Consider the following 122,409-nt stretch of genomic DNA (forward strand, 5'->3'; position numbering starts at 1 on the left):
ATTTGCTGCCGTCAGTCAGTGAACTGTGAGGACAGTAACTACAGAGTGATACGTGCATTCATGTCAGAGTCTCTGAAATAACAGAAAACTCTCCAAAAACACAAAATAAAATGTTTACATTTGTCACTAGTTGTTATTGAGAAAAAAGTGTCTATGAGCTCCACAGTTGTGCGCGTTCACAAGGACACCAGTGAATTAGAAACAGAGCATGGTTGATTCCAAGTCTCACAATTATACATACTGCAGCTTTAAAGAACTAGGATCTCATTCATAACCATGGCGTAGGCTCAAAACGGCACCGTAAATAATGAGAATGTGCGGTGCTGGTACGGTAACTCTGATGGTGTCATGCCTCTCAAACTGCTTTTTCATTACCTCTGCCACATTTCACGCTGAATACAGCAGTTTTCATTTATCTATGCCATTACTATGACCAACAAATAAACACTTTTACTGGCTTTCATTACTCACAAGCTTATCTTTCTCCTTCTAAAAATCCTTTTCCTTGTCATTTCTGCCATGAACCATTGTATAATCCCATTGGTCAGCAGCTCTTTTAGATGCAAAAATAATTAATGAGCTCTTTTTACCATTTATGGTAGAATGTGGGTGTGTCAAGGCCCGGGCTTGAAGTGAATTCACCTGCGCATACTTCTAGCTGGATTGTGATTTATAAAGGGAAATGTGCGTGTAAGTGAGCTCAGCCCGGTTTAAAATATCTGAAAAAAAAAAAAGTGCAAATTCTACTCAACGTTTAATAAATGAGGTCCCTGGGCTGATTTATTACATTGCAAAAGTAAATAGTCAGACTTGATGATGCCTCTGTTCTTTCCACAGTCATGGCCCATTACTGCACAAGGGCAATATTTAAAACTCTTTTGTAGAAAGAGATGAAAACACGTAACTCATTGTGTGTGTTTTCAATGGTTTTGTTTTTATCTGTAAGAGCTCAGAAACATGAAAGTGATCGATGTGTAATATCACATAGTATTTTTTGCTTCGTGCGTGTGCATGTGCACGTGCGTGTGTGCGCGTGTCGGTGTGTGAGAGACAGAGGGAAGGATAGACCATGGCCTGAGGTCATATCTGCATCAGGCGGCTGCTAGAGCTCAGCGGCAGAGCATGATCCCCTACGCCTTTAATTAGAAACATTAACATACACACACACGCACACACACACACACGCACACACACACACACACACACACACACACACACACACACACACACACACACACACATACACACACACACACACACACACAGCTCTCTAACTTGGTCCTCTCCATTCGTCTCCTCTCTCTCTTTGCCTCCCACAATAGACCTGTTGCATGACCCGAGGCTATGTCGACCACACCACATTAAAACCTGAATTAATCAACATCATACTCTCATGGATACTCAGACACACAATCTCAGCCCTTAGCTTACACTTTCAGGCCCAGTTATTCTCAGAAACACGACATGATCCCAAAGTCACAGCCTTTGGAGTCAGTTTCAATGGAATAACTGTTGGATAGAACAAATTAAACCTTGAAGTTGGGAGGGAAGATCATTTTTTTATCAGATAAAGACATAGTGTAGGCCCCATAGATCAATAAATTGATGATAATTTGCTCGGAAAAAACATGTAATCGGTTAAAATTGCAATTCAAAATTTAGTTTTGATCTCGAATCCATGTACCCTTCGTTCTTTGGTTATTCTGTTTTAAAACCAAATCAAAATAACAAATAAACAGTGTGGTTATTTTGTTTTTCGGATTTAAAACCAAAACAGAAATACAGAAAAACCAGATAAGCAGCGTTTTTCTGTTTTTTTTTAACTTGTACTAGTGTGACGGGTATAATAGAGCAAGAACTGAAGTCCGCAGCACCTCCCTGCCCAGGTCCTGGACCAGGTCTCCACACACAATAGGACTGTTAGGATTTATTTCTGCAGTTTTCTGCTCCTACTTACGTTTTCATCCAGTGTGTGGATGTTTTAGCTCGTAAAAAGCTGCTCACCTTTATGTTTTGCAGTGTTATGGTCCAAATAGTATCCAAATAAACATGTGACTATCAACTGTGAGGCTGGTGTGATGAACAATAGATGTTTGAACTTCTACGATTTGACACTTTTGCAAAAACATTTATAGTTTTTTTGAGGGCAGTAAAAATGTTTACTTTGCAAGTTATAATACCGCTAACAGCAGCCATCAACACACATGGAAGTTGATCTCAAGAAATGAGGAGCACCAGTAGATTCCTTACACCACCTCTGGCTTCACATATCATGAGCATGTTTTATGTAACATACATTTTTTGGTTTTTATTTATTTATGTATTAATAATGTTTCAATTCACCAGAAATGTGACTTTTTATGTCTGGACTGGGAGCAAAAGTCCGTCCAATCACCAGATTATCTGGATACTATTTGGACCCTAACACTGTTCGGTAAAGTTGGTAGATATTCACAGATTCAGACTTCCAGCATCAATAACTTTAAAGAAACGTCATTGACACACAAATTACACCTCTGCCATTGGTGTGAGGTGAACAACAAGATCATTTTTTATTAAACGCAGCAGAGTAAAAGTCTGTCTGTGTCCCCTCTGTGTGGTGAGATTCAAACATGAAGCTCTCATCCTAGTTTCCCCGTTAATATCCAAATATCACACAAACAGAACCAGATTTCATTTTAAAACAGAAAAACGCTGCTTGTTTGGTTTTTGGTTTTTCCGTTTTCTGGTTCTAAATTAATAAAACAAACAAAAAAAAAAAGCAATCCGCGTTTATCTATTTTTTTATTTGGTTTTGAAACGAAATAAACAAAGTTTTGCGCATTGCATTGTGCGATGTGGAGTCATACATAGAAGTGTTATTACTTCATTCATAATAACAATGTCACTTTTATTAATCACTGTAGTGAAATTCTTCTCTGCGTTTTTACCCATTTTCCCTGAGGGGTAGCAGTGGGCTGCCATTTGCTACTGTGATTTCTTATGTTTGCCCCAAAAACTTTGCCAAAGGGACTTCCCAAGATACTTGTGGTGTTTTCACTGAAAATTGTGGCAAAACAATAGTGGATGTTTGTTTTGGAGTTTACACAGAGAGATCAGAATCCAACTTAAAGTGAATGTCTCGCTGAGGTACAATCACGTGGAATACTGGGAACAAACTAGAATAAAAAATTCAGTAAGAGAAAAGTTTTATGTTCCATGAGCCACATTCACATGAAACACCATCATTTCTAATAATTGTTACAATTAGTTAGTTGGAATGGAAATAATTCTAACTTTGTCATCTATACTGTATCTGCTTATCCATATAGGGCTCCAGGGCTGGCTAGAGCCTATCTCAGCTTTATGGGACGTAAGGCAGAGTAAACCCTCCTGGATATGATGCTAGTCAATCACAGAGTTTGACAGAGACCAGTTTGTGGGCCACTAGCGGGACACAAACCCACCTTCACCAATGAACCACAGAGCAACCAGACGTTAGCACTTTAATGGATAAAATCAACTATCAGAGAAGAAAAACATTCATTAATTCAATCCCCACATTGAATACAGTTTATTACTCAAGGTTCCTCGATTGGCCCATGCTGCAGAGTACGAAGCAGATAAAAAGATGAAAATACCAACAATCAGTGACCTAACAAACCGTTCCCCTTCCCACTTTGATGAAAATCAGGAGGTCTTCACTGGAGAGTTGCTGGAACTCAACAGTTGCCTCAGGGTACCTAGCCAGGAATCCTTGAGGCTGCCAAAAAGTGGTATTGTGTAAAAGATGTTTGTACTGGTCAGTGACCTGCAGTTAAACACTGCACCCATGTGCACGGGGCAGAGCTTTTACAAAGCAGCCTATTGACTGAACAATCAGACTAATGAGAAGACCATTAGCATTCAAACACATGCTAGAAACATGCCAACACCGTTTCATTACCGTTTAAGGAAGGGCTGTCAAACCTATTTTAGTTCAAGGGCCAAATACAGAGCAGGACGCAGATTATAAGTGGAAGAACAAGTCATTTCAACGTTATTGTGATTGCACATTAACATATAAATGATATACAAAATATGTAAAGCACCGACAATATCCAAGCAATAAGTGACAGATATCAGTTGCTGAAGGATTTTTACTTACATTTTCTATGGTTTTCTGAGCAATTTTTCCTGAATTTGGGGAAATTTTGTGGAATAATTTGAGGATCCTTTTTAATTTCTCCTGCGGGCTGAATTGGATGCTCCGAAAGGCCGGATTTGGCCTCCGGTTCTTGAGTTTGACACGTGTTTAAAAGGTCACTGGTAACTAGTCAACCATACATTCAAAACTGTCAAAAGTGCTGTTGGCCTGTTATTGCACATTTCCCTGTTGTTAAAAATGGTAAGAATTAGTGAATTGCACAATGACCTATTTGCATTTAGCATGCAGTTTCATCTATAAAAAGCACCTAGAATAAAAATGCATGAATACAAACGGTTATTCTGAGGTTATAAACCTGGTCTTGAGCAGCTTGATGAAAAAACAACTCATAACTAATTTTTATATGTAAAAACAAAACAGCACTGAATGAACTCAAAGACACTTTGACTATCCAGGAGTCATTTAAAGAAAAAAAAAGAAATTAATAAATGAGAATAAGAATTAGAAATGGAAATAAAATATGTTGAAACAAATATTTCTGTCCATTTATTTATTGTAATTACAATGTAAAACCAAGATGTATTGCACATTTGCTAATTTCAAACATGTGTCCAAAGGAGGCTTAAGTAGTAATAAAGTTTGAATATGGGGAAAGCCGAACTTTACTACTCGGAAAAATTAAGGTTTGAGTACAAACTAAAACAATAAAAAAAAAAAATTCCAAACGTGGCACTATTTCATGCTTCTTGAAACTGATTTGACACCAATGCATTTTAATTGGAAGTTATCTCCCTAAATGTAGCCCTTACCCTAATTCTAACTCTGAGTTAAATGTAATCAGCTGTACATAATCTTCAGTAATGAAATAAAAACAAAGCCATTCTTCAAGTTGTGGATAACACATACATTTCCAATTAGTTTCAAGCTACACAAAATAATTTAGGAGATTACGGTGGCACGAACAGACCAATACATTAATTAATGCAACATTTTGACGATCCACCGTAAAATCGTGTTGGAGAATCAACAGAAAAAATGACTGCTGACTCAGCATTTTTTCTACAATTAGTATCCTTCATTCATTAACCTTCAACCCTGGCTTTCTTTTCATTCAGCTAATATTTGGCAGAAGGTGTTGTACAACGTTAACAGGATGTTCAATGAGAGACACAATCAACTTGAACTCCAAAATGATTTTGGACTGTGGCAGAAAAGTGATAATAAAGAGAAACCTAATGCTGCATTCACACCGAATGCGTCTTCTGCGGCAGCGGACACGTCTGCCACATGAAACGTTTCGCAGGATCAAAAAATGTCCCCATTCGCTTTATATGTGCGTTTGAAGCGAAGCACCGCCCACCAGCGACACATCCAACTCGGTGAGTTTCACTGCCTGCTGAATGAGGAGCTGCGCTCCTTTTTCTCCTCTCATAAACATAAACCACCAGTGAAAAAAGCAGGTGTGATTAGCGGCTAATGCTATCCTAGCTCAGTGCTGACTTTCATAGATGAAAACTACAGAGAGAACTTTTACCTGCTACTACCACCTCCTCACTGACTCTCCTCCACGCCAAATCCTTCCTAGTCCGGTCCCGGTTACAGCTCCAGGGGGTTACACACAGCTTCTACTCCATGGTTGAATGGCTGAACCGACCAGTGTCCGTGTTGACGGCTTGACGTCATCGTCAACAAAGACTCTGATTGGCTTTCGTCATGCGAAACAGTCGCGGGAGTTCAATAATTTCAACTCTTACGAATGTGCAAATATGACAAAAAGTTGGGAGCACGCTTTCACAGCCAACGCTCTTGACGCGTAGATCGTACCGCACCGCCGCATAGGAAACATTTTGCCTCTGGGACGCGTCTATCTATTGACTTTGTATGTAATCTGGTCGCACAAACATTTCGTGACGCATCCGGTGTGAACGCAGCAAAAAACGTCAATATTCACCCTATATCAATCAAAACTTCGTCTGTCGGCTTAAAACAGTTTGTTCACATTTCTGAAAAGTTACACATGCTCCAGTACAGTGAGCGTGTAGCTAAGTAAACACATGCATGTGCGCACAAACACGCATGATGAAGCGGTTGGAAATTGGACACGAAGGCATGAAAAACCTGAAGCGTCTCTCACCTGGAAAACTAATGATTATTGACTTCCCACCAGCAAACGTTGGGGACGCTCGCCTCAGGCCCTTGACCAGCTCCCTTCACCTCCTCAGCGCACACACACACACACACACACACACACACACACACACACACACACACACGCACACACACACACACACACACACACACACACACACACACACACACACACACACACACACGCAGCTTCAGAGGCAGGAGTCATCAGCCATTTAGCATCATCCTGACTGAAACCACACACACACATGGTAAGTGTTCAAAGACAGGGTTTGGAGGAGGGTCAAAGAATAGGTAGAAGAAGGACTGCTGGTTGGGGGTGTTGTCTTTCTCTTTTTTTTTAAGCTCCTGTAGCAACAGCAGCATCGCCTCAGGGCCTCCAACCCTGCCATTCCCTGCCAGAGGAGAGAGGCTGTCACTATACGTCTGCGTCACTCTGTGTGTCTCTGTGTACGTGAGTGTGCGCGTGGTGTGTTTGTGTGTGTCACTCTCACTCTGCGTCAGCTGCTAAAAGCTGCCAGGCCACATCGTGTCCTCTGGTTCTCGCTCCTCCTGTCTCCTTCTTACGCTCCCTCACTCACCTGGCCTTGATTGGCAAACTGCTGCACTGCCAACGTTACGCAGTGGAGTCATTGCAGCTCAGTTTACCCACAAAAGCACAATTGTGCACACTAAGTCTGCATATTTTCATTGCTTTTACTACTGGAATGACTGGAAAGCTCTTGCACTGATCCAGCCGCTCATTGAAGATTTAAAGAAGGAAGTGAAAAGAATAATTTCCTCAAACAATCAATTCCCCTTTCCCTCCAAGCATGAGCGGACACACACACCACATTACGGGTGAAGTCTGCAGTCTTGTTCAGAAACACTTTTTGTTTTAATGGGTGAAGAATCAGACCTATGTAGGAATTCTGTAAAATCTCTGACCAATCCCTGCCATTCTGTCAGAAAGGAAAGAACAAATCAGATGCCTTCATGTCTCATCCTTATCACGTGTAACCGTTACTGTAAATGTTATGAAATTAAATTAAAGTGAGGGTCTGAGGAGCCCAAAAGGTGACGGAGAGGTTTCTGTCTTTCTGTTGGACGGCTCATTGTTTGCTTTGCTTGGCAGGGATTTGTTATTGTATATCAGCTTAAAGGAGGTCTTGCTCGCTTTCCAAAATTGCAGACTTTCACCTTTTACAAGTATCACAGATCATCAAATACAACCAATTATATCAGTGGTTCTCACACTTTTTTGCCCTAGTAACCCCTTTCTCTTATTTGTAAATGTATTTTGTCCAATTACAACATTGGCCATGTTTAATTAGGAGCTTTAATTCCTCTTTAAAGTAGAATAAAAGTTAATTCATCTTTAAACTGACCTTGTAAACAGTTAATTCCTAATGTTAATTTAATTCTCAATTAAACTTAAATCTGAATTAGGTGGCTGGTTTATTCTGATTTTAATTCAGAATTAGTTAATTCCTCTTTCTTGTAAACAGTTAATTCCCCTTTAAGTTAATTCCGGTCATTTTGCGCATGCGCGATTCACCGCGATGATGACATAATTCAGGATACTGCGCTGCCCCGTGCATTCACAGGCTGTAATATCACCAAGTTTATCATTGTACTAGTTGTTAGAGCTACTGTCTTTACCAGGGAGCAACTATTTATTCTTGGTGATTGTTTTCCGGAGTTTTGCTGGGCTTTATTTACTATTGATTAGCTCCTACCTCCCTTCCGCTGTGCAGACCAAATTGAAACCGTGTGTTATTGTCGAGCTGCTGCTTCAAAACTACAATAAAAAAAAAGAAAACAGTTCTCATGTGTTGTCTTCTGTGTTACAGCTGACAGTAAAAGGTTTGTTGTGTGACTTTCCCAATAGACGTGATACGTGATAGCCTTCCCAAACCCCAGACCTAAAGCAGAATTGAATAATGTCGAATAAACCGAATAAAACTTTAATTCTGAAAGATTTTATTTGGAATAACTAATTCCGAATGAAAAAAGCATCATGTAACCGTGGCCAGTATGCTCGGAATACCATGAAAAAACAACTATAGAGCATAATGATGTAATGAATCACACATTTTAAATAAGGAGAAGAAAACAGTATTTAAATAAAATAGATTTATTTGTATAGTTTTTATCATCTCCTGCCTGGTGTGCGACCAAACCTGACCTTTGTATTTTCAGTTCATGTTCCAATCAAGATCATTTTAATCATCATCATTATGATTAACATTTTCAACAAAAAATAACCATCATAAAACTCCATATTTTTAATGCTTTGTTAATTTTCCAATTTCTCTCTGTCAAATACCTCCTGCAGTGAAATTGTGTACCCCCATTTAAGAAATACTGAATTACATAATATATTTCATGTACAAACCAATAATACAACAACACAACAGCAAAGTGCATGACAGTAGTCCTCGACTACCGGTCTGTGGACCATTTGGTACCGGCCTCCAAAGAAAGGAAAAAGGATTTAAAGGATTTTAAAATGATGTGATTTTAGTGAAAAAGCAGAAGAAAAAAAAGGTTTTGAAAAAAAAGAAAATCCATACTTAGCGGGAGCATATCGATAATTGATCATGCAAAAAAATTTTGCGATATATCGCCGTATCGAGATATCGTCACACTCCTAATATACACACATATGCAAACACACACCGAAGCCCCTGCAGTTGTGGAATGTAATTCAGCAGAAAAGTTGTCAAATGTTGCAGGTTTTCCTTCAAAATATACTTTTTTGATCTGTTAAACCAACACTGAACTCTGGAAAATATCGACCCAAGCCTTACATTAAAATATTTAAAAAAAAATCAATCAATAACTGCAATCTAAAGAAAAACGCATTTTTACCCCTGAACAAAACCAATGATTAGGTGAACTCCAATTGTTAAAAGTCGTGGTTATCTTTTATTTTTCCATCACCAACATGTCTCCGCTCACATGAGAGAAAGCTGCTCCTCCAGTTGGACAAGCCTGAATTAAAAATATCACGACGCTGACAGGAACTGGCCTGTTTTTCACCCTCAGTCAAAGAATCTGTTGACGGATGTGAGGTTGCATTTGTGTGTCTGCTGCCATCTGTCTGCTACGTCTGGCTGGATTTGGCACGTCAAAGTCGTGCAAGGAGGTTCCCCCACAAACTGACAGGTGTGTTAAAGCCGAACGGGCCCTCGCACACCCAGCACTGTCACCTCCGACACGCGGCTGTCAGCCTTCCCCTGACAAGATGTGTAAGTGACGAGGAAAGCATCAGTTTTTAAAGCAGTTATCAAATGTTATTGTTGTTGTAGTGCAAGTAATTAAAAAACTCAGAAGTGAAATATCAGACAACCCAAAAAAAGCGGTCAGAATTGAAAAGTATTGGTAACGTTACTCAATCAGAGCCACAAACATGACTTTATGTCACTGTCTTTCACCTGATGAAATATTTTTAGACGGTCTCAAATTGACATTCAAGGCTATTACGTTTTGTTTGTTCAAAAGCTAAAAACACATCACTTGCAATTATTAATACAAATAAAATCGTTTTAAGAGAAACTCAACTAAAATTACAACGGCAGCTCAAGTGAAAGACTATTACTCATAAAGTTTACCAGTAGGAATGAGAGGCGATTTAAAAGCTTCATGTGCAGTAAAAAAAAACACTTTAAACACGCTTGTGGCGATTGACAATCTGTGACGTTGTGATTACTCGAGGAAGTGATTCATTTACAAAACTCCAACTGTTAAAGACATCCGTAGACTTTTACAGGTGTCTTCTTGTTCAGATTTAAGACATGTGTGTATGTGACGGCTGAGGGAATCTCCAATTCAAGTCCCAGTTGTCCTTTCCTGATAAGTTCAACATCAAAATCTTTCCACCCTAATATTTCTGGTCTTCTTAGGAACAACATCCAAGGAAATGGACATGCTATACAAATAGTTAGCATATATGAGCGCTGATTGGCTTAAATCTCCAAAATGTCTCCATGTGTAAAGAGATATTATGTCAGTTTATGGCTAAGTGTTGATATGAATGACTCCAGAGACATTTCTGTTTCAGTTTTATAATTCAGCTTTAGAGTGATCATCTGAAGTCATGTGATGGGTTCCATACAATTCCACACATCAAATGTGTCATGGTTCGGGTTTTGATGCAACCTGATCAAATAATGAACACAGAATGATCTAAGCTCAAACCTGTTTGAATTACTTGAAGTAACATTAGGTGTGTGTGTGTGCGTGTGTGTGTGTGTGAGAAAGGTTAGCCTGGTTCCTGCTGTTTTCTCTCAGGGGTGATTTATTCTCTGATTGTAGGCCTGGGCTGATAATCGATAAATCAATTAACCGGACGGAAAATGAAAATGAACTCGATAAGTTTGCCAGCCTTGATATATTGCCATATTCATGTTTACTTGGCGGTGCGCCTGTCGACTTAGGAGGCTAGTGTTAGCAACAGATATTAAAGAGCAGATAACTCAGTCAGTTCTAATAATTTCTCAGTGAACCTGCAGCGTAATTACTCTAAAACAATAATTACTTAGATTTATGTAATAGTTATAGACCGGCAGATGCGGCAACTCTGCTACGCCGGCTACACCCAGCGGCCTGTGTGGCAACGGAGCCTCGTACCCGCGGTGTCCGCCAGCGGAGGAGACGTAAGCGGTGTAATGGGAAGCAGAAGCGGGGCAAGCAACCAAGCTAAGTCTGAGTAATTTGTTTTCACCCTCAGCACCTGCATGTTTGTCCCATAGTGGAATGAACGGGGTCAACTAGAAACTACTTGGTCCATTCTGAATGAAAACAGAACAAAATGAAACAGGGGGAGGCGGGGCCGCTAGCATTTTTGTTTACAAAGGTTCTAACTGAATTGGAAGTGTTACCTGTTAAGGAATGTACAACTACTGTATATACCTGTGTGCCTCAATGTTTCATATTTATTGCAAGTGCAATTTCGTTTTTTGAGAGAAACTTGATAAACCATTTTATTTATTGCTTTGGTTTTGCATTTGAGGTGTTTTTTTTCTTAACAGAGACAGGGTCTATTTTATTGTTTTTGTTTGTGATATTTATTAAAGTACAAGTTTTTACTAACAGAGACTGCACACTAAAAACAGTTGGGTTAAAAATAACCCAATTTGGGCTGTTTTATAACCCAACCGCTGGGTCATTATAGCACCATTAAGTCCCAGTTTTAAACCCAGCATTGGTTATTTTGACCCAGCAAGATGGGTTGGTCCATTTAACCCAACAGAGTTAAATATTCTACCCTAATGCTGGGTCAAATTAATTAAAATTCTGGGTTGTTTCAACTACATTTATTTGTTCAGTAATCTATCCAAATGCTTGGTCTAATTAACCAATATGCCAGATTAATTCTACCACATTAAAGTACAATCTACTGTATATAAAATAAAATGCAATAGACTACCCATATCTATAAAACTGTTCAAATACAAACCTATAAGAAAATACACGCTAGATTTGGTGATTATGCAATAAACACTTAAACAATACTGGAATCTTAACAAGACGCAGCCTTGAAATTTATTATAACAAAATATCCACAATATAAAATGTTCTATCATTCAGGTTAAGAACTGGAACAGTGCAAATCAGTGTCAGTAAAACATTCAGTGCAAAACTACTGACAACAGTGTCCATTTTTCATACACCTTCTTGCCTGGTAGTAACAAGCTGTCCTTAAGACTGTTAGCACTACTTAAGCAAGTATTCTAGTTTGAAGAAACTTTACCAGTTTCTCACACATGTTCACACTGCTTTGGGTATTTAATGTCTGACTGTGAAAGTAGACAGTGATGGCCTGACTCAGGGCGTCGTGTTTCAAAGCCTGTCCAGCAACGATGACAAAGACCTGAGATGCATGCTGATGCATCATTTCTCAGTGTCAGGATGTAGGAGTATGGTCTGGATGCCTCGCCTCATGGAGGTACTCCACCGTGTTTGTTTCAGCCTAAAAAAAAGAGCAAGTGAGAGAAAATGAGTGAGTAAGGACAAAATATCTACCAACTATAGTAGAATTAAAAAATAGACATTGTGAGGACCATTTTCCTGGTCCTCACAAGAAAAATTATTGTTTTAAGATCTGATCGATGGTCCAATTGCTGTCCCTAATGTACTTGGCCCTGTAGACCAGTGGTTCCCAACCAGGGGTACGTGTACCCTTAGGGGTACTTCAACACTCCTCAGGGGGCACACAGAAACAATTGTCAAATTATTTTTCTGAAATTTTGAGACAAATTTCCACTTGCTCACAGATATTTTCCTTATCTATCTATAATACACTGTGGCACAACTCTTTAAAATACATAAAAAAAGGTGAAGATCAATGCCTAAAATGGTCAAATCAACAGCAAAATATGAGTGAAGCTCAGACAAGCCTTCTGACACAAAATAACAAAATAAAGGGGTACTCGCCTTAAGACAGAAAAGTTAAGGGGTACATTGGACAAGAAAGGCTGGGAAACACTGCTGTAGACTGCTGTTTCCTGCATGTATGTACTGTATTTAAATGGCTGAGGGCCTAAGAATTGTTTCTCAACCATTCTTTAAGCTGTGACGCACGTTCGTCAAATATGTTCCATTCTTTAAAAAAGAACCCAAGAATGTTGTCAGTCTCCAAAATATGGATGTTTTGCTTCATCAAATAAATTGTAAGTTTAATGATTAACTGGTATGAGAGCCCTTGTAAGAGCGCCATCATCTGGTGTTTGATGATGTGCTTTATTTTGTATTATTTGCTCTCTTTTCTTCACCCTGCTGTGTTTTTCTCCATTCCGTTGCCAAAACTGTTGCCAAACAAAGCTGTAATTCCACACGTGTGGTTGGGATTACTGTAATAACATAATATTGGCATAAATGGGCAGCGTCTTAGCTTTCAGAAACTTTCAAATTATTTCCAATAGCGTGAATATTTACAGAGATACATAATGTAAATTGCACAAGTGACAGGAAACGCAGACACTTGGCATCCCTACAATATGTAACAAGTCAAAATGTCAAGTTAAGTTTATGAGCTGTTCATCTGATTTTAATCTGATCTTGATTTTATTTGAAGCTACTGTTTTTGCAGATTTACCAGCCAACCAGACATAAACAGGCAGCAGTGGGACGGGATGTGTGGTAAGATGGGGCAGACTTTTAACTCTTTTAATTCTGGTGGAGGAAGCTGGTTAACCCTTAAGTGTTTTGCCCTGAGGACATCTATGAAAACTTAATCAAGCCCACCTGGGACGGGCACCATCGTAACAATGACTGCTGGTCTGTGTGTGTTTGGAGCATGCATGCGTGGAGGAGCTGTGAGCCGTGGTCAGTGAGGTATGCAGGGATATTGCTTATTGATGAGTGGCTGGCAGAAGGTGGGCGGAGCCTGTGGCAGGGTGTCAACACCACAGAAGAAGAAAATGGGAGCCAGGAGATGAAGGCATCCTGTTGACCATATGCACTCGTTCAGATCTGTTAGCATGCCCAAAGGCGAGAGAGCTTTTATCTGAATATGCCAACTTTGTGCTGCATGCACAACCACCGCTACAGCAGGTGAGAACGGGCTGCTCAGTGTGTGCACGTGTGTGTGTTTGCTTCTGAAAAGTCAATACACTCAGTGTCCAATGCTCTGCAGCTCATCAATAGCATTGATCATATCCTACCTTATCCATCCTGAATGGTAATGCACTATAGTTAATGAGACACATGCACACACGTACGCACACCTCATACCACCTGAGAGATCATTTCTTTCTCGCGCTCAGAGGCCCCAGAACAAAACATTCATTTATTATTCAGAAATATATTATTCATCTATTCAATTAGTGACTATTCTCTTCATCCAACCTAAAGGATCAATGTGGGCAATGGATATGATATGCACAGCCCGTCGTCTGACACACACACTGCACAACAGGAGAGCTCAGCTCGACTGTGATCGGAATTTGTAATGGCAACCTCAGCCAGGAGAAAAGGAGAGCAGCAACAAAGCGCACACACACACACAGAGATGCACACAAATAGACACACACAGACACACAGACACACACACACACACACACACACACACACACACTGGCTTGAACCGACAATCACATATCAAGAGGACGCACAAATGGAGAGGAAAGGTGTGAGCATCAACTTGTAAACAAAATTAAAGTTTCAAGAGCACAGCCAAGGTTCATTTTTATTAGTTTTTTTACTTGACCTGATGACACAAATATTAAAAAGTCATGGTAACAATGTACAATAAATGCACATTTACGTGTACGGTGTAATGTCACTGAACAGGGGGTCAAAATGCCAAATCAGGGTCATGTCATGGTTGCCAGATTGGGCCAGTTCCAGTGACCACTGATGCAGTGGTTTGAAAACTGACATTGGTCACGTTTCTGAGATCCAATAAGAAGCTCTTAAGTGCTAAGATCTTCTACTAGCGCTCTTAAGAACACTGTGAAAGAAGGATGTGTTTCCCAGAGTTGCTCTTAGCTTAAGAAGATCTTTCACTAAGAGTTTCCACACACATCAGCATATATGAGTTTATAGTACTACACTTAAAAAAACAAGAACCCTGTGGCTTTTTACAGATATCAAGGAAACAGATGTAATTTCACTCAACTGAGCCTCATCCGGAGAGGTTCCACCTACTCTATATAAAGGTGTTGCCAAAGTCCACGCGTGTGAGAAACCATGGCAGCAACACACCCTCATTTCAATGAAAAATTATCCACACAATACATGGTTGAAAAGGAAACCAAAGTAGTTTATTGACCGGGCCCTGCTGGTTGGAGCACGGTTGTGGGGGGTTGTCCTCTCCTGGGTGCGTGCACATTGCTGCTCTGCTCCTGGATGGCTCCTCTTCATCCTCACTTTCTGAGAGCCCCTTGTACCCCTAAACATTGATGCCCCCAACAATGCCTTCAGAGGCTGTCTTCCTGATGATGGAGAGGACTTTCTCCTCGTCGGGAGTGAGGGTTGTCCAATCCGGTGCTCCACTACCCGTGCCCATGGATTCTCTCCTCACCTTCGCACTCTTCTTTTTTGTTTGGCTCTGGAACTCCTGCCACTTCTTCCTCACAGCACCCCAGTCACACAGGCCACATGGGCTTGAGGGGGACATCCTTTCGGCTCGGTTCTTCACCATGATGTTCTTGTTGCCCTTTTTTCCCTGAATAAAACGTCACGGTGCTGCCAGACCTTGTCCACTAAGACACACATCTCCTCCGTGGTAAACGACGGTATTCTCACGTGTGTGCCTATATCCACAGGGATATACTGTATATGCGCTAATGGACTTGATTACTACTGAGATACACCTGTTGGCACACACACACACCCACCCGCACCCATACCCCCACACACACACACGATACATGCGTAGCCTAATTGCACCTGTGTGGGGGGACCACGGGGCGCTGTGTGTGACTGATAAAGAGGTGGGTGATGGATTTGCCTGGCATCGATTGATTCAGTTTCAGCACCACCGCGGTTGGCTTGATCTCAAGGTTCTCCTAAGAAGGCAGTTAAACACGCACCTGGGAAACACCCGTATCTTAGCGCTCCATCTTAGCCGAACACTTCTTAAGAGCCTTCTTAAGTACTTAAGAACGATCAAATCTGGGAAATGTGGCCATTACCAGTGATCATAACCAGTTATTAAAAGAACACATTGACATCTGTCTGAATCTGAAAACTTGTGTTGTCAGATAATGAAGCCCAGAGTTCACAGCAAATGTGGTGAAGCAGCTTTTAGTTGTTATTCTGCAAAGCAGTGGATCAAACTTCCAGCATTCATTGTGAATATTTCTTTTTAATCCAAGTTAAAACCTCTGTTTCTCTACTGCTTATGACTGAGAGGGAGAATCTTAATCATTTGTTTGTTGATGCAATGTTTTAATGTTGATTTCAAACACTGTTGGTTAGATTTTCTTTGTTGTTTAATGTTTTCTGTTGCACTTTTGAATCATGTAAAGCAAGAAATGTGCTAAACAAATGACATTGCTTTGCCTTGCCTTGATGTTTTTTTTTTTCAAACAGATATTTTTAAAACTCGAATAACAGTGGCGTGATATCTGTTAATACAACAGTAAAACAGCTGTTGTCTTTTCTGATAATCTCCCACTGGCTTTTCATTTACAAACATGTTCTCATGTTTCTTGTTTTACTCTAACATCATGTATAGACAGGTCCAAAAAAACAACAACAACAAAAACATAATTCGCTCTCATGATCTCCTCCTTTTATGTTTGTGCTTACGAGTGTGAAAACCAAAAGGCTAAAAAAAAAAACTGTTTTAAAACTTCTCCTTTGTTTATGGAAATGCGTATTTTGAGTGTCTTTTAACTTGGAAGTGATAATATGGATATGGTTCTGACAATTAGTAAATTTAGTAGGAATAAGACACAAAACGTTTTAAAAAGACAGTAATCAGAACAAATACACATACATAAACATAACAAATATAATTTAATAAAAAATGCATAGCTATGCTCATTAACCATCTGAAGGACCCTCTGTACTTGCATTGTAGGCTGGATACACACAACCAGGGCTTTAAATTAACTTTTTACATCACCAGCCAGCACAGCTAGTAGATTCTTAAAGTTATCAGCCAACCAGATTTTCCACCAGCCAATTTTTTTTCCAGCAAAAATAAACTACATTATGAGCCACAGAATAGATTTAGGAGTTCATGTTTTTTTTTTGTTTTTTTTAATCGTTTTTAATTTAGTTGATTGCAGAAATAAATGGTAAAAATTTCATTTAAAAACAATGTTGTAACAATGCCTAAAAGGTGCAATATGGAGCTTTGGGTGTGTCGGAGAAGTGAACTTTTTATAAAGTATAAAAATTGGATCCCTGGAACACTGTTTGAAGTTTGAAAAATTAAAAGTAATCGAGTACTAACTTCTTTTCAGATCCACTTTTATCTTCATTTTCCCGTGTCACCAGCAGCATTCCTTTTTTGCAGTTTATAGGTTTTTCAACACCTGATAAATATCTCCACGTTTGTTTATTTGTTCCTAACTCATTTTACATGATCATTCCGTCTGACTCCTTTGATTATGAACCATAAGCATCATGCTAACGTAAGCACATAGCCAATTGTTGAATGACATGTCACAACATAGTTTTCATGGGAAATGTAGGATTAGTACAACCAGCAATGTTGCAGGATACAGTACATTACGTTTTAAAGTCTAAACACACAAATCCCCTCAAATTTCTTGGCTGGCATTGTTGCCAATCTGGCAACAATGCCAGCCTGCCGATTCAAACAGACGCAATGGTATTTGTTTCATTCTTCACCAGCCAAAATGGCTAGTAACGCTACAATGTTACCCACCAAAGTTCATTTTTACCCACATTTGGCGAGTGTTAATTTAAAGCCTTGCACACAACCAACCAGTCCAACCATGGAGTTTAAGAAGAACATGGAAACTCCCCCAACAAATGACCAGTTAGCGGGTAATGTCACTATAAGCAAAGTTAAGTATGTCAGAGAGCAAACTTATCATTGAGCCAACTTTGAAAGCGACGCTCGTTATTTGTCACAGGGTCTCTCGGCTGATGGCCTTTCAAACTTCTGACTTTAGAAGAAAAGATGTGCGCTATCAAAAACGCACACAAATACTTTGACACTGACCTGTGTGTCAGCAGGTAACACACGTCACCATCCACATCACATCTGGGACGCAGCCTTGACAAAACAGAGCTGTTCCTAATAGGAATTAGCCAGAGGTCATATCCCCCTTCGACACCTCCCTGTGAAGTGATAGACTCATCCATTTAATAGTGTGCATCGCTCAGAGCCAGCCCTCATCACACTAAATCACACTGAAGAGGAAAGAAAGGGAGACGCTGTGACAGGCAGACAGAGCAGAGTATAGACACACAGTGTGTGTGTGTGTGTGTGTGTGTTTAATCTTCTACATGAGCTTCAAATAGAGTTATGTGGACATTTTTTGTCACCCTCTGAGGGGATGATTGCCCTTTGCATATTCATATATGCTAAGTCGATATGAATAATGTTCCCACTGTGTTCCTTATATTCCAAAGGTTAGCTCATTAATTACAGCCCAACAATTAGCAGGAAGTGTTTTCATGATTAATTATTGTTGTTACTTTGGTCCCAGTGATCATTCATAACTCACTGCAGGGTTTTAAAGGTGTCCTTAATGAATGGCAGGCCTGTGTGTGCACATGTTGGGCCTCTACTACGATGCTGGATTCCTCATATCACGCTAACATCCAGGATTTATTCCGTGTGTGCTGTCCTACGACGCTGCTTGACTTCTTACCAGGGTAAATCACCGTGGTAACTTACGCTGAATTGGTCGGTGCCAGGTTAAGTTCTAGGATAAGATGGAGAAAGTATAAAAGCCCTGCCTGCTGACCAATCAGTTCTCTGCAAAAACGACCTGCTCAAGAATAGGCAGGTCATTTTCTGTGCACGTTGCTGCGTTTATTGGAGTTGACAGATGACAGAAGAGAAATAATATTTATGGATTGATACAATCATTTCATTTACCCAATGACATCCTATAGGAAAGATCTAGATTTTTATCTGATGGATTCACCAACATGAGTCCCCTGATAAAGCCTGCGTGCCTCCATAAATTCATTCATTTGTTCATATTCGCTGTTTGCCACGCAAAGAGTCTCAGTCCTGTAAGATAATACAGGCTGTATAAAAGACAAATATTGTCCACCTTATGGTGTAGGCGGAGCTGTATGAACGCAGCATATTAATTCGGAATAACTAATTCCGAATTAAATCATTCGGAATTAAAGTGTTCTGCTTTGTGTTTACATAAAAATAGTAATTCCCAAATTGAGGTTTACATGGAAAACCAGTTCATTTGGCTTTATTTAATTCTGTTTTAGGTCTGGGGTTAGGAAGGCTCTGATTGGACAGGGGGCAAATGTGATGTATCACGTCTATCGGGAAAAACACACAACAAACCTTTTATTGTCGGCTATAACACATGAGAACTGTTTTCACATTTATTTTGATTGTAGTTTTGAAGCAGCAGCTTGACAATAACACACGGTTTCAGTTTGGACCGCAGAGCGTAAGGGAGATAATCACCGGTAAAAACTCCGGAAATCAAGCACCAGGAATAAATAGTAGGTAAAGACAGTAGCTCTAACAACAGGTAAAATGATACACTTGGCGATATTACAGCCTGTACATGCAGTACGGGGACTTATTACTCCACCTCCGGGTCCTAGTGCCTGCCGTCCGGTGAAGCCTGTTCCGTTTACCGTGTTTACCAAGGTCCGTGTATGTTTAATAAGTCCGTGTGTGTTTAATAAGTCTGTGTGTGTCCATGTGAAAGTCCGAATGTTCATGTTTCCGTCCAGCCACTCTTTTCTTTATATCCATATATTCTAAGGCTCTTATAAATAAATAGTCTTGGCTCTAGTACGGACTGCCATCTTGGATTATGTCGTCATCGCGTTAAATCGCACTTGCGCAGAATGACCCGATTTTACTTAAAGCGGAATTAAGCAAGTTAAGTGTTTACAAGAAAGAGGAATTATCTAATTCGAATTGAAATCGGAATAAACCAGCCACCTAATTCAGATTTAAGTTAATTCGTAATTAAATTAGCATTAGGAATTAAGAGTTTACATGTTCAATTTAAAGAGGAATGAACTTTTATTCTGCTTTATAGAGGAATTAAAGCTTCCATGAAAACATGGCCATTGAGCTGACGTTATCTTCACAGGAAGGAAGGTTTATTCTTCCTCTGTGCACAAACCCAACTTTATGTCACAAGTGCAATGCGCCTCTAGAGGATGGATGTGGAATAACTACATAGAAACAGAAACTGCTGTAAAATAATGGTTAACTAGAGAGAAATAAATAATAGGGGTGTCTGTTTTTCCTGTTATAGTCTCCTAGTTCAAATTGTTCCTAATAAATTTGTCAACTGATTTCAACTCTCTGCATTTGGTTAAGTGAAGCCCGCTAACGGAGAGATATCTAGGATATACTTATCCAGCTTTGTAGTACAGGCCCGTTGAGTTAAAATCTCATCAAACACATGTCAATATTTGTAAGACACACACAAACTGTTTCGAAATAAGATCACATCTTAAAATAACGCATCGAGGCAGAACCGCACACAGAAAGACAACAAATCAAACACACTGGTCAGGACAAACACACACACATGCATGCATGCGCATACACACACACCGCGGTCGTGTTGGTTGTTGCCTGTGGGCCTGTGGTCTTTGAACTGCCTCTCAGACTCCCGTCTGGCCAAATTCACTATGAGAGATTCAGCTTTCTGCCTGCCGAAACTACTGCAACTCAAACACACACACACACACACACACACACACACACACACACACACACACACCCCTCTCTAAATCACCACACCTTATCCTCAGCTTACTGAAGTTCTTGGGAAGTTGTTTTGGTTTTTAAAGAAGTCGTTCATCTTCTTTAGTCGAACTTTCAAGTGAAAATTATCTACAAGATCATTCATCCAACTTAAGTTTCTCCTCCTTCTAATAAATACGTTATGAATATGAGGTAAGACATGACTTTAAAAAACTCCAATATTCAAACAGCTTTTGGGAAGAGCCCTTAAGTTGGACACTTCTGTAATGCCTCTCTAAGGACAGAGGTGCTGCTTCTGTTGAAAGGTCTAGAGCTGCTCTTTGTTGTTAGCTAATCTATTAAAAATATTTTCTATTAGTTGATTAGTTTACAATTATTTTTCTAATTTTAAGCACATTTCTTGAACTGCTGTATTAAGTAAGTCTTCACACATGTGAAGGGGTGTCTGTTTGTCCAGTTTTACCCTGTTGCACTCTGACAGTATGTTTTACAGACACAAATTAAAATAATTAGACATAAAACATGCAAGTATCATAATTGCATATCATTGTTATTACAATTTTAAAAAGGACATATTGAATAATGTAAATTTAAAGTGTCAGTGGTCTTGATTGAACAAGCAGGAGTCAACAAGAACACTTTGTAAAGTTGTTGTGGAGGTCATGAGGTTTAAACCTCAACTAGAGTTGCTTTTATTAAAGTCAAATCCATAAAAGTACAAGAGTAAATAAATACTAACATCATTTTTGAGAGTTGGTCAAAACAGTCAAACAGATCTTAGAGCCAACATGGCTAATATACGTATACAGTACATACATATATTCAAAATTCCAGTGCAGGAAACTTAAGCATGATCACAGATTCTGTAGAGATTAATACATTTATAAATAATCCAAATCATACAGTTGATAATGAATGAAAAAGGTTTACCGTTAAATGCTAGCATCAGTGGAAGGCAGAAAAAAGCAGGCTACGTCAATAATGAATTGATTATTGCAGTAAATTACACATAAACGTAACTGAACTAGCTGAGTTTCTGACAGATAAACGTACGACAAAAACACAAAAAATATTTTAATATTTGGCTACCCAACAAATCTACATGTGATTAAAAATAAAAGATCCATGAAATATCAACGTTATGTGAATAAAAAACGTCTCCCGGTCTTTGTATGTTTGAGTGTTTGTGCATCGTCGTAGTGCTGACATGGAATCAGAGCTGAACTTTACCGAGTTTGCAATTATAAATTGTTTTGCTGACTTGTTTTCACTGAAATGTTCCCAAACTTTGGAAATTCATCGGCGGAGTTAATCCTCTTCTGTCTGTTGCGACATTCTTCTTTACTGTTCACTTGCAGAACGTAAATGGCAGAACACGCAGTGTGCCACATTTTGGGTGAGGGGACACATTTGTACATAAATGGTAAATGGACTTGATTTTATATAGCGCTTTATCACCACACTGAAGCAGTCTCAAAGCACTTTACATATCAGCTCATTCACCCAATCACTCTCACATTCACACACCAGTGGGACAGGACTGCCATGCAAGGCGCTAGTCGACCACTGGGAGCAACTTAGGGTTCAGTGTCTTGCCCAAGGACACTTCCACACATAGTCAGGTACTGGGATCGAACCCCCAACCTCTCGATCAGAAGACGACCCACTACCACCTGAGCCACGGTCGCCCTACATATGCGCAATGGATGCACTGTGCACATACGCTCTATGGGAGGAGCACAAAAAGGATCATCTGCTCTCGCGGAAGGAGAGAAAAGAGAGCTGTAATGTGACCGCGCATGCATCTCTGCAATGACTGACAGCAGTCAACGTCTGACCAATCAGATGAGCGCTTGGAGAGCTGCAAAACATAAAGTGTCAACATATCATCCACCTGAAGGTGGGAGTGTTGTAAAAAAAAAACTTTGTGGAAAGAAACACCTGAACTGGCTCCTCATTAGATAGAATAAGAATCTCTGTCTCTAGTCTCTGTTTAAACTGAAGAGAAGAAAAAAAACATTTCAGTGGCCCTGAATAACTATTTTTGAATGTCTTGTTAACTTTATTTGCTTGTACGAGGGATTTCTTGTCTGGTCGTCTTACCATAACAGGGTCAATGCTGAAATTTGTCAGCACATCTTCAGGGCCATCAAGCAGCAGCAGCAGCAGCAGCAGCAGCAGCAGCAGCAGCAGCATACATGCTACTATCACTGGTGCACAACCAGTTGATTCTGCTCTTTCACCAACACACATGAGATATCTGATGCTGAACAGGCTGTAAAAGGCACACATGCATGTTTATTTCTATTTGTCACACAGATTCGTTTTTTTTTTTAAAAATTATTATTACTATTATTTATTTAAATTTGAAGTTAGTTTTATTTAATATTTGTTTGATTTCTTCTTCTTTTTTTTATCATACAGCCAAACTACTGCATCATTTGTTAATACTGATGAGGTTTGTCAAGTTAAATGCATGTTGTTATACAGTCATTTTGTACCAATGATACATTAAGAATGGGATGAGTTAGAGCCCCTAACCCCCCCACCCAAGACAGCATAAATTGCATTCTGATCTGACACAAAAATTTGAGAGCCCTCTCAGTGAGAGTGTATTTGTGTTTGTTAAAGAACGTAGAGAGCTGACGTGTGCGCATTTGAAGAGTGAAAGGAAACATTCCCGCACTCTCTCCTCCCATTAAACATATTTGTACATTTCATCACCAGAAAAAAACAGCAAATCAATCTTATCCAGTGCTTTCAGAAGCCTCTTTGAAGTCTTGTAGTAAATGACCTCCCACTTTCTCCATCAACTACAACCTCTGAAATACAAGTGCAATATTTATCGCACTTCACAAATTTTTAAGCCCCCTCTCCACCTCTTTTTTTTTTTTTTTAGGGAAAAATCCTTGAAAATTTCATCAAAAGCATTCTAATCAGGCACTCCTCAGGTCAGCTAATGAGATGGCAGGAATGGAGCCCTCGCTGGGCAGATCCCTTCAAAGAGCTAGCTCATTAGCGTTAGCGCCTCTGATTATGGCACTTTCACATACACACATGCACACACACATACAAATCTGTCATTATCCCTGTTAGCATCATTAGCATCATTAGCAGCCAAGGTCAGTGTTTGAAGGCAGATGAGTGACCTCCATCTTCCTTTTGACCAGCCTATCAAAATGTCTCCTGGCACGAAAGTTACAAAAACGACACTAAAAAAAGTCGAGAAGAAAAAGAAAAGAGGGCAGAAAAATGAATAAAAAGGTTAAGAAAAGGTTAAAAGAAATGGAAATAAAACAATTGCCTTTTCTCAGTCCAGGTTTTAAGAAAGTGTGCCAGCAAAGAGAGAAAATGAGTTCACATGTGATTTCCCAACTCCACGGAGAATTAATTGGATTATTCAGCCTCCCAGTTTCCTCTACAACAGACACTGTTTGAGAGGGCTTGTCACATGCTTGCTGAAATGTATTGATATAAATAAAATGGCAATATATAGATTAGATATATCGAATAATTTGGGGCTCAAATTAAATGCTCTCGAGTATTTGTGTCAAAATCCAAATCAGGGAAAACATTTCTCTTTTTAAACACTTTTCATCCTTATTTATTAAGTGTGTCATTTATTAGTAATCAGCTAAGTTTTTAAAAGCTGTACATTGCTAGAGTTGTACGCAGTCACAATGTCCCCCCGCCTCACAGCTCAGCTACTATTTCAGAGTCAGTTGGCGTCATGTGACCAAATAACCAAAATTATCTGACTTTTCAAATGAAATTACGCTCAAACTGAGGCCTGCTTTTTTTTCCAGCAGCCTGTCCTTGTTATCCATCTCCTGTCCGCTCTCTGTGGTCAGTGGGTGACAGAGGCCCCGGGCTGACTAATGGCTGTGGGCAAGATGTCTTGGAGATGGATGTCCCTCTAATTCACTGCTGGTGGACACACCAGATTTAACCCAGGCTAACTGTCACAGTGTGCGCCAGGCAGTTTGTGAAAATGTGTCTAAAAGCTACAAAATTGCTGCTAACATGCATGCTGTGTGTGTGCGTGCGTGCGTGAGTGTATGTGTGTGTATAACCAGAGAAAGCCCATTGAAAAGCCTCTCTCTAGTCTATCAGATTAGCTCCATTAGCGGATTAGTCGGATTAGCAGGATTAGCGCGTTAATTGCAGTCTGCTGCTGATGCGTTGGTGCACAGAAGCTAGTGGCGGCTAACGCTGGTTAATCACACCCACAGCCGTGTTAGCCAGCGACTATCACGTCTGCCAACATGGCACACAATTCAGGGAAACGCACGTACAATAGCTTCCCATGAGGATTAGGAACTGGACATGTTGGGCTGCTCTTCTCTGGCAGATACAGCTATGAAATATGTAGTTTTAATTTGGATTTCTTATATGTGACTTTCATTAGGTTATATCTTAACTTTTCTAATTTTCATGAATGATGAGACAATCAGTGTCACTGTCAGTAATAATGGAATATAATTGTAAATATTCTAAGTGTTATTTTAATCAAAGTTAGTAAACATTAGTCTTGATTTCCCAGTTATTATTATTATTATTATTATTATTATTATTATTATTATTATTATTATTATTATGTTTTTTAGCATTCAGAGTTTTACACAGTTGCGTTGTGATGTGTTGTAATTGAAATTAGGCTACTACGAACAAATAAGTTGGGGATATATAAAAAACTTCTGGGTAGAAATACTACAATTTAAATATCTTAACCTTATTGGAGGTACTGAACCCTGCATCAGCTTCAACAGCTCATTCACGAAACCCTACATAATAGGAAATATAAATGATGATTTCTTCAAAATGTGGGTATACATTTTATTTGGACCCACACAGCGCAATGTTTTGCTTTGGTAAAAACATTTTTCATTTTTCAGAATTTATTTAAAGTTAAAATTTGCATTATTATCATAAAGTATCTTTTAATAAACTAGTTTGTTTGTGTCGTGACCCCTAACCCCTGAGACTGATTCAGCCCAGGTTTAAAACCACCAATCTAACCTTAAAGGAACAGTTCTATGAAATCATGAAAGTGGGTGTTACACACAGGGTGTACAGTTTTGTGTGTTATCCACCTGATTGACACACACCCGCATGCTGGCTTGGGGGAGGAGCCTATGGAAGACCTCAGCATCACTTTCTCTCTTTCTATCCAGCAGACATCTGCCTTTCTACACCAATAAAGCATAGAAAAACTCTCATCCTGGTTCTGTGTCCATTGGTATATTAGTCCGGTTGCCAAATCCTGATTTTCATGTGAATCTTGCAAAAATACCTGACAAGCAGCAGGTTATGACTAATTCTGGTAGAGGAAGTTCCATAGAATTGGAATCTGGATGATGCAAAGCTGGGATCATTGAGGGTTTTGATTAATTTGAGATGCCATCCAAGATGGCGGCTATAAATACCTACATCTATAATTGGTCCTAATTAATAAAAAAGAAAAAAAAAGACTATGTTATGACGGCCAAAACATAGGGCCTTCAAGGCATTGTTTCCACCACAATGTAGTGGTAACTCTCCTTTTCTGACAGTTTCCAATGTGGAGTGAGTTATTTGCACCCAAAACTTTCAGGCTGTAAATGCAACGGGAATCTGCAGCAGATGAAAAAGAGTCATTAACAATCAATAATCTTTAACTATCAATTTAAACAATAATTACAGTGTCTCCATAAATTTGTTCGACCTTAAACAGCATCTTTAAAGTCACGATTTATCCAAATAAGTGGCTATAGTTGTTGGTGAATCATGTGTAGGCTGTGGGATGTGGTGAATGAGTGAGTGCAGTGCTATTGATGCAGTAGCCAATGAGGTCTGACACTTGGCTTCAGGACAGGAAATGCCAGGGGTTATGGGTAAAATGGGTGTTAGCGAAAGTGTGCAGGAAACCAGAAACACACCCACACCTATACATGACGTTCGCACGCAAAGACAGTAGAAAGTATAGGGAGGAATGTGAGTGTGGACACGCACACACACACACACACACACACACACACACACACACACGCACGTGCACACACACACACACACACACACACACACACGCACGCGCGCACACACACACACACACACACACACACACACACACGCACGCACGCGCGCACACACACACACACACACACACACGCACACACACACACACAGACTTTCCATATTCCGTGGGCCTCATTAAGGGAAGTGAAGGCCTCCCTCCTCATCTTTTAAAGATAAAACAAAGTGCTGTGATGTCATCCCTCATCAGCCTCCGCCAAGGAGACGAGGACCACTTTAGCAAAAAGAGAAGAGTGTGTGATCGCCTGAACGCACAGACCTCCTTCTGATACACACAAACACACACTCACGAACTGGAGATCGTGGTGGCAGTGGATGGCGAATGAGGGATGCATGTTGGTTTGGGGCTAAACATGATATCTCCTTCCCCCAGGGCCAGCCAATCAGAACAGCATGCCAGGGAAAAACAGCAAAAGCACTCAAGACCATCCAGAAGAAAACACACACTCCTTATGTACACACACTGGTAAACAGATTCACTGTGGCAGGCATGTCGAGCTACAAAACCCACACTTTCCGCACTTCAGCGTACATCAGAACACCCCTCGAGCAAATACACACTCAGACAAAGAAACGCCCGAGACACACAAGATCCAAAGAAACGTAATTATTACCCATCAATGGCCACCCTATCAGCAGCCATATTATTCATGCAAAGACTATGAAAGTGAGTACAAAGAAAGGACCCTGGTGATGTTCTTAGAGTTGCAGCAGTGCCTCGAGGGGGTGGGACTTTAGGGTGGGAGCTGGGGGGTATGGGCCACAGGAAGTAAGCACCTGGGGGGGGCTACAGTCAGGGGAAGTGCCTAGAGGTCCAGGCGTAGACACACTCAGTGCTATTGGCTCCTTTCAAGGGGGAAGGTTTGGGGCTAAATGTTTCCACAGGAAGTGTGTAGAGGTAGGGAAGGGGGTGACGCCGATAACACCTCAGTGGTTTTTGATGGGAGTCCACCCAAGGCAATGTGAGAATTTCACTCTTTCACAAGGCGTTTCTCGTCCCATTGATCTAGTTTTATGAGGGTTTCTAGGGACCTTTTTGTTGTAATTAAAACACGAGATAATACCTTAAAGATAAACTCCTGGAGGTTATTCAGTTTCAATTTTCCCAGAAAAAAAAAATCTTCCCATTCATTATTAATCAATTCCTGCCAACACTCAGTGATGCTGTGGATAGCATGACAGCTAACTGTGGCTACAGCTCAGATGGTTTTATTCTTTCTAAAGATTTTAATTCTCTGAGGGAACAATATAATGTTTTTTTAGGATGACGGAACAAAATCCTAACCTCATAAAATTGGAAAAAATCCCAGTCTAATGTAAACACATAACTGACAACGTTTTATTACTATTAGGGTAGTTGTATGATTATGTTTATGTCTATGGTTATGGTTGTGGTTTTGGTGGATATTATTAGTTGCCATTTTAAATAGAAAAAGTAAATGCAAACTTGGATCGTTCCCACTTTTCTAACAAGGGGTTAAAATGTTGTCTATTAATTGAAACATTAAATGAATTCATTGTTTAGAGTCTCTAAGTATAGTGAACCTATGGAAGCCCATTTCCACAAAAAGATTAGGAAAATCAAAATGATAATAATAATACAAATTATATATATATATTAAGTCATAATTATGAGATACTATTTCTTAATTATGACTTAGTATCTTAATATTATAAGATACTATCTCAGAGGCACAACTTCCTGTTTAAGAGAGGAACTATAGCAGACATGGGCAGATAGTGACCACCAAAGTAAAAGCATAAAATGCCTAAAACACACAACACGACTACAGAAGCACAGAAAGATTTGCACAACGACATTGAAATTACATTAAAACGACTCCTAAAACACAAAATCACAAAAAATTGCTGCAAAAAGACAAACTTAAAACAAAAGTACACAAATTGACTTAAAAAAACAAGATGACGGCAAGAAATAACAGAAAAATGCAGAAAGCAATGATAAAAACACCCAAAATAGGAGAATACACAAAATGGAGAAAAATACACAAAACGACAACAAAAGTAAACAAAACCCTTTGATCTTTTTTTTTATAATATTCCATTTTCTAAATACTGACATAAATGTTGTAAATGTTTCCAGATCAGACAATCACATGTCTGTGGCTCCCACAGTGATAAATGTCTCTAAAGTAATGTGGTAAGCGCTTGTTTTTTTTAATGGAAGGATGTACGGTATTGTTTCATTGATTGAAAAAATATGGTAATCAAAGGAACAATTAATAGTGTATAACGTACCTGTGTGAAGCCTTTCACAAAGCCCTGATAGAAGCAAATGTAGGTGTTCTCTATGTGTGGCATTGAGAGGGTTGACCAGCTTGTTTAATCAAGCAGTTTATCAAACAGGAAGCTGCACACATAATCAGGAAGTAGCTGTAAGATGTTATTATTATTATTATTATTATTATTATTATTATTATTATTATTATTATTATTATATAGTAAGTATGAAAAAATATCAAAGCGCTGCAGAACAAATAACAGAAAGAAGTCCAATATTCTTCCTTGTGAATAAATTCAGTGACACATTCAGCACTGAGATAAAACGTTAAATGTCAGAAGAAAACAGTCCCTTGCAGTCTCTCAGGCAGACTAGTTATGCAATCTGCAGGTCGGTGCCACCGCATGAAGCTGGATCTACTTCCTCACACACTTTATCAAAATGTGCTAGAGTCTGGGAAACCATCAAACTACAGCTCAGACAGAAGTTTCTCTCACTTTACATGACTGAGGACTCCATGTTATTAAGGGTTTGGAGGAAAATGGTGGATAATTATTATTACAGTGTGGCAGCAGAGATCTGGGGTGATTGGCTGATGGGGGGCAGGGGTCGGGGTTTTGGCAGTGACGGGGTCATTACAGGAGCATCATGGATGGAGGGGGCGACGGTTAAGGGGGAGGAGGAGAGGCGCGGCTTGGAGCCTGGTGTGCGGTGGGGGGTGAGGGTTGACTGGTGGGGGGGGTGCTGGCGGGGTATCAGTGGGGAATGGTGTCAGCTGCAGAGGCAGCAGGGAAAGCCGACATCTTAATAAAACAGCCTCGGGCTAAATCCCATTAAAGGCCTCAGAGCCTGTTACCACTGCTGGCCAGGTATTGCACACACACACGTAACACACATATACACAATCCACACACGGTATACATGTGTGTTTGTGTGCACACAGGCTCAGACACACAAATATATTATATATGGATCCATGTGTCCGTCTCTCTGTCTGTTCCTGTGTGTGGGGGGCTTTCTTTGTGCTCGCTTTCATCTGTGGTTTCACCATCTGACCAGTGTGCAATTAAACTCTGTGCATTACACACACAAAACCCACCAAACACACTTTCCATTGCTGTGTTATTGTCGGCACTTCATGCACTGTCCATGAGTCACGGACATCAGTGGCACAGTGAACCATCAAACTGCAGACGCTTTCCTCTCCACAGAGAAAGTGTAGAAGAAGAATAAATGGAAGATGATGGTTTGTCAAAAGGAAGGATTTTGCAACATATGAAGGCCAAAACAACCTTAAAAAGAAAAGAAAGATGTCTAACAAGACCCTCAAGGTCTGGGTTAAAGATGGGCAGATTTCATCACAGCGAGGGCCACGAAAATGTGTTTGTCTGATTGGAGGACCACATTTTACAAATTTATGTCAGCATTTAAATAATGACTAATATGAGCATTGATACAGGAAATAACAAAGGGTTTTTGTTGTGTCATTACACTGCAGTGCTGAGCAGTAAAAAAATCTTAGTTTGTGAATTCCTTTCACTATAATGTAACAACAAGCCACATACAATTTAAAGCTGAAATATTTGTGTGTTTTTTCTGTGATTTTGTGTGTTTTTGTTTTGATTTTGTTTTGTTTTTTACTGAAAATCTGTATGTTTATTATGTGGAGTCATTTGTGTATTTTGTTGTGCTTTTGTGTGTTATTCTAGTCATTACGTTTTTTGTAGTGTTTTTGTGTATTTTGATATCATCTTGTTAAGAATTATGTCATTCAAGTTGTTTTTGTTAGGGCTAGTGAAATGTTGTTATTTTGTATTTTCCTGAATTGTGTGTTTTTTGTTGTTGTTGTTGTTGTGTTGTGTGTTTTTGTTGAGGTTTTGTGTGCGTTTTTTGAGTCATGTTTTGTGTTTGTTTTGGGGGCCAAACAAGTTTCCTGTTCTTCCCACAGACCTTCATCTGGACAATCAGTTCTACCTGCAAAGATCATGTAAACAGCTCCTTTCACATATACAATATTAAAGATTAGTCTTATATTTCCATGTATGAAGACTGGCTTCTGTTCCCTTTGATCTCACAGGTCATCTTTAGACATGTTTAACACCTTCCGACCCACCACTCTACAGTGGCCTCTAGTGGCCACAGCCCAACTTTTAAGTCACTGACACCTTCAGATTCCTAATGAGAGGATCCTCCAAAGTGAAGTTTCCGGCTTGTGATTCAAGTCCCAATAGGTGGTGATGAGGTGCATTTTTAAGGAGAACTCAATACATATGATTTTGTGCTTTTATTTTGAAAGGTAATGGTGCTTTATTTTCTTAAAATCCCAATGCAAACAGGTTCAGCAATGCTTGCACTGTCTGCGGAAGCTTTCATATACTTGCAAACATGCAAACCATGTCCTGGAAAAATGCGTGTACGTGCGTGTGAACCAAACGCAGATATCACACGATAAACAAACCAGAAGAAAAAATGACAACAACTACATATGTTTTGTTTGGCAAAGAAACACAAGACGTAAAAATGAAACTTTTTTGCTTCAGCGCTGTCTTTACATTCTTCTATGGGACTTTGGATACCACAATGCCAAATATCAAACATTTACAAAGTTCAGGTCAGGTGACCAATAAACAACAAACCCATTGATTACCTAAATATTACCTAAATATTTTCACTAGCGTTTTTTTTTTTTGCCTGTTTGTTTGTCTGTCTGTTAACAGGATTACGTTAAAGGTACTTAATGGGTTTCCACACTTTATACCAAGGAAGATTACATTAAATTTTGGAGATGATCTGGATCAATATACTGATTCTAAAAATAAAATAATCCCTATCTCTCATCATTGGTGAAATTTCAAAAATTCATATCTCGGTTTGTACTTTACCAATCTTTCAATTATGTCACTGAGTTTCATGCGGATCTGATCTGGGTTGCACGTATAATAGTGACTTGTGACATACATTTGGACCTACTGTATCATTATTTATGGGGATAGACATTTCTTCCAAACCTTTAAAGTGTGAATGATCATTGCTCCATCATCAGCATCACTGATCCAGATAACTACCGATATCTGACAACGAGGAGATTTGGCGTTTGATGGAGGTTTGCGCTCTCGCAGTGATCTTGTTTCTGATGGATTCAAACACAAACTTGGGGTCATCAATTTCAACCTTTGTGAGTAAATTCTCCCATTTTTTGAAGTAATACCTCTGATTCATTGATCTGTTATCGTCCCGAGCAGCTTTAAGATCTAAGCTCCTTCTGCCCCAATGATTCACCATTGGGCTGATGATGGTGTCTGTAGGAGGTGACGGGACAGTGTGAGGAAGGACTGAGCAGAAAGTGTAGATGCTTCTCAGATGATTTATCTTCCTTTCTCCCAGCAGCGCCTCATGAACAGAGTCTAAACTGTCCTCTGAGTGTTGGTATCCACACACACACAGATTCTGGGATGACTTTCAGGCAAACTGGTCCCAGTGAATCAAACACACATGCACACACCCAAAAAGAGAGTGTGTGTGTGTGTGTGTGTGGGGGGGGGGTGATCAATATGAGAAAGGAACCTATACGTCCCAAAGTTAAAGTTCAGCCTCTGTCTGACAGAACATGCAAGTTCCTGTTGTAGTAAACTATTGTTTTGACAGGATGTCACTTCAGTTCTGCAGAGTGTGTGTGAGAACGCCGAGCGCCGTGCCTCCTCTTTATCTCAGGCCTAAGGCTACTGTCACTAAGCCGGGGGGAGAGAGGGAGACCGAGGCAGGAAGACAGAGTCAGAGAGAGAGAGGCAGGGAAACAGGGAGGGATAATTCACTTGTCAGCTGCCTGATGAAATGCCATTTTAACTGAAGCTGCTAATAGGAGCATTACGGGCTTCAGCAAGCCTGAGACAACACGCTGAGATATCAGTGTGCGTGTGCGTGCGTGTGCGTGCTTGTTTGTGTGTGGTATAAACACCCCACACCGACTGGATGGCTGTGCCTTTTGTTTTCCTTCCAAACCAGTAAAACCTCTCAACTTCTTTAAACTTCTCCCAAAGTGTCCTTCCATCATCCTCTAAAGTCCAGAACAGACAACAGGGGTTAATTGGTGCAGGTTGGACGTTACGTGATGCACATAAAGCTGCTTTATAAACTTTTATCTCGATAATAATCAAAGTTTAAACTACAAACAATCACAATTGGTCATGAACTTTAAACAGGAACTCACAGCAGGAACCATCACCCCCTTGGTCTCCTCATTCCACTTGCTCCTGGTATGTTTTAGAGTTCATTTTAAAATTTTACTCTTTGTTTTTAAGGCTTTCATGGGGTTGGCAGCCGCAATACACAGACTGAAGACCTGTTGTACTCATTTATTGTTCTGTGCATCACTTTGCTTACCTCTTATATAAATACAGTGGTTGCAATAAAGAAAAAGTATGATTTACTTAAAATGGGAATTTGTTTAATTTATTTTTATGGGATTATCATATTCTAATAAGAAGTTACATTTAGGTAACCCAAAAGGGAAAGATGTGATATGAAGATAGCAGCTCAAAGTGAAGCTGCAGATGTTTTAAATAATAAAAAAAAAGTTTGGGATTGAGAAAAGTAAGTCTAACAAATAAAAACTTTTCAATGAAATCTTGTGTGGTTGGGGGAACACAGTGGATATATTTCAGCTCAGGAGTATCAGTCAAAGTTTGTTGAGGAAAACTTTAAATCCATCTAAAACAACCAATGGAATACATTTTAATGTTGAGTTTCATTTTGTGGACAAAAAGCCAAATATAAAAAGCAGATATATAGATGTAAGGACAAGAAGCATTCACTATTTTGTCTGCAAAACTTTCCAAAAGCTCCAGTTTTTAGTTCAGAGTACTTTATTTTGTTGAGTCTCCTGAGATCATGTGATTTGTGACGTCAGGAAGAGCAGGAGAAACACTGGACTTCAGGACGTCCAGCAGCTCCTTAACATCGACCCATTGGTGAGATTCATAAACCACGTTTGTGTGACAACTTTATACACAACAGAGGCTGAATGCTTTGTCCAGATGTCGGCTCTGATAAGTAAACTGGTTAATCTCCAGTAACCAAATTAAGCATAGGCCTCATTGATCAATAAATCAAAGATCAATTGCTCAAAAAAGGTTGAAACTACTGACCAAAGTTTGCTTTGGTCTCTACTGTAAGCAATTGTTTTATTGACATTGTTAGAAACGTTTCATACATTGCATTGTGGGATGTGGAGTCCCGTAGACAGATGCAGAGAAGTTGTTTTTGGTTATTGTTGTTTTTTTTTTACTTTAATCTTATCTTGATTTTTTGTGTTTGCCTCCAAAAACACTGCCAAAAGTGACTTCCCAACACATTTCTGATGTTTTCACTGAAAGTTGCAGCAAAACAAGAGCAGATATTTATTTATTTATTTATTTTTAATTCTTACACAGAAAGATCCAAATTCATCTGAAATTCAATGTCTCGCAGAGTGAGGTGACGTCACGGAAAACACCGAAAACAAACTAAAACAAACATGTTGTTTAGTGAATCACTGTCTTATTTGTCTGGCAAATGAACGCAAACATTCACAGTAAGAATGAAGTAAAAACACGTATATGCATCCGTCTACAGGACTCCACATCACACAATGCAATGCGTGAAACTTTTCCGGCAACGTCAAGAAGAGAGTGTTTGCTTACAAGCGGCAATTTCAACATTTTACACCTTTTTTTTCATCTCCAGCAGCTTCAATCTAGATTTCATCATTAATTGCTATAAATACTGTATAAATGACCATTTCATCCAAAGCTATGGGAGTTTCCTTCATACATGCATTTTCTCTACTTGTTTGTTCTGCAGAAGAGCTTCACCCTGACAGCCCTCTGATCTATTACAGCACAATATGCACAATTCTTAACTTTCCTTTTGCTTTTTAATGCAAGGTTATCAAGGGATTTTTAAAGACAAACTTATAAAGAAGGTATATGCATCTAAAAGTAATCTGATTACTATGTCTACTCTCTCCTTGCTCCACAATTCCTCCATAAACTCCCCCCACTGATGCTGTCTCCTTTATTTCCTCTGATGGTTCCTTTTTTCTGCCCCAAACAGTTTTAATGGTGCATTAGGTTTCATGCAGATTCACTGGAAAGCTTATGTGCAGCATCATCAGAGCAACCAGTTACACTGTCCACCAGCATTACTGCTTTCAAAGCGACATCTAAAGACGCACACACACACACACACTCAGAGAGAAAGGGTTAAGAGAGCCCTGAGGCCAAGTGATTTACGCAAGAATGGGCTGAACACTTTCTGTCTCTTTCTGCATGTGTGTGTGTGTGTGTGTGTGTGTGTGTGTGTGTGTGTGTGTGTGTGTGTGTGTGTGTGTGTGTGTGTGTGTGTGTGTGTGTGTGTGTGTGTGTGTGTGTGTGTGTGTGTGTGTGTGCGTGTGTGTATGTGTAGCCTGTGATCTACAGCAATGCAAGCCTAGGGTGAGTTATTGTCCCACCACAAAACACCATTTCTCCTTCTTCTCTTTATTGTTTATTCTGTTAAAGACATCTTCACCAAGTAATGATAATAAATAATACATATTTTATGATTATTTCCTCTTGTAATACAAAATCTTTGTATTTTCTAAATGTATCTTATTATTTTTTGAAGAAAGTCTGATAAAAACACATTTGTCATTCCTTAGAGTGTATTAAAATTCAGTAAGTTTCTCGTATTCTAAAAGAAAACAATAATTTTATATTATTTTACATGACTGTGAAGGTGGAACAGACTCAAAAACAAATGTGGTGCAGGGATGCTATATTTTGGACAAGGAGATAATTTTGTTTTTACAACTGAATAGTACAACAACAGCAACAACAACAACAATTTCTCATACTGAAATTTAAACCGATTCATTGTCTAATTATTTAGAAAATGATTTTTTTTTTTTTCCTTCAAATGTTTGATTTTATTGCAAACAACCAGGTGTTATCAGTCAAAAGGATCTAAATATGTGCCTGAGCGGGGTGTGAACTAAGGCCAAAAATACATCTGACAAATGAAACTGAATTTCCAGGTGAAATAAACAAGCAGAGTATCATGAAGGCAGTTTTTTAGTCAGTGAAGAGCCTTGTCGCCACCTAGCGGCTGTAGAGGGCACAGTCTGTAAAGTCTAAAAGGAGCCATTATTGGAGCTTATTTAATGACAACAGCAGCTCCTGCAGGATAAATCAGGTACTGCACATCACAATCGACGCTGAAGGATGAAGTTTTTAAATGTGAACGCTTTAGAAAAAAACAATGCACATGTATAAATCTTAAACATGCATTAAGTATTAAAGATAATGTCAATTCTGTAACTGCAGGGATAAAAAAAAAATACATGTTAAAGATACACATTGCACAAAAGCATTGTAATTAGATCAGTGTAAACTGCATGTGTTTGTTATCTTTAGTCTTTGAATGGAGTTGGTGGCAGGAATGTGGTGGAGTGCATGATGATCAAAACAGTGCAGTACAAAGGGGAATAATAGAATAAGGGACACCATGTTTGTCTATAATGCCTTCAGAAGAAGCAGGTGTGTCAAACTCAAGGCCCTTGTATGAACTGGCATGAAGTGGAAATATTCATGATTTGGTAAATCATATGATAGTTCAGTTCCAGAGATGTTTGCTTTACAATCTGAGGGATTTGTATCTGAATTGTTGTTTCCATTTGGAAGTTTCAAACAATAATGATATGACCCGGGATCGTAAGACTGTCGCAAAAAATGACGAGATGTAATTTTTTGTGTGGCAACACGACTTTCTCATATTTTTCATGCTGCAGGGAACGTTTTTTGTTATTTTTCTGCTGCTTTGCAAAAAAAATGTTTGTGCTGCGCGACATGATTTATTTTCCTTATATTCTGATAAGTTGTAATTGCACAAAAAAACTTCCAATCAAAACACACAGAGTTTGAAAGTCACATCCAAAAGCACAAACAAAAAAAAGCTGAATCTGGTGTTGGTACGCAACAAAATATAAATATTTCCTGTTGTGCAATCACAACAATAACATGTAAACTCCTCACACAGAAGACACAAGTGTCCTTTGGATTCAGGAGCTTCCTGCTGCGAGGCAGCTTTGTCACATGTACGCGTGTCACATTAGTTAAAAAAATCACATCACATTGCACTCACAACTTAAAATAGTGGACTCTTCTCTACCCCTTCCATTGTTCTACCCTGACTCCCTCTTCCCTGTTCCCTTCGTCATCACCAAGGTGTATCACTGCCCTATCGCTTTATATTCTCCCTTTAATAAAAGTTTTTCTCACCCTTCCTTAGGGAGGGCTGGTGATGTCACAATTATGCAATAAAATAAATGTATTTATTTAATTGAAATAATTAAACATGCATAGCTGTCGTAAAAAGATTGCACTATGTGTAATGTTGACCTTTGACAGCATGTGCAGACAAGAAAAAAAAAAGACAGAAACAGACAGGAATTCTTAATCTTCAGTCAAATATTTAAGAAAGCTAATCTACACCTCATTCTGTTTGTTATTTCTACAGTTGTGTGTATGACATTTAGTGTAAAACAAGGAGAGGAGGCTCAGTCAGGCTGGGTCTGTGCAGCATGCTAATGCTAACGCTCCTGCAGCCATCAGCATGCAGCTGGTGAAGGGAAGCAGGGACACTGGATAGGCCTTCAGAGTCGGATACCAGTGAGACTGACATGACATGCATACACTCCAGCGCACACACAGACTAGTGTGTGCATGCAGCCTCCTTACAAAACTAGTCTGTGTGAGTGTGCGTTCAGTCAAGGTGTGTGTGTGTATGTGTGTGTGTAGCTGTGGATCTCCTAATTTAGCCTCTAGAGAGCTGAGACGTCGGGGTGTCAATCTCACAGCAGTGCTTTTTTCCCCACTTAACTTTTTAACTGACTTTCCTCCTCTTTGCACCTCACTCCTCTGTATTTATAGCTGCCGAGCCTGGAGCGTGACACGCGTGTCTCTGTGTGCGAGTGTGTGGTATTTACCAACATTAGGCTCTTTGTGTTGTGTGTGCGTTTATAGATGCACAGCTGTTGATATTGTGAGGTTAGAGGTTTGGTATTTCACTCCATTTCCACCGAGATGGAGATGAAGCACAAACGGGGAGACAGAGGAAATGTGTAAATCACTGGAGGAAAGGGAAAGAGCAGGAGGAAGAAAGAGAAGGAGGGAGGGATGTGTAAGCCGGGGTGGAGGATGGATGGAGGGATGAGGCAGACTTCTGCTGGAGAGAGCTGCTCTGAGACTAATTAAGGTGAGGGCAGCGGCAGAGACGAGGTAATGATGAAGAAAAGGATTTACGCTCTCCATTTCTTCTTCCACCCGTCACTCAGCACTCTCACCTCCTCCATTTTCTTCATCCCTGGTCCAACTTCATCCTCCCAGCCCTGCTTCCCTGATCCTCCTGGATGCATTTTGTAGCAGCAGCGTAAACATAAACTTGAAATGAAGTGAAGTTGATATAGAAAGTTGCAACTTGAAATAGAGTGTGTCACATAGATGGCTCACACAGGTCACACAGAAGCTACTGTAGATATCCTATTCTATAAGCACAGCAGCTTTGGCCATGTTTTCTGTCCTCACTGCAGCCCAACACTTGGCCTCAGTGCCTGAACCCACTACTACCATTGGACCCATGCAGGAATGGAGTAACTCTATGTGTGCAGATTGATTAAGCTAGCAAACAAGTTAGCTTTAGCTCAGCTGTTAGCCCGTGAGCTAGTTATGAAACAATGGCCAACGATCTATAATAAGGCAAGGCAAGGCAAATTTATTTGTATAGCGCATTTCATACACAAGGCAAAGCAATGTGCTTTAATACTGTATAAAATGACCGAATCCCTTCATTAACACAGTCTACCAACTGAAAACACACAGACCTTACTTTAGCTCATAGAATGGGGGTTAACAAGCTGGTTTGACCCATTGCAGAAGTATGTTCCGATACTTCCGGTTTTGACAGGAAACAAACACTATTCTTTGGGGTGGACACTTGGGTCCTTTCTGTTTGATATTTGGATGTTCTGCGAGGGTTTCTTCTTGGTGCTCCTCAATGTTAGGTTGATTGGACTCTCTAAATTGCCCATAGGAGTCAAATTGAGTGGTTGTTTATCTGTCTGTGTGTTGCTCTGCAATGGACTGGTGAGCTGTCCAGGGTGTATCAGTGCCCAAGGTGACCCGGAGATAGGCAGACCCTTGTGACCCTGAAATAGAAGAAAGCGGGTCTGAAAATGGATGGATGGATGGACGTACAATAACATTCCAGTGAAATGGTTAATATAAATCTGCAATTGCAACTAAATGTCAGCAGGGGGCAGTATGCAGCACGTATGTGTCGTAATATGGTTGTTGTTCCACAACATCATTTGGTTTTGTAACGTGTGGTGGTAAGGGCGAAGAATGAGCAATACTGGTAGATTTCCACAGAGTTCTTATTTATTCTATAATAGAATAGCATCACAACTCGTAACAATAAAAGAGCACATCGGTCCGAGTTCACACGGCCGAGTCCATGACAGAAGAGTCGGAGAAGAAGTAAGAGTGACCTATTGACCATACCAAATGAAAGAGGCACCCTACGTTGGTGCATTACGCACTTGTTGGTACGTGAGACTTACGTGGCTGAAAGCGAACATTATTTACCCAGAGTTGATGCATTCAAAGCAGGAATATGAAAGGTTGTATCATGGGTAATCAGAGCCAAATGAAGCGATCAGAACATCTCCAAAAACTGCATCAGAAATCCTCAACTACGTTTCCTTTACAAGAGTAAGACTGGAAGAAAATCCAGTTTGAGTATGAGGGTATACTGTATGAAGTGAGCCCTCACGACAGTCTGTAAACTGTAGTAATGAAGATAAATGATTGGTTGTGTATCTTTCAGTATAATTTGCTCCCTCTCCTGCTGTGAGTCTTCCACAGGTTTCTTCCTCCTCAGGCAGCTTTTCAGTGGGACAACAGGAATCTACAGCTTCCTGTCAGGAAGCCTCCCATTCTCGCTCTCCTCTCAACCGACGGCTGCACTTTGCTCTCCCAAATGTTCCCTTCCACCCACACACATCCTACTTCTCCGTTGCTGCTGTGTTTTGTTGTTTTCTTGTCGTACATTTGCATACATTTGCTGAAACGTCTCCTGTTGTCTGAGCCTGTCACTCCTCCTCTGCAGGGCCGCTACATGCAGCCTCTCAACATGAGTGCTTTGACTTGTTTTCCAATTCTCTTTCTTTTATTGGACTATTTCTGTGAATGCGCATGCATGCACACATTAAGGAACTATAAATCTTACACACTTACAGTTTAAAAAACACTTCAAGGTCAGTGCATTTATCTTTTGACGACCTCAACCTTTCCTGACTGTGCATGAAGTGTTTCCACGGCTCTAAAGGGATTCAGTTTATTTTGTGAAATCTAAATAGAATAAATATTGGCAAACTGGCTGCTAGAGCTTGAAATACGTGTATTTATATATAGTAACATGTCAAAGTTAAACTGGTATTGGGATTTTGTGTAATTGTTTATGTCCTAAACTCAATGAAAAAACAAAGAATAAAAAAGAATGGGCAAACTGCAGGCTCCAACCAGCATATGTGCATTGATGATCTTTAAAAGTTGTTGGTAAATAAAATAAAACAATAGCTTCATTTTTAAAATATTTAGTTCTGTAATTTTATTTATTTTTCTATAATTGTTTTTTTTATTTACTAACCTGTTTTTTTTATTATTTGATTACCCTGTAGCTGATCACCTTTAAGAATGTCTAGTTTTGAAAAAGCCGAAACACCCCCTGATTGAAAGGAAAACTGCTGATTATGCATCCCAAAATTTACATCCTTCTCATATGTGAGACACAGCTCCCACGTCACTCTCAACCTCATGTGACTACCATCTATTGGCACAAAGGACAGCTTAACATCACTTCATCATCAGTTATTTGCATCATGTCTGCTTCTAAATAGAGAATATCCAAGAATTAGAAAGACAGGGTTTTCAGTTAAAATATAAAAAGTGATTTCTTAATATTTACACAAACTATCAAGCATCTGAAATATGTTTTGTGGCTGCCAGAGTAAGAGAGTGGAGGAAGATGAACATTAAATCAGTGTCATTTATAGTATTTATTTTTTGATCAAGAGTGGAACAAAGCACATGTTAGTGTGTGAGTAGTCTTAAAGCTGCAGTATGTAGGTTTTTTTGGGGTGTCTTTTGGTCAAAAATCCATAATCATCTTTGAGCATATTGCAATCCAAAGTTTTCTGAGTGGACAGTTAATTTCTTCTCCTTCTCCTGGCTCTGTAAATGCGCTTTAAAAATCCAGGAGCATGACGCTGGACTTCAGCCAATCAGAGATCTTTCTACCAACAGAACGATCCATGAGCTGTTTTGGGCGTTACTATTGTTTGCTCGAGCTGCACTTCACAGTCTGAGAGTATCAAAAGCAGAAGTCTCTTACGTGGCTTTTGGCACAGCAGTTACACAGCAAAGCAAGCAGCAAAAGGAAGACCGAGGTAGAGAACCAAGAGTTTAAAGGCTCAAACCTGTTCGGGAGGAGGAATGGACAACACGGAGGTCCCTCTGAATCGGTATATGCAGCGGACTGCGCGCGATTCGCTTTCAGTCCGTGCACAGTCTGCCCCACATACCGAGTCAGGGGGAGAGAGTGATAACAGACGGGATAAATTGCTTGTAAACCGAGGAGAACAGATGCAATTTATTTGCAGTGTAAATTAGGAGTGTGACGATATCTCGATACGGCAATATATTGCAATATTTTTTCGCACAATCGATTATCAATATGCTCGCGCATAGATTTTTTTTTTTTTGGATTTAAGATTTATTTTCTTATTTTCAAAACCTTTTCTGCTTTTTCACTAAAATGTGCAGGTAGGACTTCACAGAAATTTTGTCACTGTTTGTTGAAGGAACCAATATATTGTTCACTGGAATATTGCACTATAATGGTGTCACTGGTAAGAAAGACCCTATTTTTTGTTTACAGAAAGCACTATTGGAGTCTTGGAGATACTTATTCGTTTACATTGGTATGTTGACACTTATTTACACAATTTTGCACTAAAAGAGTGTCACTGTTCATAGGACACTTTTTCAATGTACTGTCTTTCAGAGATTTAAAATAAAAAAAATATTTTTTTCACTTAATTTTTTTTTTCTTATGTCATAGATTATCGCAGATTGATTTCTGACTAATATATCGATAATCGCAGTATCGCCATATCGTGAGATAATCGTTATTGTGAGCTTTGTATCACGTTCCGTACAGTATCGTGAGGTACCCAGAGGTTCCCACCCCTAGTGTGGATGTGGAGTGTCTGTTTGTCTGGTCTGATCAGCTGGGATCAGGAGGTAGAGGAGCGAGTGATACTTATATTAATGTCTCTTAAACATCAGAATACAGTCCCTATATTTGTCACTCATCTCTATGGAGAAAACAGTCGCAAAAAGCTCCACAGTCGGAGCGTGGAGGCGGGCGCGTGGAGCGTCTCACGATTCTACAAACTGCAGCTGGTCTGAAACGGTTTGCAGTGGGACTATAGCACAACAAGAACATCCCCTCCACAGCCTTCAGGTTGTTTTTTAAAGATCCTGTCGATGTATACACACAAGGTTAAATGTCTATTCAAGGTTAGTAAAATAAAATGGAAACCACAAAGGTTTAAATGTACAAATCCTATAATGGCAAAGGACATGTGTGGTCAAATACAGCATGTCTTCTATGTTTGTTTCTTTCCAAATAATGCCTGATTCCTCACTGTTTTGTGTTTTCAAATGGCAATCAAGCAGGGTAAAGCAATTACTACTTCTATGGGTTTAAGCTGAAGGTTCATGTTGAGTTGATAATAAGTATACAAACAAAACAACAAAAAATAGTCCAGTTTGCACAAAGCAGGCATGTTTCTGTTCCCACCAAGAGAATTGGCATTTCTACAGGACAACATTTGGATATGGTGTTTGCTCTGTTCTAAACTTAAAAAAAAATATGTATATATAAGAAGTTCACTGCTGACCTAAATACAGGCCAGAACTGTGTTGTTGTATTATTGGTTTATTCATTCTTGAATTTTATGTTTTTCATTGGGATGAATTAGGGTGTTCATTATTCCAATGACCTGAACAATTCCTAAAAGAAAAGGCTTTAAAATCTGTTTTTAAAGGAAGACTAACCTCATAAATTGAAATTGTTGGATTACCACTCTACCAAAGCACAAGTTACATTATGGGTAAGAAATACACACATTCATAGGAAATACATTCATAACTGCATTGTATGTTTGGACAATAAATGTAATTAAATTCTTTGGACAATATAGAGATCCAATATTTATTTTCCCCCATAGCAGGTCTATGCTTCCGTAAGTTTAATTAGTTTACAGTATTTACAGGTCATCATGTTTCATCGTGTTATATCAGTTTGTTTGGCGCTACATTTTTCCCACGGCTTAGGACCCAAATTGTTATATCGTTATTGCCCTGTTTTGTTGCTGGTATTTTCAAAAGTTGCATTTTGTTGACCTCTTTATAATTTATAGTGTATAATGTTTGCTTTTTTTTGTAAATAAAACCCAAACTTAGCCAACAAACTTCAGAGCCCATACTACAAAGCTGGATTTACATATCTTGGATTTTCTACAACCAGACATTCGCAAAGATCAGATGTACTACAAAACTGGTAGGGGTTGAACAGACTAGTCGACTAGTTGACTTGTCGACTTTAGTGTTGTCTTGCAACTCTCTCCACGTGACGTCGACTAGTCACAGTACCTGACTTTTGCCCAAGATGACGGCGCAACACAGCAAACAAGGGTCCTAGTACCCCTGCACAGAAAGGCAGCACAACATCTCAAGCGTTTCTCGCTCTGTCCTGGCTTGTGTTCAAACTGCAGCTGGTAAGCAGATACTATGGCTAATATACATGCTAATGTTAGCTGTAGTGGTAATATGTCTGTGTATTAAGCAGATCTGGAAAACAGCAGCGCAGTGCGGAGGCTCCGTTAGCAGGATAAGACCCCAGTTGTGCCAAAATCTGTGAACCAAAATGATCTGTGACCGGAGGTAGCGACAGTTCCAACCCCTGCGGCTTCTCGGCAGACATTTACTCCCCCTTAAACTCGTTTGTAATTTAAGGGGGAGTACATTAATTTGTATAGCGCATTTCATACACAAGGCAACTCAACAGGCTTTACATGATCAAAAAGTGGAACAGACAACAGCTGAAAATGGGGCGGCAGCAGCTCAGTCCGTAGAGATATGGGTTGGAAACTGGAGGGTGGCCGGTTCAAGTCCCAATGCGGACCAAAATACAGAAGTTGTTCTGGTAGCTGGAGAGGTCCAGGGCACTTCTTGAGCACTGTCGAGGTGCCCTTGAGCAAGATACTTGCTGATAGCAGTCCTAGTAGCATAGCATTTTTTGGCACAACACCAGCTTCGGTGAAGGAAGCCAAAGCTACCGTAAAAACAGCCCAAACAAAGTCTAAACGCCCGGCTCTGAGGAAGCCTCGGGGCTTAACAGTTACCGTAGACTCAAGGTAGGCGAAGCAGCCGTGTTCCTGGGTTTACTTAGCTTCTATAGCATGTCCCGTGTCCCAGGGGCTGGCGGTGTTGTGCCAAAGTTTGTGACCCAAAAGAATTTCTGACCGCTGCGGCTTCTCGGCAGTAGAGAAGAAAGAGTGCTACGTCAACTGCATAAACCTCTTCGTCGCTATAGAGGAGCTATTTACACACCCATAAAGATGACGCTCCGGTAGGTGTAGTAAATGCAGACCGGAGAAGAATTACAAACGTGTTTAAGGGGGATTAAATGTCCACCAAGAAGTCGCAGGGGTTGGAATGGTTGCCACCTGTGGTCACAGATTTATTGGACTCACAGATTTTGGCACAATACCGGCACTCGGCTCGGCTTCGGCTCTTGGTGACATAATCGACTAGTCGACGTTGACTCGACTAGTATGCACATGAAGTCAACCTTTAAAATGATCAAGTCGTTCAACCCCTAAAAGCTGGTTATTAACCAGCCAACCAAATAAACAACACTCTTCAGGAAGTAGGCTTATCAACATCCAAGTCTACCATAAAGAGAAGACTGCATGAAGATAAATACAGAGGGTTCACTGCAAGGTGCAAGCCACTCATGAACCCCAAGAATAGAAAGGCTCGATTGGACTTTGCTATTTTAGGACAGCTGAAACCAAGATCAACCTCTATCGGAATGAAGGCAAGAAAAAGGCGTGGAACAGCTCAGCACCCAAAGCATACAACATCTGTAAAACATGGTGAAGGCAGTGTGATAAGATGGATTGGGCGTACATGGCTGCCATTAGCGCTGGGCCACAGTTTATTGATGATGTGACAGAAGTGAGAAGCAGCCGAATGAATTCTGAGGTGTTCAGAGACTTACTGTCTGCTCAAATCAAGCCAAATCCATCCAAGCTGATGGACAATGACCTAAAACATAGAGCCAAAGAAACCTAGGAGTGTATTAAAGCAATGAAGTGGAACATTCTTGAATGGCCAAGTCAGTCTCCTGATCTCAACAGAATGTAGCATGCCTTTTACTTGTTAAAGACTGTTGTGAGATTATACATTTAAAATTCATCAGTCAATAAACTAACACACACTGATTAGTCAGTTACAGTTTATTACAACACCAATGTTTAGGCCAGAGCTTCCTTTGTACCAAAAAATCAGTTTATGAACATTATTTCACTATTAAAGTAGAGTTGTCATACCCTGCTCAGGTTAATGCAACAGTGTACACTTCTTGAAGAGCCTGGAGTCATGAACGGACCCTGGGATTAATGAATTAATTTCCAGTGATATTTTGCTCAGTGTCTTCTTCATTCTGCAGGGTTAACTTTTGGGGGAAACATGTAATGGTCAGTGAAATGTTGTGCTCCTGTTATAGCTTACGACAATCCTACTTTGCACATACCCGATCTCGTCTGATCCTGGACAAGGCCCCACTTTGTCGCAAACCTGTTTCATGAGATGTATAACAACATCATAGAATCTCACTAAGTAGTTTATTTGCCAAAACTAGTCAATACTATCCACAAACCTTGGAAGACCGTGAGTCCGAACTAGGAGCCACTTTTATAAATAAATGATGTTACAAAAGAAGTAGAAATATTGGTCAGAAATGTTACACAGTCATATTTTTTATACATAATCTGACAATGATGAGGTCAGGTATTTCAGGTATTTCTGCAATGGACTAGCGCCCTGTGCGTGTGTAAGCCCGCCTAGCGCCCGATGAGAGCTGGAGATAGGAGCAAGTGGGTCATAAAACGGATGGATTTTCCTGTATTAATCAGTTAGTGGCTGAGTGTGTGTTTCTGTGCAACTGCAAATGGGAACATTTTATTTGGATATTAGAAAAGCAAAGGGAGATGCATCTCTCTTAGCTTTTGATTTCAGAGGAAGTGATATCCTCCTTGTCTTATTACACTGTACCATGGCAACGCTCATTGTTCCACACAGATTTCCTTCACAAAATCGGGGAAATGACTACCAAGAACAAAGGAATGTGTAAAAAGTGTGCCCTGTGTAGTCTCGCACATAATGATGGGAAGAAGTCGCACAATGAAAGTGTTTGATCGCGGCTCAAATCAAATACAAGAAACACTCCTTAGAAGATTTTTTCTTCCATCACACTCGTACTGTAAATGATAATGACACCAAAGTGTGTAGATACATGGCCTAATGAAGAAGAGGATTTAGTAGTTTAGTGCCAAACGCAGCCTGCTTTACTTCGCTGAGTTCAGGTGAAAACCAACATGTTTTCCTCTTGTACGATGACGGTTCTTTGATGCACACTGCTGCACTTTGACTACTGGAACAATGATTAAAGTATGAACACATAGTTGACAATGTAGTGATTATTTAAGACCTATTATGCAATAAGAAACAAACTTTGGGCTGAAATGTTGTTGTAAATGTAGAAAAAAAGCTTTCTCTTGCTCTATTCAGAGCAGATGTATTCGGCCACCCGGGTCTTGGTGAAAATGTTGCATTTATGTATGTGATCTAGCCTGTCGAATGCTAGCAGTTAAAAATGTGAATCAACTGTGCTGCCATGTCGTCATGCTTTCAATCCTCTGTACAACTTATAGCCTTTTTTCTACCCTGGGTAAGTTGCGATAAGATTGAACTCTGATGTGGACGAACAGGAGATAAACATCTCATCTCCTTAAAAGCTTCAAGAAGGCAGAATGTCAATTTCGTTATATTCAAGTGGTCTTCTTTAACTTTCTGAGTAAAAGGTAAGCGAGTTACACCGAAAACTGGAAAACTCCTGGATTCCTAACGGACAATGACAACTTGTGCACGATTAGCAATCTGTCTCACATTCATATCCCTGCAGCCTGCGAGGAGTGAGTTTCCAGGCAATGCAGGGCCATAGTTATACTGGATTAATCTGGAAATCATACAGCTCATCAAACTTTTGCAGAAAGTCTATGAACCCATTGCTGTGGTGAGACCTGACACACCAACTGCAGAGTCAGAGGTCTCAGAGGTGTGAAGTCCAAGATTTCAGCAACTGACTTTCCTCAGTTACATTCATTTTCAGTAATAACAAACAAACTGTGCTTATTGTGTATTTTCTATGAAACGTGTAACCATGATAAGATGATGCTCTTACCTCTGTTATTGTGCACTATGACAGTCTCAACAAAATTACTACATAGGGGGGCTATAACCTTTGACCATCCTTTTGGTTTGATTCTCTGAGAGGTGGGGCCAGGCTCACAGTAGGCGTTCTCATTGGACAAGGTGGTCGAGGATCTCATCCCTGTAGGAGGGACGTGATTGGAGCGTGAGCTTTGTGCTGCGCTGAGGATGCAGGCGGGAACAAGGAGCAGCAACACAGCATGGGGCGGATTCAGATCGACGGATGGGAGGAAGGAGTGTGTGTGTGTGCGTGTGTGCGTCTGTGTGTGTGTGTGTGCGCGTGTGCGTGTGTGTGTCAGAAAAGCCTGGATAGCAATGTGTCAAGAGCGCTGTCAGTCACTCATCCATCCAGCTGGCTAATTGGCTCCTTACACACTTTCTCTCTCTCTCTCTCTTTCTCTCTCTCTCACCTTCTTTTTTTCCTCCCTCTCTCTCACCCTCCCTCCCTCACTTGCCCTCTCCCTCCACCAGGCGTTGCTCCTAACTGCGCGCCGGAGGCCAAAATGCAGATGAGCTCTGCCTCGCGTCAGGGGGAGCTTCTGCTTTGCTTAATTATCTGCATGTGTGTGTGATAGAGAGAGTGTGTGTGTAAAGGAGAGAGAGAGAGGGAGAGAGAAAGAGAGAGATAGGTTATCAGTCTACCAAACACTCATTCTGCTGCTGCTGCTGTTGCTGCTATGCTAAACAGCAAGGCATACTGGGAATTGCAGTGACAGCTCATTTTAGTTTTTTTTCTCATTCGGTGTATGAAAGCTGCTGAGAGAACCCCCCCATACCCACACACACACACACACACACACTATAACATACAGATTAACTCAACACCCCCATCCAACTTCTTCTCCGCCTTTTGCAACACACAAACACACACTAGCTGATACACTACCTCCATCACACACACACACACACACGCACTCATACACAAACCCTTCTCTCTTTCCCCGGTGCTCATGGGAAAAGGTCCAAGGCCTGTCAGTACCCCCCCCCCCCCCCCCCCCCCCCCATTTCCTACCCTCCACCTTACCCTCCCCTCATCGCCGCAGTGACAGGGCTTGTTGACAAATGCCAGCAGTCATCAGGGCACCATGGGAAATCTTCTGCCACCATTTTGTCAGCAGAATGACAGAAGTTGTTAATGTCTTGCCTCTCGCCCTGACACAACACGCAGGGGCTGACAGACTCTGGCACGCACACGCGCGCGACGCACACGCACGCGCATGCTGCTGCAAACAGCCAAACACTAACACAAATGTCATACTCGCAATTCAGACCTCCACACACACGCACTGGTCATGTCCACATGTTGAAACCTCCCCCCCATTCACAATCCCACATCCCAATCACTCAACTCAATCACTATGTGTGTGTTAGTGTGTGTGTGCATGTGTGTGTAAACAGTCAGCCCTCATTATATATAAGGCGTGTACACCTGATCAATAACATTTACAATCCCGACAGGAGAACGAGCCTGGCGGACAACCTTAACTGACTGTTAGGAGAACATTATGAACTCTGGACAGAGCGAGGACACACACACACACACGCACGCACACGCACACACAGCTCCCTTCTCCGGACAGCCAATTACCGTTATTCATAATCCACCTGTGCCTCTGCCATCCACCTGTGCTGTTAAACAAACCGGCAGACGTCAGGAGAATTTGTTAACAAGTTGTGCGTGTGTGCATGAGTGTGGTTGTGTGTTTTGTGTGTGCAAGTTGCTGAAGCGGCCAAAGTTTTCCCATGGAATGTACAATGATGCAGTGTTTCCTTCACCGGTCCCTTGACCAGAACATCAGTAATACAAGCTAAATAATAACTTAACCCCAAAAACACTTTTCTTTGCTAAAAACAAATATGTTTGGGTAATAAGTAGTGTTATTGATTTTTCCTGGTCCAACTCTCAACAGTTTAGTCAAAGTATTTCAATTTGGAGTATTTTGTTGTAAAATGAAAGAGTGACTGCCCTCTATGGGTTGAAACCTGGCTATTACAATTCAATTTTGCTATAGAGGGTTTTCACGGCGCGTCATCAATGCGGAAGTCGCCATTTTGGAGGTAAGCAGCCGGTTTACAAACAGCACAAAAACGAGCAAATCCCGAATTTTGAAAGGAAACGGTGAACTATTGCCATGTTTTTGGCTGTACTAATCAGTCAGAACGTGAATTTCATGTGGCGTTTTATTTACTGCCAAAAGTTCTAACAGATCAGTAGCAGACACCGCTGGTACGAGGCTTCGCTTCTCCAGCGGCGGAGCCTTGTATTAGCGGTGTCCGCCAGCAGAGGAGACGTAAGATGGGGATGCCGAGCGGGGCTAGCAACTAAGCTAAAGGCTAATCCTCAGAGATTCCATCCTGTGTTCTAATGTCCACTCCTTGGAGAACAAACTGGACTACTTGAAGCTGGATTTAAATGCAAGACGGGAGATGTTTTCATATACACCTTAACAACTGGTGCAACAACGGTGAGCTAGTTTCATGTCACAGCTCTCCTGATGCACAACTACTGACCATAAAATGCAGACATTGTTCTTCTCTGATCGGTTGTAACTTTTTGCAGTCTATAAAACTTCACATGTTTTTCACGTTCTGACCGATGAGTTCAGCCAAAAACACGACAATAGTTCACCATTTCCTCTCAAAATTTGGGATTTGCTCGTTGGTCTGCTGTTTGTAAACCGGCTGCTCATCTCCAAAATGGCGACTTCCAGGTTGATGACGGGTTGATGACGTGCCATGAAACCCCTCTATTGGCTGAGAACTAGATTCTGTGATGTCTTTAGACCATTGTGCGTCACTGTGGCACATAACTGTGCTATAGCTACTCAATACTCACTATACCAGCAGTCACCAACCTTTCTGTAACTGTGAGCTACTTCATAGCTACTGAATAATCCAAAGGGCTACCAGTTTAAAAAGCACTTTTTAAATACTAAATGTTCACGGTTTCACGTTAATTACAGGGTCTGATAATAAGGAAGGCTAACAGTAACTTAAAAAGGTAGGAAATGTTCAAGTTTCAATGTGAAATGCTTTATTTCATCTAATTTATGCAATTGTTGCACTTTCATTACATTTCATAGAAAATGATCATCTTCCTATTTTGCTAGGTACTTACAAACAACTTTTAATCAATCATATAACATGTAACAATTGAGTTTTTAAACAAACATCTTATACATCATTTAATATATAACATACCACTGACCATACTCCAACTCTGCTATACACCAAATATTTGTCACAATGTTTCAGTGAAAATAAACCTTTAAAGACGGTTAATTGAATACTAAAACTTTATCAGGAGCAGCAATAATTCACTTTTTGTGAGTTTAAATCCTGGAAAGTAAGTCAGATTTTAGACGGAGCTCAATGGTGACTGGAGCTCCTGAGGGCCCCTCACATGGTTCAATGCTTGCTACCTGGTGCCCGTTGGCATCGTGTTGGTGACCCCTGCACTATTGAACTAAACACAATAACTAAATCAAGGATTTTTAACTCTAAATTTTTACATAAAAATATCAAATTTAATAACATTTTTGATTTGCATATTATTGCATTAGTTTTGATTAATATTGTTATCTAATTACTTTCATGAATCAGGTTTATATGTGAAAGTGTAAAAAGGCAAAGATTATTGGGCCTGAAGGTGATTAATATACTATGTTTATTCATCACTTTTATTACCACCAAAGTTGACCAAAAGCTCTTTACAATAACAGCTAGTTCACCCATTCACACACCAATGGGAAAGAGCTGCCTTGCAAGGCGCTATAGTCGACCATTGGGAGAAACTTAGGGTTCAGTGTCTTGCCCAAGGACACTTCGACACACTGACAGGTAAAGCCTTGGGACCAGAAGATGACCCCTCTACCATCTGAGCCAGAAATTACAAAATTCGGTCGTTGAGTTGGTCTTAAAATGAAGGCATGGGGTTTGCATTATGATACCATAAAACATGTGCGACCATTGAAATGTGTTGACAAGTTTACCCATCTCAGCAAAAATGTACGTAGATGCTAAAGAGCACCAGACAACTAAACTCTGCACAAAGACAAAGACCCAGATCTTCAACTCCAATGTCAAGTTTGTCCTCTTGTACGGGGCTGAAACCTGGAGAACGACCAAAAAAACCCAAAGGCTTCAATCCTTTCTCAACCACTGGCTGTGCTACATCGTGGAGGTGTGATGACTAGGGGTGTAATGGAATATTTAATTCACAATACAATATGGAATTCGATATAGGGCTCACGATATGAAATATTCACGTTACGATTTAAAAACAAAACAAAAATTGTTGATAAAAAACAATTTGAGGTTTTTTTAAATTTTTTATTTAAATTTGAAACAAATTTCACATATATTATATATAAAGTCAGTCGGAGTTCTGTGAAGTGATTTTAAAAATATTGACCAGTTGGGAAATTGGGATTTGGAAATAAATCCTCACATTTATGATCATCTGGCCTGAAGTAGTTGTTAAGCTTAAAAAGATTTTATAGCTCTTTGTAAAGGCAGTTGGTGACATTTGTCAACTGTTATGTTTGACCTCAACTCTGTTACTGAGAGCTTCAATAAACACGTATGAAATGTAGAAATACTGAGATCCAGATGTTAAATCATCTCTGCATCTGCTTTTCCTAAAACAGACTCTTGGGACTGCTTTGTTATGGCCACCTGACGAGGAACAAGTATTTAGTGGTCTCAGGTATGTTTAAAATAATATGTATTTTTTTCATCATAGGAAGATGAAATAACATAAAGGTTCAAATTCCTCCCGTTGCAGTAGGAAACAGTTCTTGGGTTGGTTTTGAAGTTTTGAAGTTGTAATTTTGGGATTAAGATTCTTTATATTTTTTATTCTTCTTGTACGTGTCTAAATAAGTTCAGACAAAACATTGCAAATTGCATCGGCAGTGCCAACAAAAACAAAACAGTTTTCCCAAATTTCAATCCACAGATGCAAAAATCCTCCCGAGCTCTTTGATATGTGTCACACAGTCTCACGGGAACTGCCAAACAACCGTGACTGAACACTGACAGTCACACACTTCATATAGCTTTTAGAAAATGAACTTCATTTCCTAGGGAGTGTTTTGTTTATTTGTGTTGGCTCTGACTGCCCGCAGATTTGCCTCTTTAATGCAGCTCCTATAAAAACTGATAATATGCGTTCCTATTACCTTTCTCTGCACACCATGAACACAGACAGCAGCGCTAATGTGGAGACAAAGGCATGCCGCAGGGAAGATGTATTTTCGTAAACCAAACGGGAACTTAGCCTCAACCGGGTTCCCTTGTCGAAAAACCCAAAGGGGAGTTTTACGATGGTTTTTGTTGATTGTTGCAGAAAATAACAAAATGCATAGTTTTGAGCACACCTACAGTTTTTGTTTGTCAGAATAATGTTTCCTAGTGAACATCAGTGTGAAACCTAAATAAACCCACCAGGAGTTAAAGTCTGTTGTTGTGCATTATTTATCCATCTCACTGCTAACCTGTTTCTGTTGTTCTCCTTTCTTACACAAAAAAACTCAGCAGTAAATTTATGATTAACAATTGTTCTTTTAAAACTTAATTTTTTTTGGCAGATTAGCATATCTGAGTATACATTTTCTGTCACTAAAGTCGATTTATTTCTATTTTCACTAGTTGTTGCTGTGTAGATATATTTCTGCCACCTATTGTTCAGTTTGAATACGCATCCCTTAAAAATACAACCACAAGATCTTCCTCCTGAAACAAGCTGAATGTCCACTAAAAGTGAGTTGGCAACCAAATTTTGGGTCTTGACCAATGAGTTGAGTACCCCTACCCTGAAGATGGAAGGCTAACAAAGTGGCCCATTCAAATCTGTGCCCCTCAGTTTAAAATCACAGGACTGGTGGTGCATGCCACCCATGGCCACCTCTTATACGCCTGTGTCTTATGAATAGCCTAGAACTGCCTGCCTCACATTTGGTCTTTTTACTGTTTCTTTTTCGTTTTTATTGAACAGAGACTAAACAGTTTGCAAATGCATTATATAATGCATCATCTAGATCAGGAGTTTTACAGCCATTCTTACCCATAAATGTCATAGGAATTATCTGTTCTTTGAACATTTCAACTTAAATATTTAAGATCTCTGTAGTTGGAATGCACTTAAAGAGTACATGTACTAGTCTAGTATATAACATAAAAGATGTTAGTCTGTGATTCACAACTCCACACGCGCATGACTAGCTGAGAACAAACCAGCAGTTAAAACAAACGCTTCCATAGATAAATTCTTTATTCAAAGCACAGAGAACCTATACCCCACAAACACTATGCTGAGCATTACAGAACAACATGCAATACAAACTAAATCCCACAATAGAGGAGTTAACCTAAAAAATCTCATTAAAATTAAAACACAAAACAATGAAAACACTATTAATAATAATAATGCATCAATTTTATATAGCGCTTTATCATAGACACTCAAAGACGCTTTTACAGAATTAAGGCATTATTCTTTCACTCCACACTTAGTGGTTGTAAACTACTATTGTAGCCACAGCTGCCATGGGGCAGACTGACAGAAGCGAGGCTGCCATAGTGCGCCATCGGACCCTCCAACCACCACCAACACTCACTCACACACTACGTTCATACGAGGCAATGTAGGTGAAGTGCCTTGCCCAAGGACACAATGACAGATACCACTGGAGCGACTGCCACCCCACTGTGGACTATTAACTATCAGATTGCTTTCGTCTAAATCTTGGGGAGGAGGAGTGGCAGCAGTTTTTCATGCTAGCCTATCAGTTACCCCGAAAACCAAACTTAACCACAATTCATTTGAAAGCCTCTCTGTTGAAATTTGTAATCCCAAAAACAAAATAGAAAAACCCACTTTATTGGTTATAGTTTATTGTCCTCCTGGTCCATATTCAGAGTTTCTCACTGATCTGGTGCTGAGCACTGATAAAGCTATGATAGTAGGTGACTTTAACATTCATGTTGATGATGAAAACAACAGCCTAAACAAACTATTTATTTCACTATTAGATACAATTGGTTTTACACAAAATGTAAACAAACCAACTCATGATCTTAATCATGCCCTGGACTTTGTTCTAACATAAGGTTTAGATACTGATCACCTGATAATATATCCTCAAAATCCTATTCTTTCAGATCACTTCCTGTTATCCTTTGAATTCAAAATATCAGCCTGCTTAAATTCTTTGAGAAGAATACACTATAGTAGATCACTGTCTGAAAAAGCTGTAGCTAGATTTAAAGATTTAGCTCTATCATTACTTACCTCTGATCCATATGATATCTCAACAGAGAGTAGCTATCAATATCTAACGGCAGAGAAAAATAGATGATCTTATCAACAGTGCAATGTTGTCACTGCACACAGCTCTGGATGCTGTTGCTCCGCTTAAAAAGAAGAAGATATTTGATAAAAAGGTCGCCCCCTGGTATAAATCTGAATTGCGTCTTTTAAAACAGGCGTCGTAAAAATTACAAAGGAAGTGGCTCTCTTCAAACATGGCAGAAGTTCATATAGCCTGGACAGAAAGTTTATTAGCTTATAAAACAAAAAGCTCTCCGCAAAGCTAGAACCTCGTATTATTCAATAGAGGAAAACAAGTACAAGAACAAGCCTTGGTTTCTATTCAACACCGTAACCAGGCTCACCAAAAGCCACAGCTCTGTCGAACCCTCTATTCCTGTCAACCTGAGCAGTTCCTCAATTTCTTGACTGAAAAAATTGTAACAATTAGAAACAAAGTTTCACCTCAATAGTTAGTGCTTCTAAACCAACAACCTGTCTTTTAGAACCAATTCCAACTCCACTATATATACATGTTCTTCCACTAATCAGCACTAATATGGTGAACTGGATTAAAACATCTTTACCTCGATCCAAGTGACTTGTCCAATTATAGGCCAATATCCAATCTCCCTTTTTTTTTCCAAAATTCTTGAAAAAGTCATTGCAGGTCAACTATGTGATCACCTACTTAGGAACAATTTATACAAGAGCTTTCAGTCTGGCTTTAGAGCCCATCACAGCACAGAGACTGCCTTAAGAAAGGTAACCAATGATCTACTCTTAGCCTTGGACACAGGGTTGGTCTCATTTCTGGTGCTCTTAGATCTCAGTGCAGCCTTCGATACAGTGGATCATCATCTACTGCTGCAGAGACTGGAAAGCGTTTTTGGGATTAAAGAAATCCCATGGTTTAAATCCTACCTATCAAACAGAACCCACTTTCTTCATGTTAATAATCTCTCCTCAGCTCATGCCAGAGTTAATTATGGAGTTCCACAAGGTTCAGTTTTGGGACCAATGCTCTTTACATTTTATATGCTTCCACTAGGTAACATTATCAGAGAACATAATATAAATTTCCATTGCTATGCGGAGGATACACAGCGTTATGGGTCAATGAAATCAGACAAAATGTATCAGTTATTAAAACTCCAGGCCTGTCTTAAGGACATCACATCCTGGATGAGTCACAACTTTCTCCTTCTTAAGTATAAGATAAAACCAAAGTGATTTTATTTGGTCCAAAACACCTCAGAGAGAATTTATCAGAGCAAATAGTGTCTCTGGATGGCATTACTCTTTCACCCAGCACCACAGTAAAAAACTTAGTGTTGTCTTTGATACTGACTTATCCTTTAATTCTCATATTAAACAAATCACAAGGACAGCCTTTTTACACCTCCGTAATATCTCTAAAATCAGGAATATCCTGGCCCAGAGTGATGCTGAAAAACGAATCCATGCATTTGTTACATCTAGATTAGATTATTGTAACTCCCTACTGTCAGAATGTCCTAGTAACTCACTAAAAAGTCTCCAGTTAATTCAGAATGCTGCAGCCAGAATACTAACGGGTACTTACAGGAGAGAGTATATTTCTCCAGTATTGGCTTCCTTTCATTGGCTTCCTGTAAAATCTAGAATAGAGTTTAAAATCCTCCTGTTAAACTACAAAGCTCTACATGATCAAGCTCCTGTGTATCTTAAAGACCTGTTAGTGCCCTATCGTCCAGGCAGATCACTCCACTCTCAGTCTGCTGATCTTCTTGAAGTTCCTAAAGTGTCTAGAAGTAGAACAGGAGGCAGAGCGTTCAGCTACCAGGCTCCTCACCTTTGGAACCAGCTCCCAGTCTTAGTACGGGAGGCTGATACTCTCTCCACCTTTAAAAGTAAACTCAAAATCCACTTATTTGTTAAAGTATATACCATATAATAGCAATAACCTAAAACTGACATGGTCTCGTTGTTTTGGTCAACAGAACATGGTCAACACCTCAGACCATTGTGAGAGACCTTTGCATTAAAAACCTTCCTGTTTACTAAAGCGTACAACATATAATTGCGATCGTTAGATGAAACCTCATCGTTAGTGGTAGCATTTCGGTATGGAGTATGGAGGATGGCCACATGATGTTTAATATTAACATTAACTTAACCACGAGGAACGAGTCTATCATAATGTATTATGTTTTTTCCCTGCAGGCTGTGCCTTCTCCTCGCCCTCCGCTCTCTTTTCAGGTGTGCTGGAGCTGGAAGTTCCTGGTCTAAGGTTCATGGCTCAACTAGTCTGGAACACTCTGATGGTCTATCCCTCCATCCTGTTCTGATTGTCCTTCTGTTCACTAAACCCCAACCAGTCGAGGCAGATGACTGCCACCTCTGAACCTGGTTCTGCCAGAGATTTCTTCCTGTTATAAAAACAAAATAAGGGAGTTTTTTCTTCCCACTGTCGCTAAATGCTTGTTCATGTGGATGTTGTTGGGTTCTTTCTTTCTTACTATGGACTTTATATTGTTGAGCACTTTGAGATGACTTTGTTGTATTTTGAGCTATATAAATAAAGTTGAATTGAATTGAATTGATTCAGGATAGGGCGCAGTGCACGGACTTCATCCTCACGCACGCACTCGTGGAGCAGGTGAAGTGATGCGGGTTATAGGACGAGATGAATCGCTCTCTCAGCCTCCCTCCTCCTCTTCCTCCTGCTCGCTGAGGCAGATTTGTAGTGACAGCATCGGGATCCTTCGCCAGTCATTCTCCATAAAAGCGCGCTGCTGATCAAAGCCCACAGAGGCAGGGAGGCGGCCCGCCACGTCTGTGCGTGTCTGCGTGTCTCGCAGGGTTGAAGCTGGGTTTGATGCTTTAAAAACAGGGGAGGGGGAAAAAAAAAAACACATTTCTGTCTTTCTCCCTGATATTTACATTTGAGCTCCGTTTTGCCTCGGCAGTAAAACATTGGTTTTATTCCCTCCGCCTGCAGCCTGGGTGACAGCGAGGCGCCTGCATTCATCAGCTCCTCCCGCTCACAGCCAAAGCTTTCTATAACTGCACAAATTAAGTCTTTAAATACTTTTTAAACGTGAATGTCTGACTGAAGCTGTGTTAACAAGCCTCAAAACCTGAAAAGTGTGTTTAAGCGTGGATTCCCCGGTGCGCGCCAAAACAAAAAAATACGCAGAGAAACACACTCACCGCTGTCAATTAGACACTTAGCTGCTCCACAGCGTGTACGACACAAGGCTGCAACCCCAACTTCATAAATCACCTGCCACTCATCTTCTCAATATTCCATATTTATGTTGTTTTAAATCACCAGGAAACCAGAGCATCCTTTTTTACATCCTCATTAATATGAGTCTATGCTCGTCAGAAGCAGACAGTCTGATTCACTATCAATTAAGTGAAGTGCAGAGGAGCTCAGCATCACCCAGGGTGGAAAGCCCTCCCAACATGGAAATTTGGCAATGCAAATTCCTAAAGACTTGTAATAGCAGTCCCTGCACTCACTTCCCAGACTGCTTGGTTTTTTGTTTTTTTGGTTTTTTTTTGTTTACAGCTCAAAGCTTCCCATACATTGATCTTCTCTCCTGAATAAAACATGGCCTATCAACACTGCTTGAAGTTGTGGTCCAAGCATCAAGGCCGACCATCAGCCAGATCTCTTCAAAAGTAGTCAAAAATATGGCTGACAAAAAAACAGGCCCACAAACACATCAACACACACAAATACAGTTTTCAACACAGTATTTTAAATGTGTTATCTTTCTTAGCTCGTGTTAAAAGTTTTCAAACAAATTCTAAGTGAGTTTAAACCAAGTGCAGCAGTTTATCCACACACGCCCGACGCGGGTCATACTTTAGATTTCTTCCTGTTGCTACACACCCATACTTATTGAACGTGTCATCATGCAGCTCTGCAGAAGCCCTGGAAATGAGTATTAAACGCTGCTGGAGACATTCATTTAACACAGAAGTACAGGCCTCGGAGATCAATAATTCAAAGATCATTTGCTTGAAAAGGTTGAAATTGCCGCTCGAAAGTTTGTTTTGGTCTCCACTGTAAACACACTTATTGACATTGTTGGAAAAGTGTTGCACAGATTGCATTTTGGGATGTGGAGTCATGTAGACCATTGCTGTGACCAACGACATAAAGGTGTCAGAGACCAGGGACCCCCACACAGACGTGAACATTTAACAGTCATGTGGAGACAGGGCCATTTATGAGGAGGAATAAAGGGGAGAGTTTTGTGGGGCCCATCCATAAAGTCAGCAAAATGATGGTCCATTGTTGAATCAGTGATAACCACATTTACTTATTAATCTGAATAATATCCACTGTTATCCAGTAAGTTAATTGTGCCATAATATATAGTTATCTTAAAGATTTAAATCTTTGTCTTAATCAGAAATAAAATGTGTTGAAAGTGACCAAAAATGATGAAAAAGGAGAACCAGAGAAACCAGAGAAATTAGTTAAAAGTTGCAAATTAGAGCGGCCAAAGAACAGACGGAAAAAGTGGTAAAAAGCGTTCTAAGTGTCAATGGACCATAATGGGTCAACGTACTGTATGTGACATTAGGAGGGAAAAATGGTTGAAAGGGTTTATAAGAATCCTAAACCCTTTCCACCAATTTTCCCTGAGTGGTAGGAAGTTCTGTAACTGTCTCGAAAGTAGAAAAAAATGTACAGAACAGGCATTGAATTTTTGATGGAGAAGTGGAAGAAATGTGAGTACGGTAATGTTACAAAAATGCATAAAAAAAAGCAAAACTGTGATTTCTCATTTGTCCCAAAAACTCTGCCAAAGTGACTTCCCAACACATTTCTGGTTGTTTTCACAGAGTGAACGTACGGTCAAAACAATGGCAGATGTTTTTTTATTGGTTTACATGGAAAAAATAAAACGGAATGTCTTGCAGAGTGAGGTGATATCACAGGAAATACTGGGAACAAACTTGAACAAAAATGATGTTGAGTGAATCACTGTCATCCTTGTCTGGTGAAGAAACAAGAAATCACAGTATGAACGAAATAAAAAAATACTTCTATCTACAGCTGTGTTTCTGGGGGGGATACGTGTACCCCTCGGGATATGCAATGGTACTAAAAATTTACAGGTAAAGTGTCAGTCTAAATGATAAAAACTATAGAAATAAATCTATTCAGGAGCAACTAAATCAGTATTTATCAAAATTGGGGTCAGGACCCCATGTGGGGTATACTGGAGTTTAAATAGGGTTGCCTGTAATTTCTGAAAAATTTAAATACAATTTTGAATTTTTTTTAAAATGCAAACAATCTTGAACAACTTTTTCCATACTTTCAGTTGGTGAAATATAAATAAAAATTGCAGTTTAAAAAAATCAAACTAATTCCAGAAAAAAATGTCTGAGGTCTCCAGAAACCATATAAAAAAGGTTGGGAACCACTGCACTAAATATCATTTATTTCCACTTATTTACACAATGAGATTCTATCAAATGTGTGTTCATCCCATTATTATGCTCTATTTGTTTTTAAATCACTTTCTAGAAGCAAAATGTTGTAGTCGGACAGAGGGGGTACTTGGATTCAGAAATAAGAAAAAAGGGGTACTTGTGCCCAAAAAAGCTCAAGATTCACTGGTCTACAGGACTCCATATCCCACAATGCAATGCATGAAACTTTTCCAACAATGTTAAGAAGACAGTGTTTATAGTGGAGATCAAACATTTTCCACCTTATATATACTTATATATACTGTATATCTAATGTTTTTGTCTTTAAATGTGTAAAGAATCAGAGGCAGAAAGCAAAGCCAGAATGTCATTACTGACACTGTTTATTCAATGTTTGTAAGAAAAAATACACCATATAAACACGGGGAAGCTTTTTCCTCCTTTATGTTACTTTTAACTTCTGATGATTATGATCAGTAACAATTGAACAAGCTGTTAGCAAATGTTACACGTTTCCCCAAACACATCCAGGCAAAGTGGTGCTACTATGTACAACATTGTTTACATGGCGGGGACAATCAGTTACTAATGATGCTAAGGATGAGCACGTCACTGAGGGTAGGCTTCAATCACCATGGCGTGACCCTGGAAAACAGAAAGTAACAGATGTTAGAGATGAATCCATGTTTAGAGGTTCTGTGCTGAGGCGTGGACTTACCTGTCCTCCTGCAGCACAAGCAGCCACCAGGCCGTACTGTCCTCCTTCCTTCTTCAGCCGGTGGGCCACTGTGGTCACCAGCCTGCAGCCCGTGGCTCCAAATGGGTGACCCAGAGACAAGGACCCGCCCCACAGGTTGAACTTATCCATGGGCGGGGTACCCACCTACGCAGTGAGCAATAGGACATCACACGTCATCCTATTACAGCCCAGTTCTGCTACCTACTGCCCCCTGTCAGCATGGAGGACTGTTTCATTTCACTCAGCTCATTAAAGCATGAGAACCAACAGCAATACTATTTGTAACTCTTACATCTTTGGACAAGCCAAGTCAAATTGGTTTGCATGTTCTCTGTAATGTTACAAGTTCTCCAACTTCTTCACACAATCCAAAACCATGCATGTAGGGCCTCCAATTTACCTCAATCACAAAAAACTTAATGAACAAACCTAAGTCACGTTATGAAAAGGAAAAAGCAATCAACGTTTTATTGTCCATTTATTTAAAATCAGACAGTAACATGACACGGAAATGCCTCACATGCATGTTTTAGGACAATATCATGCATTTATATGAGTTATTGAATGACTAGAAAAACAAATATTTCCAATTCCAGTGGCTCAGATTAAAACTGAATTAAAATGTGAAAAAGCACTGGTACAAAGACAGGTTTAACTGTTGGTGTATTAGCTGTGCCGGGTTTCATGTAAAGCTAGAGGGTGATTCTCTGTTTAGTGGTAATTAAATCAGAATCTGAAAAAAACCTTATCACAGAGGGGTAATTAGTACGGCAAATTAAAAAACAACACTAACAATAATATTTATACACACTAGGGTTGGGGGAAAAAAAATTTAACCGATTAATCAAATTTGTAGACAAATATGATTTTTATTTTGCGAATTCGAGTTTAAAAAAAAAAAAAAATTTCACCACAGTTTTTTCAGACTTTTTCGCGTTCCGATATGAGACAGCCCCCACTTTGTTTACGTTTGTTTACCCTTTGAGTAGGCTATGTGTGTGCCACAGGCACACTATGTTGAGATGCGAATGGAAGAGATTATTATTTTTTTTAATTGTAATGTGTATGTGTATGTTATAAAATATGTAGTTATCTGATTTCTGAATCAGAAAATGTATGCTACTGTGAAGTTGCTGTTGCACTTTTGCTTAAACCTGCATTAAAGCTTGAAATTGTTGAATGACAGAGCCTCATTTATCACCTTGAGGACAATCACAGCAATAAAGTTGCACTTTTGACAATATATCTAATGTCTGCAGTCATTTTTAAGTGCATTAAAGTTTTTTTTTAGGCAAAATCGCCAAGCCCTAATACACACGCAGAAAAAAGGAGCTAAACTACACAAAGAAAATATGCAAAAGAAAGATAAGGTGCAAAAATATTAAAAATAACAATAAAATTATAATAATAAATACAAATAGAATAAAAGTATATGTACATATGTAAACAGATATTCAAAGGTTTCACAAACAAAGTTTTGGGACCAGATCACACATTCCCACTGGATTTTCCCTGTTAAACCAGTGGCTGAGGATTTAGCAGGGTGGCTTACGTTGCTCTTGCGAGATTTCAGCGAACCATTCCGTTTTTCTAAATCATTGGAAACATTTAAAATGTACATCAATAACATTTGTTGACTATTAACCTTAGTTAGTATGAGATCAGGAAGTTTAATAGCTTGTAAAAGTCACTAAACAGGAAAAGATGATAAACCAGAAACAAAATAAAGTGTGACGCAATAATGACTCGACCCTGAAACAGAAAATGGGAGGCTCTACATGTATGTTACGTAGATTATACAGTGGCTGAATATGAACTAATGAGTGTGGGTATTTGTTAGTCTATAAGTGTTCCTGCAAGACAAAGCCAGTGTGGATTCAATACAAGCCTTTGCATACAAGACAAACACACACGCGTAAGTTTATTTTTTATCAATATTTGTACTGTATAAATCTATAACAAGCCAAATATTATTTACTTCTTTGGCTTCATTTCTTTTTTTAATGAGTTTTATCAGATGTTAAAAGAAAAGAGAGACAGACACACTTTACCTTTGCTTTCCTGCCCATGTATGTCTGACCAAACCAGTCCGAGTCCATAGCCTTCAGATTGGCCATTATCTGACCCTGGAAGACAACAAACGCAGCAGGAGTTAACCTACCTACTGGAGGATGATTTCCACTCACTGAGGAAACTCAGGTTTAACGTAGTGAGAACTCACAGCAAACGCCTCGTGAAACTCAAACACATCGATGTCACTCATGGACAAGCCGGCTCGTTCCAGGACTTTGGGTGTGCTGTACGTGGGACTGAAAGATCCGACAAGTTACAAACATGGCATCATTTCTTTAGACATTTCCTAAATGTCAAAATGGAAAAAGGCTCACCCCAACAGCAGCTGGTCTTTGGGATCCTGGGATACGTACACAAAGTCTCTGTGTGGGGAAAATCAAGCATTGGGAATGAGCACCAGCATGAGCAAACGGGCTACCATTAGCACGCATGTGCACACGCACACACACCTGAGGTAAGCTTTTGGCTTGTAGCCCATAGCCAGAGCTTTCTCCTCTGACATGATGAGCACAGCAGAGGCGCCGTCCGTCTGAGGACACAAACAAAGGCTTTACTAACAGTCAGGACACTTAGAAATGACAGGGAATGTTTTCAGGATCAATGATCAGGAATCATTTCAGGTACAGCGACAGAAAATTCATTAGAATGTGTAAAAAAAATCAAATCAAATCACAAGATCACTCATGTTTTCTAAATCAGCTTTGTAGGTGTCACCAGTGACATCATAGGGTTGTTTAAAAGCTGCTCCATCACCAACAAAGAAGCCACTTCACAGAGTCATTGATCAGGTGTATTGATTGAGCTCTGACATGTTTATGTTACATTTAGTCTATTAGTGCGTTAAGACAGAGATGGGGAACTTTTATCACAGCTGGAGCCTAAAACATGTGATTGTATCTGATCTGAGGTCCACATTATCAACATTAATGTTAGCATTTAGAATAATGACCAGAGCATTAGCACAAGAAAAGGCAAAGGTTTCTGTTTTCATGTTAGAGCTGGGCGATACAGTATGGATGACAATATAAGTGTTTCATATCAGTCAAAAATAAATGCCAAATTAAAAAATAAAAAAAACAATCTGTTTAATGTACAGATATGGAATTAAATAAATGCTTAATCAAACAAAATGTTCAACTCATTTTGTAACTAATAAATCAGTGCACACCTGAGGTAGAACTAACACCAGAGGGGTATTCCATAAAGTGGGTTATGTTCAAACTCTGAGCATGTTTGGGCTCAAATGAAGAAAACTGAGTATCTCGTTCCTAAACGCGAGGTATGTTCTTCTCTGAGTATGTTACCATGGCAACATTGTTCGTGAACTAAACCTGGTCGCTGGCAGGTTTTATCAAAGAAACCCTGGGTTTCTACCTGACTCCGCCCACCTGAACACTTAAATGAACCTTGACACTTTTCTCTGAAACACATTAGTAACATCACACACCACAGATGTGCTCACATCATTATTAATGTTGTGTTGCTTTAGGTTTCTTTTTTTTTGTGCAAACGGTAGTTTTCTTTATAACATTATGGATACAGAGCATTAAGTGAAACACACTGACAGGTTGATCTGCATTAAAACATCTACTGACGTCTGTAGTAAAGTTCTCTGGATACAAATCTGTAGATAATGTAAAGGAGGAGATGATTTATGAATTATGACACTGCTTTTCAAAGCGATGGGTTGCGGGTTTGCGTCCTGCTTCAGTTTTTTTTTTTTTTATGACATTTTTTGGACATTGAGATGACTCTGGCAACAATATTACATTAAAAATCAATATAAATGATGTGATATCAAGCGGCAGTCACTGTCTTTATAGACAGTGTAACAGGGGGGCTCTCTATGCAGCCATCCGATGCTGCTGCCACGCCTCCTCAAACACATTTTATTCATATTATTCCCCACTCGTCACGTCGATAAAGTGATGAAGCGACCAAAAAGCGTGACTAATCACGGGTGATTTAAGCCACTATAGTCACTGAAGTGGCGTTGAGTGTGAACGCACATTTAGAACAGGCTCATATTCCTCAAACACCGGCTTATTTCACCCATCAGGGTGAATAAATCACTCTCTTCTGGGTGGTTACCATGGTAGTTTGTGTAAATGTCGTTCCATTGATGATGGCTTTTTATCGCACGCGTGCACATAAGTAACCCAAGGTTTACATACTCAGGGTTGATTGACCCACTTCATACCAGCTGCAATGGAATCAGATACCCAGATGTTCCCATCGCGCGGTATGTTGACCCAGAGTTTATGGATAGACTCAGAGTTTGTTAACCCTCCTTTATGGAATATCCCTCTGATGAACAGCAGGGTATGATATGAGGAAAATGTTGTGTTTTATTTTCTAATTTATATTTTAATTATTTCTTTAAAAAAATGCACATGAAAATCAAAAATAACTTCAATAGTGTTTTTTACTGTTTAATATAAACCACTGCTGTTTAATATTGTTTGTTTTATATCTGATAATATGTTACATACATAAAGTTATGGTTGATAAATATCTCTCTGATTTCCTATAATTTAATCAGATCAGGCAGTTGATTTAATCATTAATCTACATAGAGCAGTACTAATATTACAGGATATTTAGGTGTAATAATCACAATATTTACATTACTGTCTAATGGGACCAGCTTTGTCTTGTAAACATGTGAAATATAATTTCAAATATTGCATTTCACAAGTTGGGTCAGATAATTAGTGACTATTTTAATGCTAATGTTTAATTTACACGACATGTGACATGTTAGCTATCAGCCTTCCATACAAGTATTACAATTTACCATAAGTAAATCAGACATTCTAGGGCTGGGCAATATTACCAAGTTTTACCAAAAATATATTTTTGGGTAAATTTGCTGATACAAAATACCACACAGGCTAAAATAACATCACGGTGCTTTAAGAAGGTAAAAAAAAAATAAATAACTTGTGCGTTTGTCACAAACACGAGCAACTCGCGGCCCTAAAAGTAAATGCACAAAATGACAGCAAAGAATAGACAAAATTACTACAAAAACACAAATTAACAGAGAATACACTAAAGAACAACACAAATACCTAATAGAACAACAAAATACACAAAGGGAGAAAAGAAATGCACAATGGGACAAGAAAACCATGTAAAACAACAAAAACACACAAAGAAAACCTACCTAAAAGACACAAAAGAACCAGAAAAATATATAGAACAACAAAATAAAAAAATAAAATAAAAAAAAAAATACACTATGTGACTGGGACATTTATTAACAAACAACTGCACAATATGTGCCACTTTAGTCTTTTTCTCCTCTAGACGACAGCACGTGTGAGTGAGTTCTTTAATGAGGATTGTTTAGATAAACATCTGGGTTCGGACGCACTCAGTGATCGTCTATCTGAACTTTTTCATGTTGTTCTGAGAAGTAGCGAAAGCAGCAATGCCTAAAACAAGTAAAAAAAAATATATATATATATATATGTTTCTATATATCAATATTAGGGGTGTGAAAAAAAAAATAGATTTCACAATATATAGCGATTTTTTGGGTGCCGATTTTAAATCGATTCTTTTTTTTAATTTTTCATTATTTTTGGACATTTAATCAATATTTTTGTGTATTTGTGCAATATTTCAGTTGTTACAATACTTTAAATGTGTTGCAATGGTTACTTGATGTACGTGATTTTATGATGGCAGTGTGTAATGCCTGCAATATTCATGTATGCACAGACATTTTATTTTCATATAATCTTTTCAGATCAGTGCTTAAACTGACACAATAGGAGAAATTATTTTTCCATATTTTTGTGTATTGTTCATAAGCAGTGTGTTTGTATGTGAAACGTTTTTGTATTTGATATGGGAGTGTTTTAAGTGAGGCTCTAAATGCGAGAATTTGTGTGTTGTAGTGTATTATTTCTTGCAGTTTTAGGTATTTGGCCTTTTCAAATAGTTCGTTTGTGTGTGCGCATTGTGTGGTGCTTTATATAGAATTCTAATTGCTTTTTTTTAAGTTTAAATAAAGGTTCAAGATATGTTTTGTAGGTGTTTCCCTAGATTTCTGAGCAGTAATTTAAATGTGACCCAATAAGGGAAGAATAGATTGTCTTCAGTGATTTGGTATGTAGTATTTGTTGTAATTTCCATAGGATGTAGCTGCTTTTGGCAACTTTGTTTTTAACTACTTGTATGTGCTTTTTCCAGGTCAGTTTCTCATCTATCCACACTCCTAGTGCTCTATATTCTTTTACTTGTTCAATTATGTACGTGTCTAGTTTCAGTCTAATGTTTTCTGTTATTATTTTATTTCCAAAACTGATGAATTTTGTTTTGCTGACGTTTAGGGCTAGTTTATTTACATTGAGCCATGTTTGGATTTTTGATAGTTCCTCATTCGTCATTTCTATTAGAGTAACTCAGGGTGATTTATCTGTAATGTTCTCACTTACAGTTGTTACAATGCCGTCATTATGTTGTCATGGTTACTTTGAGACTTCTACACACAGTAGTTTCAGTGAAAAGAAACTTGTTGCACTTTATTTTATGATGACAGTGTGTAACACTGCATTTTCTTGTTTTCAGTGAAAATGTGCAAAAACAATAAACAATAAATAGGATGTTTTGAAACACATAGTTTTGACTAAATTTGTCCTCTGAATGATCAATATCTTCTGGTGAACACATACAGCAACTTGATTTTTCATCTCTACGTTTAATGTTGATATTATCTGGGTACAATATTGTGAGATATTGCGATAATATCGCATCGTGACCTAAGTACCGTGATACATATCGTATTGCAACATCCTTGCCAATACTCACCCCTAATCAATAAAGGGAATATTGTAATATACAAATAGAAAACTTGAGATATCGGCCAGCATTAGGACATTCTATCGCACATTTTCTATAGATGACATCTCTATCGCGATATATATCATTAGCGTTTTATCGCCCAGGCCTAATCCATGTTGTATATTTTTGTTGTCATTTTGTATAATTATATTTTCCTCTCAACTTAATGTTTTCACTTTGTGTTTTTGGAGTCATTTTGTGTCTTTACTTTGGGGGCCACACAAAATTAGACCAAGGGCTGTATGTGGCCCCCGGGCCTCCAGTCGCCCATGTCTGCTATAAGAAACGGCACTGGTGCCCACCAGAGCTTCATTTGAGAATTCTTCATAGAAGTCGCACAATGGTTGGACCAAAGGACGACTGAAGGGTAAAGTCTGCTTACTGCTCCTGCTAACGTGACTCTGACTCAGAAAGAGAGTGTTGTGAAGTAGGGGGGCGTGTGTTTACCAGGAAGGAGGAGTTGGCTGCAGTGACTGTTCCATGAGGTTTAACAAAGGCCGGCTTCAGTTTGGCCATCTGCTCCATGGACGAAGGACGGATGCCGTTGTCCTTTGACACGATATCACGACCTGGGAGGGAGAGGGATGTGATCCCAGCATGTGCTTTAAATAACAACAATAATCCATAACCATGGTGGTGAAAGCAGAGCCTGACTCCATGTAATTAGAAGCTGTTAGCACTAAAACTCTTGGACAATTCTTCAGTCAAATAATGTAAAACACATCGAGTGATATTTGGATGCAGTAAATTCCAGGTGACGTACATCCTTGGAGTGAATTTATTTATATTCAACAAACCAGGACTGTTTCCATTAAGCAATGTTCACCTGGTACTTTGAAAGTGATCACATCCTCCAGCAGCCCGTCGTCCTGAGCCTTTTTAGCCAGAGTGTGCGACCTCAGAGCAAACTCATCCTGCTCCAGTCTGGAGACGCCGAAAGCAGCTGCCAGCCTGTCGGCGCTGTGGCCCATCGTCTCTGCTGTGGAGAACTCAGCCACGGCAGGAAGCTGCACACGACAACAATGATTCAGGAGGAACTGTTAAATAAGTTCTGTTTGGTTTCTGATGCTCTTTAACAGAATTTTTTAAAAAAGCACCTCTGGGGACAGATGTGACATCCGGATGCTGCCGATCAAACTGAGCTTCTGGCCGAGGGTCTTTGCTCTGTTTAGGGCCAGCATGGTTTTCCTCATCTTACGGCTGTGACGGATCGGGACGTCGGACATGAACTCGGCGCCTCCTGCAACGACGGCATCGCACTGGCCAGCAGCGATCAGACCAACAGCTGCAAATATGAGTGGAGGAGAAAGAGACACACGGAGGAAATTATGATCATTACTGTAAAAACTGAAAAGATCCAAACCCCACCCTCTAGCTCATCCTTCATTAGCATTCAGCATCAGAAAAAAGCCACTTCTTCTTTTGGTGAATCAGACGTACAGTTTAACGGTAAAAACAACAGGTTTGTGTTTAGTTCACTTTGAAAAAAGTCTTTTTTAAATCGTTTCCTCCAACAATGTAGAAAACCTTTATATTTTGCTATGATTGGCTTACAGTTGTTCTTTAACTTTATCCTGCAGCCCTTTTGAAAGCAAAAAACATATCAAAACCTTTGTGATACATTCCTTTTTTTAATTTATTAAAACACGCTACAAAAAATAAATACAAACCATTCAGTGAAATACTAAAAAGGCTTTTTAAGGCCATGCAAGTAATTAATATATCTTGGGTAGCTAATAAATAAACATATTTATCCCTGTATCAGATCAATTAAAAACCATTATGTAACGACTGAGGGCGCTCTCCAGCTAATAACCCATAGTGATACTTGTAATAATAATAATAAACACGTTCCTTCCTGTCATACCTGAGGTCATGGCCTGGTTGGAGGATATACACGCCATGGTGACGGTGTGAGCTGGGATTTTGTCAGAGAAACCTGCACCCAGAGCAGCCTGGGACCAAACACAAGCATGAGGTGAAACGTTCAGTAAATCTGCTGAGTCAATCTAACATGTATGACGTTACAACATGCACATACCTCTCTTGCTACGTTGCTGGTTTTCACCTCCTGAATGACTATTCCATAGATGATGTAGTCGACCGCATCTTTTGGGAGACTGGTTTTATTTAAAAGACCCCTGAATAAAACAGAGAGAAGTTGTAAACCAAGCATCTCAAACATGGAGGTGGTGGTGTTTGTAAGCTTGTTTTTATCTTCATCCTGACACATTTGTAAGCTTTAATCTTTAATATGATCCATTACAAATGTCTGATAGTAGCCTTGCTGTGTTATGGTATCAACAACTTACTGCAGAGCTGCTCTGGCCAGGTCATGTGGCATCAGGTTTGCATATCTGTAACATAGAGCAGACAAATTATCTTAATGCACTGTTTTTATTATTCTGTTTTTTTTGTAGTGTCCTTGGGTGGCCTGAAGGGTGCTATTAAATAAAATCATTAATGCTTGCTTAATTCATAAAATGGACTTTGTACTTATGATAATCTAAACGTTCAGAGGTAGCAGATGAGGGACGTACGTGGTTCCAGACAATAGAAAAGGTGTTCGGACTCCTTCCACCAGCACAATGTTCTTCACACCGGGTCGGGCCAATGTCTTCTTGCTCTTTGTCTGCACTAAAAGAAGTAAAACATGCTATTCTCTGACAAGGCAGAAAATGTATCAAAACATAGAGACCAAAGGCTGTGACCAAAGAAGGGGCTTGGGTTTTCTGTGATAGAGGAAAACAGATTAAATGGAAATGTCAATTTTGTTATTATTATTAGCTTTACCATGGAGGTGATTTTTTTCACCAGTGTCAGCAGGATAATGTCAAAATTACTTACCAGATTTGACAAAACTTTAACTAAAGATAGACCTTACACCATGGAAGATGCCATTACATTTTGGAGGGGATCCAGATTAATGTATTGATTCTGTCATCACTGGCAAACATCCAAAAATTCTCATCTCGGTTCGTAATTAATTGATCATTATGAAACATGACTCACTTTTGTCGGGTTGTTTCCTCAATTACTCCACAGTTTAATTTAGATCTGATCAGGAATGTGCATCTCATCGTGATTTTTCAAAAGAAAACAATGAAGATGCCCGAACATTAGGAACTACTGTATTATTATCAATGGGGATAAAAAGTTCAGCCAAGCCTTTAAAGTGTGAATGATAAGGTACCATGATCAGGATCATTGATCCAGACACCTGATAATATCTGGCAAAAATGGAATTTAACTCTAATAATAATCGGTCATATCGGTCATACATGTTTTTTTACATATATGAAATGTGTCCTCTGCATTTAACCCATCCCTGAGGAGCAGTAGGTAGCCATGTTGCAGCGCCTGGGGAGCAGTTGGGGGTTAAGGGACTTGCTCCCATTCCATAACGATGGTCCAAGTGATATTCAAACTGGTGACCCTCCAATTACAAGCCCAGAAACCTTAACCACTAGGCCACCACCAAATAACATTACGACAGGAACTATACTGTCACATGCATGTTTTGGGACAATCTCACACATTTACAGGCAATATTTCACCATAAATGGGTGGTCTAAAGCAGTGTTTCCCAAACTTTATTGCCCCACGTACCCTTTATTTCTTATCACAAGTACCCCTCAGCTCATGTTATGCATTATTTATTTATATCTGCAGGCTCGTCTAAGCTCTTCCCTGTGTTCTCATCCAACATTAACCTTGAATTTAGCCTTTTTTATTTATTTATTTTGGATGTTTTGCTCATTTTAGAACTTTCAAACTTCACCTTTTGGTGTATTTTAAAGAGTTGTGCCACACATTATTATTGATGGATAAGAAAAAAAGTCTGTGTGCATGTAAAAAAATAAAAAAATGATCTGGAATAAACTGACAAATGTTTCTGTGTACCCCCTGAGATGTGTTCAAGTACCCCTAGGGGTACACATACCACAATTTGAGAACCACTGGCCTAAAGTGTAGCAACTTTAGAAGCAAACATACATCAAATCTCGTGTGATTTTAGCGTGTGCATTGAGCGCAAATACAGTGGAGAAATATGAAATGAATAACAATAGTCAATACTCAATAACTGCATTAAACATGTCTGACAGGATTTAGGGAAGTTTAAAAGCCAATAATGACATCTGATCAGGGAAAGCCAATGAAACAGAAATAAAACAGAAAAGTGTAACCTGACGAGGAAATGGTAAACTACGAAACATATTTTGGGAAATTTTGAAATGGAAAATAGGAGCCTCATATTAAATGTGCATATATGGAGGACATATGATATGGAACTTACACTGAGCCTGAAGTGGAGCTGTTGTACCGAGAGCACGAGTCCCTGAAACACATAAAATGAATTGAGTTTAGTCTGTAAGTCGTCACTTTGATGAATCTCACACAGATGCAGATCACTCACCCAATCGCACTGCCCAGGAAGTGCTGACCGGGCAGCGCCGCACCGAGTTCAACAGCATGGAAGCCATAATGTTCTACATGAAAAACAAGAGTTCAATGGCCTTCAATGGCGCAAACACACATGAACAAATGTTTGATATCTGAAGTTGGAGTTTCTAAATCAGTCACCCAGAGAATTCAGATTCTCACATAAACATCAACATTTTCCTAACACTACTAAAAACCACTGAGCAAGAATACAGGGAAAATATTTCAATATAATCTGAGACCAAATGAAACATAACAGCGTGATTACAGCAGAGATAAGAACAAGTGCACTGCTCTTGCCATTTAACAACCTGTAAGTGAATCTCCAAATACTATCAAACCATCGAGGGTGATGTAACAACACTGTTTACGTTGAATATACTCGAGTTACAACATTGGATTTTAATTTATCACTGGTGTAAATCGCATTGTCATAACTACTGGGAAACAAGGGAGTCCTGCAGGACAAAGGTTACATATCGTGTGTTGCCTTTGCTAAGTTAATGATGAGGCTTTCATATCACAGGTTGTTACTCTATGGAAAGACTGGGAACAAGACATAAGGTAAATGGACTGCATCAGCACAGCCTATCGCTGGTATAAAGACTGTTCATTTTTTATTTTAAAGACACGGTTAAAACTCTACAAAGAATCACAAAAAAAAAAAAAAAAACTACACATACAGTGATAACTAGAAGCTTCCATCAGCAGACGTCTGGTCAGAAATTGTCACCATAAAACACTTAAATATCAACAAAAACACAAACCTTGCAAATCAAAATGAATTAAGACAAAGGAAATCAACTCTGACTGAAATAAAGATCTGATATGTGAAATAATAATAAATAAATAACGTAATTCTGACTTCTAGATAGTTCTTTGTTACATGATGATATTAAAATTTCCTATTAAAACACTTACAGCCACTAATTTAAAATCATATTTGGCTGAAAATGATACACAAGGTGTTTGTCATTCACGTTAATAACACAGTTTGTAGTCAATGACAGCTGCTGTAAATACAATGAAAGCAGCTTCGGGAATAAGACAAACTCTAACTTATTTAAACTTTACGGGACATGAATTATGCTTATTTGCCCAAACTTAGCCCGTTGTTGCTTGGTGTCCTAAATAAAGTGGGTGAACAGATCCCATCTGACGGTCACCCTCCACGGCCTGTTTCACTCAGCCTGTGACCCTTCACCCACATTCCATGAACAGTCACAGGATTGGAACCGGTTGACGCTTTAAAAAGGTCATTTTATAATCACCTTCACGTAGTTACATTCAAACCTACAAATCCCGGAGAAGTTAATTATGATATGAAGCTATAGTATAAGCCAGGAGACGGTAGAGCAGCTAAATTAGCAGAGCTAGCCGTTTGAACGCTAATGTGTAACCAGCAGTAATTTAAAGCTACAAAAAAAACAGCAAATGCTATAAATAAAAGTAACAATGTTTTACTTTCTATGTGTCTTCTCCGACAATGACAAGGCGGTGTGAGCTCACCTTTGACTGTTTGACGTCTCTGTTCACGCTGCTTCCCTGTGAACTGTCAGCCGACTCAAAAGGACTACAAACCCCAGCTCCAAGGACCCTTCCGGTGACTTAGCAGTCCCGATGGGTGCCTGAATTAAGGTGTGTTACACTTACACAGTTGTGCACGTTTTTTGTTTGTTTGTTTTTGTATAAGTTATCTTTCATCATCATTGTATCTTATTTCATCACGTGCTACTCTACTTTTGATTTAATTATGAGCTTAACTTCCTGTGTGATAGGGGAATTAGAAGTTAGCAAGTTTGATATAATAATAAGTTATTTCTAAATTAAAATTGTTATTACTCTTTTCTTTTTTTTCAACAAGAAAGAAGGTATTTTTATTTTTGTTTAAAAGGAGGGAATGTGTGTATGTGTTTAACCTTAACTGTATTTATTAAAGGACGTGGCTATTCATAACATATGAATAGACGACTGTTACTCTATTCATACGGAACGCCCCTCATTGGTGCATTTAGGTGCACCACGTGACTTAAAGTACCTTCAGTTTTATTTTAGCCCATATTTAATTTTTAGCTACCCCGCTAACCCTTTAATTTTAGCTCTAACCCTAACCCTAAACTAGGAAATACCCTAAAATGTTTCTTTATTTGTTTTGTTTATTTATTTTTAAAGGTGGGATTTGCCATGTTAAATATGTTAAAATGAAAAAATATATATGACAAAAGTGGGATTCGAACCCAAGGCAGTAGAAGGAAAAATTATTGAGTCATGCGCTTAGACTATACGTTTCTGTATCAATAGTCCCATTTTTGTATCAATAGTCCTGTGGTACACTTCGAAAATGGAACCATTTGTCCAAAAAAGCTAATTTCTAAATTTGATTTGTATCCATTTATTACACTGAAAGTTGCACCCACAATCCAAAAATGGCCTTACTGATATAATAGATAAAGTGTTTCCAGTTTTAGGTGAGTAGTTTTCTCTGAGTTTATTCTTGTACGATTGTGTATTCACAGGGTGAGCTGTCTACCTATAAATGCACCCTCAAAATCACTCAAGGAAGACAAATGTGCCTAGAACATGGGTGTTAAAGTCATTTTAGTTCAGGGGCCAATTACAGAGCAGTAAAAACAGACGTTGCTTCGTATTTTCAACATTAATGTGAGCTAAATTAATACTTCCATGTATGAATGATATATAAAGTACATACAACAATGACAATATCTAAGCAATAATTGACGGATATCCGTCCCTGCAGTGTATTTACTTCAAAAGGCCTTGATTTTGCGACTCATTTTGTTGAATCTGGGGAAATTTTATGGAATAGTTTCAGGAAAATTGCAGGATTTGGGTTGTTTACTATTTTGTGATAAATATTTACTGCCATCATGCCATATAAGCACCGGGAAATGGTGATGGAGTCTTATTTATTTTTGTATATTTTGGAGGGACTATGATATCTACTAGTAGTTGTCATTCACACAATGAGTTATGCTTTCTTTCTTGGGGCCGAAGTTTATGTTCCAAAGGGCCGTATTTGGCCCACGGGCCTTGAGTTTCACTAATGTGGCCTGGGAGGGTCACCCAGGGTCTGTCTTTATATCCTTTACCCCTGAATCTGATTTTTCTCCTGCTTTTCACCTGGCCGACACATGCTGGCAGTTGTACAACTCAATGACCCGAGAGCACATGTCAGACAGAGGGAAATCTCTGACAGCTCCGACTGCTTGTCCATGTCCAAGTCCCACCCTGACACATCTGACAGGAATTATCAAGCCCTACACACCTTTCTCAAATCTATTATGGATAGATTTGTCTTGCAGGATGTTGTCAGAGTATAAGAATATACACAATGTGCAGACAGATTTCTCTAATAAGTCCTGATTGTGCTCATTTCTGCCCCTTGTGATTGTGTTCCTGTGGCAGATTGGTATAAAAAGGGGGTCTGGAGTTTTGTGGGGACTCTTGAGGTTAAACTATGACTTGTGCCTGGAGCAGAAAGCATACAGAGACTGTGTTGAATGGTATACATACTCACGCTCATATTAATGAGTCGCTCAGTTAAAAGCCTGGAAAAAATGCTGTTGAGGTTCACTGGAGTGCATTAAGGTCAAGAGACTCACTGGGGCCGAGGCGGCTCACAACATCTGCCTGCGGACAAAGTGATGAACATGCTGCTGATCGTAGGGAACATTTGACCACAAACATGCACTCATATCCAATGAAATCAACAGATTCAAACCCAAGCCTTAGAAAGACATAAACCTAAACATATTGATATTTTCATCAATATATAAAAAAAATGAAAACAAGTAACCCCAAGGTACGATTGTTCCAAGTGTTACACAATTTATTATTATTATGCATGGCTAGATCAAGTATTTTGAGGTACATTTTGACACATTTCTTTTTGAGGCAGTAAACTTTGTTACAATGAGCTGACACATTTTTTTATTCTGGCTACAAAATGAGATAAATTCCTGTGTTACCCATTAGCAGGAAGGTTATTGATAATAATAATAATAATAATAATAATAATAATAATAATAATAATAATAATAATAATATAAAAATTATAATAATAATGTAACTTTTCCAAAGTACAAAATGGCCCAGATTGCATATACATTAAGGCTTTTAATGAATCCATGTACCAATCAGTCATATAATTGCAGTAGATGCTTCAGTGGGTGATGGAAATAATCTATTTCCATATTTCTGAGCCTTCTTTCTTTTAATTAATTTCTCATTTTGTATAATTCACAAACCATCATTCTGCTTCAGTGTATAAAGGCTGTAAATCTGCATCCTTGGACACTGGGTGTTGTGCAAAAATCCCAGTACATTTTAAAGTCTGACCTCACAAATCTGCAAATGGCCTAAAGTTTTCAGGCTAGAATAATAATGTTTTCCTGCAGTGGACGAATGAAGGTCAGGGCAAATAAACAGGGCACTTTGATTGTGCAGCCATTGTTAGTCCCATGCAGCTTCATTATTCAGACAGCTAATCGTCAGTTCTACATGTTGACCACAATGTGGAGTAGTTTCCCAGAGCTTTACTCTGTGGCACTCCGCATCCAGTAGGTCACAGTGGAAGGCACATTCAGGTGGGCTCAGAGGCACATCAGCAGCTCAGCTTAGATCTTGGGCCTCCAGCCCTGTATGAACTGTGTTATCTTAGTCACGTGGAGTCGACTCAGGTGGAAGTCATGTGACAGGATGTCCTCATTCAGCTGCACTAGGAGCCTGCCGTCAATCCGCTCCCTCTGGAAAACGCCCACTGCCGCCTCTGATAGGCCAATGAACCGCAGACAGCAAGACACTTCCTCCAATGACAGAGCAGATAAATCAGTGGGTGGATGCCAGGTGGGGTCCTCAGGGATCCCTGTGGACGTCCCCCCTCCCTCCGCTCCTCTGGAGGAGTCTGTGGGTGGGATGGGCACAGGCTCGGGCGATGGGCAGGGGGACTGCCGGTTGAAGGGGTTTAAAGCACCGAAGGGAGCGAATCGACTCTGTGGGGGCGGCAGCCGGAGTCGAGGCCCAGATGATGTGAAGGAGTCCAGCCAAGGCTCGGCCCATGTGACCTGGGCAGGTGGAGGAATGGCTGTGGTGTCTGCAGAGGCCGGCTCCAGATTGGAGGTGATAGGAGCGGGGCAGTCTGCCCATGAGCAGGGGTAGCAGTAGAGGGAGGAGGGGTCTGGAGAGGGCGTACAGCTAGGAAGAAAAAGAGGTGATGCACAAGTTCATTATTCAGTTCAGTTTGCCAATTTATTTTCAAATATTTCATGCATGATTACAGGAATTGCATTAATTGCAGAGAAACAATGGGAGAAAATCAAAGTTTCTCATCACTCAAGCTTCCCTATAGGATATTTACCCCCAGAAACATACATTCATTTGCATTCAAATATGAAATAGTAAAAAAACAAAACAAAAAAACCCCAAGAAAATAAATAATAATGATAACACTAGTAATCGTAATAATAATAATAACAACAATCATTAGTTTTCTGTTTCTGGCTCTAACACATGTTTCTGGCAGGGTTTCACTTGAAAATACACAAATTGTTCCTGAGGTCAATGACACTCTTTGTTCAGCTTCCCACCACTTGGTGACAGTAATGCATCACTATTGTATATTGTATTTGATGTATTGTTTATATTGTTCTCTAAGGGTCACCCTTCCCTTTCCATGAATTGTTACATTTGTATGTGATTCCCCATTGGGCTCCTTGTTGTTTGTGCAGGTCATTATATAGACAGGCTGGTAGAATAAATATGAGGATCATGTTGTATCACTTAATACGTTTGCCATAGCTTTGCATAACAAGCAGGTGAGTGATAAGAGTTTATTTTTTGAAGAGACTTCAATGCATTTCATTAGCAGCACTAATGAGAAGTTGTAAATGCATTGATAACTTTAACTGTACCTGTCCTGCAGTCCAGACGAGTAGAAAGACAGGTTGGGTCTGGGGGACGTGGAGCTTTTTGGGAAGCGCGGTGGAACAGGGGGGCTCGGGGCTGGACTGGAGATGGAGCCTCCTTTAGAGCAGCGAGGGGGGACTGGAGGGGCGATCAAGTAGCGACACTCCTCTCTCACCTACACACACACACACAAGCAAATGTGAAAAAAAACATGCACATCAGCAAAAAAAAAAAAAGGTACATGTTAAAACTTGCCGTCTCTGTTGCTATTGTGAGATCTGCTTATAAATGTCAAACCCCGACCTTTACAACTCACACACACACACACACACACACACACACACACACACACACACACACACACACACACACACACACACACACACACACACACACACACACACACACACACACACACAGACGTACACACACAATGTAAATGCTAAAGTGGCATAGACACGAGTACACTTGTCTTATCAGTTTTTGTTCTTTTGACAAAGATCATAAATGCAGATGTGTAGATAATAATGCAGGAAAACAACCCTAAACCCAAGCTTCAGACTGTAGTTTAAAGCTTTCAAGTATTGTTATCAAACAGAGAAACTGCATTGTGGGATTGGGTCGAAGGTCACAGAAACCAAGAGATTTACAAACTATTAATGATTTTAAGAACTGGAACATCCAGCAACTAAAATAATTTTGTCATCAAAAAGGGTTTGTAGTTTGTGAAGCACTTTCTTATGTACCCTTTTTTCTTCAAAGCAAGAGCTGATGTAAGCTGCTAAACATCAAACAATATCAATCAACAATAACAAAATCTACAATAATACATCCATCATTCATTTAATTACAGTTTTTTGTTTTTTCAGGATCTTCTCTTTTGTTGGGCAATGTTTACAACACAAGCAGTGGATCACGAGCATCTTGCGATACTGTAATTACAAGCATGTACATCGCTTTTCTACTGTTTCCATTTCACGAGTGCATCAGTGCCATTTGAGAAGTAATTAATAGTATAATGTGGGTGGGGAATAATGAAATAAGGGGCTTAAACTACTAAAAACAGCTTCACACTCATTACTTATAACAAATGTAAATAGGGCACTGAGAGATGACTTTGGTTATTGTGACCTTTCACCGCAAATGTTCATGCATGTTCATTATTTTTACATGAGTAGTTCCTTTTATAAAATCTGCCTTGAATCCCTACATACATAATATGTTTTATTTTGTACTATTGATATTATTTCATTTATATACTTGATTAACTTATACTATGTTGCTGCAAATGTGAATTTCTCCTCTGGAAATGAATAAAGGTGTATTCTATTCTTATTTGTGTTACTTTATAAGTAAAACTCATTGGTAATTATGAAGCTTTTACGTGACAAGAAACTGTGCAATGTATTCATTGCTCATCATTCTCTCACTTTACTGATGTTGAAGCAAAAACTAAAACAACCTTACAAAATGTTGATTATTGTAACTTTAAATACAACCTGTTAAAAGACTGGTGGGAAAAATGTTTTTTTTTCTTTTTTTACTTTTAAATACTGTGCATTAATAACAGATGCAACACAAATGTAATAATAATTGTGATAATAACTCTTATAATTATTATTTCACAAGCTGTGTTTATGATATTCTCCAAAAATTAGAAGGAAAATATTCTTGGTTGTGATCACAGATGTCTGTGGTTGCTGTGGTAACTCGAGTACAAATCAACTTTTTCATATGTAGAAACAAAAATCTAAATAAAACTGAGAAGTGCTGTTTGTAGTGCTGCCCGGAAAATACTATGCACACGCTGACTTCAATATGAAGAAGTGATCAACTAGTTTTGTACAAAACTATGAATAAAAGTAGAATCTGCTCCAAATTGGTGATAACCAAATAATGTGTTATTTAACAGTTCTGGTTGTTATTATTGCTAGAAGCTGTCAAAGCTTTATAAATATATTTCAATAAAATGTATTCACTACTGATGAAAGGTTTAATGATAGAACAAAGTGGCTCGTGGCTGTGGTTGAGCATGCAGGAAGTGACGACATGCCAGCATCCAAGCATGAGTCCCTTATTAGTGTTAAGGGTATTGTGGAGCCGCCTTTTCCAGGAAGGCACTGTGGGGTTGTGTGTATGTTTGAGAATGAAACACTGTAATGTATTAATAATTCAAGCTGAGCATCCCGACTTTAAAGAGAGCATGCTGTTGAGGACAGATGAGAGAGATGAGAGACAAGTGGAAGGACGAAGTGTGAGAGGTGGAACTCACAGCCTCAGATTTTGGGGGAACAGGCGGCGGCGGCATGGATACTCTCGCCACCATCGTACCAAGCGAACCATCCAACGAGGAAGATGAATGGAAGGAAATTATGCCTGGTTCTTTTCCCAAACCCTCCGCGCTTTGATTGGTCCACAATTCTTCATAAGGGATTTCCTCATTGGTCCTTATTTCAGCCTCGGTCCAATCAGGAGTCACATACTCCCTCTCCTCACCTGGAGTTTCTCCCAGACGCTCACCAATGGAGTCTCTGCAACGGTGTGACGTGTTGTCTGTAACCCCGCCTACGTACCCACACATGGAGAGGCGCTGCGAGTCCTGAGCTGAAACACACGTGCGAGACCGTCGAGGGCTCACACACTCCTCCGTCATACAGTCTAACTCTGGTCGAGTTTCTCTCACCGCCCGCGAGTAGTCGTCTGGATCAAAAGCGTGTCGCAGGAAAAGGCTTTCTAGCACCGCCGTGTGGACGGAGGCCTCGGCCACGTTGAATCTGGGCATACAACGTAGGAGCAGGAAGTGTGAGGGTGAGACTTCCTGTCGGCGGAGTACCATGCAAAGTACAACTGTTTTGCTGACAATGTTCAGAAGCTTGTAGCGGTGGCCCTCTCGCACCGCGTGGCGATCGTAGGGGTTGCGTGGCGGCCGTGACGGCACAGACACATTGACGGGAAGACGAACTCTTTCAATTATGCTGCGCACCGTGTGCTCCCCTCCCAGCATGCCTTGCTCCAGGGGGGAGCGAGTGCAGAAACGACCACGGCAGCCAAAGGGTAGACTGACGCTCTGATTGGTTCGGTGGTTCATACAAACCAGGCACGGCGTTTTACCTGGAGACACAACATTCAATCATTAGTGTCAGAAGGCAAGTCATCTTCATCATCCTATTCATCATCATCTCTGAACATCATCATCATCTTTGAACATCATCATCACTTTCTTCAGTATCATCATCATATTCAATAACATCATCATCATCATCTTTTATCATCATCATTCTCATAATTATCATCATTCTTACCATCCTTATCATCATCAGTATCATCATCCTCTACATCCTCATCTTTGATCATTCTCATCATTATTCACATCATCATCATCTACATAATAATCATCATTCTAACCATCCTTAACATCATTATAATTTTCAGTCAGTCTCATCATCATCATTCTCACAATCCTCATCCTTTGTCATTATCATCTTCATTCTCACCATACTTATCATCATTCTCATTCTCTACATCCTCATCTGTGGTTATTGTCATTATCATCATTTGCATAATTATCATCTTCATTTCTTACCATCCTTATCATCATTCTCATCATCATTAAAATCTTTAAGTATCATCATCATTCTCATAATCCTCATCATCATCATCATCATCATCATTATTCTCACCAGCCTCCTCATGATCATCATAATCATTTTCATATTCATCACTATTCTCATCATCTTCATCATCATCCCCATGCTCATAATTCTCATCTTCATGAGGTTTTTAGACATAGAACATGTTCTTTTAGCATCAACACTTATACAATTAATACCTACTCACATGCCAATCTTGAACAAGCTATACTCAGGTACCTCCACACTGTATAAGTTTGTAAGATGTATTTGGTTTATTTTAGACTTTACTTCTGGGAGTCTTTCCAAGACGCCTGAGGAGCGCGCTGAGTCCGGTCTTCTCCTTAGAGGGCGTGGCACAGAGTAGCTCCGCCTTTCCCATGAGTGACAGCTCATCTCCCGCCTGCAGAGTGAAGCTGTAGGGCTCGCTGTCCTCACTGAACTCCCCTGAAACCACCTGTACACACACACAGATGAGTCAGTGACCAAGCAAGGCCTCAGTGCTGGCTTAGAGTTAAAGAAGGTAAAGAAACTGCTGTGGTACCAGGTGGTGTACAAAATATAATGAAGAAGAAGAACTCGCTTTTTGAAATACATATTATGGATAACAAAAATGCAAATGTGCTTTGATCTCAAACTTTTTAAGCGATAATTACCAAAAATTACATCTTTCAGTAAGAGAATTTTGGGTCAAAATAACTGGGAGAAAATACCACAAAGACACTTTTGTTAAAAAGCTGCACAATATCAACATGCTGCACCTCTTTAGGCTTTTTCTCTCATAATGGACAGCACGTGTGAGTGAGTTCTGTAGTGTGGCTTGTTTCAGGGCAGGTGTGAAGAGACAGATGGGGGAAAGTATAGTAGCAGAAGCAGCAACTCTACTAAAACTAATATTTTGATGCAAAATAAGCTTTAAAATAAAAAGATATTGTCTTTTTTTTACACACATTGCCCTGTAGGATTATCACAAAGATTGTCAGTAGACTACATTGAATACAGACATTGTCTGTCACTACACAAAACATCGATCCACCCATTTTCAGACCTACTTGTTCCTGTTTTTCAGGGTCGCGGGGGTCTGCCCGCAATCTCTGGCTCACACTGGGCGCAAGGCGGCGGTACACCCTGGACAGGGCGCCAGTCCATCGCAGGGCAACACAGACACAGACAACCACTCGCACTCACATTCACTCCTACGGGCAATATAGAGACTCTAATCAACCTAACAGTCATGTTTTTGGATTGTGAGAGGACCCCGGAGTACCCGGAGGAAACCCACGCAGCACGGGGAGAACATGCAAACTCCACCCAGAAAGGACCCAAGTGTCCACCCCAGGGCTTGAACCCCAGACTCTTTTCCTGTGAGGCGGACGTGTTAAACTACGCAAAACAGTCTTATCTAATTTTGTGATCCATGTTTTTGTATTTTTTGTGCTGGTTGTGAACATCAATAAAAACTGTAATTTACATTCGATAGCAACCAGGCGCTAACCTTCACGCTGAACGTGATTGTCTCCATGACGAAAACCCGGTCAGGGAAGACTTCAGCCACTTCCTCCACGCTGGAAAAATACTGGACTGGATCCCTGACGTCCCGATCTTCCTCCAACAACTTGAACTTGCCTACAGAGGAGATGATGGAGGAGGAAATAAGAAAGACAGGTGGCATGAGAGGGAGGACAAACTCAGAGGAAGCAAAGAAGAGAAAAACCGCTGAGGAGTTATTCTTTTTTCTAAAGGTCTTCACTGAGAAGCCCCGCAAACATCCGAGTGAATACAAAGAATCCTCAATGACCTCTGACCTGGCACCAGCACTCGGCCAATCAACCACCGATGGGGTTGTCATGGCAACCACTAAAAGACCCCCCATTCGCACACAGAGCAGATTCACATCACCATGGAGACCCTTGCACATACACTCTCTCTTTCCTTTTCCGTCTGTAAAACTCTGACTCTGAAATGTGCCTTTGTTAAAACTCTTTTCCTGCTTATTTAGGTTTAATAGGTCATACAGTAACAGGATTTAATGCTTTGTTGTATTTTAGCAGGTGATGAGTCACAGTCCTTCGAGGATCTTCCACCTTCTCACAGAGTTGTAGTGTTTTTGAGGTGAGGAAGAGAAAGTTTTTATGTCTGAGAGGCAGTGCTGAATAACAAATTCCACCATCCTTTACACCCGCCCTGTAATACAAGCACAGCCCCCAGGGTAAGGAGCTCCCACCCAATGAACAATAAAAGTAATATTCAGTCCTTCATCAGAAAAGTGATAATCTGTGAGCAACTATTTTCTCACGGGAAAGAGCATCGCTGATTAAGCAAACACACAGCAGAGAACAGATATCAATGTACACAAGCTCTGGGAGAAAGCGTGACATTTATGAGTGTGATTATGGTGCCGCTCACTTCCCATTCATGATGAGCGATCGCTCAGACTCTCTGTCCTCTAAGCTCGGTCATCCCAGGCTCTCAGTGACTTCACACGGGGAGGATGAGGAGGAGCGGTGGGAGGAAGGGGAGGCATCCTGTCGGCCATCCCCTGGGGTAAAACTGTGTTGCACTCATCCTAAGCTTATTTAGACTTCCTGTATGAAGTCATCCCACAGACATGAGCTCACCACCGGCAACAGCCTCTGATTCCACAACAGCTCACCTGTCGGCTTCCAGGAGACACAGAGGCGGTCCTGAAAGGATGCATGACATTAAGATGGGGTCTCAGAGTCCATGCACTGGAATGCACTGCTAAGTGAAGTGGAAATCAGGTTGATGTATTGGAATGGAGAGGTCTAGGCAACCTTTACTTTGTTAATTGAACACATTAAATCCTTTGAAAGCAGTCCTGCAGAACTGTTTACAAGGCGAGCTCAAGTCTTACAGTAAAGTCTCTTTTCACTGTCTCTGACAAGCTAAACAAACAAGTCACCCAATGAGATTAAAATGAAGAGCAGCAGCTATTGTAGCAATAAACAACATGGTGTCTGTCATCCAATGAATGTGAATACATTTCAACTGCTGATGTGCAAATGTGACAGACAACAGCTATAAGTTATAACTGTTGTGCAGTAATAGTCAAGGCCAGGCAATTCAAGGCAATACTGAGCAACAAGCAGAGTGTCGGAACATGAAAAAAGGTGGCAATTTCTGGTAAAAGAGTCAAACAAATAATTGGTCCAGAACTCTTTCATGATGGAACATCTTCTTTAGCTACGTTCACACTGCAGCTCTTAATGCACAATTGTTTTTTTTAAAATCATATTTTTTTTTATGTGATCGTTCGTTCATTACATATTAAATGAGTCATCAATCAGTTTGAAGTATGAATGGAATGCGACCCTGAAGTGACCCGCATGCAAGAGGTTTAAGGTGACACATGACCCCACAGGCAAGTACGGCGTTTATGGAAGTAAATATGGAGGCGTCCAGTGTAGGACTGCACTGAGAAAGTTTCTTTCCAACAGAAGTCAGCACTACATAACTTTAAGAAGAGTGAAAAAGAAGAGAGCCAGGTTTATCACTATCCATTTACATCTTTACAACGGAGTGTTTGGATGGTGGTGACGCAGTCGCATTGCAAAAAATCAGACATGTATCGAGTTACGAACCACATATGAAAGTGACCTGGGTTGGATTTGAAAAAATCTGAATTGTGTCATTCAGACTGTCTTTAACAGATCCGATACAGGTCTTTTTTCACCACACCTTCCGGTGATCTCATTGTGGCCTGTCCTTCTATACAAGGACAAAGCAACTCCGTCAATGACAGGAGGGAGGACCCAGAACTTGCAAGTTTTCACGCTACTCATTCTGGATGATGACTTTGTTCTCAAAGTTGTCCCACCAACTGTCAGTGCAGTTCTTTTTTATGAACATTGAAACTGTATTCAACAAGATTTTGCAAGTATATGTTTACATTACACAGCTGTAGCAAGTTTGGAGTCAATTGAGCAAAAATTGTGGGAGACAAGGCCGGATTAACCATATGGGCAACTGGACAATTGCCCAGGGGCCCACAACCTCTAAAGGGCCCGGGGCAGTGAGGGCATAAAGAAAATATCTGGTTTTCTCTTGCTCATAATGTGAACTGTCCGCTGCCCGGAGCAGTTGCTCTTCACAGAAACCCTACACCTGCCTGTGACAGACTGTGAGCTGAAACCCTCTCCTCATTGGTCAGCCTGTATACGGGTTGACCAATGAGAGGCGGCTAGGTGGGTCAAAGCCAGGTGACGCAAATCAACCTCTACGCAACTCAAAAAATGCAAACATGGAGAGGGAGCTAAGTGGGAGCGCTAAACGGAAATGAAAAAAGAAGAAGGTAATCAGAAACGCAGAAAATTTGAAGCCAGTGTCGGTTTCATGGGGGGACATTCGGGGGCGTGCCCCCCCCCCCAGCTGACCTACTGTACCCCCCCCCCCAACCCCCCACACACACACACTTTTTATTAATCAGAGACATCTGATTGGCTATCGCAACTGATTGTGTCCATTCACTGACAGCGGACGGGAGTCTGCTACATAGATACAATATACTGTGGTGCAATTTTTTAACATTTGTGCTATTGAACATACCCTAGAGCTGTTGTTAGGATCAGCTAATAAGATGTATATATTTCTAAGGCCTGCTCTGTTGATTCACGTGACGTCACTCACATTGCTGCATCGCGACAAAGCGAGAGTGCAAAATTCAGATGGAGGGCAGGAAGTGAAGCTTGAGAATCTGTCGTCTGAAATAATCAAAATGTCCATGTTTTGTGGAGTTTACGGCTGCTCCAATCGTTCTAACCAAGAAAAGGAAAAGATATTTTACAGAGTACTGAAAATGTAATGTAAAAAGCTCACAGAACAACGCTGTAAAAAGTGGATTCTAAACCTACGTCTGTGGTCAGGAGAAGCAGAGTCTGCTGATGTTCGTGTCTGTTGCGACCATTTGTTCAGAGGTATGTTAGCGAGCTAACTTTGTTTTTGTGGCTGTGTTCATATAGCATTAGGTTGACGTTAAATGCTTATTTACTATTATGTATTACTCAGAGCTGAGTGTTTTTGTGCCCCTCGCAGTTTTTTTAATGCCCCCCCACCATTTAATAGTGCCTGGCGCAGATTCTGTTTAAAGCATATACGGAATAAAGGGAATTTATTCACTCCAGTGTATTTTGCCAGATCAGCATTTTTTGAGAGAAATTGACAGGTTTCCAGATGTTTATGTTGCACTGAAATGTTAGAGGTTATTTTCTGTTTTAAAACAAGGTCAAATGATCTCAGGACCAAAATGTTTATTTGAGCAGATGATAGCGCATTTTATTTATTTTTCTTTCCTTGTGGTGGTTCAATGAAAATGCTGTAAATTGTTTATCGTTGTTGCGAGAAAGCTGACAGATTTCAAAATGTTTACATTGCACCACCTGCTTGTCCTGTTGAATTCTGAGGTGACGGTGATTTCTGCTTAAAATGAGCCAAGGAACAAAATAGCACTTCATCCTATCAGATTATGGATTTTTATTTTGTGTCTTGTCTGTGGACTTCCTCTGTGATGGCTCTATCAATCCAATACATTTGTGTTGCAATAAGTGTTGTTAAATAAATACTGGATGCTTTGAAAGTGGTTATTTATTTTTTCTGAAAATGGAGGACACTTCCCTCCCTCTCATTTGTATTTCAATGAGCATTTGCATATCTGTTCTTCAAAATGCACCTAATGACAGTTAGATATTGGTGTATTCAGCATATTTATGTATATTACTGGAATGTATTTATTCTTCTGCCATATTATAGTAATCCTGGGGTCATGATGATGGGGCCCTTAAATATTGTTGCCCAGGGTACAGCAAAGAGACAAGTTTAATAAATTTTACAAACTGTTTATGACCTTTAATATACCCTATATCAGCCAAATCAAACAAACCAGACTATTTTATAACATTGTGTTTGTTCATGGCTGTAGGTGATGTTTGGAACCATTTGTCACGACTTGGGAGGTTTCTGGGGGTGTTACTGGTTCAGTTTGAGCCTTCTTTTTTTATTCTTCTGGGCTTTCGAATTTATTTCACTGTTAATGTGACAGGGTTCATTAGTTTCCTGTTTGATTCCTCAGCTGTGTTCACCAGCTGCTTTACGTTATGTGAATTACTCTCTCCCTACTCGAGGACTGCTTTGTGCTTTTGTGTTTGTCAGTCTTGGTACATTTACTCGGTTTGTTGAATGCAATTTTGTTTTGTTTTTTGGACTTTTTCTTGATTAGGATTAATATAGTCTTTAACTCAATCTGCCCCTGCCTAAGAGCCCTGCATTTTGGGTCCTTTTATGTCTGCTCTGCACTCGTTGGGAAGTAAATGGGAATGTTTTAGACGCAGAGAAAAATAGATGTTTAACAAGAATCATTGTCAACCACAAACGGTAGCCATCATCATTATTATTATTATTATTATTATTATTATTATTATTATTATTATTATTATTTATTGTTTTGACGACAGGAACTGGCAGCCTGCACGAACAATTCAATTATGGGTCTAAGAAACTCATCACTTCAGAAAGAATACTCTCTAATATACTGTAGTACACGTCATTTTTCTAAAGTGGTTGTTTTTGTTTGAACAAACTTTGTCACCAAAAGGTAAATTAAAAAAGAAGAAATATATAACATGACAAAAACACACAAAATGACAACAATAACACACAATATGAGAGTAGCTGTTACTTGTGTACTGAGAACACTTGATTTCATTGCTCACTATAATCTTGATCTCTGACTTCACAATTATTGCAAGTATGCAGGGACATCAACTGTAAATGCCTCCCTCTCCTCGATCAAATTATTCATCTTTCTCCCAGAAAAAGTAGCCTGAGCGGCGGCGGTCATTGGAGGTGACATCAGCGCCTCCATCAGAGGAGGAAATGACGGCGGCATTAAGATCTAGTTACACACTCATTAATGTGACTCGACTGAGTGTCGGAACAATCGGATTCTGGGGATGAGCTCCGGTGAGGTCATACTGATGAGACTCATTCAGCAGGAAGAGAAGAGTCAATGGACAGGAGCAGTCAGTGGAGGTCACATGATAGCTGATCAGATTTGTGAATGAAGTTTGTTGTAGTGAATGAATCGCAGTAGCTTCAAAAAACCCATGGCTTTACTGTTTAAACAGTTCATATTCTTTAAAGTGCTTTTGTAACCCAAATGTGAGCATGCCTGAGGACCTGGCTGGTGGATATGTTTCACTGTGACTTAATCAGAGTACACACATATGATTATCTAAATCTAAAGAGTTTTTTTTTTTTTTTTATCTAAACAGACCCCATACATGAAGATAAAAAATCAGGCATAGAACCATACTGTACTGTATGTCTGCTCCAATAGTCTCAACACAGCACACTACACACAAAACCATTCCCTCTAACCACAGATCTTCCTCCAAGTCAGAAATCTTGCGTGATCAAACAAGATCTAACAATATGATCTCATGCTACATTCCAAGGAACTCAGAACTTAAAAAAGTGACTTGGAACAGCATCTCTGTAAAGTTAGGAAAAAATACTCGGATAACAGAATTCTCAACTCAGAAATGCTGAGTTCTGATTAAAACTGCATTGTTATGGTTGTGCATGCGTCTCTCCTCCAACAGTACCTGCAGCCATCTGTGAGTAAAGCTGTGACAGGTTACACCTGCCTGTCAAACATACTAATACACACACACAGACAGCCACCACCATCAGGCTTTGCTAAATCACAAAATGCATAATAAAAACGCACATATTACGTATTCATTGGAGGCAAATGCACAAACTAATGCGTATTCATTGTTTTGCTGTAGTAGTCGATAGCAACATAGCAACATGTGTTTGAACGCTGACAGCACACAGTTCTAAGCATGCAAACATTTAGTTTGTCTTCAGATAAGGAGATCTATGTTTGGAGTCTCACTTCCTCTACCTACGTTTTATCTGTCCATCCCATTTATTTGATTTATTTTCATTTTTAAAGTGGGTCTGTCCATTATTACCTTCACAAAAGAGGTTACATTTTCAGTTTATTTATTTGCTTGTTTGTTTGTTTGTCTGTTAACAGGATTACGTCAAAAGAACGTAACAAATTTTGACAACATTTTAACCAAATATAGACCTTACGCAAACATACCTGGCATTACATTGATTTTCATTGTGATGAGCATTAAAGTGGAGCATTTTCTTCAGATAGTAGATGAAACTGAAGCCAGACGTTAATGTATTTTTGTTCATATGCGTGTATTCAGGACCAGAGGTATAGTGTACAGGTGCTCACCCTGGTACTGCAGCGGGATGTCAATCTTAGGTCCAATCACGTAATGTCCCTCCTCCAAGCTGTGGGCCGTCACTGTGGTCCACTGACGACAGGAGTGTAAGAGCACCACATCTTCCTCCGACAGACCCTCCACACATTCACCTGCAACACACACACACACACACACACACACACACACACACACACACACACACACACACAAAGGTCAAGCATGTGGAATGTCATCCTCAAATGGGATTTAAAAAATGTGTTTCTATTGTTTCTCGAGTCAAACAACAAAGCTGAGTGTGGGAACCATTACATTTCCAATTTACAGATGAACACACAAACACTTTGGGATTACCATATATAATTAAACTACAGCTCCAGTGACTCATCCAGACACATTGTGAACCTATTATTTTGCAGCTCTCTTTGATTGCAACACAAAACAATTCAATCCCAGCCTACAACTAATGCTGTGGGTGAAGAAGGAATGTTAGGGTAAATATTCACTGCTCTATTGCTAAAAAAAAGGATTACAAACACAAGATTTGGTTTTCTTTAGGCAAGCGCGGAATAATGGTGACTTTAGGCCATGTGTTAAATGCAGGGGCCAAATCCGGGCCATTGGAGCAACTATTTCGGTCCACGGGAGAAAGTAAGTAAATGAGAAAACATGAATCTTGTAAATTAGTTGTCAATCTCTCGCTGCCTCAAAATAAACAAATTAAATAAATCTTCACAATATTTGCATGTCTCACTGTTTTCCAATTCTCATATCACATGAAGGCAATCCTTCTTAATTACAACTCTCATTTTCTCCAAAATCCTGAGATCGTTCTCAAATTATTCCACAAAATTTCCCCAAATTATATAAAAATTGATCACAAAATCTAGGAAATTTAAAGAGAAGATCCTGCACGGACTTATTGCTTGGGTTTTGTCGGTTCATTCAATACTATATATGTAATTTATACGTGGAAGTGCAGCTACAGGACAATAATGTTGAAATTGCTTGTTTTTCATAAAATCGGTGGGCCATTTCAGTCCAAACCATTCTGTATTCGGCCCCTGACTCTTTTGACTGCTCATCCAAGCTCCTCAGAACGAAAACAGCACAAGCAAGAGTTTCCTCCAACACTTCATAAACACTGTATGAGTGGATATGAGTGTCTGCATTGACTGTAGGAGTGAGGAATTAGCCTGATTTCATCCTGTGGAGTCTACAAGGATAAAGCCTCTCCTTAGTCCATCTCTTCTCCACTTGATTGTATGTCTTCTGCAGAATTGCATGATAAAACATTATACTGTAGGTGGAAGCATCAAGATGTGACAATATGTGCAGGACTGCAGCCCTCTAGGAACTGAGTTTGCAACTTGTGGATTGGAGGACTGAAGAATGGAAAGCAATCATTAACGGGCAAAATCATCAAGGCAAAAAGTGGAGCCCACCCTTTGACCAGCCTATAGTTCTGCCACCTCTGTTTTTAAGTATTTGGCTGACATGCATTTAGGCTAAAAAAAAAAAAAAAAATTGCCTTGATTATGGACGGGGCTCCTGGAGCAGTTAAGAAATGCCAAATCTGTACTACGAAAACAAATTATGCAATGCTAACTAACTCAATATTCACCAATATAGCTTTAAAGGTCCCATATCATGCAATTTTTCACCCATCTCCATTTGTTCTAAGAACCCCAAAAACACAGTATTTGTTTTTCCAAACTCTACAAACAAGCTGATTTGCGGCCTACTTATGCATATTCATGAGTGGGTGTGTCTATAGACGGGACACTGACTTCCCTGCATGTCTCGCTTCTTTTTTTGGTTTAGATTTCTGAGGCAAGTCACCATGCAAAAAGTCCAGCCACGTAGTACTTCTTCTTTCCGGAAGCCAAATATTCTAGTCACGTATTTACACCCGAAAACACACTTTCTCCAAGTTGACATGATAGCGAGAACACGTATCAACAGCGGCAGTAGCAGAAACAACAACAGCCTTCGATGTGCAGCGGTGATAGACTGTGGAAGCACTGTGTGAAGGGTGCTGAAATGCTCACCTTCGTGGGTGTGGCATCTCCAGCTCAGTGCCGTGTCAAATTTGTCATTACATCAAATTGGAGCGAAATGTTTGGGCTCGCCCTCCAGTAAGAAAGGAGCCTCTAACTAACAATTGAGGGAATCAATGAAAAACACTTTGGGCATGTGTATGAAACCCTAATAGCACTTATGATGTTTAAAGCACAGAAAAGTCGAGTTAGCGTAACATGGGCCCTTTAAAGAGACATTGAGTCGGACGAGTTCGGGCCGTGTTCTGTCAGGCTCGGACCAGGTCGGGTCTACTTTTTTTGGCCCGATTAAAGCTCTACTCACTATAGCTCTCTATTCACCATTATATAATATTTTAATGTATAATTTTTTCCTGTGGTTTGTATATTTTTTCTGTTTATAATATGAACTATGAGTCTAAAATGAAGCCAATCTATCTATCTATCTATCTATCTATCTATCTATCTATCTATCTATCTATCTATCTATCTATCTATCTATTCTACTCGCCACAGATTGCAGAGTCCACAGGTGCTAGTTTCATAGAAGGGGCGGGGCTTACAGTGGTGATTCAACATGACATAAGAAGCCTCCAAAACGTCACAAATCACCATTCTCAGCCAATAGCAAATTTTGATTGTAATAGCCCTGGTTCAACCCACAGAGGGCAGTCATTCTCACATTTTTTTTTTTACAATAAAATGTGCCAAATTGAAACACTTTAAGAAAATGCCAAGAGTTTGACAAAAAAAAAAAAAAAAAAAAAAAAACAACAACACTAAGAAAAACCAAAACAAAATGGTTATGGGGTTTGGTTACTCTTGCAGTAATACAGACTTCCAAGTCCATGAACAGGATAGGCAGCTATAGAATTAGGATGAGTTACATGCACTTTGCAACTACATGTCATCACTTTGACTTGAACTTCATTTCATTGCATTCAGAGTGAACAGCCGCAGTGCAGCCTGTGGAAATCCCATTTGTGATCCCTGACGTTGAAACAATTAAAACGAGGTTTATATAAGGCTGAATAAATGACACCACAGCCTGTTTAATGAACAAACATCCTGCACCTGCGTTAAGTGCAATAAATGTGTGGAATAAAACCGCACAGTTCCTCAAACATCACCAGGATGTTGAGGTCAGTGCTGGTGAAGCAGCACCAGGATCAGCACTGAGGGTTCAGGGTTCCCATCCCGCTCCTCCTCGTTAGTATTCCCCACATTCACCGACAGATTACAGCATTAGCATTTGAAAAGAATTGAGCTGCACTTCAGCAGCACAACAGATACTTTGTGGCTTTCGCTGGACTGGAACAACTTTGGCCGTGACTCCCATCGCCCGTTCCCAAATGTGTGGAAAACAGGAAGACACAAATATGACACAAACACTCACTAAACTCTACACAAGTAGAGTAACACACTTTACATGTGGGCAAGCAGTGCAGCCCACACAGCTTTAAGTTGGAGTTTAAAAGCTGCACAGCGTGTTGGTTGGAGAAATTCAGTCACATTTTAACGGATGCAAATGCTTTGCTATTTTCAAAATAAAAGCACCGGTTGACATTAAATTCATTTACAATGGTCGACAAACCCAAATAGCCTACATTGATATCAAAATCAGTTATTATGCATTCAGAAAAGCTTAAATGAAATGTATAACATATAATAGCTCAAAAATGTACATGTTATTGTCTGACAATGTCCCTTTGTTTTAAAAGCATCAATGTTCAAAGAAGGAAACATCATAGTAGACATTTTTTGTTCATTAAAGGATTATTTCAGGACCATCGACTGAAGGTTATATTTTTATGAGGAAAGTATTTTTCTTTATTATGCATGTGTGTGTGTGTGTGTGTGTGTGTGTGTGTGTGTGTGTGTGTGTTTGTTGCACGCTAACAAACACATTCCACTTCCTTAAATGTCGTATAGCTTTGGCTTTTTTTGTTTCTTTCAACACGTTTCTACAACACATACGTTCCACAGTTTTTGATTTTTCAAACAGCCAAGATAGTAATAACAAGAAGACATAGTCATCAACATCCCCCGCCAAAAAAAAAAAAAAAAATGAAACAAAGGCAATAACTCCGGGAAAAAAATTTGCGCGCTTCTCATTTTCGAACTCCGTCAAGGTATTGATACCCTGAAGCCACACACCGAATTTGGTTATTCTTCCTTAAACAGTTTCTAAAAAAAGCTGTCCCCTTTAACATGGACGGACATACCGACGGAGCTCAAACCTATAACCCCTTCCACACTTTGTAAGCAGGGCCTGTTGTTTATGAATAGTGTTGATTCAAAGAGTAAACTCACGGAGAACATGCAACCTCCAGAGAAATGACTAATGGCATAAATAATCAAAGAGTCTTGTTCATACAAATACTACTTATTAACCTCTTTACAATATACATGCATTTTTCCTCCTAAAATACAAAATATTGCTTTTGATATATCCATCCATTTTCTGATCCGCTTGTTCCTGTTTTCAGGGTCATGGGGATTTGCTGGTGCCTATCTCCAGCCCTCCACGGTGTAAAGGGCGCCATCACAGGGCAACACACACATACTGTACACAATGACAGACACATTACCACTCACATTCCCTCCCACGGGCAATTTTAAAGACTGAAACCAACCTAACAGTCGTGTTTTTGGATTGTGGGAAGAAGCCAGAGGAAACCCACACAGCAAGGGGAGAACAGGCAAACTCCACATGGAGGGGACCCAAGTGTCCACCCCAGGGCTTGAACCCAGGACCTTCTTGCTGTGAGGTGGACGTGGAAACCACTGCGCCCACACTGTGCGCCCGCTTTTGATACAATGGTGCACAATTTACCAACCAAAAAAGTAAGAAACCACAACATTTATCTTAAATCTACGCATCTTGATCATCCATATGTAAATACCACTGGCGTTAATCTATTTTGGAAAAAACAGAAACAAATATATTATTCATCACAAAAAAAATTAAAATAAAATTAATCTCGTTCATTTGTCTCCGTATTTTATCGACAACTTCGTGCTTTTATTTTGAAATTTACCGCCGGATGCGGTATGCGTTTTTCCAGTCCTGACACATTAAAGTGCTCTCCTTTCCTTGTAAACACATTTCTGACGACAGTTTGGTTATTAAAACCACTAAAGTCAACAGTTAACTAAACAAAGTGGAACTTTTCCCACATGAACAACCAGTGAAACCATGATCCTCCTCTGGGCTGTCCCACAGAGCTGGTGATCAGACATAAAGCCGCACAGAGCGGGTTCCAGGTGCGCTCTTACCGTGCGCCAGGCGCACCAGGGTGGGCAGGCGGAACTTGCTGACCACCGCGTCCAGCGGCAGCGCCAACGCACTCCAGCAGATCTCCGACACACTCACCGACAACTTCTCCATCCTCCCGGGTCATCACGGTACCGGAGATAAGGCGGGGGGTGAGGGCGAGGAGGATGGAGGTGAGGGTGGTGTTGATGAAGAGGAGGAGGAGGAGGAGGAGGAGGATGGTGGCGGTGCGGTGGAACAGAGTTTCGCCATGTTTGAAGTGCAGGAGGGAACAGGAGCGGAGGATGAAGAGAAGGGGGGGGGGGGGGGGGGGGGGGGATCTGTGTCACTCAGTGTTTGTCCACCCCCACAACCTCCCACGCACATGGAAACAGGTTAAAGTGCATCCACTGCAGGATAAAACCACATCATTACTGACTTTACTACATCATTATGACCAACTCTTCACATTTCCTTCTGTTAGCAGCTGAAACCTATCTTATCTTATAGCTTGTTCTCAAACTTATAAAGTTAAAAGCACAAAATGTAATCCTTTAAAAAATAAACGAAGAAACAGAGCTTTGATCACTGAAGAACTTATTCAAAACACACGTTCTCAACTGAGGGGTCAGAAGCCCAAATTGGGTCGCAAACCTTTTTCCCTGTGGGTTGCAGCTAACACTGATATCTGTGCTTTTATTTTGGAATAAATGGAATCAACTGCAATCCACCCTCAATCTTAAATCCCTCTTTCAGAGTTTAAATCTCTATTATCAGATTATTGGAACTGTGTCTGTTTGTCTGTTCTGTGTTTGATATTTGGGAATATTTGTTGTTTCCAGGTCTTTTTTTGTAAAAAAAAAAAAAAAGATCTTGAGACTGTCAGGTAAAATAAAGATTGAATTAAATATATATACATTAAATTTTATGTGTACGCTGTAGGTTTTAGTTATATATATGTATATACAGTATATAGTGCGCCATCAGAGGGGCCGATGGCGCACTATACGTAGCAGCCTCGCTTCCGTCAGTCTGCCCCAGGGCAGCTGTGGCTACAATAGTAGCTTACCACCACTAACTGTGTAGTGACAGAATAGTGCCTTCATTCTGTAAAGCTCTTTGAGTGTCAACGATAAAGTGATATATAAAAAACAATGCATAATTGTGTTTTATGGTGTATTTATTGGGGTTTTTACAGTGCTTATGCGTGTTGAAAGTATTTGCTATAATTTCATTATGATGTCTATATGAACAGAACATTGTTCTGTCCTCCTGAAATTATTTGGTGCTTTATGAATAAAGTTAAATTTGATTGGAGGATTTTTTTTTTAAAATATCATAGCACTATCTAATCTTACTTTTAACAGTATGTTATTCAGTATTCAATATTTTATCTTTCTTAAAGAGCTGCAACACTAAGGTCTCAGCAAGAACTATTTCATTTTTGTATTTGTAACGGAACTTCATGTGAATAAAGTTGGCACTAAAAAAAATAAAATAAAAATCCACTTTAGAGACAATTAAAAAAGTAAAAAGACCAGTTTTTGTGTGTTTGTTGCTTAAACAATGATTCTGAACCTTATTGGATTCAGCAGTGCGTTCACTAGACCCTTCATAATTGGAAAAATAAAACATTTCTTCTTTAAGGGGGAAACCTGTATTTTTGTCAGTGCTAGACTGAAATTGGTCCACTTGGTCGTTGTAAATCATGTGTTGAGGACTTTGACTCCATCATGTTCCTCTAAACATGTGGATCCTTAATTGTACAAATCCACCCAACCACTTTCTGTTGCTGCTTGATTTAATTAGAATGAAGGAATTGAATGATTGAGAAAGTCTGAAGTGTGTGAGATCACACACGTTCACCCTGTGAGGGGCTGAAAGTAACCAGTCCATGAACCAAACCATTAATCTGATTGGCTATTGATCTCTGTGAGCCCATCCGCTGTGATGTCACAGCAATCCAACAGATTATATAACCAATGAGTGGCCAGTGTGAAGTGGAGCAATGCTCAGAATAGAGTGACATGGTGAAGTGTGTGTGACTGTGGGGTATCACGTGACCTCCCATTGAGAACATCAAAGTTCAGCATTTCCAGCTTAACCACACCCACGTTCATCCTCTTAATGGTTAAAATACACACCAAAACTGTGATCTATTGGTTATTAATAGCTCACTCATTCTCAGTTGATTCTTCCATGAGAATAAAGCAAACACTGAACCACAAAAACATGTAATGTTGTCAAAGAAATAAAAGTTTAATTTAAAAAAACACCCAAAACCAGGTCCAAAGTGTTCATAAATGTGTTTCTAACGTTTTCACTGGGTCACTCTATAAAAACTAAATGACTAAAGAAGTCAGGAGAAAGTTAAAAACACACCAAACTATGGATAATGTATTTTATTGATCCATATTAACAAAAACTGAACTAAACAACTTGGACTTGTGGAAGGGAAGTATTGGCCATCAACAGCAGGTTTGGAAATGAATCGCCATGATGGAGAACTCAATGAGCAGGCTCTGGAAAAGAAAGCAAACCAAATGGGTCAGAATTATTACTTTCTTTGTTTTTATTTAAAGATTATTACTTTCTTTAAATATCACATCAAAACAGACAGACTGCACTCCACACATCAGTGACATCTAGAAACTGGTGGGTCGGGACCCAAAAGTGGGTCATGGACCTGTACTGGGTGGGTCGCGGACAGCTGGTCAAAAATAAATAAATACCTAATGTCTCTCATTTTGGACTTGTCTTTTATTTTGAAATAAACTTTTCTTTTGACAGGCATGCTGTGAAATGCATGTTGAAAATTATATATATATATATATATATATTAAGAGCTTCACTGTTCAGAATAAATACTAGTACAGTGGTTCCCAAAGACGGGTACAGGAGCATATTGCAGGGGGTACACAGAGCGATTGAATTAATTTTAAAAAATAATTGGAAAATGTTCTAAGTTTTATTTTGGACAGATTGACCACAAGCTAACAGTACTATTGCTCAATAAAATACTACAATTTCTTGTAATTTACTGAAACAGGTTATTTATGCTGTAGAGGTCATTTTATCACACTTCTGACATTAATTAGCTACATTCTTAAAAAGGATACCATATTTGCTTACTGTACTATTGAAGTAATCACAAAAAAGTACATGACATTTTTAAAAAAAATAATTTCCACTTTAAATTCCACTCCTTGTTTTAAAGCTGTAGATTACACAGTTAGGGATATAGGAGAACCCACTGTTCCACTAATGAAAAAGCATATTATTAAACTAGGCAAGACCTGTATTCACAAAGTAAATACATATTTGGTCATTGAAAATTGGCAAAAATAACCTGTGTCTGGATTTGTTGACAAGTTATATAACGCAGGAAAAACAGAAGACTGACCTTGAACTTAAATATGACCTTGGACAAAGGTCAAGGTCACATATCGAAAAGAAATGTTGTTTAAAGGTACCAGTCTGAGCACTGTATCTCTGTATCTCAAAGGCTTTTTTGTGAGGTCATGAACTTTGACCCCTACCCATTTTTTACTGGTAGGTCGTACAGCTTCGATCCAATTAAATAAAACACTCTACTTTAGATTAACTTTTCAGAAATGTAAGCTTTAAACTTGCACGATAAATATTAGTAGATATATTGAAAATTTAGTTTTTTGACCATGACATTTTGGCACCAAAAAAGGTTGACTGCACATCCTTAACATTGCCCCATGAGATGACATACGTGTCATTAAGTTATAGGAAAATAAGTTTTTTGTTGTTTTTTTTTTTACCTTAAGTGAAGGTCAAGGTCACACATGGAAAGGAAATGTTATAGGGAAAAAAGTTTTTTTTTTTGGTGAGATCATGAAGTTTGACCTCTACCAATCTTTTGACTGGTAGGTCGTACAGCTTTGATCCTATTAAATAAAATACTCCACTTGAGATGAGCTTTTCATAAATGTAAGCATCAAACTCGTACCATAAATATTCGTAGAGATATGGAAAATTTTGTTTTTTGACACTTGACGAGACCTTGACATTGACATTTTGGCGCCAAAAAAGGTCAACTGCACATCCTGGACATTGCCCCAATGAAATGATATACAGTACATGTCATTAGTGCTGCATTAATAGCCTAGGAGGAGTTTTAGGACAAAGCAAATTGCGGAAAAAAATAAGAACTCCTACGATTACAATTATGGAGAGGGTAATAATGATATGAAAAGGGGGGGTACATATTATTTGACAAAAATGCAAAGGAGGTACACGGGACAAAAAAGTTTGGGAACCACTGTGCTAGTATCAGCAGGCTACATCAGTAATTCATGGAATATTGCAGAAAACAACGTAACCGAACTAGCGTTTGCTAAGCAAGCATTTTCCGATGGATAAACGTATGACACAAACGCAATGAGAGATTAAACCACAGGCTTTAGGGTAATTAATGAATCTGCATGCGATTAAAAAGAAAAAAATTGAGAGCTATTGATCTCACTGCTCTGCGTTACTTGAACAGCGTAGCGTTGACATGGAATCAGAGCTAAAATTCACTGCTTTACTGGTTTATTTTCATTCAGCCACTTGTGTTTGTTGCACAATTCTTCTTCACTGTTTACTTGCAGAATGTAAACGGTGGGGGTGACACTGCCCCCACTACTTCATGTAAGGTACTGCAGCAACAATAAAGCCCACAGGGCAATGAAGTGTGTGTGTAAACCTGCTGCAGAAATAATATTGGTCTACTTACGGTCCTTCACGGCCTTCTTGCCTTGGAAAAAAAAAAATGAGAGGCTACGTTAGACATTTAATCTTGGTGTCACGTGTTTAATATGCAACATCAAACATTTATCCCCAGCTTGAATTATTTCACCTTAAGTTTTCATAATAACGTAACAAAATATTTATTTAATCAAGGAACATTTTTTTTATCTCTATCAAATGTGGACAGACTTGAACTCACTGGGATAGGAGATTTTGTAGTAGACGTATGTCATGAGGCCGAGGCCCACCCACACCTCCTGGTATGCATGAGCGTAAGGCTTCATCTGGGCCCACCAGCTCGCTAACGCACGTCCAGCCATCTGTGGGACAAAGCACCAACACAAGTCAAACACACGTGTTTAACCTGAGATTTAAGATCATGAGAGCAAACTCCCACAGTGTGTGTTGAGTGCAATAGATGCAGAAAGCTCCACACTTTCCTCGGTTGGATCATGTATTAAGTGATATCATGGTATCCAGATTAAGAGTGTGAATAGAGCGAACATTGGATAATATTGGCCAAAATTCAGCATTTTTATAATAATCGATAGTCATTTTTTTCCACCGATAACCAATGAAATAGGTTTATTTTAAAACGCGCTCCCTCAGCTCTTATACAGACACCTCTCTCTGCCTGAAGTCATAATTCTTAGTTTAAGGTCTTTATTATTATTATTATTATAGATCAGTAGGGATGAAACGTTTCACTCAACTCCCGATACAATTCGATTCACGATATGATTCTCTCACAATCTATTTTATAGAATGAGACTGTAGACAAATGATGACTGAAATTTTTTTTTTTTTCAAAAAAAAAAAAAAAAAAAAAAAAAAAAACTAGAAAATGCTGTACTATTTTCTGATAAACTGTGCAAAACAATACACTTTAAAAAATAAATCCTGAATGACATTTAAAAAAAAAGAGAGATACAAATTATGAAAAAGCCTGTTCATTTAAGTTCTGGCTCTACATTAAACTATGCAAAACTGAAAATGTATTTTGTGCCTTAACAATTTATCTGGTTGCATCCGTGCGAGTGGATGTGGAGTTATTTTGGACGGAGCGGCTGAGCTGAGTAAAGGTTGCAGACCCCTGACCAGGGGAAGAGGGTTAGGAGACCCCATTATAAGAGCTGGACCCTCTGAATTGAATTCCATGGGGTGAAGCAATGCAGATGCTAAATCGGTTATGCTACTGTTAAGTTAATTCCAGAAAAAACAAAATACATGTAACCTGGTGTTATGCTTTGCTGTTATTAAAAAAAAAAAAAAAAAAAAATGTTACGTCTTCTTTTAAAATTATATAAAAGAAATGACCTGTTATTTCATCCACTGCTTGTTGCAAAAAAACATAATATTGACACTAAAACCTCAAAAACAAAACAAACAAAAGGAGGGAAAAAAAATGGTGTGACCAAATTCTGTGCTGGTGCAAACAACTGAGAAAGTTAGTCGCACCAGTGCCACCATGGGAAAAGTTAGTGTAGAGCCCTGTTTAGGTACTGGTAATGCTTATGCAAAATGTCATGTCATTAGATTGTTGTATTTTTATTTGTTTTATGCAATAATAAGAGCTCAAAATGATAAAAAAAAAAAAAAAAACACTAATTTATCTTAATCAATAATTGACCATCTTAATAATTCATCAGTTAATGGATTTCTGCAGCATTAAATGGAAGCTTCAACAACCTAAAGATCAACTGCTAGCCTTGAGGTGTCAGATACCAATGCACACCTTGGAACGCTAATTTGAATCCATGTGTTACAATACTTTTTATAAATAGTATTATTTATTATTATATAGTCTTGTTGCAGATTTATTTCCATCACAGCCTTGTTGTGCCACCTATTGGTTTGGAGGAGTATTTAAAAACTGATGCTTTGACAGGCTTTAATTACAATCACATCGTTAAACCGGTGTGTGCACTGGTGCCCATGGGTTGAAAATGTATCTTATTAAAATATACTGCATTTAATCTATGGATAAATGTGAGCACTTCTGGGATTCTTAGCCTCATGCTGTCTGCGCAGCACTTGCTATCTCAGATAGCTAAGGTTACAGCTCCACGAGGTGTTAGCAGGCTTTGTTAACATTATTCACTAAAAACAAAACACAATTTAAAACATTTGAAGTCAATCTAACTAATTAAATGAAGTAAATGTATGTTTAATTAATGGATAAACGATCAGCCAAGTGCAACGATAGATAGCATTAGCTGAAAGCTAACTGCGAGCAATCACCTTGACAAACAATTTTAACAACCGAAGTGACAGACAAAAGCTTTGTTCGAAATTCATGTTAATTACAAAACGGTCTGTAATAATTATTAATTTATCAAAATCCCAAACAAAGCGTATTTACCGTTGAGGTTGACCCGCTGCAGGAAGAAGGTCAACAGAAAAGCTGCTACGCTCCAAAGTCGGGCCAAGGATTCTTCTTCTGTTGTTCTTATTGGTGTAGTTCTTCCTCTACGGTTTGCACTGCAGCGCCACCACGTGACAGCATGGTTAGATTCATCTGAGAATGCGGTTTGATTTTAAGTTTTTTACTTTTGTTTTCTTTTTCTTTTTAAGATGTAGTTGCTTATTGGTGAAGTTCACTGTTAGTGCCGTTAAACTCGCATTTTATGTTACACATCTGTAAAAAATGGAAGTTAGTAAAGAGACAGAGGCAGGTTTTTATAATCTCCATTTGTTTTTAACTACACGTGAAAAGATGCAGGTATATTGAACGATTCCATTTAACTTTCCCTTAAGACAAATGAAACAAAAAATACTTTTATTTGATTTTTCATTTATCTGATGGTTTTTTGTTATTTCATTAGCTCTCTGCTCTGGTCTGGGTGACTGGGAGGACCATCAATGCTGTCTCCTTATCTGATTCATCTGTGTTCAAACCCTTAGGATTAGTGGTCACTTTGGATTTGTGTGTTTTTAGAATGGATATGTTAAACGTATCCGTAGACTATGCATACGCAGCGCCCTTCATTGGCCAATTTAGATCACATGATATGATAGGTGCACCACGTGACTTAAAGTTTCGTCAGTTGAAGTTTAGCTCATATTTATTTTTAGCTACCTCGCTAACCCTTTTATTTTATCCCTATATCTAACCCTAATCCTAACCTGATTTTGGGGGGGCTGAGTCCAAGCTTTTGGTGCTACGACCTACCGATCAGGAGGTAGACCCCCCAAAATACCAAAAAGTGATCATAAAAAGTGGTTTTCTTGCCTATAACCTAACCCTAACCCTAACCCCTACCTTGTCAAAAATGGGATTCAAACCCACATTAGCAGAAGGAAGAATCCTCTAGTGCGGTGCCTTTGACCACTCAGCCATCCTGACATGGTGAAAGTTCAGGCACAACACGCTTATATAGAAAAGGTCCAGAAACGTACCCATAGTTCTGGGGGCTATGGCTACGTTTGACGTATCTCCAGACACTTTCTTTTAGGCCTGTGCTGCACTAGCTTATGTGAAAAGTGCTGTACAGAACATGCTTGATTACATTTTTTTAATGATGCCAAAGACAATTGTTTGTTTTTGTGCAAAATCCTAGGAATTAATAATAAAAAATTACCTGTTTTTAAAAATGTTCAATTCCTTATCAAACTATCATGTTTATAGGAGTGTGTGCATAGTTATTGTTGACCTGTCCTGTGGCCTGTGTGGGAAGGACTCCAAGCACTTCTGTACCTTTGCTCCAATTAGCAGGAAGCACTTTGTTTCATTTATGAGCAGCTAATGACCGACACCAATTGAAGGGCAACGAGAAAGAACCGATGCAGAGTTAATTCAGTTTGAAAAGGACACAGCTGAAGCTCTGTTTACTACCGTTTACTGTCTACGCTGTGATGAGTCCCAACAGGAGCTGTGTCCTCTGACCTCGGCCCATTCACAGGTATGCTGCAGAGGTTTGACAAAGGCAATCTATTTTTACATGTGTGCATTATGGAAATGCTGCTGCTGGTGGTTTGTCCTGTGCAGCAGTCATTTTGTCTGCTCATGTGGGCTTTATGCCTTGTTAATTAAAGTATAATGTTTAATAGTGTCTATTTCTTCTGAAGCCTACTGAGGTTATTCTTTGTGCTGCAAGTATTAAGAACATGGCATCAGGAGGACCGGAAGAAGACGATGGAGGAATACCATTGGATATCGACAACATTCACCTGTTGCTCCAAGGTCAGAGGATTCCTGTGTGTTTGAACAGACATGCCGTGTGCTACAGGAAAGTTTAGGAATCAAAAAAAGGTCTGAAAAAAGGTTTTTTTCACCAGAATAAACCAAGGGGTCTGTTGTGACCCTTTAGATTACATTCAATTTATTATTACAACACAGGTCACAAGTACAGAGTAACACAATATAGAGTGTATCCAGGCAGGAGTGCATAGTGAATGGAGTGTAATGTAAAAAAAATATGAATTAATATTTTGCATATTGATTAAATGATTATATTATGGGTAAATTATAGGTTACAACAGGATAATATGCAATATCATTACAGGTGGGATTAAAAACATTGATCAATTATTATGAGTAAATGACTAGTGTGTGTGAACCATTCACTCATCCAATAAATCCTATGTACCTATTATGTATATATATATATATATATATATATATATATATATAGAATAGATGACAACATGCTTGTGATAACAATATGATACAATAGTTTTGGGATGGGAAAAAAAATTACAATTGGAAGAATAACCATGCCTTTATTTGACTGTAACTCTGGACATACTTAAAAAATGTACATGCTTTGGGTATGACCTTTTCAACTCAATAGGAACATAAAATATAAAGACAAGCCATAAAATTTGCACGATATATTGTCCCACCTTTGGTACCTATTGTTACAAATACAGATTCTATGAATACCGCAGTTGGAAAAAAAACATTTTGCTCATATTGCTCTTTTATTTCAAATTGGGATGTCTCGATCACCATTTTTGGCTTCATTCTCGATAGAATTTGGGGATTTTTAATATCTTCCAATCCTGACTATTTTTGATTAAATTTTTTTCCCTTGAATATAGATATAAAAGCTGATTTATTTGTATGTATGTATGTATATATATATATATATACATATATATATATACACAGCATATACATATATATACAGTATTTACATATATACATATATATGTGTGTGTATATATATATTTACTATACAATGCAACTATATGGTGATCAAAAACTAAAATTACAGACAAGCAAAATCTCTAAAATTTTCTATACATCCAAATCAAGTCACATGATTTTAACTCCCGAAACACATTTGGTGTGAATGCAGCATAAATTCAATTTGTGGCATTGACTGTGCCATTCTTGTTCATTTATGAAGTCTTGCGACCTACTATCGCGACACAAAATGCTTCAGCGATCAACCGGTAGATTGCTATCGACGTCCCCAGATAGCATACAGATATGGGCCACATCTTGCAATCATCTGGTACTTTTTGCATTCTTCTGGCCCATACAAAGTAGACGTGAGCCAAAATTGGCCCACATATGAAGCTGCAAATGTGGGCGAGTTATCTTGAAACATAATTGGGCCAGTTTTGGCTGAATTATGGCGAGTTAGCGTCATAGAGTGTGTGTGTGTGTGTGTAGTAACTCATTGGTGTCCAAGTTCTTTCAAACATAATATTATTACCTGATATTTTCACTGGCATTCATTTATTTACTTGTTTCTCTGTTAGCAAGTACTTCAATATGCCAATCGAACATCTTTATGAAATTTGAGTCTGGGGATAGACTCGGTGTGTAAGTCTCAGTGTATCAGTCACTCACTGTCTTGGAAGTCTTCCCCTCCTGTCGTGTGATGGTGTTACAGCACTTTATCTTTCTTTAGCTCAAAGTAGAAGTCTGAGTGATCATGCAGCTGGGTGAAGGAAGAGAGACCTTTTATTTTGTCCTTTAAACGTACACACAGGTTCACTAAAAATGGACAGTTGGAGAGTTGTTCATTTGTCTGATGTTGGTGAGTCCTTTGCTATTTGCATGTACTGTAAGGTTACAGCTGGAAGTAAAAGCTCATGTTATATATATTCAAACTGGGGCTTCATTAAAGAGCATAAATCAGCCTGTCATGAATGCACAACTTTATTTCTGTAACAGTGGAACACGAGCAGATCCAGAAGCGAACCTTCACCAACTGGATTAATTCTCAACTCTCTAAGGTGAGATGATTGCAAACAAAAAGTATTTTACAGCAGAACATCATTTAACACATTGATAAAGCTTCAGCAACACAACATAATAATATTTCTTAAAAAGAACATTTTATAGTGTCAGACATGTTTGCTCCACGTGCAAATCCATGTTTGAAATGATTACTTTGAGAAGCTGACATGTAAGTGTGTTGCTGAGTGTGAGGTAGACTGCTGACTCACTGAGCAGACTTCCAACAAGTCACTGTGGTACTATTTCAATAGAACGAAGCCTTGAACTGCTGACATGAGTCTAAAGTATAAATAGTGCTGCAGTGGAACAGAGCTGCACATCTACGTCTGTTGGTGAATCTTATGAATTACATCATATTTGTGAATAAAAGCCATCGTCTGGAAATTAAACTATACAAATAAGTTCAGTCTGTCATCATCTACATGTGGTATAAATTGACTTACATTTGTGACCAAACCAAGTAAAACAACTTCACTCTGAACATGTCACACTCACTTCTAAATCACTGATTCTGAGTCTAGTAAGGATGCAACAGGTAAATACAGGTAAGTCTAAGCTCGAGGCTCAGTTAGTTGACTCTTGTGCTTCTTTGCAGAGATGCCCTCCATCCTTTATGTCCGACCTGTTCACAGACTTAAGAGAAGGGTCACAGCTGCTCGACCTGCTGGAGGTGATGAGCGGTCAGACGATGGTGAGATCCTGTTTCGACTGCAAACTATCAGATGTGTAGCGGGAGGATGTAGAATAAAGAAGATGTTTTAGTGTGGAAAAGCATCTGATGGTTAGATGTCTTGACAGAAAAGACAAAGAGGAAGAGGAGTTTTCCCACAGAGGGCGAACATTGAGACCGCTCTGACCTTTCTCAGGAGGAAATCTGTGAGTCTATGGCTGTGTTCAAAATGGCTACTAACATACTACTCATACTAAGTCATGATGTCAAAATTACTATATACTGTCTTCACATTAGATAGTATGAAAAAATTGAGTATGCAAGAAATGCTTGGATGTGCATGGTGGGCACACTAGTCATGCTTAAATGCCCCACGATGCATTGCAAGCGGAATGTAAAATGCTCCTGAGACCGACTTCAAGCTAAAAGTCAAATTTCTCCTTTTAAAAACAAAAAGCATCTCTTGTTGTCTTCTATTAGTTTTTAACTTATTTGTTTATATTCTGCTTAGTCATTTTCTCACTTAAAATGCTTTCAGAACTTTCAAAGATGGCGACTCAACAGAGATATTTAGCCTCAGTGTGCTTCAGGTTCAAAATGCATCTTGGGAAACTTAGAAGTGTTCTTCAGTGGGAACGTTCGTCATCCTAATCATAATAACCATACTTAGTACATAGTATATAGACAGTACACACTCATTGAGTTTGTAGTGCATAGTATGGAGTATGTCATTTCAAACACAGCATATGAATAGTCACAGTCTGATGACTCTGAGCTGCACCACCATCAGCCTAGTGTTGTGCTTCTTTGGTCGCAGATCAAACTGGTGAACATAAACATCCCAGACATCATGGACGGGCGGCCCTCCATCATCCTCGGCCTGGTGTGGTCCATCATTCTCCACTGCCACGTAAGATCATCTGCGTGTGTTCGAGAACATCAAACAGAGATGATGGATGATGGACTGTCTTTCTTTGTGCTTTTCAGATCGAGGAGCTTGCCAGTGCTCTCTCCTTTAGCTCTTGTAACTCGTCCCTGGATTCCCTCTCCAGCCTGGACTCTTTGTCTGGAAGCTCCGTTTGTGACAGTCCGGTGCACGCAGGACGGACTTCACCGCTTCACAGACGCTTCCGCATGTCTGCAAAGAAGGCCCTGCTCATGTGGGTCAGGAACCAATGTCAGAAGTAGGTTTTTATCTTCATTTAGAGAGAGATGTAGACATTTCAATTTCAGAAAAATGCATGATGGCTGCATATGGACGACTTCCTACAACACTTTTGCTCGCTTTTCTGCATTTAAGTCCAGCCACGGTCTCCATCTTTTGTGCTGGCTCTCTGCAGAGTGGATTGTTCAGTCCATGTGAAGGACTTTAAGTCCAGCTGGAGGAGTGGAGAGGCCTTCCTGGTCATCCTGTGCTCTCTCAGACCTCTGCTGGTCGACCTCTCTCATGTCCAGTCAACAAGTCATCATGAGAACCTGGAAAAGGCCTTTCACCTGGCTGAGCGTGAGCTCCACATACCTCGTCTGCTGGAGCCGCAAGGTGAGAGGGAGGAGAGGGACATGGATTACCTAGCATGAAGAAAATGCTTCCCAAAAAGGCCTTCAGTATAGACATCAGCCAAACACTTCCCTCACAGGAATGGCTTTGAGTCCCTGAGACCTCTGGAGCTTGCATGTTCTTTCTTACGTGTGTGCATATGCGTTTGTGGCTATAGGCATACTACTATTGTATGGGGCCCCATGAGCCACTAGGGGGCCCCAAAGCGGAGTCCTTAAACTCATCTGGGGAGAATTGATTATATAATTAATCAGAAATCTCTCCATGTAGCCACGCAAACTGATTTTTACAATAATTATTTTTCATGTTTTTCTTCACTACAGATGTTGACGTGGAGAATCCAGATGAAAAGTCCATTATGACGTATGTTGCACAGTTTCTGCAGTACTCCCAGGACATGCCAGCGCCGGAGGATCACGTAGAGGTCAGAAATCCAACCACAGTTTATTTACAGTCATAAAAACAATGAATTGTCTTTTTTTTTCACACTCAGGCAGGTACTGCATTAACAAAGATCATTTAGTTAAATCTGCACAATTACAGGTTAAGTTGATTAAATATATAACACGTTTTAAATAAAATAAAAAAAATACATATATCGTGCACATTTTTAAATTTGGCAATATTGCAAATGACTGGTTATTGCTAAATATGGTGTTTAAAGCATAAGCATAATATGACTAATCCGAACTACTGTATAAGTCCATGAGTAAATTGGACCTACCATAAGCTCTGAATTGAAAATAAATTAACCAAAAAGTGTAATATAAAAAAGAAATACAATGACTTACCAAGTATATGAAATCACACTTTCTTATTATCAGTTTGTAAAACTGAACTTCTATTATGAGAGGTTTGAACACATGTCAAATTAAGAGCAAATGGGTTTTAGGGTTTTATCGATTTTTCCCTGCAACTTGTGAAATTTTGGGTGCCAACTTACAAGTTGAGAACCTCTGTTATAATATAAGTATACAGTATAGAAGGTAAGTATGCAGCTGTCCTCTGAAAGAGAAAAAACTGCTGGCATAAACAAAAACCTACACTCTCCTGTCTTTTCTACACCCTGATTTTTTACCTCCATTTTTGTTCCCAAACAAAGCAGCTGTTTCAAAGGCTTTCCAACACATACTGCACATAATCTAAAGTGTGTTTGGTGGGAAAACAAGGACATTTGGATTTATAATAATCATAATTTCTTATTACTGCTTTTTTTATTTTAAATTTCTTTTATGCAAAACGCGTCCCTTATCTGTTCATTAAGGTAGTTTTGTGTTCAAAATATGGGACGATTTCATTTTTTAGGGGACGGCTGGCAACACTATTGTGTCCTGACATGCTCAATGCTAATGCTAATTTAGATACAGCTAATACGTAACATCCTCCCTGACTCTGTGTGAAAATTCAATCTTCTTCATTCCTCTATCCTCTTTGTCTTTGCTGTGACTCTGTGTCATGGCCTTTAGCTCTTCCCGTCTGTTCAACCTTCCAATCTCTCAACTCTGTTGACTCCAGCAGCGGCGCTGTCACCTTTGCATCAGGTACAGATGCTAGCTTATAACCACTGTAATACTTCCCAAATAGCACACATACATCTCGCCGACGTCGGCACGATGAATGAAGTTGCATCGGCGATACGTATTATGGGGAGGGTTTGCTCATTGGGCAGACGTCGAGGAGACATCGGCGTTTGGCTGATGTTTGGACAATGGATTAAAGATGCTCAGTGTGGCTTCTCTACAGCTTATATTAACCTTTATTTAGCTTTGATCATTCAATTAGTATGAATATCACCATATCCATAGTTGAGTATTTACTTAAATCTGACAATATCAGAAAAAAAAAAAACAAAAAAAATTACCACTAAATAGCTTATTATGTGTGGACAAAATAAAGAGAGACACAGTTCATCATCATAAATGTATTTTCAGCAGCAAAAGAGCCCCAGCAAGAAAACAGCTTCATGGAAGTGACATTTTACAGTTCTACAATTTTATAAATGGTATCACCGATTTGGGGGGGAAAAAAACACAAAATGACGCATTAGGAGGAGAATGCCGACACACGATCAGAGGCCGACATCGGCGAGACGTATGCGTGCTATCTTTAGTGGTTATAGCCGTCAATACAGTTACATAGAAGTTGATGAAACTGATATTTCATGCATGATTTTGAACTTTTGCAAAGCGTAAAGACCCAATCATTGGCAGACAGCACTAAACCTTTCTGATGACTTGTCAGCTGAGCTCATAAAGACCTTTATAGCTTGATTTGTTTGCTTATATAATCCAATCCCAGGTGTCGTCATGTGAGCGTGCACATGAGGTGACTGGCTGGCTACATCGAACCTCTCAAGCACTGTGTGAAACGTGGACAGCTGCAGAGAGAAGCAGTTATTCTGAAAAGTATCAGGTAGAAACTAAAGAGGGAAGATAACATTCATTCATAGTAGCGCTTCTGTTCTTTAAATATTGATAGAATAGTGAAATGTTTTACTGTTCTACTTAAAAGGTGTTTCAGAGCTTCGATGGGTCCCTCCAGGAGCAAAAGGAGCCAGTGATGACCCTTCTTGCTGCTTTGAATCGACGTCCTGAGTTAAATCAAGAGGAGCGTGTTCTCAGGGCGGCTCTGAAACATCTAGAGGAAGAGGTGAGAGACAAATGTAGCCAATGCTTTAGTCAGTGAACTGCTGCCGTCCTAGTGTTAGTGTGACACGTTTGTTTGCATTTATCTGCAGGTGCTGAGGTGCAAAGCACAGCTGGACCTGAGTCTGCCTCCTCCTCTAGACTCGGTTGTTGATTGGCTGCAGCGTGCAGAGGCGGGGCTTACAGCAGAGCCAGGAAGTTCAAAAGAATATGCAGATGCTGCAAAAGAAGCACGCATTTTACAAGACACTCTGAAGGTTATTATGGATTGGTGGATTGGTTAGTGTTAAGAAACTCAGAAAAATGTAATTTTAGTCTACAAATAAAGTATTTTCTCATTATGCAGCAATAAACTTGATCAGCATTGTTCATTTCTAATATTTGTGGAATGTATTAATGTTATTATTATCATTATAATGTTATGTTTTCAGAATTTAAATAGGGAGATGAACCATTATGTTGGTATCCTTGATACCTATAAGAATATGGAGGACTCGGGAAGCGTTTTGGTGCCCCAGGAAACGTATGAAGAGTTAAATAAGCGGTTTGTGACCAAATCCAATTCTCATCATTAAATAAGTAAAGTTTTTTTACCTTTTGAAAAAATCTAAAGTAACCTTTTTTGTTTCAGTTTAACCAACTTCAGAGTTGCTGGTAATTACCACTTGATCAAGCTTGAATACCAGGAAAATCACAACACAGTCCTGGACCTGCTCAGTTGCATCAGAGCAAAGACCCAGATCTGGAAGGCTCCCAGTGGGTCACTGGAGGACACTCAAGCCCTCCTGCAGGACTGGCACGTAAGTGATACACAACATTGTGAAACTTTTTAAAGGTATGAAATTATAAAGATTTTAGTTTGTTTTGTTTACCCTGAGAACATGTATCATTGCATCATTAGTAGGGCTGATACTAATAGTTGTGGGGACCGCGTAGGATGCTAAACTTTCAGATAATCTCTGGCAATGCAAATAGTGAAAACAGAATAAATTACATTCAATAATTCAACAGATTCCATGAAAATTGTAAAATTGAAAAAGAAAGTTGCATAAAAGCTAGAAAACCAACATGGACACTGACACAATCCACCAGTTCTCTATAAATGTTTTTAACTACTCAATTTTCAGAGCTACTCATGATAGATGTTTATCAACTAAAGACATAGATCAATAAATCAAATATCAATTGCTCAAAATAAAAATGTAAAAGGTGGAAATAGCCAAAAAGTGCTTTTGATCTCCAACCGTAAACACTCTATTATTAACATTGTTGGAAAAGATTCATTGTGGGATGTGAAGTCTCATAGACAGATGCATACAAGTGTTTTTACTTAATTCTTTCTAACCTTTTGTGTTTGCCTTAAAATTCTATCAAAGTTACTTCCCAACACATTTTTGGTATTTATTTACACTGAAAGTTGCGACAAAACAATATTTTTTCAGAAAGATTCAAATCAAGCTTTAATTGAATGTGTCACGAATTGAGTTAATATCATGTGGAATACTGTGAACAAACAACAACAAAAATACTTTCAATTCATTCAACAAATCACAGTAAGAATGAAGTAAAAACACTTCCATGCATTCGTTTACGGGGTTCTATGTCCCACAATGCAACGCAACAAACTTTTTCAACAATGTCAATAAAGGAGTGTTTACAGTGGAGATCAAGACTAACTAACAAGCGGTAGTTTCAATCTTTCACATCTTTTTTTCAGCAAATAATCTTTGATTTATTGATCTATGAGGCCTACACTGTGCAAACCATTAACATAATAGGTATGGTGGTGTATGGTGGTTTTTTTGAGGAGACTCAAAGCACTTTACAGAAACCATTATTCATTCACACCACTCACTTCCAGTCATACCATATCTGATTAAGTTAGAATATATATTTATTTCATAGGCAGCTCGGTTGTTTTTTGTAACTTTTGTCAATTTTTTAATTGCATGTCAAGAATGGTCCATATTTATCCAAAGACAGTGATTATATGTGTCTTATTTCCTCCATAAGGAAACAATTGAACACCAGAACTTGGTATCGGTTCTGATGGACTCTCTGCTGAGCTTCAAGGAGAAGGCCAACGCTTACACCAGCAAAGCAGCACTAAGTACGGGCTTACTGTATATCTATTTAAAGGTCCAGTATTATGCTATTTTTCACCCATTTCCATTTGTTCAAAGAACCCCAACAACATAGTATTTGAGGTGAATTTTCCCATACTCGCCTGTTTTCCAGAGTTTTAGCCCTCTGAAAAGTCAATTTCATGACGGTTTTAAAAACAGGCTGTTTTGGGGCCTTCATTCATATGTATGAGTGGGCGTGTCTGTAGACGCAGATTTCATGCCTCGCTCTTTGAGATAGTGATCACCATAGCTATTTTCTGTTGCTATCCGCACACTCTTGTTATTGTTTTCAGTCAGAAAACTGCACATTACAGTAAAACACGTGGATATTTAGGCAGCTATTATGATTGTGAGTCCGACAAATGCTGCTCCACGGTGTGTGTTTATCACATCAGCAGTGGAGTCAGTCAGCTGTTTCAAACACTCACCAGAGCTGTTCCACCGCTTACTTGTCATCCGCAACTATTCTGACCACGGGAATAGTCCATTTAAGACAATAGTTCACTGTCCTGTCATACCGCTGCGTTGCATTGGGTCACAAACATGTCAGATCATGTCAAAGGTGATACGAGGTGATATAACGGCTACTAAAAATGGAACTGATTGTGAGCGATCACACTGTGCTTCGGTTTAGCTATATACTGAAAGCAAATATATTATCTGTGTGTGTAAAGGGACTAGTGGTTAAGGGAACGTGCTTGTATTTGTGTGCTCACTGGTTCTAATCTCCCTGGTCCATCACTGTGGGATGTTGATCAGTCCCTTATATTAACTCTAAATACTCACTGGGTGCTACACCATGGCTGCTCACTGTTCCTCAGACAGGGGTTAAATACAATGAATATCACTGTAGCAAAATCATAAAGTGATTTTTTCATAATACTGCCCCTTTAAATGATTTCCTGTTACTTGATGGACCTTGTTTCTTCCTCTTTTTTTACTCCACAGGTGACGATCATCACCATATTGTTGCTCATCAGGTGAAAGAGGCAGAAAGAGAAGCTGAGCTGGTTATACAGGCTGTGACGGCCACCAGGAGGACGATGGAGAGAACGGTGTCGTCGTGGGAAACCTTCAATAAGTGTTTCTCTGTTCTGCAGGAATGGTTGGAGCAGAGGATGCATTTACAAATCAACACTTCAACTGCAGCTGAGCAGGTGACTTAAAAAAAAGAAGAGAAAATGTTTTTTATGACTTTAAATCACAAACAGTAAACAATGATGCTTTTCCTTTTTTACTTGTTTTCCCGGTAGGACATGAGCCAATGGTCTTCCTGTCAAGCTCAGATGAATGAAGCGGGAAACTTTCTCACTGAAGTGACGGAGGCTTCCACCAGCCTTGTGCTGGCTGAACAGCTGAGAAGAGTCAACAAGCAGTGGACTGAATGCATGAAGAAGACAATCTTTGTAAGTGTTCAGGTGTTACCGATGGTGATGGACCTGCTGTTTACTATCGGGATTGCCATATATTCTTGTCTTCAAATGTCACATCAACCGGTTTGCCTTTAAAATCCCCGCCTACTTATTTTGTAGGCCATGTGTTGTAAGATCATTAGAAATGAGCAGTTGTTTACTCGTGCTGTTATTGAATGGATGAACACAACAGAATCACTATTAACCAATTCAATATGATCAAAAATGTTAATTCACTGCTATTTACAGTCGTAAAACCTGCTAAAATAACAAAAACAGACGTTCTTAGCTGCAAATCTCCAGCAAAATATAAAATTTCCAACTAAGAAACATTCTGGTAGCTAAGTTGAGACCAAAGGCTTTTCTTTAGAATGTTTCACTGCTTATCCAAGCCAACCAACTGGTTTGGAGTCTAGGATTGATCCTGTACAGTTGATTAGACTTGATTAACCCATTGTGTGGCTCTTTAGTATTTAAATGATCATTAGTGATGGTTGACTTGGGGAGATTGTTGTTGAGTCGTTAGATGAGTAAAGATGTTGGGATTATAGATACTGAAGAAAATCTGAACCAAACGGCCCGGTGGTTGGGGACCACTGGTGTAAATGGTCGGATGTACAAAAAGTAGGATTTTGATTTTTTCCCCCATTATGTTTCTTTTCTAGGAAGTGTCGTCAGAGTGCAGCTTTGGTGAATTGAATAAACAGATGGTGCATTCACTGACCCTGGAGGCCGACTGTCTAAAGTTCAAGCAACACGTGCAAGAGTTTCCACAGAAGCATCCAGAGCAAGAGTTATTAGTCGTAGCCAGAACCAAACGAGTAGACCCCATTGGAAGTGTTACTGTACAAATGCAGAACCCTGATCTATTTCCTCCTCTGAGTTCATCTCATCCACTGGAATTAAGGATTGGAGATCAACAGGTTTGCTCCAAAGTCCAGCATATGATGCTAAAGGACCAAAGTATTACACCACATTTGGTATCTATGACAATGCCTCTGGCTTTGAAGGACTCGGGAGCAAAACGACAGGGCAATGGCTCTCCAAAGACACCAGCTGTGGTTCACAGTGAAGTTCACTCCAAAGCCCAGTCCATGGCTAGGAGCCGGCTGGAAAAGGCCAGGATTGGCCTGCAGGGACGAATCCAGCAGGCAGTGAAGCTGGTCAAGGGCTGCGAGGTTTCGAAGTCACAACCCAATAAGAAGCAGGTACCACCAAAGCATCCAATCTGATCTTTGTCACTTTGTTTCATTGACGTCTTACAAAGGAAGATTCTATACCAGAGTTGTGCTTCTAATTGTTAATTCGTTTTTTTTCGCTGTTATCAGGTTTTATTTGTGCACATTTGTTCAGCTTCATGTCTTTTCATGCAGAGAGCTTTTAAACTTCTGCAGTCTGATTTGCTGGAAGAATTCCTGGTTGCAGTTGAAGGTTTTGGGGCCTTCTGTTCTGGGTGCAGGCTGCAGGACTTGATACTGTTCTCTGACTCAGTCAGAAGACAATGGGAGGTATGACAGGAAGCAAAGCTGTGATGGAACTGATTATAAACTCTTAAGTTTAAACCTATTTGTGAAGTGCTAATGAATATATTGTATACACTAAGCTTTTTTAGTTTGACTTGATTTATTATGCTTCAACGTGTGATGAAATATGGACTTTTCCAGGATTCTTTTGTTATACTTCACCTAAACCTGTGCTTTTAATTTGAATGAAAATTACATTTATTTTTATTTATTTGATTGGATCATAAATTACCATAAAATTAGGTTGTCTGTGCCGCTCACAGGTTTTCATTGTTTCAGATGTTGACGTTGTTTGCAGGTTGTCACAGAGGAGGACACTCCTATAGGTGAGCGTTTAGAGGCACTCAGAGAGCTGGTGGAGGCCCTCAGTAAATCCTCCAGCATCACGACATGTGATGAAGTCCATGAAACACGAAAAGGGGACACATGCCTGTCAGCTGAGGGGTAAGGGCTCACCAACAAGACCAACAAGAGTCATACACACAGACAGGATATATATAGGTGACATGGTTATGAATGCAGACTGGATACAGGTGTGGTGCTGACAGGACCATCCAGAATGGTGATCTTCAGCCTAGTCCCTGACAAAAGGTTACTATTTCTAATAGTAAAGCTTTGATTTTTTTCTAGTAACATATTTTAAGTCTACTAGTGCTACTAATAACACAAACTTGTCTACTAGTAGACGATTTTGGTTTACTAGTAAGGTCTACTCGCACAGTGTGCCAAAAACTTTTACTAGTAAAACTAAATATTAGTTTACTTTTTGAGTCCTTTTGTATATTTTTGTTGTTGTTTTTGTTATTTGAAGTAATTTTGAGTATTACTGTTGTCATTTTGTTCATTTGTGTAGTATTTTTGTGTTTTTGAAGCATTTTCTGTGTTTTTCTTGACTTTTACTGGACTAGTAAAGTGCCCGTCGCAAATATGCATTCATGTGAGAGCATAAGTACAGTTGTCAATTATGGCCAAATGACAATATATTTGAAGGTTGGATGTACAAAGAGGTGTACATACTCTGTACTCTGTAGTGTTATAAAGGGGTTTATTTGCGGATGCAAAGTAAAATAGCGTGTGCGATTTCCCTGATTTAATTTCATGGGACATGTACATGATAAATGTGTTTGTTGCTTTTTATACTCATTTTTATATTTTTTTTTGTTTGATGTATTTTTCTATAATGTATGTTTTTGGAGTCATGTGTATTTCTGTTGTCTTTTTGTGCATTTTTTGTATAATTATTGTTTTTTGTTGCCATTGTAGTGATTCTGGAGTCATTTTGTGTATTTTAGTTTGTTTTTTGGTGTCGTTTTGTGCATTTCTATTGTTATTTTGTGTATTTTTGTATAAATATTTATTTTTGTACATTTTGAGTCATTTTCATAAGTTTGTTGTTGTTTGGTGTATTTTTCTGTAATGTATGTTTTTTGGAGTCATTTTTTGTACATTTTTATTATAAATAATGTGTGTGTGTGTGTGCGCGCATGCGTGCGTGCGTGCACATTGTAGCTGCTAGCATATTTCTTAGCACATAGAATAATATAAGAAGAAACACTCACCCTTGTGCAGAACAAACAATAATCATAGTGGAGCCGTGTTGTGGACCCATCCGCTCACAAAAACGTTACATTCCTCTGTCTGAATAACCAACGACCGTCAGCACAGCCACCGCTCACAGTCATGAGACGAAGGAGAAAGTGAAGTCCGTGACCCAAGATTTAAAGGAAGTTTGGAAGCACGGGAATATTATAAATAACCATGAAATATTACCTTAATGACTTTTAGTGGTACAAAAATATTTTTGTTATTGACCTTTTTTATTTTACCCAAACAAACCGCGACACAGTGACGTCATGAACCATGAACCGGAAGTTGCACGCTCAATACCGCGCTCTTACCAAGGGAGCCGTAACCTTAAAATTAACGTTTTTAATGTTTTGCTACACCAAATTACTCCAAAATAACAGATACACACACTTGGGGTATTTGGAAGCCGTTGACTTAGTTTCAGGTCGAACTCACACCGCGTCGGGGAGCTATTCGCTAGTAAAGATTCTCCTGCAATGTTGTAATTCTTTTTATTTGCTAATCTATTCTTGCTTTTGTTTTCTGTTATTTTTTTGTCATATTGTACATTTACTTTGGGGGCTACATTAAATTATGCCAAGGGCTGCCAGTTGCCTATGTCTGGACCAGTGACGTGCCGTGACCACTAGGGTTGGGTAGGCACGTTGCAAATCGAGACCACCAATGACAATTTCATATGTTTCTGCTGTCAAGTGTTACTTCAATTCAAATCAATTTTATTTGTATAAAGCAATTTCCAACAAAGTTATCTCAATGCGCTTATCAAAATATAAAATTCATAATAAGAAAGAAAAAACCCAATAAGATCCACATGAACAAGTGTTTAGCCATCTAACAAAATCAACATCATAAACACCATTAAAGAAACATAAACAATTATTTAATATAGCCTCCATACTCTCCAACAAGATATATCTCATGACACGACAGCACATTGTTTGTGTTGGAAACACAGAAACACAGAGAAAATGACAACTTAGAACAGCCTCAGTGAGGAGCATCCATAAAGTCAATCCTTCCTTTTGTACCATTCACTGTGAAAAGTATGAAACATGTTCTGACCTTACCTTTGCTGAAGGTTTGGTAGCTCAGGTGTTGGTCTCCATCTTTTAAAAGCTGTCGTTTTTCCTCAAAACAAAGTTTCTCTATCATCTCCAGCGCTGTCATCCACCCACTAGCTAGAGAATGTAGCAGCAGCAGTCACGTGTCATCTATTCACTAATGTGCTGTGAACTTACGTATAGCATTTAGCATAGCGCAGTTATGTGCAAAGGCAGCTCTCTACGCTGCCTTTACGTGTAAATTGATGTCACATTGGGGACCTGACTGCGCATGCGCAAACACGTAAACTCATGCAATGAGAACGGAGGCAGAAGAGCGACGTGCCTTGGGGAGGGGGCGTGGCCTCCCTCTGCCTTACAGCGGAGCGAAAAAAAAAAAAAAGAAGACTGCAGCTGTTCCAGGAAACAGCGCTGTTTAGTAATTTGGGCTATGAAACGCACAAAATGCGGACACTTTCAAACTTATAGGTACTGTAGGCTATTGGAAATGCAAAAATAAATAATTTATAATTAAAAAAAAAAAAAAAAATGATAATTAAATAATCAAAATATCAATTCACCCTTGGGTAGGCACTGCCTACCTTGCCTACCCTGACGGCACGTCACTGGTCTGGACTATGGCTTTGTTACAGTAAATCAGCAAATGTCTGTGCACTGTTTCCAATGCTGATGAAACCTCCAACCTGCCACCACTTTTTTGCCAGTGAGGCGACACAGAAACGACTGCTAAAAACTCATTGCATAATGTCAATAGACAATTAGGTTTTCACTACATTTTACCTGCAAGCTAATTAGCGCTATGTAATTAGCAGAGAGAAAGTCTTAACTGTTCCCAAAAGGAGCGTAATGTGATAGCCACTTACATAGCAGTGCTGCGCTGTGCTTCGACACTCGAATCAGTGTCACAACGGCACTCAGACGAGGACGAGAGGCGCTTGACGAAGCTCATCGTGGTACTAAGTCAGGAGTGGGGTGCAGCGACTAGACTACTGTGCTGCCTGTGTGATAATAAAAACAGTCAGTGGTACATTTGCAAGGACTCGGGAAAGTCACTTTGCAAAGACTATTTTTGGTTGTCTAGGTTAGCTTTCATGCAACTGCCACAAATGCTGACTAAACAATTTTTTAGAGGTATAAGCTAACTTTTCTTACACATCCCAGTAGGGCTGACCCCTAACCTCACCTAGTTTTTGAGCTATTTTTCCTTGGGGTCCGAACCCTATTTGGGGGAAGCAAAACACTGGAAGAGGGGGTCGCCAGATGCCTTCAAGAAACTAGGATATTTTTTTGAACAATTTCAGCCCATTTTTGCTTGTTTTTACTCTCTTTCTGCAACTAAACCAAACTTGCCATATTTTAACCTATTTTTGATCACTTTTTGTTACATTACTCCCATTACTGCTACTTCTCTGTCAAATTTCAATGCCTTTTCAGCACATTGCTACCACTTCCAAGACATTTTCTGCACTTATAATCCCTTTCCACCACTTTTCCTTGCATGTACTAGTACATTCAAAATCTTATTAGTAGTACTAGTAGATTATAACCAAATCCAGCTCCCTGATTTCCTGTAATATTTTCAAAAGCCAATGGCAAGCCTGAATTTGCTTTTCCCCATGCCCTTATTAGCTTCTGATGTTTACTAGTACTACTAGTGACACTTATTGCTTCACTAGTAAATTGTACTTGCACACTAGTAACTGTATTCCACTAGTAGTTCTTAACTAGGTTTACCAAATTGATGCTCAAACAGCTTTTCATAATATGAGATGTGACAGCCCCCCAACATCACATTTTAATGCCAATGCTGTGTCTGTGATTTAATCAGATTTTTCTGTCACTTTGTGAGCCCTAATGAGACGTCTGTGGGACTGAGCACCCCTAAAATATATCTTACTCCTCAGCGGGGGTCAGCTGCTCCAAGGCGACTCCCCACTGAGAGCGACCAGCGTGTCAGCCGACACAAACCTGTGCCCCAAACTAAGCACAGAGACACAAAATCGATGCAGTGGGACAGAACGAATCCTGAAGTCGTCCCTACGGGCTGAAGAGCGCCTGATTAAAGCTCATGTGCTGGATGTAGGAGGAGAAAACCAGGAAGGCCAGAGTCAGGTACAGGTAGGCCTGCTCACATTGAAGTTTCTGTGCCATGTCCAGGTTCACACTAGCAAGGGAGACAAAGAGAGTAAACTACTTAGAACCAATCCTATTGAGTTTATCCTCCATCTGACCTGTAGTCACAGCAACAGCTGCAGGTCACTAATCCCACTTAATTGGATCTCAACTCATAGCTCCACCTTTCTGCTCCCGTCTTCCATCTCCTGCAGGTGGTTGTGTGGACCAACACTGTGGAGAGCAAACAGGAAGCAGAGAGGACCGTCATCCTGCATGAGGACATGCTGAACAGGCACGAAGAGGATGTCGCGCCCACACAGTCATATCCTGTGCAATACATTTTCAAATTAACATTGGTGTTTTCAATGCAGAATGGCCTGTCCTGACAGTGCTGCTCACCTGGTAGAGTGGGATGAAGATGAGATCATGCTAATCACAGAAAAGCTGAAAGAGATCACCTGCAAACCTGTGGACATCACCTCTTTAACCTTAGCTGATGCTCCATTGCTGTCTCACATAAAGGTATACACAGAGGTGAAAGTAACGGATTACAAGTACTCACAATACTGTAATTGAGTTGCTTTTATGGGTACTTGTACTTTTTGTATGATATTTCTAAATCAACTTGTGCGTACTGTAAGTATGTTTTAAAACAAGTAAAGTCATTTGTTACATTTCTACACCCAACCATTAGTAAGTAAATTATTATTATTTTTCTTTTAAAATGGCCAACAGACATGAGGGGATGGTGTGTGTGAAGGGGGAGCACTGTTTCTTCTGTTGCACAATTCTTCTTTACAATTTAAATGGTAAAGCAAAACTGCAACTAGCAGTTCATGTATGGTAGAGCAGCACATTTTTGTAGTCAACATTATCAATTATGTTACAAGTCATTTTTGCATTATTGTACATATTAAACACATATTGTGGTTGGTGCGGATCTCGAGACAGGCTATATATTTAATTCTATTTTTTCTTTTGCTCCCTCGCAAGAATCTCAAACTCTGCCTATGGTAGGGGATGAAAGTAACTAGTAGTACCTTTTATTTTGAGTACTATTTAATTGAGTTACTTTTTACTTGTACTTGAGTATTTTATGTATGACTTACATCAGTACAATTTCAATCAAGTAACAGTACTTTTACT

At 39.4% G+C, this 122,409-nt stretch overlaps 3 protein-coding genes and 1 long non-coding RNA gene across 5 annotated transcripts; 1 reads left to right on the forward strand and 3 right to left on the reverse strand.

Moving 5' to 3' along the window:
* Positions 1-60,744: 60,744 nt before the first annotated feature.
* hadhb (hydroxyacyl-CoA dehydrogenase trifunctional multienzyme complex subunit beta) lies at positions 60,745-74,115 on the reverse strand. The gene is made up of 16 exons (XM_028439994.1): positions 74,009-74,115; positions 72,474-72,546; positions 72,354-72,395; positions 70,597-70,693; positions 70,369-70,413; positions 70,098-70,197; positions 69,924-70,011; positions 69,154-69,341; positions 68,883-69,063; positions 68,504-68,625; positions 63,652-63,731; positions 63,517-63,564; positions 63,351-63,438; positions 63,181-63,255; positions 61,109-61,273; positions 60,745-61,035 (listed from the first exon to the last, which is right to left on the reverse strand). The coding sequence occupies exons 2-16, from the start codon at positions 72,538-72,540 to the stop codon at positions 61,000-61,002; spliced, it is 1,422 nt and encodes a 473-aa protein (XP_028295795.1). The 5' UTR covers positions 72,541-72,546; positions 74,009-74,115; the 3' UTR covers positions 60,745-60,999.
* A 2,302-nt stretch (positions 74,116-76,417) lies between these two features.
* Positions 76,418-95,892, reverse strand: gareml (GRB2 associated, regulator of MAPK1-like). 2 transcript variants are annotated; one of them, XM_028439641.1, is made up of 7 exons: positions 95,633-95,892; positions 90,326-90,466; positions 83,549-83,679; positions 82,345-82,510; positions 80,697-81,535; positions 78,430-78,599; positions 76,418-77,713 (listed from the first exon to the last, which is right to left on the reverse strand). In XM_028439641.1, the coding sequence occupies exons 1-7, from the start codon at positions 95,742-95,744 to the stop codon at positions 77,137-77,139; spliced, it is 2,136 nt and encodes a 711-aa protein (XP_028295442.1). In that variant the 5' UTR covers positions 95,745-95,892; the 3' UTR covers positions 76,418-77,136. The 2 variants fall into 2 exon arrangements, with proteins under 2 accessions (XP_028295442.1, XP_028295443.1); XM_028439642.1 differs by lacking the exons at positions 90,326-90,466; positions 95,633-95,892 and adding an exon at positions 84,460-84,493.
* A 2,104-nt stretch (positions 95,893-97,996) lies between these two features.
* atp5mj (ATP synthase membrane subunit j) lies at positions 97,997-102,869 on the reverse strand. The gene is made up of 4 exons (XM_028439855.1): positions 102,733-102,869; positions 100,570-100,690; positions 100,357-100,377; positions 97,997-98,131 (listed from the first exon to the last, which is right to left on the reverse strand). Exons 2-4 carry the CDS (start codon positions 100,688-100,690, stop codon positions 98,118-98,120), a joined length of 156 nt encoding a protein of 51 aa, XP_028295656.1. The 5' UTR covers positions 102,733-102,869; the 3' UTR covers positions 97,997-98,117.
* A 3,674-nt stretch (positions 102,870-106,543) lies between these two features.
* Positions 106,544-107,399, forward strand: LOC114457428 (uncharacterized). Its single transcript, XR_003672943.1, has 3 exons — positions 106,544-106,562; positions 107,162-107,257; positions 107,365-107,399. It is a non-coding gene; the product is annotated as an uncharacterized LOC114457428 (long non-coding RNA).
* The last annotated feature ends 15,010 nt before the right edge of the window (positions 107,400-122,409 follow it).

Source organism: Gouania willdenowi, chromosome 24 (genome assembly GCF_900634775.1).
Source record: "Gouania willdenowi chromosome 24, fGouWil2.1, whole genome shotgun sequence".
NCBI classification, from domain to species: Eukaryota; Metazoa; Chordata; class Actinopteri; order Blenniiformes; family Gobiesocidae; genus Gouania; species Gouania willdenowi.

What these genes read in the sequence shown, in the direction of transcription:
- atp5mj (XM_028439855.1), bottom strand. Translation starts at nt 100,690, where the DNA reads ATGGCTGGACGTGCGTTAGCGAGCTGGTGGGCCCAGATGAAGCCTTAC. An exon ending in CTACAAAATCTCCTATCCCA is followed by an intron (nt 100,378 to 100,569) that starts GTGAGTTCAAGT and finishes TTTTTTTCCAAG; the next exon opens with GCAAGAAGGCCGTGAAGGAC.
- gareml (XM_028439641.1), bottom strand. Translation starts at nt 95,744, where the DNA reads ATGGAGAAGTTGTCGGTGAGTGTGTCGGAGATCTGCTGGAGTGCGTTG. An exon ending in CATCCCGCTGCAGTACCAGG is followed by an intron (nt 83,680 to 90,325) that starts GTGAGCACCTGT and finishes TCTCCTCTGTAG; the next exon opens with GCAAGTTCAAGTTGTTGGAG. An exon ending in TTCCCCCAAAATCTGAGGCT is followed by an intron (nt 78,600 to 80,696) that starts GTGAGTTCCACC and finishes GTGTGTGTGTAG; the next exon opens with GTGAGAGAGGAGTGTCGCTA.
- hadhb (XM_028439994.1), bottom strand. Translation starts at nt 72,540, where the DNA reads ATGGCTTCCATGCTGTTGAACTCGGTGCGGCGCTGCCCGGTCAGCACT. An exon ending in GATCACTTTCAAAGTACCAG is followed by an intron (nt 68,626 to 68,882) that starts GTGAACATTGCT and finishes TCTCCCTCCCAG; the next exon opens with GTCGTGATATCGTGTCAAAG. An exon ending in AAAGACCAGCTGCTGTTGGG is followed by an intron (nt 63,439 to 63,516) that starts GTGAGCCTTTTT and finishes CGGATCTTTCAG; the next exon opens with TCCCACGTACAGCACACCCA.